This window comes from Scyliorhinus canicula, chromosome 12, assembly GCF_902713615.1.
Source record: "Scyliorhinus canicula chromosome 12, sScyCan1.1, whole genome shotgun sequence".
Lineage (NCBI taxonomy): Eukaryota > Metazoa > Chordata > Chondrichthyes > Carcharhiniformes > Scyliorhinidae > Scyliorhinus > Scyliorhinus canicula.
Genome location: NC_052157.1, coordinates 17,312,226 through 17,435,817, shown reverse-complemented (window position 1 = coordinate 17,435,817; position 123,592 = coordinate 17,312,226). Strand labels below are relative to the sequence as shown.

Here is a 123,592-nt window from a genome sequence, read left to right as displayed (position 1 = left end):
GGTTATGTGGAGATAGGAGAGAGGACATGTTATCACAAGATGGCAGAGCAGACACGAGCGGATAAATGGCCTCATTCTATTCCTGTAACTGTTCAAAAATAGCAGAAATTAGAAATCAACAGAACCCACAAACAGAATGTATCAGTTACTGAGAGATAGTTTGAGTGTGTGGAGCAATCAAAGATAAGAAAGTTGATGTTAACTGCTAACAGGAAGTCATAGGTGTCGACAGCAGTCTCGTGCGGGGATATAAGTCAGAAGACTAACAGATTTAAACTGCCAGGACTCATCTGAATGCGGCCACTCTGTTGTTTGGTCATTTCCAGCAGGAAGAGGCAGAGAATAAAAATCGGAGTGAGCTGTAAGGAGGAACCCAGAGCAGCAGAAGAAGAGTCATATCGACTGAAAACTTTAACTCTCTTTCTCTCTCCACAGATGCTGACATACCTGTTACGTTTTTCCATTTATACTACAGCAGAGGCCCAGATATTCGTTGTAGCCGCCCAGACTTTCCTTCAGCGATACGGAGGAGCACTCCTGCTGCTATGGTCTCAGTCAGGTAAGTTATTTAAAAATTTACTGTGGCCCCATTGCTGATTTTGGGACAGATTTACCTGCCAATGTGACTGCAGTAGGTGCTCCTGAAAGGAGTGGGTGTAAATTCCATCGGGGACCCATGTGTGTAACTTCACCCACTATTGTATTTCTGTAGGGATGATTAAGGAATATTGCTATAGTTCCAAGTCACAATGGTGTGTGGCTTGGAATGTGGTGAACTAGCAAGTGGTGATATTCATCTTGAAGAATTCTATCATATTATGGTCGCTGATAGGGGCTGGTTTAGCACACTGGGCTGACTTTGTGGAACACCTTCGCTCTGGTCACAAGCATGACCCCACCTTCCGTAACATTTCAGCTCAGCACCTTGCTCTCCTGCACACATGCCCATCCCAGGTCTGCTGCAATGCTCCAGTGAAGCCCATTGTAAGAGGAAGAACAACACTTCATCTTCTGGTTAGGCACGTTTCAGCCTTCCGGACTCAACATTGAGTTCAATAAATTTGGACTGTGACCTTTCCCTCCATCTTGACTCCCCCCTTTTGCAGATTGTTGTTTTTCAGTTCCCTTGGCGTGTCCCAACAGAACCCCACCCCTATCCCACATGTCCACATGTCCCTTGTTGTTCAATTTTGCTCCCGTTCTAATACAGGTGGGAAATATACACTAAATGGCAGAACCCTTAAGGGTATTGACAGGCAGAGGGATCTGGGTGTAGGGGTCCACAGGTCACTGAAACGCAGGTGCAGAAGGTAGTCATGAAGGCATATGGCATGCTTGCCTTCATTGGCCGGAGCATTGAGTATAAAAATTGGCAAGTCATGTTGCAGCTGTATAGAATCTTCGTTAGGCCACACTTGGAATATAGTGTTCAATTATGGTCGCCAAACTACCAGGATGTTGACTGGTATGGAGGGTATTGGCTGTGAGGAGAGGTTGGATAAACTTGTTTTGATCTCACTGGAATGACAGAGGTTGAGGGGCAACCTGATGGAAGTCTACAAAATTATGAGGGGCATTGACAGAGTGGATAGTCAGAAGCTTTTTCCCAGGGGGGAAGACTCAATTACTAGGGGACATAGGTTTAAGGTGCGAGAGGCAACATGTAGAGGAGATGTGCGAGGGAAGTTTTTTACACAGATGGTAGTGGGTGCCTGGAACTCGCTGCCGGAGGAGGTGGTGGAAGAAGGTATGATAGTGACGTTTAAGGGGTGTCTTGATAAATACATGAATAGGATAGGAATAGAGGGATATAGACCCCGCAAGTGTAGAATGTTTCAGTTTAGACGGGCAGCGTGGTCAGCGGAGGCTTGGAGGGCCGAAGGGCCTTTCCTGTGCTGTACATTTCTTTGTTCTTTATTGACACGTTTTTCTTTGTCACCTTTTGTAATTATTAGCACTCTTCATCCCTTTTTTAAAAAATATTTTTATTCTCCTTTTTCACATTTTCTTCCAAATTTACACCCACCAACAAACAATAGTCAGCAACGAATATACTGTCAATCCCCTTATCAACAACAATCCCATCCTCCCACCAAACCCCCAAAGAACAGCCCACATGTTAACATAAACAAATAACAAGAAGGAATCAGGAATCACCATAGTCACCATTAACACATACAGTCCCCTTTCGCCCAACCCTCCCAACCTCCCAACATTACATAATGTTTGATGTAATCCAATTCTTGAAAGTGCATAATGAATAACGCCCATGGATTGTAGAACCCTTCTATCCTTCCCCTCAGTTCAAACTTAACCTTCTCATCAGCTAAAAGTTCCAGCAGGTCCCCCCGCCACGCCAGGGCACAGGATGGAGAGGTTGACCTCCATTCCAACAGGATCCACCTTCGGGCGATCAACAAAGCGAAGGCTACAGCATCTGCCTCCGCACCCGTTTCCAACTCCAGCTGGTCTGACACCCCGAATATGGCCACCCGAGGGCCCAGGTCCAGTTTTATGTGCACGACTTTAGAAATTACTCTAAAAACCTCCTACCAGTAATCCTCCAGCTTTGGCCGGGACCAAAACATATAAGCTAGGTTTGCCCCCCCCAATGTTCACACATCCTCTACCCCCTCAAAGAGCTGGCTCATCCTCGTCCTTGTGAGGTGCGCTCTATATACCACCTTCAGCTGTATCAGCCCCAACCTTGCGCATGAGGTGGAGGCATTCAGTCTCTGGAGCACCCCACAATAGAACTCCATATCATAAGAACATAAGAACTAGGAGCAGGAGTAGGCCATCTGGCCCCTCGAGCCTGCTCCACCATTCAATGAGATCATGGCTGATCTTTTGTGGACTTTCCGGCCCGAACACCATAACCCTTAATCCCTTTATTCTTCAATAAACTATCTATCTTTGCCTTAAAACATTTAATGAATAAGCCTCAACTGCTTCACTGGGCAAGGAATTCCATAGATTCACAACCCTTTGGGTGAAGAAGTTCCTCCTAAACACAGTCCTAAATCTACTTCCCCTTATTTTGAGGCTATGCCCCCTAGTTCTGCTTTCACCCGCCAGTGGAAACAACCTGCCCGCATCTATCCTATCCATTCCCTTCATAATTTTATATGTTTCTATAAGATTACCCCTCATCCTTCTAAATTCCAACGAGTACAGTCCCAGTCTACTCAACCTCTCCTCGTAATCCAACCCCTTCAGCTCTGGGATTAACCTAGTGAATCTCCTCTGCACACCCTCCAGTGCCAGTACGTCCTTTCTCAAGTAAGGAGACCAAAACTAAACACAATACTCAGGTGTGGCCTCACTAACACCTTATACAATTGCAGCATAACCTCGCTAGTCTTAAACTCCATCCCTCCAGCAATGAAGGACAAAATTCCATTTGCCTTCTTAATCACCTGTTGCACCTGCAAACCAACTTTCTATGACTCATGCACGAGCACCCCCAGGTCTCTCTGCACAGCAGCATGCTTTAATATTTTATCATTTAAATAATAATCCCGTTTGCTGTTATTCCTACCAAAATGGATAACCTCACATTTGTCAACATTGTATTCCATCTGCCAGACCCTAGCCCATTCACTTAACCTATCCAAAACCCTCTGCAGACTTCCAGTATCCTCTGCACTTTTCGCTTTACCACTCATCTTAGCATCATCTGCAAACTTGGACACATTGCCCTTGGTCCCCAACTCCAAATCATCTATGTAGATTGTGAACAATTGTGGGCCCAACACAGATCCCTGAGGGACACCACTACCTACTGATTGCCAACCAGAGAAACACCCATTAATCCCCACTCTTTGCTTTCTATTAATTAACCAATCCTCTATCCATGCTACTATTTTACCCTTCATGCCATGCATGTTTATCTTATGCAGCAACCTTTTGTGTGGCACCTTGTCAAAGGCTTTCTGGAAATCCAGATGTACCACATCCATTGGCTCCCCGTTATCTACTGCACTGGTAATGTCATCAAAAAATTCCACTAAATTAGTTAGGCACCGCCTGCCCTTTATGAACCCATGCTGTGTCTGCCCAATGGGACAATTTCTATCCAGATGCCTCGCTATTTCTTCCTTGATGATAGATTCCAGTATCTTCCCTACTACCAAAGTTAAGCTCACTGGCCTATAATTTCCCGCTCTCTGCCTAATTCCTTTTTTAAACAGTGGTGTCACGTTTGCTAATTTCCAATCGACCGGGACCACCCCAGAGTCTAGTGAATTTTGATAAATCATCACTAGTGCATCTGCAATTTCCCTAGCCATCTCTTTCAGCACTCTGGGATGCAGTCCATCAGGGCCAGAAGACTTGTCTACCTTTAGCCCCATTAGCTTGCCCATCACTACCTCCTTAGTGATAACAATCCTCTCAAGGTCCTCACCTGTCATAGCCTCATTTCTATCAGTCACTGCCATGTTATTTGTGTCTTCCACTGTGAAGACCGACCCAAAAAACCTGTTCAGTTCCTCAGCCATTTCCTCATCTCCCATTATTAAAACTCCCTTCTCGGGTGGCGGCACGTGGCACAATGGTTAGCATTGCTGCTTATGGCGCTGAGGACCCGGGTTCGAATCCCGGCCCTGGGTCACTGTCAGTGTGGAGTTTGCACATTCTCCCCGTGTCTGCGTGGGTTTCACCCCCACAACCCAAAGATGTGCAGGTTAGGTGGATTGGCCATGCTAAATTGCCCCTTAATTGGAAAAAAAATTGGGTACTCTAAATTTAGAAAAAAAACTCCCTTCTCATCCTCTAAAGGACCAATATTTACCTTAGCCACTCTTTTTTGTTTTATATATTTGTAGAAACTTTTACTGTCTGTTTTTATATTCTGAGCAAGTTTACTCTCATACTCTATCTTACTCTTCTTTATAGCTTTTTTAGTAGATTTCTGTTGCCCCCCAAAGATTTCCCTGTCCTCTAGTCTCCCACCAATCTTTGCCACTTTGTCTGCTTTTTCCTTCAATTTGATACTCTCCCTTATTTCCTAAGATATCCACGGTCGATTTTCCCTCTTTCTACTGTCCTTCCTTCTTGTTGGTATAAACCTTTGCTGAGCACTGTGAAAAATCGCTTGGAAGGTTCTCCACTGTTCCTCAACTGTTCCACCATAAAGTCTTTGCTCCCAGTCTACCTTAGCTAGTTCTTCTCTCAGCCCATTGTAATCTCCTTTGTTTAAATACAAAACACTAGTATTTATTTTACCTTCTCACCCTCCATCTGTATTTTAAATTCCACCATGTTGTGATCGCTCCTTCCGAGAGGATCACTAACTATGAGATCATGAATCAATACTGTCTCATTACACAAGACAAAATCTAGGACCGCTTGTTCCCTCGTAGGTTCCATTACATACTGTTCTAGGAAACTATCGCGGATACATTCTCTAAACTCCTCCTCAAAGTTGCCTTGACCGACCTGGTTAAACCAATCGACATGTAGATTAATATCCCCCATGATAACTGCTGTACCATTTCTACATGCATCAGTTATTTCTTTGTTTATTACCTGCCCCACCATAACGTTACTATTTGGTGGCCGATAGACTACTCCTATCAGTTACCTTTTTGCCTTACTATTCCTGATTTCCACCCAAATGGATTCAACCTTATCCTCCATAGCACCGATGTCATCCCTTACTATTGCCCGGATGTCATCCTTAAATAACAGAGCTACACCACTTCCCTTACCATCCACTCTGTCCTTCCGAATAGTTTGATACCCTTGGATATTTGACTCCCAGTCGTGACCATCCTTTAACCATGTTTCAGTAATGGCCACTAAATCATAGTCATTCACGATGATTTGCGCCATCAACTCATCTACTTTATTCTGAATACTACGAGCATTCAGGTAAAGTACACTTATGTTGTTTTTTTTACCTCTGTTTTGAATCTTAACATCTCCAGTTTTATTCCTTTTAGTATTACTGGGCCTATTCACTGAGCTCCCCTCAGTCACTGTACCTTGTACTATTGCCCTTTTTGATTTTTGACTATGTCTTCTCTGCCTTGCACTTTCCCCTTTACTTCCTTTTGCTTCTGTCCCTGTTTTACTACCTTCCAACTTCCTGCATCGGTTCCCATCCCCCTGCCACATTAGTTTAAACCCTCCATCAACCCTCCCCAATATCTCCCAGCTCTTCCTCCCATTTTGCTTTGCTCCCTTCCAGAGGTACCTTCTCCTCTCCCAAAATAGCCCCGTAAATCACCGACACTACCCCCTTCTCCAGTCCCCCTGTCATCAGCACCTCCTCCAGCAATGTTGAGGTCGGCTCCACCAGGAAGCTCTGTATCGCCTTCCTAGCAAAGTCTCGAACCTGCACGTATCTAAATATTTCCTCCTGCTCCAGCCCATATTTCGATCCCAGCTCCTTCAATCCTGCAAACCGACGCCCAAAAAGCAAATCTTTTAGTGTCCTACTTCCCTTTGCCTCCCATATCCGAAAATCTCCATCCCACTTCCCTGGTTCAAATCTGTGGTTCCCCCGAATTGGCATTTTCCTTGACCCCGCCCCCAACCTGAAGTGCTGGCGAAACTGCCTCAAATTCTAAACGAGGCTATTACAACCGGACTCCCTGAGTATTTCCCCAGGGCCATCGGGAGTGGCGCTGTTGCTAGCGCTTCAATCCCGACCCCTACACAAACTCTCCTCCATTCTGACCCACTGTGAATCAACTCCTCTGACTCAGCTCCGTACCTTCTCCACATTCGCCACCCAGTAATAATACATCAGGTTCGGAAGCCCTAAACCTGCCTTCTTCTCTGTAGTAGCTCCTTCTAATTCTGGCCACCTTCCCTCGCCATATGAACGAGGTAATCATTCCCTCAATCCCTCTAAAAAATGCCTTTGGCAGGAAAATCGACAGGCATCGGAAAATAAACAAAAATCGCGGCAACACGTTCATTTTAGCCGCCTGTACCCGACATGCCAGTGACAGAGGGAGACCATCCCACCTTGCCAGATCAGCTTTCACCCTCCCTAACAAATTAGAAATATTGCACCTACGGAGCCCCCCTCCAATCCCGAGCACCCTGCACCCCCCAGGTATCTAAAGTGAGTTGCTGCCCGACAGAATGGCAGCAGCCCCCACCCCTGTCCCCAACCCCAGCCGAGACACCACAATATATTCACTCGCGTCTAGATTTAACTTGTACCCCAAGAAAGACCCAAACACCTGAAACAGCTCCAATATTCTCCCTATTGATACACTCGATTCCGACATGAATAACAACAAGTAATCGGCATATAAGGACGCCCTATGCTCTACCCCCCCCCCTTCCGCACTATTCCTTTCTATACTCCCGAACACCTTAACACAATAGCCAACGGCTCAATCGTGAGTGCAAACAGCACGGGGGACATAGGACATCCCTGCCTAGTCCCACGGTGGCGAGAAAACTATTCCGAGCTGACATTATTTGTGCGGACACTCGCTCTCGGCTCCTAACATAATGGCTTTACCCAGTCCACAAATCATGGCCCAATCCCAAACCGTTCCAGAACTGCCATCAAGTACCCCCATTCTACCCGGTCAAATGCTTTCTTGGTGTCCAATACCACAACTACCTGTTTCCTTCCCCTCCGCCATCACCATGCTCAATACCCTCTTAATGTTCGAAAAGAGCTGCCTCCCTCTCACGAACCCCGTCTGATCTTCACCAATCACCTTCAGGAAGCCCTTCTCCAGCGTACCTGCCAGTACCTTCGCCAATACTGTTCCGTCCACGTTCAGAAGTGTTATGGGCCTATATGACCCACACACCGTCGGATCCTTGTCTTTTTTAAGCAACAGGGAAATCAATATCTGCCCCAAAGTTTGTGATCACGCCCCGTTCCCTATCGCCTCCTCAAACCATCAGCGGTGCCAGCTTATCCTTAAATTTTTTGTAATATTCCACCGGAAACCCATCCAGCCCTGCTACCTTCCCCGACTACATCCTCCCAATCATATATTTTACCTCCTGCTCCACTATTGTCCCTTCTAATGTATCCCTGTCCCCCCAGCCTAACCTTGGGTACCATCTAGAAACTCCTGCATTTCCCGGCCTCCCCCAGGTGGTTCTGACCTATACAACCTCTCATAGAATTCTTTAAAGACCTTGTAAATCTGAACCGGAGCCACCACCAACTTCCCTGCCCTGTACCACACCTGAATAATTTGCCTTGCCGCCGCCTCCCTCCGAAGTTCACCCGCTAACATAGGCCCCCGCCTTCTCTCCATGCTCATACACTGCACCCCTTGCTCGCCTCAATTGGCGCACCGCCTTCCTGATGGATAGTCGGTCAAAACTCGCCTGTCGTTATCTTAGAAGTCATAGAATTTACAGTGCAGAAGGAGGCCATTTGGCCCATTGAGTCTGCACCGGCCCTTGGAAAGAGCACTCTACCCAAGCCCACACCACCACCCTATCCCCGTAACACAGCAACCCCACCCCACTTTTTTTTTGGACACTAAGGGCAATTTAGTTTGGCCAATCCACCTAACCTGCACATCTTTGGACTGTGGGAAGAAACCGGTGCACCCAAAGTAAACACATGCAGACACGGGGAGAACGTGCAGACTCCGCACAGACAGTGACCCAAACCGGGAATCGAACCTGGGACCCTGTAACTGTGAAGCAACTGTGCTAACCACTGTGCAATCGTGCTGCCCATTCTCTTTTCCAACTTCACTGGGTCGCCATCTTCTGCATAACTATCTACCTCCAACATCTCACCTATTACCCTCTGACACTCCAACCTCTCCTCTTTGTCCACCCTAGCCTTAAACGAGATCACTCCACCCCTCGCCTTTAGAGCCTCCCAGACAACTGCCTTTAACACCTCCCCAGTGCAGTTGAGACCTACATATTCCTCAATTACCTTTTCAACTTTGTCACAGAACCCTCGGTCCCCCAATAGTCCCACATCTAATTTCCACCCCAACCTCTGTACTACCCCCTTCTCCAGTACCGTATCCACCCAATGCTGAGTGTGATCTGATATTGCAATTGCTGAGTACTCCGATCCCTTAACCCCAGCCAGCAGCACCTTCCCACCACAATAAAGTCGATCCGCGACTATACCTTATGGACTGCCAAGAAAAATGAGTACTCCCACTCCCTTGGTACAGAAACCTCCAAGGGTCCACCACTCTCATTGCCACCATTAGCCAAGCCAATGCCTTCACCCCCCCCCCCCGCCCCTAACGGGACCAGCGAGCGCGGCCATGACCTGTCCAACCTTGGCTCCTGCACCAAGTTCCAGTATCGCCCACTATCAGTTTGTGTGAGTCCAAGTCGGGGATGGCCCCACACACCTTCTTCACAAATCCCACATCATCCCAATTGGGATCATATATACTTACCAGCGCTACTCGCCTCCCCTCCACAATCACCTACCTACCCCCCTGATCTACAACCACCTTCTCCATCTGGAACCGTTCCCTTTTACGGATCATTACCGCTACCCCTCGAGCCCTTCCGTCAAATCCAGAGTGGAACGCCTGACTAAGTCAGCCCTTTTTAAGTCTCACCTGGTCCTTCGCCCTCAAGTGTGTCGCCTGCAGCATTGCTACATCGGCCTCCAAGCTTTTAAGATGCGCGAGCATCCTTGATCTCTTGACTGGACCTCACAACCCCCTCACGTACCACGTTACTATCCTAACTGGGGGTCTCGCACCAACCCCCCTCTTATCCACCATCATCATATCACCAGGCCCTGCCACCTGAGCCTGACTTGCCCCCATCCATTGCTAATATCGAACCTCCTTCCCTCCTCCCAGAATCCCCCCTGTACTTCCTCTTGAAAAACCCAGTATTGATCTCATCCCCCCCTTTGCTTGCCTCGTAGGCCCATTGAAATCTGCTCAGCAGGCTCCAATATCCGCAACTCTCCTCCCACCTCACCCCCATTCACTAGCCAACTTTAGTTAGCTAGTGCGGGTGCCCCCCCCCCCCGCCCCCCAGGCATTCCAGCCCCTCCCACCCAGTCCCAGAGGATAAAGAAAAACAATCCAACCCATACAATGCAATGAAGTAACATATAATCGTCGCAACAAAGAATGCCAATCGAACCAAACAAAAACTTGAACTCTATAACAATGTGAAATCAAGTAAATTACAATACAGGTCAATGAAGAGAAAGTTATAACAGTTATAAATTTTCCACCTCCCCAATCACAGTCCACGACCTCTCTTCCAGCTCCACTCCTCACTGCTGTCCCAAGCCTTCCGCCTTCACGAAAGCCTCAGCCGCCTCCACCGTTTCAAAATAAAAATCCTTGGTGTTGCACGTCACCCTCTGCTTCGCCGGGTACACCAAAGCAAATCGCACCCCCTTGTTGTACAGTGTCGCCTTTACTCGGCCGAACACCGCTCGTCTCTTCGCCAACTCCATCGTCAGGTCCTGGTATACCCGAACTCCAGCCCAGCCCACTGTACCTCCTGCTCATGCCGCACCCAGCTCAGCACCCTCTCCTTTACGTTGTATTTATGGAAGCAGATAATTACTGCTCTTGGTGGCTCATTTACTTTGAATTTGGCCTTAATGATCGATGAGCTCGGCCCAGTTCATACCGGGCGGGGTCCTCATTCTCTCCCCTCAACTCCACCAGCATCTTAGCAAAGTACTCTGTTGGTCTCAGGCCCACTGCCCCTTCGGGCAGGCCCACAATTCTTAGATTGTGCCGCCTCGAGTGGTCCTCCAAACCTTCGAGCTTTGCTCAAAGCCCTCGGTTGGCCTCAACCACCCTCCGCAGCTCCCCCCCCCCCCCCCCCATTGAGGTGAGCTGGTCGCTGTGCTGCGACATGGCTTCCTCCACTTCATTCATCTTCTCACCCTGCTCTCTCACCCCCGCCAATGCCTTTGCCACAGCTACCCTCACCGGGGCGATTGCCTCCTCCACCAATGATTTCAGTGCGACCGCCATCTCCTTCCTCAACGCCTCCCTGTGCCTCACAAACTGCTTCTCTATAGCCATCACCTCAGTCATTCTTTTCCACCATAAGCAGTGGGGCCTCACCATGCCGTGCGGCATCCGCCATCTTGCCAGCACTTTTGCTGGTCCTCTCACTCGACGGAGAACCCGCGTTTCCTCACGTCTTTCCAGTTGTTCCTCGGCAGCACTTTTCGCATCCTTCAGCAACTTTTTGTCTTTCCTTCTTCAATCCTCCAAAAATTATCCCCGGGTCCATACTTCAAACCTCTTAAAAATACATCTCAAGCGGGAGCCACCTAACGTGGGATTTCCCCTCTACATGCCACCACCGGAAGTCCCAGCACTCATCATCCCTAATGGCACCATTAACACTTTGTCCTGTGTCCAAATGTTATGGAAGTGTGCCAAAACCATCATCTGAAACAAAGACTTGTTTCACTTATGACTTTATCCCCTTCCACCCCTCTGTGTTTGTCTGTCTTGTGTCTGTGTGTTTGTGTGTGTGTGTGTCTGTGTGTGTGTGTGTAGAAGGTGGGGGCAAGTGAAAGTGGGAGTTAGGAATTAGTTAATAGTTAACCAGTCGTCTTTACTGCATATTTCAGCACTTGCTAACGGTGATTGCCCAACATATTTACAATTAGAACAGGCGAAATCTGAAGCTGGAGGGAGAGACAACATTTAATCCCGTATCTTCCTTGGAGTGGCACTCACTAATGGTGGGGGAGTTGGGCTGGGGGAGGGGCTTGGTTGGTGGGGTGGGTGTGGGGGGTCCTCTGGGAGTTTAGCAGTTGGGGGGGTGGTTTGAGAGGTTCCCTTGAAGGTTTTCATAGAATTTACAGTGCAGAAGGAGGCCATTCGGCCCATCGAGTCTGCACTGGCTCTTGGAAAGAGCACCCGACCCAAGATCAACACCTCCACCCTATCCCCATAACCCAGTAACCCCACCCAACACTAAAGGCAATTTTGGACACTAAGGGCAATTTAGCATGGCCAATCCACCTAACCTGCACATCTTTGGACTGTGGGAAGAAACCGGAGCACCCGGAGGAAACCCACGCACACACGGGGAGGATGTGCAGACTCCGCACAGACAGTGGCCCAAGCCGGAATCGAACCTGGCACCCTGGAGCTGTGAAGCAATTGTGCTATCCACAATGCTACCGTGCTGCCCTGTCGTAGGAGTGTGGGGGAGGGGGGGGGCTGTCCTGTGCAGGTGTCCTGTGTGGGGGATGTCCTGTGGGTGGTTAAAATATCTACTCTGAAGTTAGAAGTACTTTATTTCTTTCTAACTCTTTCAGTGTAACTATGAGCGTAAAACTGGCAAAACATCCAAGTGAGTGATCGGAGTCACTTTGGCCGATGGCTCTCAACCCAGCGCAATTGTCCCAGGGAAGTTATCCCTTCTGGGCAATTGCCGAGTAAACCGTTACCTGGGAACTTCCCAGTGGGATTCTCCAGAGCATAATTGGGGTACCCCCCAAATCCTACCCTGGCGAACCAGGATTATCGTCTGTTTCATTGGGACTGGGAGAAAATGGAAAAGTTGCATTTGACTGATTGATATTTATTTCACATGTACCGAGGAACAGTGAAAAGTATTTTTCTGCGGCCAAGGAAACGTACACAGCACGTACTGAGTAGGCAAAAGAATAATCAACAGATTACATTGGCAAATGGTACATCAACAAATAGTGATTGTTTACAGTGCAAAACAAAGGCCAAACAAAGCAATGGATGATAAGGTGGGAAAAAGCTCCAGGTCAGAACGGTGATAAGATATAAAAGAAAAGGGTCTGGTTGAGGGAGCTCGCAGAGAGTCACCATGCACCGGTGCCATCTTGAAGTAGGTTATAAGCAAGTGAAATCATGGTGCAGGCACACACTGATGGACACACACAGGGACCAATCAACATGGACAAACACCGCAGCCAATCACCAGTTAGAATACACACACTATAAAGGCAGAGGGCACCACGGTTCCTGCTCATTCTGGGTGCTGCCTCTGAGTGTAACAAGAACTCATCCAGCCCAGCACAGACTTACAACACGTGCTGAGAGAATCAACTGGTTTGGACAAGGCTTAGGTCTCTAGTTTAAGTTAGCATCATTTAGACCCACAGTCATCGTGTGTTAGTTAGTTAGAAGTAGTTAATAAAATTGAGTTGAACCTTCATCAGTGTTGGAAGTGTCTGTTCATCTCTCAAGTCTACACTAGCCAACACTTCAGTGGGACAGCACAGTGGTTAGCACTGCTGCCTCACAGCTCCAGGGACCAGGTTCGATTCCGACCTCGGGTGACTGTCTGTGTGGAGTCTGCATGTTTTCCCGTGTCTGTGTGGGTTTCCTCTCGGTGCTGCGGTTTCCTCCCACAGTCCAAAGATGTGCAAGCCAGGTGGATTGGCCATGCGCACATTGTCCCTTCATGTCCAAAAGGTTTTGTGTGATTGCGGGGCGAGGGTGGGGAGTGAGCTGGGTGGAGTGCTCTTTCAAAAGGTCGTGCAGGCTCTATGGGCCCGAATCGCCTCCTTCTTTCTGCACAGTAGGGATTCGATGAACAACGGAAGGTCAGTGACAGCTGGAAGACCAGGAGAGATTAAATCACTAAAATGTACAGAATTGAACGGAGTAGTAATGGCAGAAAGAGCAGTCCAGAAGTGTGAATGCTTATATTTATTCCTGATCAGAAATACGGGGATGCTACTCTCTGAAGCTTACTGCAGTTACTCACACAGCTAGCCCCCCCCCCCCCCCCCCCCCCCCCCAACGGTTAGTTCCCATTCAGCCTTGGCCATTCCTCCACTAATTCAGTCTTTCTGCCACTAATTTAACACTGGCCGGGGGAAGGGTGTTGGGGGGGGGGGGGGGGGGGGGGGGAGAACTACTTAAATGCTTTGTGTAGTCATGAAAATGGAGCAATTTTGAATCTAAGGGGGCGACATGGTGCCGCAGTTATTAGCTGCTCTGCAACCCGAGTCGTGGAAACCCCACCCGCTGGTTGAAAAATATATTTAACGAAGTAAATGAATAATTTTGTGCGTCTCATTTTCTAAGATTGGCCTGGAGTCTCCAGGAATTTAACGCCAATCTCTCGGACACCGCCGCTGTGTGCAGCCCTGGGAAAAACTGCGACATTAAAAAGATATTTTTTGTCATAGTCTTCAAACATTTCTCTTCACCAGATATAAAAATATTGACAAAAAAGGCGGTGGGGGGGGGGGGGGGGGGGGAGGTTATTCCTTCCTTGTCCTTCCCAATGGTTGGCCGCACCACCCTCCCCCAGAGCCTCCCCACACTAGTCCAGCTGGGTGAGGCTGGACCTGCTTGTTTCCATTCTTATCTATCTAACTTTGGCAAGAGTCTTACTTGGAATGGCTTCTTTTCCTGCTCCCACGCTGTAATCCCTGGTGTCCCCCAAAGAACTATCCTTGACCCCCCTTCCCAGTTCCCATCTATTCACTCCCCCTTGGCAACATCACCTGAAAGCACAGCATTACTGACATGCTGACAACACCCAGCTGTACTTCACCACAGCCTTTCCCAACCCCAACACAGTCAGATCACAGTCAGACTGCTTGACCGACATCCAGTGAGCTGTGCTGAAATTTCAACCATTAAATATTAGGAAGACCAAAGCCCCGACTACAAATTCCATTCCATAGCCACCGACTCGGTGCTCCCTCCCACGCACCTGTCTCAGGCTGACCAAGACTGTTCACATCTTTGGTGTGATATATCACTTTGAAACCAGCATCCGACCACACACTCCTGCCATTATTCAGAAAGCCTCTGTAACTTTGCCTGACTCCGCCCCGGCCTCAGCTCATCTGCTGCTGAAACCCTCGTCCATGCCTTTGTTGTGGACTTGATTCTTCCGACGCACCTTTGGTCAGCTTCCCATCTTCTACTATCTGTAAACTTGAGGTCACCCAAATTCAGCCACCCCTGTTCTTACACTCACCCTATCCCATTCACCCCTCCACCCCGGTACTCAAAGACTCCCGGATAAGCAACGCCTTGGTTTTGAAATTCTTATCCTTTTTTTCAAGCTCCTCCCTGTCTCTGTGATCTCCTCTGGTTAAACAACCTTTTCAGATATCTGAACTTAGCTAATTCTGGTCTTGAGTATCCACAATTTTAATTACTGCGCCATTGCTGGCCAGGTCCTAAACTGTGGAATTCTTTCCCTCAACAACCGTCCACTCAACCTCCCTTTTCCCCCTTCAAGACACTCCTTAAAATCAATCTCTTTTTTGGTCATGCACGCAAAAATCATCTAATGTGACTTGGTGTCAAATGTTGCTTTAAAATGCTCCTGTGAATCATCTTGGGGCATTTTATTAGGTTGTAGGTGCGATTTAAATATAAATTGTTGGTGCTGTTGAAGAAACTTGATAAACTCTTGTCACAAGCTGCAACTCCAACACAATTTATCAACATGTTAAATGTTCATTCCACATGCGAAAGCTGTCAGGGCCTCAAGCCTGATTTTGTTTAAGCAAAACACTGTTCTGGTATTAAAGGAGTGGAAACAACGGGAATGTCACATTAATTCCAATGTATTCTCGTGTCACTGTTACTTACATTCGATTCTCCAATAGGAATTGGATATCTGTCCTTCTGAGTATGGAGCCTTCTGGATGGAGAAGTCAATTACTGGCTGCTTGTATCCTTACCATCATCACCCTGTCTTGTCCTATTACCGAGGGGGCTAATATATTGGTTGTTCCTGTTGATGGAAGTCACTGGATCAATATGAGAATTCTAATAGAAGGACTGAAACTTCATGGACACAGTATCACCGTGGTTCATTCCTCAGAAGCTTGGTACACCAAGGAGAGGTCTGATCTCTATCGATCCATTGTGGTTCAAATGCAAAAATGCCTTGGCAAGAATGAAACTGAAAAAGTAATACAAAGATATCTACAAAACAAATTGGCAGCCTTAAACAATGGTCTGATGCCATGGGTCTTCGTTCAGCAAGAACATGAGAAATGGTCTGCTATGTATTCACACCACGCTTGTGCTAGAGAGTTCACCATTGCAATTTTCAATACTGAAGGAGTGCTGAGGCAACTTGAAGATGCAAAATTTGACTTGCTACTTACTGATCCTGCTTTTGGCACAGGTCCAATCCTTGCTTATTATTTAAAACTCCCTTTGGTGTATAATGTTCGATGGTTCATCAGTGGGGAAGCTCATTTCCTCTCTGCCCCATCGCCACCTTCCTATATCCCAATCATCGGATCTCAATTTACAGACAAAATGAGTTTTCTACAAAGAACACTAAATGTCATCTTAAATCTTTTTCAACTATCTGCTTCAAGATTTATTATTCAGCCCATTTACAATGAACTCTGCCATCAGTATTTAGGCCCAGACACAGATATCGAGACGATTCTCCTCAGAGCAGATGTGTGGCTGATGAGAGTTGATTTTATATTTGAATTCCCGAGACCCACCATGCCAAACATTGTTTACATTGGGGGATTCCAGTGTAAACCATCCAAACCTCTAGCAGCAGAGTTTGAAGAGTTTGTCCAATCCTCAGGGGAACATGGGATTATTGTGATGTCTCTGGGGACCATTATCAGCTCTTTGCCATTGCATATTACAATGAAAATAGCAGAGGCCTTTGCTCAAGTACCTCAGAAAGTTATTTGGAGACACGATGGAAAGATTCCTCCCAACGTAGGAAATAATACGCTACTAGCAAAATGGATCCCTCAGAATGACCTTCTAGGGCACCCCAAGACACGAGCATTCATTACCCATGGTGGCACCAATGGAGTTTATGAAGCCATCTATCACGGGGTGCCAGTAGTTGGCATCCCTCTGCTTTATGATCAGTTTGACAATTTACTCAGACTTGAAACCCGAGGGGCAGCCAAAGTGATTAATGTCGCAGCCATGCAGCCAATAGATCTCTTGCAAGCACTTCACGAAGTCATAAACAACACGTCTTATCGGGATAACATGCAGAAACTCTCTGCTCTCCACAGGGATCAACCAGACTCTCCAATGGAGAGAGCCATTTTCTGGATTGAGTATGTTGCTCGACACAAAGGTGCAGCACATTTACGCTCAGAATCTTACCGACTCCCCTGGTATGCTTACTATTGTGTAGATGTGATGATTTTCCTGCTGTCTCTGGTCCTAATGGTTACAGTGCTGACAGTTCTATTGTTGAACAGACTTTGTACCATTGCTCGGAAGAAGAAACAAAAGATTCAGTGAGATTAACTATTTCGAATTGGGAGCGCCTCTTTGAGTTCCTCCAATTATACAGTGAGAGCTTAATGCAGTCAGGAAATCCATGGAATGCCTTTTCTAGATACTCTATCATGAATTTTAAGAAACAAAATATCAAAGGATGTCAGTCAATAGTAGTTCTTTTGTACAGTTATTGACATGGAATTGCTGTACTTACATACAATTTTATATGAAAGAACAACAAGTTTTTTTCTTAAGTATTATTCAAAGCTAATCATCACATTAATTCACGTGTGGCCAAGAACATAATGTAAGAATGTGAAATTTCTGGGAATCACTGACAGATACACTCTTCCCCCACAGTGATTTTAACCCCCGCTCTCGAATCAATAACGATATCCACCACAGCTCACCATGGGTTTGTCAGCATGTCTGGTTTCTTTACCAAATGTCCCACTGGTTTTGGTGAGTTAGTGAGCCATGCCATAGCCAGGAAATATTTCCTCAGCTGCTGCCAGGATCATTTGATATTCATCTTGGGTGTTATCCCCTCATTGCTCAAGAATGGAATACCATGACTTCTGATTGTAAAATACTGTTACTTATATAGTCACATATATTAATAAAGAAATGTTACTGCATGATTTGTCTGTCTGCCTTTTGGTGATTTTGACATGTAGAAGCGAGCTTTTTCACACATGGATCCTAATAGAGAGTTGTTGTGTAATTTGGACCAATTGATTCAGACAGTTTCAGTGAGCATTTTGTTGGGAGGTACAAAAGAGGCAATAGAAAATGAAGGTTACAATTCCAGAGTAGCTAACAGAAGCAGAGGAATCTGGGGGCATTTGTGCACAAATCCTTGAATGTGCAGGTCAGGTTGAGAAAGTGGTTCAAAAGACATACAGGATCTTGGACTTCATAGATAGAGGCATGGAGTACAGAGCAATAGGAGAGGCAGTGGTACAGTGGTGTTGTCAATGGACTCGTAATCCAAAGCCAAAGAGCCATGCTCTGGAGACCTAGGTTCTAATCCTGCCATGGTGGATGGTGCAATTTGAATTCAATAAAAAAAATAAACCTGGAATTAGGAGTCTAATAATGACCATGAAACCATTGTCGATTGTCGTAAAAACCCATCTGGTTTACTCATATCCTTTCGGGAAGGGAATCTGTCATCCTTACCTGGTCAGGCCTACATGTGACTCCACATCCACAGCAATGTGGTTGTCTCTTAAATGCCCTCAGGGATGGGCAATAAATGCAGACCCAGCCAGTGATGGCAACATTCCATGAACGAATGAAAAGAAAGGAGGTTATGGTGAACTTTTATTAAACCATGGTTCAACCCCAACTGGAATATTGTGACCAGTTCTGGGTACCACAGAATGATCAAGGTGAGGGAGCAAGGGTAGCAAAAGTGAAGGTGAGGATATGGCTGAGCATATTGGTGAATAGAGGGTCAAAGGCCAAGCAATTAGGGGAATTAGGGCCGTGATTCCCCAAAAACGCGGCTGAGTGTTGACGCCGGCTTAAACACCGGAGTGTTTCACGCCGGCGTAAACGGGCCTCTTGGCCCAGTGATTCCGTGGCTCACAGGGGACCAGCACGTCACCGGAGTGCTCCACGCTGCTCCAGCCACTGTACGCAGGCCACAGGTCCGCACATGCGTGTGGCGGCCGGCCGCAGGTCCACGCATGCTTGCGGCGGCCGTTTCCGCGCCGACACCTCACAAAATGGTGGAGCCACACAGCGGGCCAGCGCGGAAGATGGTAGGCCCCCCCCCCCCACCCGATCGCGCGGGCACCCGCCGATCGGTGGCCCCCGATCACGGGCCTGGCCATCGTGGAGGCCCCCGCCTGAGACTGATCCCCCTGCCCCCCCCCCCCCACCAGGACAGCACCGCAGCCACGATGCTGAGCCCCCGCCGGGTGGAACCTTACGTGAACCACACCGGCTGGAACTAGGCTGGTGAGGCCCCATTCTCCGCTTAGGCGCCGAGCGCCATTTCAGCGCTGAAGCTCGTAGAATACCGGCCTATTTTTCAGGGATGGGCAGAGAAGGAAATGGCGTTTGGAGAAGGAAATTGGATAATGAGTGGAGAGCGATACAGGGAAGTGATCAGGAATGGTCACAACTCACGGTAGCATGGTGGTTAGCATAAATGCTTCACAGCTCCAGGGTCCCAGGTTCGATTCCCGGCTGGGTCACTGTCTGTGCGGAGTCTGCACGTCCTCCCCGTGTGTGCGTGGGTTTCCTCCGGGTGCTCCGGTTTCCTCCCACAGTCCAAAGATGTGTGGGTTAGGTGGATTGGCCAAGCTAAATTGCCCGTAGTGTCCTAAAAAGTAAGGTTGAGGGGGTTTGTTGGGTTACGGGTATAGGGTGGATACGTGGGTTTGAGTAGGGTGATCATGGCTCGGCACAACATCGAGGGCCGAAGGGCCTGTTCCGTGCTGTACTGTTCTATGTTCTATGTGAGTGACTCAAGACATGACAAGGTCAAGAGAATGTATGCGCACATGGTTTAAAGGAGATTGTGTGGAAGGAAGGATTAAGGGAGGAAAGAAGGCAGTGTCCTCGAAGGAGAGAGGGCATGATGAGTTGAGATGAAAGTTGAAATCATTGAGGATGCGAAGATTGAGGATGGGTGGCAAGTTGGCACCATAGTTAACACCTCAGCCTCACGCCGCCAGAGACCCGGGTTCAATTCTGGCCTTGGGTGACTGTGTGCTGCCTGCACTTTCTCCCCGTATCTGTGTGGGATTTCTTTGGGTGCTGCAATTTCCTCACACGGTCCAAAGATGTGCCGGTTAAGTGGGTTGTCCATGCTAAATTGTCCCTTAGCTTCCAAGGATGCATCGGTTCGGAGGAGTTATGGGGATATGGTAGGGGGCGGGATGGTGGTGGGCCTAGGTAGGGTGCTCTTTCAGAACGTCAGTGAAGACACGATGGGCTGAATGGCCTCATTCTGCACTGCAGAAATTCTATAGTTCTAGAAGGCACAGCGCAAGAGGCTCAGGGAGGAAACTAGTGAAGTCACCTGTGTGAACAATTTGCCATGGTCAGTCATTGGGCAGAAGAGAACATCAAGTTTATCGGTGAGGTGAGGGGATGGAGAAGGTGGGTGAAGAGCAGGAGGTGCCAGAGGAGAATCAGGACAGATCAAGGTGGAACTTGGTGATAAGGGCCACATGGGCCTCATCCCACTGTGGATTGGGCAAATGGTGGAAGGCATAGCCTGTTGTCAAGGCTTCATTAAAAAGGACTGGGACATCACACATGAGCCAAGTTTCTGAGATCAATAATGAGAGGATGTTTGCCTTTCATGGGGGAACCTGGAACTCAGGAGCAGAGATGTAAACCTTGTTGTGCCTTTCGGACAATGCCAAGAGAGGCTGAGGGGAAAGCTGCAAGCTTAACTAAGGGTCAGTTAAGACTGAAACAATGACAAGACTCCTGTTGGCCCTCCAGCTTCAGGAGCCTGCCTGCCAACCTTAACTGGATGGCAAGCATGTCTTTTGGCCAACAATTGACCAAACAAGTCACAATCATGAATGGGAACTCTTCCCGTACAAAGTTGAAACCTGCATTTGATCCCAATTCCGGACATCAAGGCTGAATTCTCCCAAAATGGGACTATATCCCCACGCCAGCGTAAAAAGGCTGGTGTTTTATCCTCAAGGTTCCTTGGAAAAAGATGAGCTGATTCACTGACCTGAAAGGGGCTAGCAGAGAGCCAGAATAGTTCACGCAGCTTTAGCTGCGGATACGGGCCCCCGCATTTCCGGTTTTGAGTCCGCGCATGCGCATGGCGGCGGCCTCCAGCAGCCGCGCCGAGTGCCATGACGGACTCGGACCACGGAGGCAGATAAAGAATGTAGGCTCCCCCCCCCCCCCCCCCCCCGATTAGCTGCGCGCCCAAAGATCTGACCGCGCCAATCTTTCCCCCGGCTGCCTATAAGGCCCCCCCCCCCCCCGGTGTACAATCCCCCGCCCCCCACCAGGGCTGTCGCGGACTGAGCCCACAGCCGCCATGTGAGCTTCCCGAACGGCAATAGGTGGTTAGAACCACGCCGCCGGGAACTCGGCCAGTTGTCCTCACAGAATCGCTGCGAGGGCCTCTGTCAATGGCCCCCTACCCGCGCCGCGTAGACTCCACGCGCACGATTCACGCCGATTCTCCGGTGCCCGTGAAGTCGTGTGGGGTTAAGGGTGTACTAGCTAGATGGATAAAGAACTGGCTGGGCAACAGGAGACAGAGAGTAGTGGGGGAAGGGAGTGTCTCAAAATGGAGAAAGGTGACTACTGGTGTTCCACAGGGATCCGTGATCGGACCACTGTTGTTTGTGATATACATAAATGATCTGGAGGAAGGTATAGGTGGTCTGATTAGCAAGTTTGCAGATGATACTAAGATTGGTGGAGTTGCAGATAGCGAGGAGGACTGTCAGAGAATACAGCAAAATATAGCTGGATTGGAGAGTTGGGCAGAGAAATGGCAGATGGAGTTCAATCCAGGCAAATGCGAGGTGATGCATTTTGGAAGATCTAATTCAAGAGCGGACTATACGGTCAATAGAAGAGTCCTAGGGAAAATTGATGTACAGAGAGATCTGGGAGTTCAGGTCCATTTACCCTGAAGGTGGCAACGCAGGTCGATAGAGTGGTCAAGAAGGCATACAGCATGCTTGCCTTCATTGGACAGGATATTGAGTACAAGAGTCGGCAGGTCATGTTACAGTTGTATAGGACTTTGGTTAGGCCACATTTGGAATATTGCATGCAATTCTGGTCGCCACATTATCAGACGGATGTGGATGCTTTAGAGAGGGTGCAGAGGAGGTTCACCAGGATGGTGCCTGGTATGGAGGGTGCTAGCTATGAAGAAAGGTTGAGTAGATTAGGATTGTTTTTGTTGGAAAGACGGAGGTTGAGGGGGGAGCTGATTGAGGTATACAAAATTATGAGAGGTATGGACAAGGTGGACAGCAACAAGCTTTTTCCAAGAGTGGAGCTGTCAATTAAAAGGGGTCACGATTTCAAGGTGAGAGGGGGAAAGTTGAAGGGAGATGTGCGTGGAATGTTTTTTACGCAGAGGGTGGTGGGTGCCTGGAACGCTTTGCCAGCGGAGGTGGTAGAGGCGGGCGCGATTGCATCATTTAAGATGCATCTAGACAGATATATGAACGGACGGCGAACAGAGGGAAGTAGATCCTTGGAAAATAGGCGACATGTTTAGATAAAGGATCTGGATTGGCGCCGGCTGGGAGGGCCAATGGGCCTGTTCCTATGCTGTAATTTTCTTTTTTCTTTGTTCTTGTTCTGTTGGAACTTGCTTCCTGACCTATCTTTGTATTGTCAGCTAATGTGGCTGAAATGTACTCACTTCCCTCATATTAAGTCATTCATATAGATTCTAAATAGCTCAGCAGATAACTGCAATGATGGGGTTTTGGCAGTAGACTCGGCAAAAACGTGTGGAAGTGCGTTGCCACCACAGCTCAATCTTAGTCGTGCAGTGGAATAGCATGGGCTTAACGGCAGAGGTCCAGGAATATGAACTCACCAATTAAAACAAAGCGTAAGTATGATTAGCGGCTGGAGCATGATTGACGGCTGGACACTGAACACAGGTGAACTTGTGGCTTGAAGCTTGAAATTGAAATTAGATAGAGCCAGGAGAATTTAAAAAATGGACAGGAGGAAATTGGGAGAAAAAAAGGAAAAGATGGAACGGCTCAGCAGTGGAGCCACCTTGAAACATTTCAAATAATTTGTTCAGGGATATTTACATTAGTGTTTTGAAAGGCTAAATGATTTAGGATTCTTTTTATTCATTCAAGGGAAGTGGATGTGAGTGGTTTTATCGACCATTCTTAATTCCCTTGAGAAGGTGGTGGTGCGCTGCCTTCTTGAACCGCTACAATCCATTGTTGTAGGAACACCCACAGTGCTCTTAGGGAGGGAGTTCCAGGATTTTGACCCAACGCCAGTGAAGGAACGATGCACAGTAACACAGTGGTTAGCACTGCTGCTTCACAGCACCAGGGACCGGGTTCGATACCCACTTGGGTCACTGTCTGTGCAAAGTCTGCATGTTCTCCCAGTGTCTGTGTGGGTTTCCTCCGGGTGATCCGGTTTCCTCCCACAAGTCCCGAAAGACGAGCTGGTTAGGTGAATTGGACATTCTGAATTCTCCCTCTGTGTACCCCAAACAGGCGCCGGAATGTGGCGACTGGGGGCTTTTCACAGTAACTTCATTGCAGTGTTAACGTCAGTCTGCTTATGACAATGAAGATTATTATTATTATTAAAGAGTTTTGCCCTTGCACTGTTAATCTGCATTGCACTTCCAATGAAAATGGACCATTCTGGAAATTAAATTCCATGGTTTAATTCTCAAGTCAGTGAGGACTCAGGTGGAAAGGACCACTTGGATTATATGTTTTCCATGCCAAAAGAAACATCATCGCAAAACATGAGTAACAGGTCACTTGACAACTTACACAATTATTAAACAGAATGTTACACAATCAGAAACGGACTTAGACTTTGGACTGTTCGTTGGATTAAAGTACAATACTCTTACATTTGTTCATATCTCACCGACTGCAGAATACAAGATTTGCTACAGCATTTGGTTGGTCCTCATTAGTAAGTGGATGATTATAATCACTTGAGAAGAAAAATTATAAGCTACAAGTTAAGTGAATACACAGACTGGGGTGTGATTTACACCTATGTTTTTAACTTCTGTGTGCAGACGTCCTAACTACAACCTTCCAAAGTTCTCTTTTTTCAGGAACCGTTCTTTTAGATTGGAAATGGCATAAGAAAGGTGAGAGAGGGAAACCAGAAAAGTATACTCGGGAAGTTTACAGGACAATTACTAACGTCCCTTATTAAAGAGAGTGTGACAGACGCCTTTCCAACTTCCAGCTGATCCGTGAGAACCAGCATAGATTTCTAAAGACAAAGTCACACTGACAAAGCTGCTTGGATTTGTTGAGGTAATGAAAATCGTGGATAGTGGAATGTCAATGAATGTTGTTTAAGGTGCTCAAAAAAGATTGTATTGTTAATAATAATCTTTATTGTCATTAAGTAATCTTACATTAATGTCATAAATAGTCTTACTGCAACAAAGTTGCCACACTCCGGCACCTGTTCGTGTACACAGAGGGAGAATTCAAAATGTCCATATTACCTTACAGCTCTTCTTTCGGGACTTGTGAGAGGAAACCAGAGCACCCGCGCAAAACCCACACCAACACAGGGAGAACTCCATGATGGAACCATCAATTCAGCGAACACATGTAGTTGGATCTGAACAGAGGCTTTAAAACACTTACAACAGAGCCAGCCTATTCGTCGTTGAACTTCAGGTGAACTGGCAGGCTGGCTCTAAGGCACTGATCTTTATACATCGGTCCCAGGGGGAGGAGTCTTGGGTGGAGCCAAGGGAGGAGCCCAGTACAAACTCTCGCGTACTCCCAGAGCGACTCCCCCAGGTGGTCGGATAGTGCAACTGCACTTACAATGGTGGATAGTGAACATATATACATGGAGTTATATTGGCAACTATATACAGCATTGATCTTACAACGGGTAGATAACGAACATATATGCATGGAGTGATATTGGCAACTATATATACCACACCACATTCACCCCCTGTTAAAAAAATCAAGTCCGGCTGGGGTGATGGCTCAAAGAGTCAGTCTGTCCGGTGGACGAATTGTCCATTTTGATCTGCAGAGAACCAGGGTTGCAGCCTCTTGCTGTGGCTGGGCGGGCGTCGAGGTCTGGGGTACGGTTGGTGGCTCCGGGGTGAGTCTTGTCCGAGCCTCATACACCTCCTGGTCGAATGGAAACTGGGGGCGCGGGGGGCGGGCTGGTGCTGGCGCTCGGGACTTGTTTGGTGAGCTCGTAGAATCGGGGGCGCAAGGGTGTGGCCGCATAGGGAACGGGGAAAGGAGTTCCTCAGTGGGGGTAGATGGGGGGCTGGATCCAGCGGGTGCCAGGTGCCGGAGAGATACTGTGTCCTGACAGCCGTCTGGGAACTCAACAAATGCGTACTGTGGGTTGGAATGAAGCAGGCGCACCTTTTCAACAATGGGGTCGGTCTTGTGCGCCCTGACGTGCTTCCTTAGGAGAACCGGGCCTGGCATCCTCAGCCACGCCGGAAGTGAGACCCCTGTGGTAGTGCCCATGGAAAAAATGAAGAGCCGCTTGTGGGGGGTTTGGTTGGTAGCTGTACACAGGAGGTATCTAATTACGTGGAGCGCGTCAGGGAGGACTTCCTGCCATTGGGAAACTTGGAGCTTCCTGGACCTGAGGGTCAGTAGGACGGTCTTCCAGACCGTCGCGTTCTCCCTCTCCACCTGTCCGTTCCCCCGGGGTTGTAACTGGTAGTCCTGCTCGAGGCGATGCCCTTGTCGAGCAGGTACTGACGCAGCTCGTCACACATAAAGGACGCACCCCGGTCGCTGAGCACGTAGCTGGGGAAACCGAACAGGGTGAAGACACTATGCAGGGCCCTAATGACTGTGGGAGGTCATATCGGGGCATGGGATGGCAAAAGGGAATCGGGAGAACTCGTCAATAATGTTAAGGAAGTAAATGTTTTTGTTAGTGGATGGGAGTGGCCCTTTGAAATCGATCGCAAGGCGTTCAAAGGGCCTAGAAGCCTTGACCAGGTGGGCCTTGTCTGGTCTATAGAAGTGCTGTTTGCACTCCGCACAGATCGGGCAGTCCCTGGTGACCGCTTTTACCTCTTCGTTGGAGAAAGGCAGGTTACGGGCTCTGATGTAGTGGGCGAGCCGGGTGACCCCTGGGTGGCAGAGGTCATCGTGGATGGCTTTTAGGCGGCTGATTTGCGCGCTGGCGCATGTCCCGCAGGATAGGGCATCCGAGGGCTCGTTGAGCTTCCCCGGTCGATATTTGATATCGTAATTGTAGGCAGAGAGTTCAATCCTCCACCGAAGAATGTTGTCATTTTTAATTTTGCCCCTTTGCGAGTTGTCGAACATGAAGGCGACCGACCGTTGGTCGGTAATGAGGGTGAACCTCCTACCTGCAAGGTAGTGCCTCCAGTGTCGGACAGCCTCCACGATGGCTTGTGCTTCCTTCTCGACTGAGGAGTGTCGGAGTTCTGAAGCGGATAGGGTACGGGAGAAAAATGCAACGGGCCGCCCTGCTTGGTTTAAAGTGGCTGCTAGCGCTACCTCTGAGACGTCGCTCTCAACCTGAAAGGGAGTGGATTCATCCACCGCCCGCATGGCTGCTTTGGCGATGTCGTCCCTGATGCAGCTGAAGGCCTGGCGCGCCTCAGCAGACAGGGGAAATATTGTGGCCTTGAAGAGTGGGCGGGCTTTGTCCGCATATTGGGGGACACAGTGGGCGTAGTACAAAAAGAGCCCCAAGCACCGTTTGAGGGCCATAGGGCCATGGGGGAGGGGGAGTTCTAAGAGGGGGCCCATGCGGTCCGGGTCTGGGCCCAGGACTCCGTTCTCCACGACGTAGCCGAGGATGGCTAGTCTGTTTGTGCAGAACACGCATTTCTCCTTGTTATATGTAAGGTTTAATTTTTGGGCCGTCTGGAGAAAACGGTGGAGGTTGGTGTCGTGGTCCTGCTGGTCATGGCAGCAGATGGTAACATTATCCAGATACGGAAACATGGCCCGCAGCCCGTACTGGTCGACCATTCGGTCCATTGCTCGTTGGAACACCAAAACCCCATTAGTGACGTCGAAGGGAACCCGGAGGAAATGGAAGAGGCGGCCATCGGCCTCGAACACCGTGTAGTGGCAGTCCTCCGGGCGGATTGGGAGCTGGTGGTATGCAGACTTCAGATCCACCGTGGAAAATACCCGATATTGACCATGTCTGCAATTCTGGGGAGGGGATACACGTCTAGGAGCGTAAAGCGATTGATGGTCTGGCTATAATCGATGACCATGCGGAATTTTCACCGGTCTTGACGACCACCACCTGAGCTCTCCAGGGACTGTTACTGGCCTTATTGAGCACCTTCGGACCTCCGTTCTGATAAATACCCTATCCTGCAGGCTGTACTGCCTGCTGTGGGTGGCTACCGGTTTGCAATCCGGGGTGAGGTTGGCGAAGAGAGGCTGCAGATAGTGAGTGGGGGCAGGGGCCCGCCGAAGCTGAGGGTGAGACTCTTGAGGTTACATTGGAAATCCAAGCCTAAGAGGAGTGGCGCGCAGAGGTCGGGCAAGACATACAGTTTAAATTTGGAGTAGCTAGCGCCTCGAATCGGTAGTGTTGCTGTAGTGCGGCCTTGGATTTGGATGGAATGGGAGCCTGAAGCGAGGGCGATAGTTTGGTTGACGGGATAAATAAGGAGGGAACAGCATCTTCCCAGCTCTGGGTGTATGAAGCTCTCTGTGCTCCCGGAGTCGAAGAGGCACGACGTGTTGTACCAGTTGATCTGGACCTCCGTCATCGGATTTCTCAGATGCTTGGGGCGAGATTGCTCGAGGGTGACCGCGTTGAGTTGCGTGCCGCGTGGTGGGTGCCCGGGGGAGTCGAATTCTTCTGATCGGGCGTCCTGTCGAGTAGATGCCGCTGCGTTCTGGCGTGCTTGATGCAGTAACACTGCGCTGAGTTGTGGGCCATGTGGTGACTGCCCGGGGAGGTCGTACTCCTCCGATGAGCTGTTTGAGTCTGGGGATGCAGCTAGGGCCCGTGGATTGCACGTGGAGGGTGGTGATGAAGATGGCGTCCAAGATGGCGGCCCCCATGAATCGCACGTGGCCGGCCACATGATGGAGGTTTGCCAAGATGGCAGCCCCCATGGATCGCATGTGGCGTGAGGGGGCGGAGCCTGAGCGTAGGCCGCACCTTTTCGGGCCCCGCGGGCCTGCTGGTGCTGGGGGCGATGTTTTTGGACTGTTGGGGTGTTGAGGGCTGGGGCCCTTCTGCCGAGGAACACTTTAGCATAGTGGCCTTTCTTCCCGCAGCTGCTGCAGGTCACGGATCGGGCTGAGCAGTGCTGCCGCGGGTGCTGGCTTTGTCCACAGAAGTGGCAGGCTGGAGCAGTTGAATAACTGGTTTGGCGAGCTGAGTAGCTGGCTGGGGGAGCTGAGTAATTAGCTGGAGCAGCTGGATAGCTTGAGTTGTTGACTGGGACAGTAGGGAGACTGGCTGTGGCAGCGCGATAGCTGGGAGGCCTTGCGGCACAGGCTTGGGGGGGGTCCTCAGGTCGGGGGCCCATGCGGGGTTAGCGGGGTCCGCGGGAAACGAGTTGAGGCTGCGGAAGGAAACTTCCATTGTGATAGCATCCTCTACGGTAGTCTCTACGCCCTGGGCCCCATTTTCTAATAGTCTCTGGCGTACATAGCTAGATCGAAGGCCCGCTACAAAACCATCCCGCACAGCAAGCTCCCTATGTTCGACCGCGGTTACGGCCTGGTAATTGCAGTCATTTGAGAGATTGCTCAACTCGCGTGCAAATTCAGCTAAAGTTTCAGTAGACCGTTGTCGGCGAGTCATGAACACATGGCGGGCAAAGACCTCGTTCATGGGCCTAATATACATTTTGTCCAAAATCGCCAGCGATGCGGTGTAGGAACCGGCTGGATTTAGTTGTGTAGAAATTCTGTGGCTTACCCTCGCATGCAGTAGGCTGAGCTTTTGTTCCTCCGTAGTTTCAGCGGGGCTGATTTCGGCCAGGTAGGCCTTAAAACATTTTAGCCAGTGGCAGAAGGTTTATTTCGTCTCTGCATCCTGCGGATCGAGTTCTAGACATCCTGGTTTTAGAGCGGATTCCATGCTTTACTTCGGCAGCTTCTTAAGTGTATTAAATTGATGGAACCATCAATCCAGCGAACACGTAGTTGGACCTGAACAGAGGCTTTAATACACTTACAACAGAGCCAGCCTATTCGTCGTTGAACTTCAGGTGAACTGGCAGGCTGGCTCTAAGGCACTGATCTTTATACATCGGTCCCAGGGGGAGGAGTCCTGGGCAGAGCCAAGGGAGGAGCCCAGTACAAACCCTCGCGTACTCCCAGAGAGACTCCCCCTGGTGGTCGGATAGTGCAACTGCACTTACAATGGTGGATAGTGAACATATATACACGGAGTTATATTGGCAACTATAAACAGCATTGATCTTACAACGGGTAGATAACGAACATATATACATGGAGTGATATTTGCAACTATATATAGTGTGAATCACATTCACCACACTCCACATACACAGTGACCCAAGCCGATAATCAAACCTTGGACCCTGGCGCTGTGAAGCAACTGTGCTACCCACAGTGCTACTGTGCCGCCTATGTTTACAACTCATGCAATTGAAAGCAAATTATTGACTTTTTTCAGAAGTTGGCTGAGTAGCAACAGATACATAGCAGTGAAAAGGAAGAGGTATCTAATTAGCAGGATGTAACCAGCAGCAACAAGAATCAGGGCTTTTGCTGTTATTTCTTAATGACTGAAATGGCAGGGAGAGGAAGAGATGTCAAAATTTGCTGATGGCACAAAAATAGATGGCATTGCAAAAGTGTAAATGGAAATAAAAAATGACATAGATATGTGCATACATTAAACTGTGGCAGACGGATTTCAATGTCGGCAAGTGTGAGGCCATTCACTTTGCATCGAGACAGGGTAGATCGGAGCACTTTCTAAATGGTAAAAACCTCGAGATGCTGGAATGCGGAAATAAAAACAAAAAGCCCTGGAAAACCTGTGGCAGCATCGCTGGAGAGAGAAACAGTGAATGTTTCAAGTCTGATATGGGTTTGAAAGAAGAATCAAGTTGGAGCTGAAATGTTGCTTCTTTCTTTAACAATGTTGCCAAACCTGCTGTGGTTTTCCACAACTTTCTGCTTTTATTACACAAGCTAATATTGTATTCCCAGGAATTTAGATGTTTGAAGAAATATTTTATGGAGGTGTTTAAAGACATTAAGGAGAACCAGAAAGTGGACAGAGAAACTGGGTTGAATAATATCGGGGGAGGGTTCGAGCAGCTGACCGACTTAACACTGCACAGCCCCGCTGTAATAAACGCCACAAGGGACATTAATGAGGGCCGAGGGGGCCTTCCGCCCCACAGTGGGGAATGGGCACAAATTCCATCCGATCCTTATATCTGTCCTTTTACCCGGAATGACCTCCACTGGAGTCTAATGGGATCCTCAGATGTTACCAAAACCACTGGTGTTAAAATTATAGCTCGGTGGGAACAAAGTGAACACCTCTCCTAATCTCTCCCCCCGTTATTTCATTCTTGCCTTTTACTTACCAACTCACCACAGAGGCATCTCACCCTCGATAACCCAGTAGGTGAGTAAACAAAATTACAGTACAAGGCGCAATTCTCCGCACTCACGACGGTGCGGAGAATAGCGGGGTTCGTAAATTTTTACGGCCACGCTAGTCTGACGCCCTCCCGCTATTCTCCCCCCCCCCCCCACGCCCGACTCCCGACACGAATCGCTGCCGCCGTTTTTTTTACGGCCAGCAGCGATTCTCAGCTGGCCGATGGGCCGAAGTCCAAGCCCTTTATGGCTGTTTTTACGAACGGCAAACACACCTGGTCTGGCCGTTCGTAAAAACGGCCGTAAAGTCCCGATTTTGAAAACCATGGCACCGATTGGCACGGCAGTACCACGGCCGTGCCAAGGGTGCCATGGGCCCGCAATCGGTGGGCACCGATCGCGGGCAGCGGGTCCGATTCCCGCGCACTCTTTGTCCTTCCGCCGCCCCGCTGTATCACTTCGCGGGGCGGCTGAGGGGCATCCCGGCCCGCGCATGCGCGGGTTTCGTGCAAATGTGCGATGACGTCATCCGCGCATGCGGGGGTTGAAGTCTTCCAATCCGCGCATGCGCGGCTGACGTCATGTGACGCGTCAGCCGGCGCAAACTCTGGCAAGCGGGCTTAACGAAGTTCGTTAAGCCCGCGATGCCGGAGTTCACGGCCGCGGCATACTAGCCCCGACCGGGGACCAGAATCGGTTCCCGGTCGGGGAGGGGGAGGCTGGCGTCAAACCCGCCCGGTTTTGACGCCAGCCTTACGATTTCTGGGAGAATTTGGGATATTACAGTAGCATGCATTGAGAATTGGATATCAGACAGAGAGCAGAGAATATGGGTCATTCTCAGGCAGGCTGTGACTATTGGGGTACCAGGTCATGCTTTGGGCCACTGCTGTTGACAGTCTCTATAAATGATTTGGATACGGGGTCCAAATATTCCAATGACACAAAACTAGGTGGTAATGTGAGTTGTGTGGAGAATACAAGGAGGCTTCAAAGGGATTTTGACGGGTTAATTGAGTGGACAATATGACAGATGGAAAATAATGTGAATAAATATGTGAATAACAGATGGCACGGTAGCACAGCGGTTGGCACTGTTACTTCCCAGTGCCAGGGTCCCAGTTTCAATTCCCAGATTGACTTGTTGTCTATGCGGAGTCTGCACGTTCTCCCTGTGCCTGAGTGGGTTTCTTCTGGGAGCTCCCGTTTCCTCCCCCAAGCCCCAAAAGACGTGCTGCTAAGTCATTTGGACATTCTGAATTCTCCCTCAGTGTACCTGAACAGGCGCCTTCGCGTGGCGACGAGGATATTTTCACAGTAACTTCATTCCAGTGTTAATTTAAGCCTACTTGTGACAATAAAGATGATATAGGGGGTATCCCGATGACGTGCTGGAGAGTCGATCCAGTCCCAACCTCACATGGGACACCCTGCACACACACAGCCCCCCCCCCCCCAGGGGACCCACCACACCATCCCCAACCTGACATGAGCCAACCCCCAAAGCTTGAAACCCCTCCCCCCCCCCGCAAGCCTGACCATGACCACGACCAGCCTGACCCAATCCCCCGCCCACCAGCTAACCTGGCCCGATTCCACCAGCCATCCCCCTGCCGGCTCGACCAGACTCCCCAGATCCGGTCCAACTGGCCCGACTCCCCCACCTGATCCAACCCACGCAGGCCCTAATCTACCACCCACCTTCCCTGGTCCGACCCATCCACCAGTCTGACCCCCTCCAGCTCCGACTCTACCTGCCCGATCTGACCTGACCCCCTTCCCACCACTCTCAAACACCCCCACTCAGTCTGGTCTGCCCCCCCGTTTGTCTGCCCCCCTCTCCCCTAGCCACCCCTCTCATCCATCCGAACTCCTTAGCTCTGGTCTACCCGCCCCACTCCCTCACCTCTGGTCCACCCTGCCCCGCCTCTCCCACCCTGGTCCCACCCCCCCTTCCGATCCTATCTCGCTCCTCCTCCCGGTCTCTCCCCCCTTTCTGGTCTGTTCCCCACTGCCCCCCTGTCCGTCTGCTCCCGAATGCCTGAAGTACTTGTCCTGGAAAGCTACCTGCTCCAGGCCGATGCAGCTGGAAGTGTGCTTCGCTATTCCTGTCTGACCCAGTCTGAGTGAGGGAGGTTGGGCGAAACAGAAGGATTTGGAATTACTGCGAGGGTAAATTCATCCCGAATGGAATCGGACAGAGAATGTCACTTTGAGCAAGTTACGGGAATATTGCCGATTAAATTTGCCACAGATATTTATGTGATGTGTACACTTTTAACAATGTGATCATTTTTTATGATTGTTAAACAAATGCCCAGAAAGTAAACGATTACACACGTGGAGTCACAGATTGTGAATCATGAAGAAAGGTTCAGGTGGTCGTACCTTGAATTTGACATTTTTCCTATAGTTATGATCCTCTTTATAATAATAATAATCTTTATTGTCACACGTCGGCTTACATTAAAACTGCAATGAACTTACTGCGAAAAGCCCCTAGTCGCCATATTCCGACGCCTGTTCGGGCACACGGAGGGAGAATTCAGAATGTCTAAATTACCTAAATAGCACGTCTTTCGCGACTTGTGGGAGGAAACCGGAGCACCCGGAGGAAACCCACGCAGACACAGGGAGAATGTGCAGACTCCGCACAGACAGTGACCCAAGCCGGGAATCGAACCTGGGATCCTGGAGCTGTGAAGCAACAGTGCTAACCACTGTGCTACCATGCTGCCCTTTTTTTCCATTCTTTTGTTCCCTTTCTTAATTATTCCTTCCTGCACCAGACCTGACCAACTCTGGTCCACTTTCCTTCCGAATGGGGGTTTCAAGGATGGCGAAGGGTCTTTCATTTTGTTCACCAGACGCGTCCTCCTTAATGTATCATTAGTGAAAAGGAGGCAGATCTCTGATTGGAGGTGCTCTCTGGATCGACATCTCATCCAATCCGCGTGTTAACCTCTACCTCACAATGGAGGGACAGATGTCAGAAAGGCTGAACAAAGTTCAGAGTAGCATGGAAGGCGACTCCGTCAAGTGTTCTGTACTTTCGATGGTTATGGGACCATGGTAACGCAGTGTGGACTACGGCAAAAGACAAAAGCAGGGAAACACCCTATACTGGCCGAGGACTGCAGCTGACAAAGCAATGGTCTCTAAATGCATAATTGTATCTGGACTACACATGGGGATGGGTGAGGTTATCCACTTTGGTAGGGAGCACAGAAAAACAGAATCTGTTTTAAAACAGGAGACCAGCAAATATTGGGCTTCACAGGGATTTGGCTAATGGTAAACACAAATCATGAAAAAAAATTAACATGCAGATGAACAAAGTTTTTAAGAAGACAAATAATACGTTAGGACTTTGTGGCAAGGGGGTTGAAGTACAAGAGCAAGAGAGTATTCCTGCAAATACTTTGGACTTTGGAAAGACCACAACGTCAGACTGTTTTGATCTCCTGTTATGGGCCAGGGTTTAGAGAACCCCAAAGTGTATCATGGAGTTCACCTGACCCACGACTTTTAATAGATTATTGTTATGGGGAGCACGCGGGCCTACCTTACAGGTGTGGCGCATCAGAGATCCCCAGTACTTTTAAATTAAAACAATGTGTATTTATGAAACCAGTCAACACTTTATAAACACTTTGTAAACATCTTAACAACTATCAAAACCAATAAATCCCCGAAGATACAATATTCTACAGATAACCTGAATAAAATCCCAAACAACACCCAGAAGTCAAAAGACCCTTTTTAACACAGAGATCAGGTTTAAATTCACTAGTGAGAGCAGTCAGCACTTTGAAATAAACCAATTGATTTGGAGACAGTCTTTAGTTTGCAGAGAGCGATCCTCATACAGCTCCTTGCTTTGCCTGCTGCTATCCAGCTCTTAAAATGAAACTAGTCACACCCTGTAGCAAACAGCCTTAAACGAAAGTAAAGCAGACAGCCCAGCTCCACCCACACGCTGACATCACTGATAAACATCCATTTCTTAACGGTACTCTCATATGACAATCCCCACTTAAGGACAAATATTCTCACCTTAGCGAGCATGCAATGAAGAGTCACTGTATCAAATAAGGGGCAACTCACACATTACTGAGATCAGGACAAATTTCTTCATACAGCATAGAGGATCTTTAGAAGTCTCTATCCCAGAAAACTGTGATGCTCAGTCATTGAGTACATTCAAGATGGGGATCAATGGGGTGGTACATTGGCGCAGTGGTTAGCACTGCTGCCTCACAGTGCCAAGAACTCCGGTTGCCGGGTCACTGTCCATGTGGAGTTTGCACATTCTTCCTGTGACAGTGGGGTCTCACCCCCACAACCCACAGATGTGCAGGGTAGGTGGATTTGCCTCGCCAAATTGCCCCTTCATTGGAAAAAAAATGGGATTAATAGATGTTTGGGCACTTATGAAATCCGGGGATATATGCTGGGAGAGTTGAGGTATTGCAGCCACCTAGTTGCAGGTTTGAGCAGGTGGAACTCAATGGGTTATGCCTGCTCCTTTTTTTACATGTTAGTTTACCATAATTATGCTCTATTTCTCTCAAATTCTCCAACAGAGTCTCAATACCATTTACTCTCAGAATGAAGTGTTTTGGATGGAAATGTCAGTTCCAGGTTGCATTCTCCCTTGGTATCATCATCACCCTGTCTTGTCCCATTACCCAAGGGGCTAATATTTTGGTTGTGCCTATCGAGGGTAGCCACTGGATCAATATGAGAATTTTAATAGAAGAACTGAGACTTCGTGGACATGACATCACTGTGCTTTTTTTCTCAACATCTTGGTACATCAAAGAGAGTCCTGATCTCTATCAGTCCATTGTGGTTGAAATGCAAGAAGTCCTTGGGAAAAATTCAAATGAAGAATTTATACAGCATTTTGTAGACAAGGCACTCGGAGTCTTCCAGAAAGACACAACACCATGGACCATCATGAAGTTTCAATATGAAATGGCAGCTTTTATGCACAGCTCTCATTCTTGGGGACGAGAAATTAATATTGCGATTTTTGAAAACAAAACTTTGTTAAAGCAATTTGAAAATGCAAATTTTGATTTAATACTGACCGATCCATTTTTCACTACAGGTGCAATGCTTGGGTATTATTTAAAACTCCCAGTAGTTAATAATGTTCGTTTGCACAGTGGTGGAGAAGCTCATTTACTATCTGCCCCATCGCCATTGTCCTATGTCCCAATCACCGGCTCAAGACTGACAGATAAAATGAGCTTTCTACAACGAACACAAAATGTACTCCATCGTATTTTTCTACTATACATTTCAGAATTTTTCACCTACCCGATATACAATGAACTCTGCCATCGCTATCTGGGCCCAGACACAGATGCCAAGACACTTCTCCAAAGTGCGGATGTGTGGCTGATGAGAGCAGATTTCATATTTGAATTCCCGAGACCCACCATGCCAAACATTGTTTACATTGGGGGATTCCAGTGTAAACCATCCAAACCTCTCGCACCAGAGTTTGAAGAGTTTGTCCAATCCTCAGGGGAACATGGGATTATTGTAATGTCTCTGGGGACCATTGTCAGCTCTTTGCCATTGCAAATTACAATGAAAATAGCAGAGGCATTTGCTCAAGTACCTCAGAAAGTTATTTGGAGACACGATGGAAAGATCCCTCCCAACATAGGAAATAATACGCTACTGGCAAAATGGATCCCTCAGAATGACCTTCTAGGGCACCCCAAGACACGAGCCTTTGTTTCCCATGGTGGCACCAATGGAGTTTATGAAGCCATCTATCATGGGGTGCCAGTAGTTGGCATCCCTCTGCTTTTTGATCAGTTTGACAATTTACTCAGACTTGAAGCCCGAGGGTCAGCAAAAGTGATTAATGTGGCAGCCATGCAGTCAACAGATTTATTGCAGGCACTCAACGAAGTCATAAATAATACGTTCTATCGGGATAACATGCAGAAACTCTCTGCTCTCCACAGGGATCAACCAGAGTCTCCAATGGAGAGAGCCATTTTCTGGATTGAGTATGTTGCTCGACACAAAGGTGCAGCACATTTACGCTCAGAATCTTACCGACTCCCCTGGTATGTTTACTATTGTGTAGATGTGATGATCCTCCTGTTATCTGTGTTACTAATGGTTACAGTGCTGACAGTTCTACTGTTGAAAAAACTTTGTAACATCACTTGGAAAAAAAAGCAAAAAATTCAGTAAGATATTTGCTTTTGAATTGGAGCTTTGAAGCATTTCAATTTAAGAATAGATATTTTTAGTCCAGTATTTAATATATTCCTGTCTGAATGTCATGACTTTGTAATGACGGCTTTCATGGAAGAATCACAGGAATGGCGTGTCAAATAATAGTAGATACTAACAGGGAAATGCTCTTCTTGTGTCAAATTCGATAGTAAAGAAGTGCTTTTCTTTTTTTTTAAATAATTTTTATTAAAATTTTCACAAAATATAAACAACAAAACAATATTAACAAAACAACCGTGGTAAAAACCCAAGAAGAACACCCACCCAACTTCAAAAGCAACTGCAAACAAAAGAGAGAAAAAAAACACCCAAACAAAAAAAGGGAAAGAGATAACACCCGCCACATCCCACAAACAAGAAGTGCTTTTCAAGCATTATTCAAAACTAATCATCCTATTCGTTGGCATGTGGTCGAGAACATAAAATATGAATGTGAGACATCTGGAGATTCACTGGCAAGAAAGGCCATTTTACCCCAATCATTGCATCCATTCTTTTATAGCTGAAGTTCTCCAGCACAGCTCTCCCTGTGTTTCGCAGCACGTTCGATGCCTTGATTTCCCCTTCCATTTGTGTCAGCCACGTCCTGGCAATGTGCAGGGAAGTTTCTCTTTGCTGAGCGACATTGAGCTCTATCGCAAAATAGGCACAAAGAGCTGGCCTCAGTCACACTGCTGTGAAGTTCAGGTAGTGCCACAATATCACAGGCACGACCTTGAGCCCACACTTACCGTCCACAGGATCGGCGGTGGAAAGTCTCGCCGGAATCAGGAAATGTGATTCACATGGGAGAGACCGCGAGCTGGACTCTCCAATTCTGGGGCTATGTACCCGCGCCGGCGTAGGAATGGTGGCGTTTTGCACCAGAAAAACTGGCGCAAAACGGCCCCCCGATTCCCCGTTTTGCTGGGGACTAGGAGGACAGCAGCGTAGAGCACCCGGCTCTAGCTGCTGATAGTCCCCGGAGAATTGCCAGGTCCGCGGCCGCGCATGCGGACGGTGGCGGCCGCTCGCGGAACATGACCCACAAAATAGTCCCTTCTTTCGGCCGGCTCGGACCGCAGTGCCCCGAGCCCCAAATAATGTCGCCCCCATGCCCATGGATCGGAGGGGGTGTTCTGTCAATGTCTGATGGGCAGAGGGGAGAAGGAGTGCCGACTGTGCCTTGTGCGGCATTAGTGGAGGGTTGTAATGCCTGTGAGGATTTTCCCAGGTGGGTGGGGGTCCGGGTGGGGGTGGGGGGGGGGGGGGGGGTTAGTATGCCGGCAAGCATTTTCCGGTGTGGGGGACAGTCCCCTGCTCCTCTGCTGAAGGGCTGCAGCGCTGATCGGCGTACGAGGCTCTTCCCTCCCCTGATGCCGTAATCCACACCCACTCATTTCCTTTTCTCTCAGAGGCTCAAGATTCCAACGCTCAATTGGTCTGCGTGGCAAATTCTAGTAAGATTCCGTCCTGAGTCTCAAAATGTAAACAAATGTTGGGTGAAACAGGGCGAATACTGCTGGAGTCTTTGAGCAAATAAAGTTTCAATTATAAGAATTGTGTGTTGTTCTAAAACAGTGCTGTGAAGACAAAGGATCTTCCACGCTTATCATCGATTTTTTCATTGTTGGTCAGGTCCAGAAACACTCGGTGTTGTCTCATGGAGGGTCATATTTCTTGAATAAGAACAGGGAACATGTGGTATCTGATTTTCAAATGGTGTTATGTAATGCCAAGCATTAATAAAGAAATGTTTCTGTGCAATCTGTCTGCCTTCTTAACTCTTTCATACATATATCCACACAATTCTTATAATTGACACTTGTCATTGGGGACTCCATAGTTAGAGGAACAGACAGGAGGTTCTGTGGGAACGAAAGAGACTCACGGTTGGTGTGTTGCCTCCCAGGTGCCAGGGTTCGTGATGTCTCTGATCGTGTTTTTGGGATCCTTAAGGGGGAGGGGGAGCAGCTCCAAGTCGTGGTCCACATAGGTACCAACGACATAGGTAGGAAGAGAGATGGGGATTTGAGACAGAAATTCAGGGAGCTAGGGTGGAAGCTGAGAGCTAGAACAAACAGAGTTGTTATCTCTGGGTTGTTACCCGTGCCACGTGCTAGCGAAGTGAGAAATAAGGAGAGAGAGGAGTTGAACATGTGGCTACAGGGATGGTGCAGGAGGGAGGGTTTTGGTTTCCTAGATAATTGGGGCTCATTCTGGGGTAGGTGGGACCTCTTCAAACAGGATGGTCTTCACCTGAACCAGAGGGGTACCAATATCCTGGGGGGGAGATTTGCTAGTGCTCTTCGGGGGGGGGGGGGGGGTTTAAACTAATTCAGCAGGGGGATGGGAACCTAAATTGTAGTCCTAGTGTACAGGATGTTGAGAGTAGTGAGGTCAGGGATAGGGTTAAAAGTTCGAAAGAGGGCACCGGCAAGCAAGATGCTGGTTTGAAGTGTGTCTACTTCAATGCCAGGAGCATCCGGAATAAGGTGGGTGAGCTTGCAGCATGGGTTGGTACCTGGGATCTCGATGGTGTGGCGATTTCGGAGACATGAGTAGAGCAGGGACAGGAATGGTTGTTGCAGGTTCCAGGATTTAGATGTTTCTGTAAGAACAGAGAAGATGGTAAAAGAGGGGGGTGTGTGGCATTGTTAATCAAGGAAAGTATTACGGCGGTAGAAAGGACGTTTGAGGACTCGTCTACTGACGTAGTATGGGCCGAGGTTAGGAACAGGAGAGGAGAGGTCACCCTGTTGGGAGTTGTCTATAGACCTCCGAATAGTTCCAGAGATGTAGAGGAAAGGATTGCAAAGATGATTCTCGACAGGAGCGAGAGTTAACAGGGTAGTTGTTATGAGGGACTTTAACTTTCCAAATATTGACTGGAAATACTATAGTTTGAGTACTATAGATGGGTTAGTTTTTGAGCAGTGTGTGCAGGAGGGTTTTCTGACACAGTATGTAGACAGGCCAACAAGGGGCGATGCCACATTGGATTGGTACTGGGTAATGAACCTGGCCAGGTGTTAGATTTAGATGTAGGTAAGCACTTTGGTGATAGTGATCACAATTCGGCTATGTTTACTTTAGCGATGGGCAGGGATAGGAATATACCGCAAGGCAAGAATTATAGCTGGGGGAAAGGCAATTATGATGTTATTCGGCAAGATTTAGGATATATAGGATGGGGAAGGAAACTGCAGGGGATGGGTACAATCAAAATTGTAGCTTTTTCAAGGAACAGCTACCGCGTGTCCTTGATAAGTATGTACCTGTCAGGCAGGGAGGAAGTTGTCGAGCAAGGGAACCATGGTTTACTAAGGAAGTTGAAGCACTTGTCAAGAGGAAGAAGAAGGCTTATGTTAGGATGAGACATGAAGGCACAGTTAGGGCACTTGAGAGTTACAAGTTAGCCAGGAGGGACCTAAAAGGAGAGTTAAGAAGAGCGAGGAGAGGACACAAAAAGTCGTTGGCGGATAGGATCAAGGAAAACCCTAAGGCTTTCTATAGGTGTATCAGGAACAAAAGATTGACTAGAGTAAGTTAAGGGCCAATCAAGGATAGTAGTGGAAAGTTGTGTGTGGAATCAGAGGAGATAGGGGAAGCGTTAAATGGATATTTTTCGTCAGTGTTTACACTGGAAAAAGACAATGTTGTCGAGGAGAATACTCAGGTACAGTCGACCAGGCTAGATGGGATTGAGGTTCACAAGGAAGAGGTGTTAGCAATTTTGGAAAGTGTAAAACTAGATAAGTCTCCTGGGCCAGATGGGATTTATCCTAGGATTCTCTGGGAAGCCAGGGAGGAGATTGCGGAGCCTTTGTCCTTGATCTTTATGTCGTCTTTGTCGACAGGAATAGTGCCGGAAGACTGGAGGATAGCAAATGTTGTCCCCTTGTTCAAGAGGGGAGTAGAGACAACCCTGGTAATTATAGACCTGTGAGCCTTACTTCGGTTGTGGGTAAAATGTTGGAAAAGGTTATAAGAGATAGGGTTTATAATCATCTTGAAAAGAACAAGTTGATTAGCGATACTCAACACGGTTTTGTGAAGGGTAGGTCATGCCTCACAAACCTTATTGAGTTTTTTGAGAAGGTGACCAAACAGGTGGATGAGGGTAAAGCGGTTGATGTGGTGTATATGGATTTCAGTAAGGCATTTGATAAGGTTCCCCACGGTAGGCTACTGCAGAAAATACGGAAGTATGGGATTGAAGGTGATTTAGCGGTTTGGATCAGTAATTGGCTAGCTGAAAGAAGACAGAGGGTGGTGGTTGATGGAAAATGTTCATCCTGGAGTTCAGTTACTAGTGGTGTACCACAAGGATCTATTTAGGGGCCACTGCTGTTTGTCATTTTTATAAATGACCTGGAAGAGGGTGTAGAAGGATGGGTTAGTAAATTTGCAGATGACACGAAGTTCGGTGGAGTTGTGGATAGTGCTGAAGGATGTTATAGGTTACAGAGGGACATAGGTAAGCTGCAGAGCTGGGCTGAGAGGTGGGAGATGGAGTTTAATGCGGAAAAGTGTGAGGTGGTTCACTTTGGAAGGGGTAACAGGAATGCAGAGTACTGGGCTAATGGCAAGATTCTTGGTAGTGTAGATGAACAGAGAGATCTCGGCATCCAGGTACATAAATCCCTGAAAGTTGCCACCCAGGTTAATAGGGATGTGAAGAAGGCATATGGTGTGCTAGCCTTTATCAGTAGGGGGATTGAGTTTCGGAGCCACGAGGTCATGCTGCAGCTGTACAAAACTCTGGTGCGGCCGCACCTGGAGTACTGCGTGCAGTTCTGGTCACCACATTATAGGAAGGATGTGGAAGCTTTGGAAAGGGTTCAGAGGAGATTTACTAGGATGTTGCCTGGTATGGAGGGAAGGTCTTACGAGGAAAGGCTCAGGGACTTGAGGTTGTTTTCATTAGAGAGGAGAAGGCTGAGAGGTGACTTAATAGAGACATATAAGATAGCCAGAGGGTTAGATAGGGTGGACAGTGAGAGTCTTTTTCCTTGGATGGTGAAGACCAACATGAGCGGACATAGCTTTGAATTGAGGTGTGGTAGATATAGGACAGATATCAGAGGCAGTTTCTTTACTCAGAGAGTAGTAGGGGTGTGGAACGCCCTGCCTGCAACAGTAGTAGACTCGCCAAATTTAAGGGCATTTAAGTGGTCACTGGATAGACATATGGATGAAAATGGAATAGTGTAGGTCAGATAGGCTTCAGATGGTTTCACGGGTCGGCGCAACATCGAGGGCCGAAGGGCCCGTACTGCGCTGTAATATTCTATGTTCTATGAGTGTTGATTGTGTAATTTAGACCAGCTATTAAAAGACGGTTCACGTAAACCAAATTTATGCATGTGGTGCTTCTCTATTGCTGGCCAGTAATTTTCCAGATGATTTCCCTGATGTCTTTTGCATTAAAAATGTTCTAATGTTTATAATTATTTTAATAAGTGAATAGTTTTGTCAGCTTACCGACAATTATTGTTTAACTTAATTATCGCACCTTCAAGGCCTTCTACCAAGAGCTGTACACCTCAGAGCCCCCAACGGGGAAGGCTGGGATGAACCGGTTTCTTGATGGACTGGACATACCAGTTGTGGGAGAGGGCAGAAAACGGGATCTGGAAGCACCACTAGCACTGGGAGAGATCATGGAGAGCATTAGCTCCATGCAGACGGGGAAGGCGCCAGGACCGGACGGATTCCCGGCGGACTTCTACAAAAAATTTGCGACAGCGCTGGCCCCGCACCTGCGGGAGATGTTCACAGACTCGCTAGCTAGGGGCACACTGCCACCCACGTTAGCACAGGCCTCAATCTTGCTGATACCTAAGAAAGACAAAGACCCAACGGAATGTGGGCCATACAGACCCATATCTCTGCTGAACGCAGACGCCAAAATACTGGCCAAAATCCTAGCCAAAAGGCTAGAAGACTGTGTACCTGAGGTGGTCACAGAGGACCAGACGGGCTTCGTCAAAGGTAGACAGCTTACCGCGAACATCAGGCGCCTGCTGAACGTGATAATGAAGCCTACCGGGGAGAGAACACAAGAGGTGATCGTCTCCCTGGACGCAGAAAAGGCCTTCGACAGAGTCGAATGGAAATACCTCATAGAGGTACTGGAGCGGTTCGGGCTTGGAACAGGGTTCACCGCTTGGGTAAAGCTCCTATACAACGCTCCCATGGCGAGTGTACGGACCAACAATACCAACTCCCAATACTTCCAGCTGCACAGGGGCACCAGACAAGGATGCCCACTGTCCCCGCTGCTGTTCGCACTAGCAATCGAACCGCTAGCAATCGCGCTCAGGGCAGCAAAAAATTGGAGGGGGATCCGAAGGGGAGGTAGAGAGCACAGAGTCTCACTTATGCGGATGATCTGCTCCTCTATATTTCGGACCCACAAAGCAGCATGGACGGAATCATTGCGCTCCTGAAAGAGTTTGGAGCCTTCTCGGGCTACAAACTCAACATGAGCAAAAGTGAGATCTTCCCAGTACACCCGCAAGGGGAGGGGGCAGCACTAAAGGGGCTGCCGTTCAAACAAGCCCGAAATAAATTCCGCTACCTGGGGATCCAAATAGCCCATGACTGGAAAGGGATCCACAAATAGAACCTCACCAGCCTGACGGAGGAAGTTAAAAAGGACCTGCAAAGATGGAACACACTCCCGCTCTCCCTCGCGGGGAGAGTCCAGACGATCAAAATGAACGTACTGCCCAGGTTCCTCTTCCTGTTTAGATCCATTCCGATCTACATCCCCAAGGCCTTTTTCAAAGCGCTGGACAAACATATCATGGCGTTCGTATGGGGGGGTAAAAATGCTAGGATCCCAAAGAAGGTCATACAAAAAACAAAATCCAGGGGGGGGCTAGCCCTCCCGAATCTACAATTCTACCACTGGGCGGCAACAGCCGAGCGAGTAAGGGGATGGATCCAGGAGCCAGAAGCCGAATGGGTGCGTGCGGAGGAGGCCTCCTGCATGGGAACCTCCCTCCGGGCCCTCGCCACGGCAGCACTCCCATCCCCACCCAAAAAACACTCCACCAGCCCAGTGGTGACAGCCACCCTCCAATCCTGGAACCAACTGCGGCAGCCATTTGGCCTGTACAAAATGTCGGACGAGGCTCCCATCTGCAACAACCATAGGTTCAAACCAGCACTGACTGACGCCACCTTCAAAAGGTGGAGGCAGGACGGGGGGACACTGACAGTCAGGGACCTATACACGGACGACAGGATCGCAACACTGGACGAACTGACAGAGAAATTTCAGCTAGCTGGGGGGAACGAGCTACGGTACCTGCAGCACAAAAACTTCCTACAAAAGGAGACAAGGACGTACCCACAACCGCCACGACAGACACTACCGGAAGACCTACTGGACGCAAGTATCCTAGAGAAAGGGAACTGTAGTGACATGTATGACCGACTGGTAGATAGGGACGACACCGTACTGGACGCAACAAGAAGGAAATGGGAGGATGACCTGGGGATGGAGATAGGGTGGGGACTCTGGAGCGAAGCACTGCATAGGGTCAACTCCACCGCCACGTGCGCAAGGCTCAGCCTGACGCAACTAAAAGTGGTACATAGAGCCCACTTAACGAGAAACCGTATGAGTAGGTTCTTCCCGGAGGTGGAGGACAAATGTGAGCGGTGCCAAAGAGGCCCGGCCAACCACGCCCCCATGTTCTGGTCTTGCCCCAGACTTGTGGAGTACTGGACAGCCTTCTTCGAGGCTATGTCCAAAGTGGTGGGGGTGAGGGTGGAGCCATGCCCGATAGTGGCGGTCTTCGGGGTTTCAGACCAGCCAGATCTATTCCTGGGGAGGAGGGCGGACGCCCTTGCCTTTGCCTCCCTGATTGCCCGCCGTAGAATCCTGTTTGGCTGGCGGTCAGCAGCACCACCCAGAGCTGCAGACTGGCTGTCCGACCTCTCGGAATCTCTCCAAATGGAGAAAATCAAATTCGCCATCCGAGGGTCGGACGACAGCTTCCACAGAACGTGGGAGCCATTCATGCAACTGTTCCGGGACCTGTTTGTGGCCAACGTACATGAGGAAGAATAGTCGGGTGGCCAAGAACCAGGGGAAAATGGACGGGAATCGGGGAAGGTAGCCGGGGGAGGGGGGGGGGGGGGGGGGGTTACGGGCTCGGTATGGGGGTTTGATGGCAAGCCAAGGCCCAAAACCAAACTATAAATAAATGCCTATAAACATGTGCCTCGGCCATATTGGGGAATGTAAAATATGTATGCTGGCTAAAGGGGGCGGCCACAATTGTTGTTTGAAGGTGCTTACCTGTAAATATTCATGTTAAATTTTTGTGTTTTCCTTTTTTTTTTCTCTCTCTAATAATTTGTAATTTGTCATATATAAAATATGAAAACTCAATAAAAAAACATTTATAAAAAAACTTAATTATCGCTCTTATTTTATGTAACTACACTGCTGGGGAGATAGGAACAGGAGTAAGTTGCTCAGCCGCTCAAACCTGATCTGCCATTTTATAAGATCACGGCTGATCTATATTCTAACTCATTAACCCATTTTAGTTCTATAACCCTGAACACGTTGGAACACTTTATGAAGTGTAGTCACTGTTGTACGTTAGGAAACACAGGAGCCAATACACACACACTGTCAACTCCCATAAACAGCAATGTGATAATGCCTGGATTACCTTTTTTTGGTATTACTGCCTGAGGGATAAATATTGACCAGGACACTGGGGGTAACTCCACTACATTTCTTCAAAATAGTGTGTAGAAGGGACTTTAGCGTGCGGATTAATTGCCCGCTTAAGGGTTCTCATTTTATCTAGCTGCGTGGCTATATTTTATAAGAAAGGCACTTGCTAAAGCATGCTGGGAATGCTTGACTATAGTTTAACACTGCTTTTGAACGAAAATAAGTAGATCAGGTAACGTGAACAAAAATACTGCTTAGTATTTTGGACTCCGCCGTATTATGATAATAATGGGATCTTTTATATCAGCCTGAGTATGCAGATAGGGCCTGGGTTTAGCATCACATCTGTAAAATGACACCTCTAACTGTGTAGCACTCCATCAGTATTGCACTGGAGTGTCACCTTTGATTTTTGTAGTGAAGCTCGAGAATGGTACATGTGTTCACATGTATCCAAATATGATTCAAGGTTAGAGTATTACCAGCTGAGCCCAGTGAGTGCAGTGAAAAAGGCGATGGGGATTAATGTGATTGATTGGAGTGGGGAAAATAAACCAAAAGTTATCTTTCCATTCCAAAGTGACCCTAGAATGGTGAGCAATTCATCAGAGGAAAGCTGGATCCAATAATACTTATTGTGTTGTTCACTATTAACCTGAGAGCCTGGATACTTTCAGTGTATGGGAGTGGAGATGATGACTGTATCAGGAGGAATGAGTATTGGTGACGAGTGTGATGAATGTAGCAGTTTCAGATATGTTGTATTACATGTATTTGATACAGTAAAGGTTAAAAGCATGGGCTCTTGTGTGACTGCTGTAGACATGTTTTTAAAATCCTGGTTTAAAAGACAGCATAGATTTTTGGAGCCAGCGGTGCAATTAAAGCATTGTAAAAGTTTGGGTTGATGGACTTCTTTTTATATTCGGAGGGTTGCCTGGGGAGTAGATGGTTGGAGACAGTTTGGCTGAGTAAAATGATGTAGTTAATGGGAGGACCCAGCGGCTGGAGTAATCAGGTGTTAAGGTTTCAGAGTTAGTTTCTGGCTGGCCGATGAGCTGAAAAGGTTTCTGAAGAATATGGACGGAGATTTTGCATTATTCTGGCCCAGGGCTGGATTTTCCGCACCGCCGCGCCACAGTTCTGCTTCAGCACGCCGGCGGGATGCTCCGTTAAGCTGGCTGGTCAATGGGGTTTCCCATTGTTGGGCAGCCCCACGCCATTGGGAAACCCCCGGGCTGCCGGCAAAACAGAGCATCCCAACGGTGGAGAATCCAGCCCCAGGGTGTCAGGTCTCTTTCTTTCAAGCAGAATCAAAAGATCTCTTTTTCTCAAGGTGGAGTGTCCTAGACATCGCATTACAGCAAGTATTCATGAGTCTGCTAACTGCATTTAAAAGTGGATTGTGACTTGAAATGGTTCTGTTGTTTGAGTGGAAATGAAGATAGCAATTAAGTGTTATAGTGTCACTGTATTGATCAGCATTATTTAAGGGGTAATTATTTTTGTGTGATGTTAAAGATATTTTAATATTGTATCAGTAAATAATATACCATAATCCCTATTTTGTGTGAAATCACTCCTGTAGTGAGGTATCCTTCCCTCACAGTCTTACAAAATTAAAATCAAATATTGGGGTTTCTGTCCACTATCCTAGTCACAGTTGGGGTCTGCTCCGGAGTGGTAATACAAGGATATCAATAGTGGTATCGAGTTTGTTGTTGAACTGATTGGCAGCTACAAAGATGTCCTGGTGAATGGAGCGCCAAAGGCAAGCCTGCCGTGAGTTTGAAAGTGCCCCAGTAAGTGATTCTGTGGAGCTTGTTCACGAGGCCGCACAGAAGAGAATGTGGTTGGAAGGAAGAAGGGAGAATCGGGATTTGGCTGCAGGTGGATCAAAGAAAGTGATTGGACAGGACCTTATCTATGAATGACATGATGGGAGTAGAGAGGCCAAACGAGGTGACAAGGTTGAGAGGCTGACCTAACATAAATAGGAAAGATTACGTGAAGACCGTGATTAAGGCAGAGTAGGAGAACAGTGAACTTGGAGGAGAAAGGGCATGGGGAGTTGAGATGGAGAATTAAATCACGGAGGATGGGAAGTCACTTGGTGTCAAGGCTGAGGGAAGAAAACAGTGGAGGTATAGTATCCTAATGAACAATTTGGCTTTGTCATTGAGTGGGTAATAGAGACGTGAATTTTAAAAGATTAGCACCTGAGATGCACAAAGGTGGGGAAGGGGGAACCAAACAACATATAGTTTGGTCAGGGCAGCACGGTGGCCTAGTGGTTAGCACAACCGCCTCACGGCGCTGAGGTCCCAGGTTCGATCCCGGCTCTGGGTCACTGTCCGTGTGGAGTTTGCACGTTCTCCCCGTGTCTGCGTGGGTTTCGCCCCCATAACCCAAAAATGTGCAGAGTAGGTGGATTGGCCACGCTAAATTGCCCCTTAATTGGAAAAAATAATTGGCTAATCTAAATTTATAAAAAAAAACATATAGTTTGGTCATCACAGAATTTACAGTGCAGAAGGAGGATATTCGGCCCATCAAGTCGGCGCCAGCCCTTGGAAAGGGCACCCCACTTAAACCCATGCCTCCACCCGACCCCGTAACCCCACCTAACCTTTTGTTTTGGACACTAAGGGCAATTTATCATAGCCAATTCACCTAACCTGCACATCGTTGGACTGTGGAAGGAAACCGGAGCACCCGGAGGAAACCCACGCAGACACGGGGAGAACGTGCGGAATCTGTGACCCAAGCCGGGAATCAATCCTGGAACCCTGGAGCTGTGAAGCAACTGTGCTAACCATTGTGCTCCCGTGCTGCCCTGTCATAAAGGCCACAAAGTCACCAAAGCAGTCTACTCAGGGCACATGGCTGAAACGACAGCCAAATGAAGAGGCTTTGTTAAGAAGGATGATGATCAACTTAGTTTTCATTGAGTTCATGATGTTGATACAATCATCCATGATAAACACTTGGATGGCAAGGGTTTTGCTGAGAAATCAATGGTCATTCTGTCGGGTACTCTGCTCTGGGAGGGGTGGGTGGGACAGGAATGGTTTTGATTGGATTCTCCCCCGGTGGGAGTGCTGGATGGGAATATCACCAAGAAAGTGGGTTGGGGCATCTGGGTTTGCTGTTTGATATGAAACATCAATGATTTGGGCCCTTTGTAGGAGACACAATGGCGGCAAAGAGGAAAGCTGGTGACTTATCTCAGTGTCAGTGAAGTCTGGACTGATGACAAGATATTGAGAACGTCAAGATAGTGAAGAGCAGGAACAGGTACATGCAGGGAGAACAGTAACCCAGACAATTGAAATGAGGGGAGATGTGATGATAGGAGAGATGGGCATAGGAGGGATAAAGAGAAAAGTAGAAAGAAAGAGGAAAGAGAAATGATGGCCTTGGGTTGAAATGACAGCCATGAATGGACACAGGGGAACAAAAATTGCAGAGCAACATTAGGATAGATTAAAGAGAAATAGAGAGGTGACAATTGGATGCAGAACAATGTTCAACTGAAAACAGAAAAGGCTGGAAATATTCAGCAGGTCCGGCAGCATCTGTGGAGAGAGAAACTGAGCAAACGTTTTAGTGGGTGATTTGTTGTCAGTGTGTTGTTCCTTGTGTCTTAATAAAGCTCGTAGTCTCAAAGTTGGAGTAGATGCTTTATTGTGAGTTTGTTCTGTCTTCAGTGCTTAACTTACAGCACCCTCAAATGCTGCCTGCCTGTGTCTTGCTCCCTGTGTCTTGCTCCCTGTGTCTTGCTCCCAGTTCTCCCTTCTATGAAGTGTGCCCTCACTTCCTGTCCCTCTGTATTTATAGCTCTCCCGTGCTCCCTCTGGTGCTTGCTCAGTTGTATTGCATCTACACAGATCTACAAACACCACATTCCCCCCTTTTTTCTTTACATATTTTCTGTACATCGTTAAAGAAAATTGTACAAAACAGTTAGATTACTTACGATATGTGTATCTATACAAGTGATGGTGCTATTGCATATTTTACAAAGCCAATTTATATTTATGAGTCCAATCTTAATAAAAACATTTATGAGTCCAAACTTGATGAATTTGTTCATTGAGTTTTTTCTTTTTCGTTGTTGACGTGGTGATATTGATATTGCAACTCCTTGTGAATGTTGTCGGTGTTCTTGTTATTTTAAGTAACCAATATATCATCCCGAGGTGTTTGCATAGTCGAACCACTGATGTTGACTGACATGGACTTTTTTCTGTGCTTGTGATATCGATTTAGTATGTCATCTGCCTTGAAAGCTGGTGTGCTTGCTTGTTCTGGAGCAGATGTGAGTTTGTGCGATTCGTTGTCATCCCATGGCATGTTTGTAGTCTTGTCATTGTTTTGCAGTGTGCTGTAGCATTTTCCTTCATGTGCAGAGTTGTACCATTTTGTACAAGTCGTTGTTTCATTGCTGTTGTTTCTGTCGTTCCTGTCTTTGTTGTTTTCGTTGTCATTCTTGTTGCTGTTTTTGTCATTTCTGTCTTTGTTGTTGTCACTATTTTTGTTATGCTTCTTGTTGGTTTTATTGTTCTTCTTGTAGTTTTTTGTCGTTGTGCTTGTAGTTTTTGTTGTTGCTGTTGTTGTTCTTGTTTCTGCAGTGCTTCTTGCGATTTTTGTTGTTCTTATCGGGCTTCATGTTGCTTTTGTTCTTGCTGTTGTTGTTCTCGTTTCTGCTGTGCTTCTTGTGGCTTTTGTTTTTCTTGTTGTGCTCAATTAGTGTCCCATGTGGATAATTTGAGTCATTGTCACAGTTATTGGTGTGAGTGTCCTTTGTGGTATCTGTTACATTGAATTTTTCGTCTAGAGAATGATCTGATGTTGCATTGATGCTGGTGACATCAGTCACTTGTGGTGGATTTGCTTCCTCTTCCTTGCTTCCTTGGTGCTCCTCTTCTGGAGTAATTTGTGGTGGATTTAATTCATCTCCTTTGCTTTCCTGGTGCTCACCTTCTGGAGTCAAGTTCTTCACGATTTCATTTTCTTGTTGGTCTTGGTGCTCCTCTTCTGGAGTCAAAATCTTCACGTTTCTATTGACGCGGTCTGTCTGGACTCTGAAAAACAAATCATCTTTTGTTGCTTCGGATTTGGTATCGATTTCTTCATCATTTTTTGCATATCCGAATAACTCAGCCATGTCTGAGTAGTATTGTTCGAAAAACAAATCATCGTTTTTTGTTTCAGATTTTTTTTTGTTCTCTTCACTTTGGGTGGTGCAGACTGCTTGTTCCAGGGTGTTGTGAGAGTTATTTTCAACTGCTGGTGTAAGTTCAGCCGTTTTTTTTGTTTTTTGAGGCAAGAAAATTGGGTTTTACAGCTTTAAGTATCTTGTTTTTAATTTTCGGGCATTTCCCTTTTAAGTGGGCGTGGTCAGGATCCTCAGACGTCATGACATCATGCGTAGGAATCGATTGCGCATGCGCAAATCGGCCTTCCTTTACTGTGCGGTTTTGTGTCCACTTAATATTATTTGATCCACGACCTAAACGTTTTGAGACTGCGCATGCGCGGCTTGCGCATGCGCAGAACGCAAAACGGGTGATTGGAACTGCGCATGTGCGGCTTCTGTTTCCTGCACATGCACAGACGCACACTTTCGTTCTTGGTTCCCCAGAGACTGTAAAATGTGCTCCGACGCCATTTTACAGCGGATTTCAGTGTTCTTTTGTCCTGAAAAGTGTAAGTTACCTTTTCCTTTCGATCTGGACTGGATTTCAGCATTTTGTCTTTGTGAAAAATTCAAGTTACTTCTTCCTTTTGATCTCAACTGGATTTCAGCGTTTTGTCTATGTGAGAAGTTCAAGTTACTGTTTCCTTTTTATCTGTACTTTTCACTCGCGATTTCTAGACTGAACCCTTTCTGTTCTGATAGTGATTGTTTGAGTTTTGCATCACTCAGTCCCTGTGCAGTTTGGCCTCTGAGCATACCGTGCTGTTCAAATTCCATACAATACTCTTCAAATTTTTTTAGTATTATTTGTAAGTTGTTGCTATCTTCAGCTTTTGAGTATTTAAAGCCATTATATACTTTTTAAGCTTCATGTCCTGCAATGAGCAGTGCTATTTTCATTTTGTCTGAGGCTGCTGCTAAATCATTAGCTATGATATATATATCGAACACTTGTTTAAATCTTTTCCAGACATTACTTACATTACCGGTTAGGTCCAGCTGAGGTGGGGTTCCAACCCACATCATCGTCTTTCCAAGTCCAATGCCCGGTAGGAATTCCTCTTGCCATTTTAGTCTTTCTGTGTCTGCAGCTGAGTAATCTTGTAGTAAGCGTCTGAAGCCACTCCTGGGTACCATGTGTTGTTCCTTGTGTCTTAATAAAGCTCGTAGTCTCAAAGTTGGAGTAGATGCTTTATTGTGAGTTTGTTCTGACTTCAGTGCTTAACTTACAGCTACCTCAAATGCTGCCTGCCTGTGTCTTGCTCCCTGTGTCTTTCTCCCTGTTCTCCCTTCTGTGAAGTGTGCCCTCACTTCCTGTCCCCCTGTATTTATAGCTCTCTCGTGCTCCCTCTAGTGCTTGCTCAGTTATATTGCATCTACACAGATCTACAATCATCACATGAAACAGAAAATGCTGGAAATATTCAGCAAGTCCGGCAGCATCTGTGGAGAGAGAAACTGAGCAAACATTTTAGTGGGTGATTTTGTTGTCAGAACAGTCCACAGTGCAGCATATAGATTCATTCTAAATGGTTCACAATGAATATTAAACTATTACCAACTACAAATATATGAACATAGGAATTAGAAGCATCAGGTTCGGGTTAATTAGCAGGGTTACCTCACCACCTTTTCCTAGCTTCCTATCAATAATATCCCGCACGGGACCTGCAGGGTGGGAATGAATATCTTCTGCATGGTTCTCACGGAGTATGAACTCCCCTGCTGGAGGCTGCGGAACTCCATTAAGCATTGTATAAAAAGTTGGCCAGTAAGGCACTGACCAGAAAGAGACCCGGTTAGCACTGCTGCCTCACAGCGCCAGGGACCCAAGTTGAAATGTGACTGAGGATGACGGTGCGGAGTTTGCATGCCCTCCCCGTATCTGCATGGGTTTCCTCTGGCTGCCCCAGTTTCCTCCCACAGTCGAAAGATGTGCATGTCAGGTGGATTGGCCATGCTAAATTGCCCTTTAGTGTCCAAAGGTTAGATGGGGTTCCGGGGATAGGGCGTGGGAGCAGTAGGGTGCTCCTTCGGTGGGTCGGTGCAGACTCGATGGGCCTGTTCTATGATAAAGTAGCCACGGAAACACATTCTTTGTCACATGTGCCAATAGCCATGGGAAGGAATAAAGATAAGAACATAGAATATAGAATATAGAACAGTACAGCACAGAACAGGCCCTTCGGCCCTCGATGTTGTGCTGAGCTTTGTCCGAAACCAAGATCAAGCTATCTCACTCCCTGTCATTGTGGTGTGCTCCATGTGCCTATCCAATAACCGCTTGAAAGTTCCTAAAGTGTCCGACTCCGCTATCTCAACAGGCAGTCCATTCCACACCCTAACCACTCTCTGAGTAAAGAACCTACCTCGGACATCACTCCTATATCTCCCACCCTGAACCTTATAGTTATGCCCCCTTGTAACAGCTACATCCACCAGAGGAAATAGTCTCTTAACGTCCACTCTATCTATCCCCCTCATCATCTTATAAACCTCTATTAATTTGCCTCTCATCCTCCTCCGCTCCAAAGAGAAAAGCCCTAGCTCCCTCAATCTTTCCTCATAAGACCTATCCTCCAAATCAGGCAGCATCCTGGTAAATCTCCTTTGCACCCTTTCCAATGCTTCCACATCCTTCCTGAGGTGACCAGAGCTGCACACAATATTCCAAGTGTGGTCTCACCAGGGTTATGTACAGTTGCAGCATAACACCACGGCTCTTAAACTCAAGCCCCCTGTTAATAAACGCTAACACACTATGGACCTTCTTCACGGCTCTATCCACTTGAGTGGCAACCTTCAGAGATCTGTGGACATGAACCGCAAGATCTCTCTGTTCCTCCACATTCCTCAGAACCCTGCCGTTGACCCTGTAATCTGCATTCAACTTTTTCCTACCAAAATGAATCACCTCGCACTTATCAGGATTAAACTCCATCTGCCATTTTTAGGCCCAGTTCTGCATCCTGTCAATGTCTCTTTTCAGCCTACAACAGCCCTCCACCTCATCCACTACTCCACCAATCTTGGTGTCATCAGCAAATTTACTGACCCACCCTTCAGCCGCCTCCTCCAAGTCATTGATAAAAATCACAAATAGCAGAGGACCCAGCACTGATCCCTCTGGTACACCGCTGGTAACTGGTCTCCAGTCTGAAAATTTTCCATCCATCACCACCCTCTGCCTTCTATGTGATAGCCAGTTACTTATCCAATTGGCCAAATTTCCCTCCATCCCACACCTCCTTACTTTCTTCATAAGCCGACCATGGGGAACCTTATCGAACTCCTTACTAAAAGCCATGTGTACGACATCAACTGCTCTACCTTCATCTACACATTTAGTTACCTCCTCAAAGAATTCAATCAAATTTGTGAGGCAAGGTTTACCCTTCACAAATCCGTGTTGACTATCCCGGATTAAGCTGCATCTTTCCAAATGGTCATAAAACCTATCCTTCAGGACCTTTTCCATTAACTTACCGACCACCGAAGTAAGACTCACCGGCCTATAATTACCAGGGCCATTCCTATTCCCTTTCTTGAACAAAGGAACAACATTTGCCACTCTCCAGTCCTCTGGCACTATCCCCATGGACAGTGAGGACCGAAAGATCAAAGCCAAAGGTTCTGCAATCTCATCCCTTGCCTCCCAAAGAATCCTAGGATATATCCCATCTGGCCCAGGGGACTTGTCGACCCTAAGGTTTTTCAAAATTGCTAATACATCCTTCCTCAGAACATCTACCTCCTCCAGCCTACCTGCCTGTATCACACTCTCATCCTCTAAAGCATGGCCCCTCTCCTTGGTGAACACTGAAGAAAAGTATTCATTCAACGCCTCTCCTATCTCTTCTGACTCCATGCACAAGTTCCCACTACTGTCCTTGACCAGCCCTATTCTCACCCTGGTCATTCTTTTATTTCTCACATAAGAGTAAAAAGCCTTGGGGTTTTCCTTGATCCGACCCGCCAAGGACTTCTCATGCCCCCTCCTAGCTCTCCTGTGCCCTTTTTTTTTTAGTTCATTCCTTGCTACCTTGTAACCCTCAAGCGACCCAACTGCACCTTGTTTTCTCATCCTTACATACGCTTCTTTTTTCCTCTTGACAAGACATTCAACCTCTTTTGTGAACCATGGTTCCCTCACACAGCCATTTTCTCCCTGCCTGACAGGGGCATACCTATCAAGGACATGTAGTATTTGTCCCTTGAACAAGCTCCACTTTTCATTTGTGCCTTTCCCTGACAACTTCTGCTCCCATCTTATGCTCCCTAATTCTTGCCTAATTGCATCATAATTACCCCTCCCCCAATTATAAACCTTGCCCTGCCGTATGGCCCTATCCCTCTCCATTGCAATTGTGAAAGACAATGAATTGTGGTCACTATCTCCAAAGTGCTCTCCCACAAACAAATCTAACACTTGGCCCGGTTCATTACCAAGTACCAAATCCAATGTAGCCCCACCTCTTGTCGGCCTATCCACATATTGTGTCAGGAAACCCTCCTGCACATACTGTACAAAAACTGCCCCATCCGAACTGTTTGACCGATAGAGGTTCCAATCAATATTTGGAAAGTTAAAGTCACCCATGACAACTACCCTCAGACCTCCACACCTATCCATAATCTGCATTGCAATTTCTTCCTCCACAACTCTATTACTATTTAGGGGTCTATAGAAAACTCCTGACAATGTGACCGCTCCTTTCCTATATCTAACTTCAGCCCATTTTACCTCAGTAGGCAGATCCCCTTCGAACTGCCTTTCTGCAGCCATTAAACTATCCTTAATTAATAATGCTACTCCTCCACCTCTTTTACCACCCTCCCTACTCTTACTGAAACATCTATACCCGGGAACTTCCAACAACCATTCCTGTCCCAGTTCTAACCATGTCTCCGTAATGGCCACAACATTGTAGTCCCAAGTACCAATCCACGCTCCAATTTCACCTACCTTATTCCGGATGCTCCTTTCATTGAAGTAAACACACTTCAACCCACCTTCCTGTCTGCCAGTACACTCCTGCGACCTTGATACCCTCCTCAGTAACTCACTACTCTCAACACTGGGTTCTGGACTACAGCTCATTTTCCCACCCCCTGAAAAATTAGTTTAAACCCCCCCCCCCAAAGAGCCGTAGTAAATTTCCCTCCCAGGATATTGGTGCCCCTCTGGTTCAGGTGCAAACCGTCCTGTCTGTACAGGTCCCACCTTCCCCAGAATGTGCTCCAATTATCCATGTAACTAAAACCCTCCCTCCTGCACCATCCCTGCAGCCACGTGTTTATCTGCACTCTCTCCCTGTTCCTCAACTTGTTAGCACATGGCACCAGCAACAAACCAGAGATGACAACATGGTTTGTCTTAGCTCTCAGCTTCCACCCTAGCTCCCTAAATTCCTGTTTTAAATCCCTGTCCCTTCTCTTACCTATGTCATTGGTACCGATGTGTATCACGACTTGTGAATGTTCCCCCTCCCCCTTAAGGATTCTGAAAACACGGTCCGAGACGTCACAGACCCTGGCACCCGGCAGGCAACATACCATCCGTGAGTCTCTTTTGTTGTCACGGAACCGTCTATCTGTCCCTCTAACTATTGAGTCCCCAATAACTATTGCTCGCCTGCTCTCCCCCCTTCCCTTCTGAGTCACAGGGACAGACTCAGTGCTGGAGATCCGGTCACCATGGCTTACGACTGGTAGGCCGTCCCCCTCAACAGTCTCCAAAACGGTATACTTGTTACTGAGGGGAACGACCACAGGGGATCCCTGTACTGACTACTTCCTCTCAGCCCCTCTCACCGTCACCCATCTATCTACATACTTCAGAGTAACTACATCCCTGAAGCTACTATCTATGACCAGCTCTGCCTCCCGAGTGATCCGAAGTTCATCCAGCTTCAGCTCCAGTTCCCTAACGCAGTTTCTGAGGAGCTTGAGATAAGAATATGGATTAACATTACACCTACAAATAAAACTAAAGATTGAAAAGCTTCTCATGTTTCTTCCACTGCATTTCTTTATCAATTAGGAGGGAACAGAACCAGAGAGGATTAACAAAACCTTCAAGGCCTTCTACCAAGAGCTGTACACCTCAGAGCCCCCAACGGGGAAGGCTGGGATGAACCGGTTCCTTGATGGACTGGACATACCAGTCGTGGGAGAGGGCAGAAAACGGGACCACTAGCACTGGGAGAGATCATGGAGAGCATTAGCTCCATGCAGACGGGGAAGGCGCCGGGACCGGACGGATTCCCGGTGGACTTCTACAAACAATTTGCGACAGCGCTGGCCCCGCACCTGCGGGAGATGTTCACAGGCTCGCTAGCTAGGGGCACACTGCCACCCACGTTAGCACAGGCCTCAATCTCGCTGATACCTAAGAAAGACAAAGACCCAACGGAATGTGGGTCATACAGACCCATATCTCTGCTGAACGCAGACGCCAAAACACTGGCCAAAATCCTAGCCAAAAGGCTAGAAGACTGTATACCTGAGGTGGTCACAGAGGACCAGACGGGCTTCGTCAAAGGTAGACAGCTTACCTCGAACATCAGGAGCCTGCTGAATGTGATAATGACCCCCTCCGGGGAGAGAACACAAGAGGTGATCGTCTCCCTGGACGCAGAAAAGGCCTTCGACAGAGTCAAATGGAAATACCTCATAGAGGTACTGGAGCGGTTCTGGCTTGGAACAGGGTTCACCTCGTGGGTAAAGCTCCTATACAACGCTCCCATGGCGAGTGTACGGACCAACAATACCAACTCCCAATACTTCCAGCTGCACAGGGGCACCAGACAAGGATGCCCACTGTCCCCGCTGCTGTTCGCACTAGCAATCGAACCGCTAGCAATCGCGCTCAGGGCAGCAAAAAATTGGAGGGGGATCCGAAGGGGAGGCAGAGAGCACAGAGTCTCACTCTATGCAGATGATCTACTCCTCTACATCTCGGACCCACAAAGCAGCATGGACGGAATCATCGCGCTCCTGAAAGAGTTTGGAGCCTTCTCGGGCTACAAACTCAACATGAGCAAAAGCGAGATCTTCCCAGTACACCCGCAAGGGGGGGGGCAGCACTAAAGGGGCTGCCGTTCAATCAAGCCCGACACAAATTCCGCTACCTGGGGATCCAAATAGCCCATGACTGGAAAGGGATCCACAAATGGAACCTCACCAGCCTGACGGAGGAAGTAAAAAAGGACCTGCAAAGATGGAATACACTCCCACTCTCCCTCGCGGGGAGAGTGCAGGCGATCAAAATGAACGTACTGCCCAGGTTCCTCTTCCTGTTTAGTTCCATTCCGATCTACATCCCCAGGCCTTTTTCAAAGTGCTGGACAAACTTATCATGGTGTTCGTATGGGTGGGTAAAAATGCTAGGATCCCAAAGAAGGTCCTACAAAAAACAAAACCCGGGGGGGGCTAGCCCTCCCGAATCTACAATTCTACCACTGGGCGGCATCAGCCGAGCGAGTAAGGGGATGGATCCAGGAGCCAGAAGCTGAGTGGGTGCGTGTGGAGGAGGCCTCCTGCATGGGGACCTCCCTCCGGGTCCTCGCCACGGCAGCACTCCCATCCCCACCCAAAAAACACTCCAGCAGCCCAGTGGTGACAGCCACCCTCCAATCCTGGAACCAACTGCGGCAGTAATTTGGCCTGACCAAAATGTCGGACAAGGCTCCCATCTGCAACAACCATAGGTTCACACCAGCACTGACTGACGCCACCTTCAAAAGGTGGAGGCAGGACGGGGTGGGGGGGGGGGGGGGGGGGGGGGGCACTGACAGTCAGGGACCTATACATGGACGACAGGGTCGCAACACTGGACGAACTGACAGAGAAATTTCGGCTAGCTGGGGGGAACGAGCTACGGTACCTGCAGCTTAAAAACTTCCTACGAGAGGAGACTAGGACGTACCCACAACCGCCACGACAGACACTACTGGAAGACCTACTGGACGCAAGTATCCTAGAGAAAGGGAACTGTAGTGACATGTATGACCGACTGGTAGAAATGGACGACACCGTACTGGACGCAACAAGAATGAAATGGGAGGACGACCAGGGGATGGAGATAGGGTGGGGACTCTGGAGCGAAGCACTGCATAGGGTCAACTCCACCTCCACGTGCGCAAGGCTCAGCCTGACGCACTAAAAGTGGTACATAGAGCCCACTTAACAAGAAACCGTATGAGTAGGTTCTTCCCGGAGGTGGAGGACAGATGTGAACGGTGCCAAAGAGGCCCGGCCAACCACACACACATGTTCTGGTCTTGCCCCAGACTTGTGGAGTACTGGACAGCCTTCTTCGAGGCTTGTCCAAAGTGGTAGGGGTGAGGGTGGAGCCATGCCCGATAGTGGCGGTCTTCGGGGTTTCAGACCAGTCAGATCTATTCCTGGGGAGGAGGGCGGACGCTCTTGCCTTTGCCTCCCTGATCGCCTGCCGTAGAATCCTGTTTGGCTGGCGGTCAGCAGCACTGCCCAGAGCTGCAGACTGGCTGTCCGACCTCTCAGAATCTCTCCAAATGGAGAAAGTCAAATTCGCCATCCGAGGGTCGGACGATGGCTTCCACAGAACGTGGGAGCCATTCATGCAACTGTTCCGGGACCTGTTTGTGGCCAACGTAGAAGAGGAAGAATAGTCGGGTGGCCAAGAATCAGGGGAAAATGGACTGAAATCGGGGGAAGGTAGCCGGGGGGGGGGGGGGGGGGGGGGGGGGGGGGGGGGGGGGGGGGGGGGGGGGCTACGGGTTCGTTATGGGAGTTTGATGGCTAGCTAAGGCCCAAAACCAAACTGTAAATAAATGCCTATAAACATGTGCCTCGGCCATATTGGGGAATGTAAAATATGTATGCCGGCTAAAGGGGGCGGCCACAGTTGTTATCACGAAGATGCTTACCTGTAAATATACATGTTAATTTTTGCGTGGTTTTTTTTTCTCTCTCTCTAACAATTTGTTATTTGTTCAATATAAAATATGAAAACTCAATAAAAAACATTTTTTAAAATATCAATTAGGAGGGAGCTAATTGTGCGACTTAAACTGCAATTTTTTAAAAATTACTTTCACTTTTAAACGTTTTCCCAATCTCTACACTTTACACACTTTCCCTGATAGCTGCAGACTCATCAGCTCTTTACACACAACCCCTAAGAGCAGGTACTTAACAAACAACCCAATGCTCATTTTATTTTCAGCTTCGGGATGTCTGGCGTGAGCTGCTGCAAAGTGAATGGTATTGGCTCTGGCAGAATGCAGAAATATAGACAGCGTTGAAGAGCAAACACTCCACCCAAGTCAAATGAGAATACGCATAATACAATCAGGAACTCACTTCGATGTTGGACCTACAAGCTAAGTGACTATACTCTTCATTGAAGCTGAAATCTCAGCTCCCGGCAATACAAGGCTGATTGCAGCGCACAACTGTTTGACCGGTAAGTAAACGCTGAAAACTTCACCACAAGGAGTTTTATAAGCTAAAAGTTAAAATCAATCTTTTAAATGTGAGAAATAGATACCCTAAGGTCAGATATGCAGAAGTGGGGGCGGCATGCGGCGCAATGGTTAGCACTGGGACTGCGGCGCTGAGGACCCGGGTTTGAATCCCGGCCCTGGGTCACTGTCCATGTGGAACATAACATAAGAACATAAGAACTAGGAGCAGGAATAGACCATCTGGCCCCTCGAGCCTGCTCCGCCATTCAATGAGATCATGGCTGATCTTTTGTGGACTCAGCTCCACTTTCCGGCCTGAACACCATAACCCTTAATCCCTTTATTGTTCAAAAAACTATCTATCTTTATCTTAAAAACATTTAATGATGGAGACTCTACTGCTTCACTATGCAAGGAATTCCTTAGATTCACAACCCTTTGGGCGAAGACGTTCCTCCTAAACTCAGATCTAAATCTACTTCCCCTTATTTTGAGGCTATGCCCCCTAATTCTGCTTTCACCCACCAGTGGAAACAACCTGCCTGCATCTATCCTATCTATTCCCTTCATAATTTTATATGTTTCTATAAGATCCCCCCTCATCCTTCTAAATTCCAACGAGTACAGTCCCAGTCTACTCAACCTCTCCTCGTAATCCAACCCCTTCAGCTCTGGGATTAACCTAGTGAATCTCCTCTGCACAAACCTCCAGTGCCAGTACGTCCTTTCTCAAGTAAGGAGACCAAAACTGAACACAATACTCCAGGTGTGGACTCACTAACACCTTATACAATTGCAGCAAACCTCCCTAGTCTTAAACTCCATCCCTCTAGCAATGAAGGACAAAATTCCATTCGCCTTCTTAATCACCTGTTGCACCTGTAAACCAACTTTCTGTGACTCATGCACCAGCACACCCAGGTCTCTCTGCACAGCCTCATGCTTTAATATTTTATCATTTAAATAATAATCCCATTTGCACGTTCTCCCCATGTCGGCGTGGGTTTCACCCCCACAACCCAAAGATGTGCAGGGTTGTTGGATTGGCCACGCTAAATTGGCCCTTAATTGGAAAAAAAATAATTGGGTACTCCAAAATTTTAAAAACAAAGATATGCAGAAGTGCTTTTAGTTTTTGCACTATAATATTGCAGGTCGCCTGACTTTAATCATCCAAAATTCTCAAGTCCAGGAAGTATTCCTCTACATTGGAAAATTGCATGTGAATCTACATTTAACAAATGTGAAATAAAAGTGCATTATCCGAGCAAAGTTGTGAAATTCCTCAGGCGGGATTCTCTGTCCTCCCCACATGGATATCAACGGAATTTCCCATTGAATCCACCCTACCCCGCGGGTTTGGGTGCGCCGTCAGCGGGAGCGGAAGGTCCTGCCAGCGTGAGCAGCTAGCGAGTGTGAGGAACTATTGGGTGGGATTCGCCAATCCCGCGGCAGAGTGTCCATGCCGTCGTAAATGCCATCGCGTTCCAGGAGGTTCCTGGTTATAGATGTTTCAATAAGATTAGGACGGGTTGGAAATGGGGTGGGGGGTTACATTGTTAATTAGAGATAGTATAACAGCTGCAGAAAGGCAGTTTGAGGAGGATCTGCCTACTGAGATAGTATGGGTTGAAGTCAGAAATAGGAAAGGAGCCGTCACCTTATTGGGAGTATTCTCTCTCCCCCCCCCCCCCCCCCCCCCCCCCCCCAATAGCAGCAGAGATGTGGAGGAACAGATTGGGAAACAAATTTTGAAAAGGTGCAGAAGTCACAGGGTAGTAGTCACGGGTGACTTCAACTTCCCTAATATTGAGAGTGATAGGTGCGGCAACAGGGCAAGGTTTACAATTGGGGGAGGGGTAAATACGATGCTGTAAGACAAGAATTGAAGTGCATAAATTGGGAACATAGGGTGTCAGGGAAGGACACAATTGAAATGTGGAACTTATTCAAGGAACAGATACTACGTGCCTTGATATGTATGTCCCTGTCAGGCAGGGAAGAGATGGTCGAGTGAGGGAACCATGGTTGACAAGAGAGGTTGAATGTCTTGTTAAGAGGAAGAAGGAGACTTATGTGAGGCTGAGGAAACAAGGTTCAGACAGGACGCTGGAGGGATACAAGATAGCCAGGAGGGAACTGAAGAAAGGGATTAGGAGAGCTAAAAGAGGGCATGAAAAATCTTTGGCAGGTAGGATCAAAGAAAAGCTCAAGACATTTCACACATATGTGAGAAATATGAGAATGACTAGAGCGAGGGTAGATCCAATCAAGGACAGTAGCGGGAGATTGTGGGGTATTGAGTCTGAAGAGATAGGAGAGGTCTTGAACGAGTACTTTTCTTCAGTATTTACGAATGAGAGGGGCATATTGTTGGAGAGGACAGTGTGAAACAGACTGGTAAGCTCGAGGAGATAGTTGTTAGGAAGGAAGATGTGTTGGGCATTTTGAAAAACTTGAGGATAGACAAGCCCCCCCGGGCCTGACGGGATATATCCAAGGATTCTATGGGAAGCAAGAGATGAAATTGCAGAGCCGTTGGCAATGATCTTTTTGTCCTTACTGTCAACAGGGGTGGTACCAGGGGATTGGAGAGAGGCGAATGTCGTGCCCCTGTTCAAAAAAGGGAATTGGGATAACCCTCGGAATTACAGGCCAGATAGTCTTACTTCTGTGGTAGGCAAAGTAATGGAATGGGTACTGAGGGATAGGATTTCTGAGCATCTGGAAAGACACTGCTTGATTAGGGATAGTCAGCATGGATTTGTATGGGGTAGGTCTTGCCTCACAAGTCTTACTGAATTCTTTGAGGAGGTGACCAAGCAAGTGGATGAAGGTAAAGCAGTGGATGTAGTGTACATGGATTTTAGTAAGGCATTTGATAAGGTTCCCCATGGTAGGCTTATGCAGAAAGTAAGGAGGCATGGGATTGTGGGAAACTTGGCCAATTGGATAACGAACTGGCTCACCGATAGAAGTCAGAGAGTGGCAGATGAAAAGTGTGAGGTTGTCCATTTTGGAAGGGCAAATGTGAATGCGAAATACAGGTAGGGTTCTTGGCAATGTAGAGGAGCAGAGAGATCTTGGGGTCTATGTTCATAGATCTTTGAAAGTTGCCACTCAAATGGATAGAGCTGTAAAGAAGGCCTATGGTGTTCTAGCGTTCATTAGCAGAGGGATTGAATTTAAGAGCCGTGAAGTGATGATGCAGCTGTACAAAACCTTGATAAGGCCCCATTTGGAGTACTGAGTGCAGTTCTAGTCGCCTCATTTTAGGAAGGATGTGGAAGCTTTGGAAAAGGTGCAAAGGAGATTTACCAGAATGTTGCCTGGAATGGAGAGTAGGTCTTACGAGGAAAGGTTGAGTGTGCTCGGCCTTTTCTCATTAGAACGGAGAAGGATGAGGGGCGACTTGATAGAGGTTTACAAGATGATCGGGGGGAATAGATAGAGTAGACAGTCAGACGTTTTCCCCGGGTGGAACAAGCTATTACAAGGGGACATAAATTTAAGGTGAATTGTGGAAGATATAGGGTGGATGTCAGAGGTAGGTTCTTTACCCAGAGAGTAGTGAGGGCTGTTTAGCACAGGGCTAAAAAGCTGGCTTTGAAAGAAGACCAAGCAGGCCAGCAGCGCGGTTCGATTCCCGTAACAGCCTCCCCGAACAGGCGCCGGAATGTGGCGACTAGGGGCTTTTCACAGTAACTTCATTGAAGCCTACTCGTGACAATAAGCGATTTTCATTTCATTTCATTTGTTCTTAATCTGGGACAAAAGTTTGGCACAACATCGTGGGCCGATGGGCCTGTTCTGTGCTCTATTTTTCTATGTTCTCTGTTCTAATGTTGTATCACGGATATTTCTGTTCAATTCTTCTGCAGGATCTGGATATCCTTTCCTCTCAATATGGAGTATCTGGGATGGAAAAGAAGATTCCACATTACGTATGTTCTAAGTATCATCATCAGCATATCATTACCAATAACCCAGGGGGCTAATATATTAGTTGTACCTGCTGATGGAAGCCACTGGATCAATATGAGAATCCTAATGGAAGAACTGAAACTACATGGGCACAACATCACTGTGCTTTATTTCTCAACATCTTGGTATGTCAACGACCGGCCTGATCTATATCGAACAATCTTTGTTGAACTGCAGGGAGAACTTGCAAAAACTAGAAGTCAAGATATCACACAAGATTTAATACAAAAGTCATTGGATATTTTACAGCATTGTTCAACAACATGGGCCTTTGTTAAGTGCCAATATGAACTAATGACTTCTATCCACAGGGCTCATAATTATCTGCAAAATCTTAGCCACGTAGTTTTTCAAAATAAGAACTTGTTATTCCAACTTGAAAATGCGCAATTTGACTTAGTACTTGCAGATCCTGTTTTTCCTGTAGGTCCACTACTTGCTTATTATTTCAAACTGCCTTTGGTGTATAATGTTCGCTGGCTCTCCAGTGGAGAAGCCCATTTTCTCTTTGCCCCATCACCACTGTCATACGTTCCAGTGCTTGAGTCAAGATTGACAGATAAAATGAGTTTTCTCCAAAGAACTAAAAACATAATCATAAATCTTCTTCAAAGATCTGCCTCAGCATTTTTAATTCATCCCATGTACAATGAAGTCTGCCATCAGTATCTGGGCCCAGACACAGATATTGAGATGATTCTCCTGAGGGCAGATGTGTGGCTGATGAGGGTTGATTTTATATTTGAATTCCCGAGACCCACCATGCCAAACATTGTTTACATTGGGGATTCCAGTGTAAACCATCCAAACCTCTCGCAGCAGAGTTTGAAGAGTTTGTCCAATCCTCAGGGGAACATGGGATTATTGCGATGTCTCTGGGGACATTTATAAGCTCTCTGCCAATGCAGATTACAATGAAAATAGCAGAGGGTCTTTCTCAAGTACCTCAGAAAGTTATTTGGAAACACGATGGAAAGATCCCTCCCAACTTAGGAAATAATACGCTAATAGCAAAATGGATCCCTCAGAATGACCTTCTAGGGCACCCCAAGACACGAGCATTCATTTCCCATGGTGGCACCAATGGAATTTATGAAGCCATCTATCATGGGGTGCCAGTAGTTGGCATCCCTCTGTTTTATGACCAGTTTGACAATATGCTTAGACTTGAAAACCGAGATGCAGCACAAGTGTTAAATATTGCAAAGTTGCTGTCATCAGATCTATTGCAGACAATTAATGAGGTCATAAATAATGCGTCCTATCGGGATAACATGCAGAAACTCTCTGCTCTCCACAGGGATCAACCAGAGTCTCCATTGGAGAGAGCCATTTTCTGGATTGAGTATGTTGCTCGACACAAAGGTGCAGCACATTTACGCTCAGAATCTTACCGACTCCCCTGGTATGCTTACTATTGTGTAGATGTGATATTTTTCCTGCTGTCTCTGTTCCTCATTGCCACGATGCTAACTGTTCTACTTTTGAAGAAGGTTTACAATGCTGCTCGGAGAAAAAAAGAAAAAACTCAGTAAGAGGACAAGCCAGCCTCACCAAAATCAATCACATTATAAATCTTATGCATTTCATACAGAAATGAAATAAGCAGAGTGAGCCATTTAAAAATAAAATTCCAATTAAGGGGAAATTTAGCGTGGCCAATCCACCTACCCTGCACATCATTGGGTTGCGGGGGGTGAGACACACGCAGACACGGGGAGTAGAGTTGAAGGATGCGGGTAACTGTGATTATCAGAACTAAACTCAGATAGGATGGTGTCATTTACTGACAGGCAGATATCACTCCAGCTGAGCACCAATTGCCGTATTACCACATGTCAGGCATCCAAGTGACTTATGCAATCACTTCCTTCATTTGGTAGTTTTGAATGTATGATAGGTGTAAGACCTCAAAGACGCTGCTGTGAACTCCATTTAGTGCCGGAATAAATGTTATATTTATACATTTATATGTATATAAAAGTGTTATATAAATCGGAAAAACAAGGGTATCAGCAATTTTGCCAAAGTCTGTGAATTCAGAAAAATGTCATTATGAGAAATATTTTTCAAAACATAGTGAGGATAGCGAGGACAAAGTGTCTTTACACAGTGTCTGTTTCCGATCAATGGTCAAAACTGGAAACATTCGGCTTGTCAAGGTGCAGGGTCATGTTCGTTGAATAAGCAAACTCACACTGACTACAATTATGTAAATCAATAGTAGGTAAAAGTCTTAATAAAGTAATGTTCATGTACAATGTGTCTGTCTTTGACCATTTTGACAAGTAGAGGTTAACCTTTTCAAGCATGCGGCCTAATTAGGGATTGATAGTATAATTTTGTCTAGTTGACGCAAGGCAGTTCAACTGTGCCAAATGTAGGCAAGTATTTTGGATTTGGATTTGTTTATTGTCACATGTGCTGAGGTACAGTGAAAAGTATTTTTCTGCGAGCAGCTCAAACAGATCATTGAGTACATGAAAATAAAATAAAAAGAAAGTACGTAAAAGGGCAACACAAGGTACACAATGTAAGTACATAGACACCGGCATTGGGTGAAGCATACAGGAGTGTCGTATTTATCAGGTCAGTCCATGAGGGGGTCATTTAGGAGTCTAGTAACTGCGGGGAAGAAGCTGTTTTTGAATCTGCTTGTGGTGCTCTCAGACATTCGTATCTCCTGCCTGATGGAAGAAGTTGGAAGAGCGAGTAAGCCAGGAGGGAGGGGTCTTTGATTATGCTGCCCGCTTTCCCCAGGCAGCAGGAGGTGTAGATAGAGTCAATGGTCAATGGATGGGAGACTGGTTCGTTGTAGTGGTTTTGAGAAGTTGTCTGGTATGCCTTCATTAAAGTGATAACAATTCCTTGACTGGAATTTTGTATGGTAAAAATCTGAAAGGAGGTGATTGTCAAGAAGATAGTTTACGGCTGCACTGTTGACCAATCAGGTTATTTTGGGGGCGTTGTTCTGTAAGGCAGTTTTAACTGTTGTCACTTTAATCTTGCCTACTTAAGTCCTTTTCTTCTGTTTAATAATTCCGGGGGGGGGGGGGGGGGGGGGCTGATTGATGGTTTACTTCGACTATTTCTTATGTTCCTTTTACATGTAGTTACTGTTACAATAATAATATTCATAGTTATAATAATCTTCATAATTGTCACAAGTAGTCACAGCACCAAGGTCCCAGGTTCGATCCCGGCTCTGAGTCACTGTTTGTGTGAAGTTTGCACATTCTCCCCACGTTGAGGTGGATTGGCCATGCTAAATTCCCCCTTAATTGGAAAAAATGAATTGGGCACTCCAAATTAATTTTTTTTAAATTATTGCAACGAGTAGGCTTACATTAACACTGCACTGAAGTTACTGTGAAAATCTCCGAGTCGCCACTCTCCGACGCCTGTTCGGGTACACAGAGGGAGGATTAAGAATGTCCAAATTACCTACAGAAAGCCTGATATTTTTTAAGGCTTTTTCAGAGTTTTGTTAGCCTCCCATTCCTTCTCCACAGCTGTGGTGCCCTGGCCCCACTTGAAAATAATTGTACTAATTCACGCTGATGACACTTTCTTCTAAGATTGGCAGGGCATCACGGAGGAGTGTTCAACCCGTTAATGAGATTAAAATCCATGCAAATGACGGTTTTCTATGGAGCCACTGCCGTGGGCGCAAACCTTGATATCGCCACCAGTGAGGGACTGGAGCACAATTCGCCGCCCAATAGTGATTTTCGTTTCCGGTGTCGCGAAGTGGAGAATCTAGCCCCAGGTCATTGTGAAATGGAGTACACTTCGCAATTCAATGAGTGTTTAACTTTTTAAATGCTGTGACTGTGAAAGACACACACTGGCAGGGTGCCTTGCAAGCTTTTAAAATAAAAGGAAATATACGTATTGTTCTTAACACCTAATCAAAGTAAAATAATAAAAATGCTCCAACTCTCATGTACACGTGTATTCAAGTTTTCACACCTGTGCACAAAACGAAGTTGCAAAGTGGGGAGGGTAGGTTAAATAGTTTAACAGCTCAAAAAAGTCAGTTGCGTACAGATTTTGCAGCTTGATGACTTGGATGACTTAAAACTGCACCTGATAGGCTTTCTGAATTCTATTACATAAAATTTAATGATGTTGACAAATGATTTCTATCTTTTTCCTGAAGTCATCAGCTGCTATGTTGGTTGTTTAAACCACTTCGTGTGGACTATGGTTGGTTGAACAAAAGACCACGCTGAAGCTTGTAGGATGGATGGAGCAAGTGAAGTACCCATTCGGGGTCCTTCTTCTTCTGCATCTCATCTGCTCCAGCTCTGACTGGCCTGAAGGAAAGCCAATTTCTTAAAACACAAAATAACGTTAGTTGGCTCATCACATGATCTCTCACCAACTGTCGAGTTATCCGAATATGGTCATAGCAAGTTGATTCCAGAGCCATAGATTGGACATAATTAGATTATGGCTAAAGGAGTTTGTTCTCAGCCAATGATTCATCATCTTTTCTGTAAATGTTTCAGCTAATGGCCCATTCAAACTCTTCTAAAGTGATAGTCTCTGCTGGGTCCTTGTTGATAGCCTGACTGCATTTTAATGGTTTTGCAATTTGTAGCATATAGTTTTGCATATATTCGGCCATCCTAGAAGCTGCTATTTAAATAATCTTAGCAAAAATGCTGCTGTTCAATCTTTTACTCATCTAATGGTTTCAGCCCAGTTACTAAACTCACTTTTGATATAAAACAGGCAGGGGTTTTATAACTTAACACTGATTGGAACATAGGGACAAATGTAGGTTATCTCTCAAGTCTGTTGCATCGTTCAATTAGATCATGGTTGATCTGTATCTTAAACACATCAACCCTTATTGGTTCCACAGCCATTTGTATCGTTGCCAAAGCAAAATCTGTCAATCTCGGTTCACCCAGCCATGACAGGTTTTTGGCATGTTATGGGCCAGGGTTTAGAGAACTCCAAAGTGTATCATGGAGTTCACCTGACCCATAACTTTTAATAGATTGTGGTATGGGGAGCACACGGCCCACTCGACAGGTGTGGTACAGCAGAAATGGAAAATTATTTTTTTAAGCAAAACAATATTCTTTGAACTCAAGTTAACTTTTTTAAAACATACAGTGAATATCTTAACAAACATCACTTCAAATACAACCCCCAAAGAATACACTAAGTTACATTCACTGCTGAGAATATTTATAATTCTGAATTCACCAAATGATCAAGAGATAGTCTTTTGATGGCAGAGAGAACAGCAGTACACCTGCTTGGTCTGGCTTCAGCTCCAACACTAAAAATGAAACTAAAACACACCCTGCAGCAAACAGCCTAAAACAAAAGTAAAACCTGACAGACTGCGCAGCTCCACCCCCTCTCTGACATCACTGCAGTAATAAACACCCATTTGTTAATGGTACTCTCACTGCAGATATTTATATACACACCCATCTATAAACATCCATTTCTTAAAAGTACTCTCATATGGCAATATAGTCACAAGTCTCAATAAAGAAATGTTTCTGTGCAATTTGTCTGTCTTCTTTGATAATTTTGGCACATACAGATTGATGAGAAAATAGGATGGGGCTCTTGTGATTTCTGCACACACAGGAGCTCAACATGTGCCTTGTTGGGCTCCACATTGGCAGGGGGAAGCTATCATCTTATCTGCGAATCAATTTTGACTGGGACAATAATCAGTAAATGGGGAGCTTGAAGGTTGGGCCAAGTGTGGGGTGTGGATCAGTTCTCATTATTGGAGAAATTAGAGGAGACATACAGCAGAGACAGTCCGTTAAAAAATAGTGGGAATAGAATTGACCTGGGGTCAAAATTGTGATCCCAGGAAACCTACTGTCCGGTAAGCGATTGGTGACTTTTTGTTTAAATTCAGCAAAGTTTGATATTCCAGGTACTTACTAAGAGAATAAAGCCACAAGAAGTTATGGTTTTAAACAAACAAAATAAACTTTTACGATTCAAAGTTAAAAAAGTATAACAATTTACAATATCCATCTTAGACTCCGATATTCAGAATTGGGCAGCACGGTGGCGCAGTGGTTAGCACTGCTGCCTCACGGCGCCAAGGTCCCAGGTTCGATCCCGGCTCTGGGTCACTGTCCTTTTGGAGTTTACACATTCTCCCCATGTACGGGTGGGTTTCGCCCCCACAACCCAAAGATGTGCAGGCTAGGTGGATTGGGCAAGTTAAATTGGCTCTTAATTGAAAAAAATGAATTGGGTACTCTAAATTTTAAAAAGAAAGTAAAAAGTATTATTCAAAATTACCATCAGGTAAGTATGAACTAACAGGTAAACTGTGGCAGATGCGAACCAAGGCAGATGTGACCCAGATGTCAGTGACTGCTGTGTGTCACAATGTCTCCTTAAAACTTTGTTTCAACTCTTCACTGTCGAATGTCTAGCTGCTAAACTTCCTCAAACACTGCTCCAACACAGACTGCTCACCTCATGATGTTGAAGCTCTCCTCCTGAGATGGTGGACAGGATTTTCCAGCCGCACCCGGCACTGGAATCATCTGGTCTGAAAGTCAATGGACATTTGACCGATCCTCTCGCAGCATGCCCCACCACGCTGTAGCTGGAAAACCCTGGCCATTGTTTCACTGGACTGACAAATTTGCATTCCTGCCTCTAATTATCAGCACACTTGAAACTCTTGCACAGCACTAGCTTCATAAGCTGGCACTGCACCTGGATTTCTGTAAATTCCAGTCATCTGACTGCACCAAGCTATAAATTACACCCAGGACTTCTCTGAGATCTACTTGTCTGGCACAGAACAAGTGACCTTCCACTACCTTCTTAGCTCCCAAGGATGTTTCTGAGACCTAACTACCTGGAGCCTGTTAACATTTCCCAGGGCTTCTCTGAGCTGCAAACCACATGAGGTCCAAACTGCAATTTATTCCCCCAAGCAGGCACACAGATAAATTGATACCAGAGAACCTTCTTAAGCTACACTCATCTTCCTGATGGCATAGCCTTTCAGGGTTCACTGAATGCATTTGAGAAAAGTTAGCATTACCTCCGAAGACAAAACATCTCTTTTAACTGCACTTTTTGCAAGCAATGTAGACATCATGGCCAGAGCTTTCCTCTGCTGCCATCAGAGGGCAGCAGAGCAAAGCTACTGATCAGCTGTTCCGGGGGAATTTGCATACGTGCAGTGCGGTCAGCCTAAGTTGAAGGTGAACTGGCGAAGGAGACCCAAGGAGTTTGAGTGAAAGCAAGCATCCAGCAGAGGGCAGCAGAGCAAAGCTACTGATCAGCTGTTCCGGGGGAATTTGCATACGTGCAGTGCGGTCAGCCTAAGTTGAAGGTGGATTGTGGAAGGGCTGTTGGCAAGTGACAGTTAAACCTGAAACACTTCGTGAGTGTTTCCCACCCTACCTCCTCCTCTAACCAACCCCCCCACCCCACGGTGGTTGGGAAGCGGGAGCAGGGGCCTGTCGTGAAGGTGAGTGAGTGCCTTTAAATTTGCTTAACTTTCAGCGGGAGCAGGGATTAAGGTAATATCAGGTAAGCTCTTCCTTTCTTTTTCTTTTTCTTGTTTTTTTTTTCAAATCTAGAGGTGATGTCAGGGAAGGCAGTACAATGCTCCTCCTGCAGAATGCTTGAGGTGAGGGACGCCGTCAGTGTCTCTGCTGATTTCATCTGTGGGAAGTGCACCCAACTCCAGCTCCTCAAAAACCGTGTTAGGGACCTGGAGCTTGAGCTGAATGAACTTCGGATCATTCGGGAGGCAGAGGGGGTCATAGATAGGAGCTTCAGGGAAGTAGTTACACCAAAGACTGGAGATAGATGGGTAACTGTAAGAGGGACTGGGAAGAAGCAGTCAGTGCAGGGACCCCCTGCGGTCGTTCCCCTGAGTAACAAGAATACCGTTTTGGATACTTGTGGGGGGGGGGGACTTACCAGGGGTAAGCCATGGGGTACGGGCCTCTGGCACGGAGTCTGTCCCTGTTGCTCAGAAGGGAAGGGGGCAAAGGAGTAGAACATTAGTAATTGGGGACTCAATAGTCAGGGGCACAGATAGGAGATTTTGTGGGAGCGAGAGAGACTCACGTTTGGTATGTTGCCTCCCAGGTGCAAGGGTAAGTGATGTCTCGGATCGTGTTTTCCGGGTCCTTAAGGGGGAGGGGGAGCAGCCCCAAGTCGTAGTCCACATTGGCACTAACGACATAGGTAGGAAAGGGGACAAGGATGTCAGGCAGGCCTTTAGGGAGCTAGGATGGAAGCTCAGAGCGAGAACAAACAGAGTTGTTATCTCTGGGTTGTTGCCCGTGCCACGTGATAGTGAGATGAGGAATAGGGAGAGAGAGCAATTAAACATGTGGCTACAGGGATGGTGCAGGCGGGAGGGATTCAGATTTCTGGATAACTGGGGCTCTGTCTGGGGAAGGTGGGACCTCTATAGACAGGATGGTCTACATCTGAACCTGAGGGGCACCAATATCCTGGGGGGGAGATTTGTTAGTGCTCTTTGGGGGGGTTTAAACTAATTCAGCAGGGGCATGGGAACCTGGATTGTAGTTTTGGGGTACGGGAGATTGAGAGTATAGAGGTCAGGAGCACAAATTTGACTTCGCAGGAGGGTGCCAGTGTTCAGGTAGGTGGTTTGAAGTGTGTCTACTTCAATGCCAGGAGTATACGAAATAAGGTAGGGGAACTGGCAGCATGGGTGGGTACCTGGGACTTCGACGTTGTGGCCATTTCAGAGACATGGATAGAGCAGGGACAGGAATGGTTGTTGCAGGTTCCGGGGTTTAGGTGTTTTAGTAAGCTCAGAGAAGGGGGCAAAAGAGGGGGAGGTGTGGCGCTGCTAGTCAAGGACAGTATTACGGTGGCGGAAAGGATGCTAGATGGGGACTCTTCTTCTGAGGTAGTATGGGCTGAGGTTAGAAACAGGAAAGGAGAGGTCACCCTGTTGGGAGTTTTCTATAGGCCACCTAATAGTTCTAGGGATGTAGAGGAAAGGATGACGAAGATGATTCTGGAAAAGAGCGAAAGTAACAGGGTAGTTGTTATGGAAGACTTTAACTTTCCAAATATTGACTGGAAAAGATATAGTTCGAGTACATTAGATGGGTCGTTCTTTGTACAATGTGTGCAGGAGGGTTTCCTGACACAATATGTTGACAGGCCAACAAGAGGCGAGGCGACGTTGGATTTGGTTTTGGGTAATGAACCAGGCCAGGTGTTAGATCTGGAGGTAGGTGAGCACTTTGGAAACAGTGACCACAATTCGGTGACCTTTACGTTAGTGATGGAAAGGGATAAGTATACCCCGCAGGGCAAGAGTTATAGCTGGGGGAAGGGCAATTATGATGCCATTAGACATGACTTAGGATGTGTTGGTTGGAGAAGTAGGCTGCAAGGGTTGGGCACACTGGATATGTGGAGCTTGTTCAAGGAACAGCTATTGCATGTTCTTGATAAGTACGTACCAGTCAGGCAGGGAGGAAGGGGTCGAGCGAGGGAACCGTGTTTTACCAAAGAAGTGGAATCTCTTGTTAAGAGGAAGAAGGAGGCCTATGTGAAGATGAGGCATGAAGTTTCAGTTGGGGCGCTTGATAGTTACAAGGAAGCGAGGAAGGATCTAAAGAGAGAGCTGAGACGAGCAAGGAGGGGACATGAGAAGTCTTTGGCAGGCAGGATCAAGGAAAACCCAAAAGCTTTCTATAGGTATGTTAGGAATAAAAGAATGACTAGGGTAAGAGTAGGGCCAGTCAAGGACAGTGGTGGGAAGTTGTGTGTGGAGGCTGAGGAGATAAGCGAGATACTAAATGAATACTTTTCATCAGTATTCACTCAAGAAAAAGATAATATTGTGGAGGAGAATGCTGAGACCCAGGCTATTAGAATAGATGGCATTGAGGTGCGTAGGGAAGAAGTGTTGACAATTCTGGACAAGGTGAAAATAGATAAGTCCCCGGGGCCGGATGGGATTTATCCTAGGATTCTCTGGGAAGCCAGGGAAGAGATTGCTGAGCCTTTGGCTTTGATTTTTAGGTCATCATTGGCTACAGGAATAGTGCCGGAGGACTGGAGGATAGCAAATGTGGTCCCTTTGTTCAAGAAGGGGAGTAGAGATAACCCCGGTAACTATAGGCCGGTGAGCCTAACATCTGTGGAGGGTAAGGTCTTGGAGAGGATTATAAAAGATACGATTTATAATCATCTAGATAGGAATAATATGATTAGGGATAGTCAGCATGGTTTTGTGAAGGGTAGGTCATGCCTCACAAACCTTATCGAGTTCTTTGAGAAGGCGACTGAACAGGTAGACGAGGGTAGAGCAGTTGATGTGGTGTATATGGATTTCAGTAAAGCGTTTGATAAGGTTCCCCACGGTCGGCTATTGCAGAAAATACGGAGGCTGGGGATTGAGGGTGATATAGAGATGTGGATCAGAAATTGGCTAGTTGAAAGAAGACAGAGAGTGGTAGTTGATGGGAAATGTTCAGAATGGAGTTCAGTTACGAGTGGCGTACCACAAGGATCTGTTCTGGGGCCGTTGCTGTTTGTCATTTTTATAAATGACCTAGAGGAGGGCGCAGAAGGATGGGTGAGTAAATTTGCAGACGACACTAAAGTCGGTGGAGTTGTAGACAGTGCGGAAGGATGTTGCAGGTTACTGAGGGACATAGATAAGCTGCAGAGCTGGGCTGAGAGGTGGCAAATGGAGTTTAATGTGGAGAAGTGTGAGGTGATTCACTTTGGAAAGAATAACAGGAATGCGGAATATTTGGCTAATGGTAAAATTCTTGGTAGTGTGGATGAGCAGAGGGATCTCGGTGTCCATGTACATAGATCCCTGAAAGATGCCACCCAGGTTGCTAGGGTTGTGAAGAAGGCCTATGGTGTGTTGGCCTTTATTGGTAGAGGGATTGAGTACCGGAGCCATAAGGTCATGTTGCAGTTGTACAAAACACTAGTACGGCCGCATTTGGAGTATTGCGTACAGTTCTGGTCGCCTCATTATAGGAAGGACGTGGAAGCTTTGGAACGGGTGCAGAGGAGATTTACCAGGATGTTGCCTGGTATGGAGGGAAAATCTTATGAGGAAAGGCTGATGGACTTGAGGTTGTTTTCGTTAGAGAGAAGGTTAAGAGGTGACTTAATAGAGGCATACAAAATGATCAGAGGGTTAGATAGGGTGGACAGCGAGAGCCTTCTCCCGCGGATGGGGGTGGCTAGCACAAGGGGACATAGCCTTAAATTGAGGGGCAATAGATATAGGACAGAGGTCAGAGGTGGGTTTTTTACGCAAAGAGTGGTGAGGCCGTGGAATGCCCTACCTGCAACAGTAGTGAACTCGCCAACATTGAGGGCATTTAAAAGTTTATTGGATAAGCATATGGATGATAAGGGCATAGTGTAGGTTAGATGGCCTTTAGTTTTTTTTTCCATGTTGGTGCAACATCGAGGGCCGAAGGGCCTGTACTGTGCTGTATCGTTCTATGTTCTATGTTCTATGATTCTCCAATCCTGCGCCGGGTCGGAATATTGCCGGGGTGGGGCGCGTGAATCGCGGCACGCTGCTCCGATGCCGGGCCGTCAATTGTCCAGCGACCGGAGAATAGGCCCCAATCGCGCACGGGGTCACCGTGCTGCCAATCAGGGTCCACTGAAATAGGCCCCCGCAGTGATTCTCCGTGGGTGACGGGCCGAACTCCCGCCGAGTTCCGCCGAGTCCCGCTGCGTGGTTCAAACCTGGTACACCCAGCGGGAGCCTGGACCCGCGGCCAAGGTGGATGTCCAGGTGGGGGGGGGGGGGGGGGAGGGGCGGGGGGGTTCTGATTCCTGCGATCGGGACCTTCCAATCGGCAGGCGGCCGCGATCCGAATGGGGCCAACCTCCTTCAGCGCGGGCCTGCGGTTCGGTCACGACATGTTGCTCCGCGTGGCATGGAGACGGCAACCACGCACATGCGCGGACCCGCGCCGGCCGTGCAGGGGCAGCTTTCAACGCCGGAGCAGCGCACAACACTGTGGCGCCATTCTAGCCCCCGAAGAACAGGAGAATTACTGGGCCTGGCGGCCCGTTGATGCCGCCGTCGCTCGCACCGGTTTTGACGCCGGCATCAACACTTGGCCACGATATCGGAGAAACCCGGTCCATTTCTCGCAGTCTCGACCTAAGTAATCCCATTTGCTGTTTATGATTCCATCTCTTCTATTCTGGCTCTATTATGGTAATCTCGAAATCCCATCATTTTGATTATCTTACTTGACAATAATAATCTTCCCAGAACTAAAAATCACCTCTAAAATATTAACATGCACAATGAACCAGATATTCTTCACAAACTCAAGTTACACAGGCATGGTTACTTGGTAAGATTAGGGTAGATGTGACCAGATGTGGTAGATTAATTACTGGGAGGTGGGAATCCAAAGTTGAAGTTGGAGTTACTGTGGTGGGCTCAGTCTGATGTAAGATAGGATGGGACCAGCTTGGAGCATCAACAAACTGATGACCAGTTTCAGAGGCAGGCGTTGAGATATAGGCGAATCCAGGAAGTAGTTGAAGAGTTGAAAAGCAGAGGACATACTGCTGGAATTATTTCCACGGGAATGAAGAGTTTGGAGAGGAGCAGAAACAATCATGGGGCAGAAACACTGCGACTAAGAGATGACTATAAAATCCAGGAGAAATGGGCCTCAACTCAGTTGAGTGAATTTCTGGCCAGGTACAAATTGTAATAAAGCTGAACACCCAGTCGAACCAATGGGAGTGTCATTCTCTCGATTGGGTAACAGCAGCAGTGGGGGTTGGCTGTGCATTAGTCAAAGCTACAATAAAACTTAAACAACTAAATAAAAGTTTGATCGCAGTAGCTCGGTGTTTACTGTGTAACCCAGTGGAGTTGTGTCGACTTAATAGCAGAGAAGTCCAGGAATTTGGAAGTGAAAGGTGAGCTCAGATCCGGTGCTCACTGATGAAAACAAAGAGTTGACATGTAGTTGGGAAATGAACATGAGCCCGAGTAACCTGAAACCAGCTGTTTAACTTGGTAGATTGAGCCAGAGGAACTTAAACAGTGAATCAGAAGAGACTGCGGATGAAAGGGAAACGGATGGCTCAGATGGCCAAGGAGAGAGTTGCAAAAGTTGGATCTACAAACTGATGAGCTGTCTTGAAGCCCAGTTTGCAGTGATTTCTGTACTTGAACTCCTAAATCTATGATGCCACACAGTCCCTATGTTGTCATCATCATTTAGAAAATACCCTGATTCATCCTTTTGAAGTCCAAAATGTTTGATCTCACATTTTCCCCACGTAAACTCCATCTGTCACAGTTTTGCCGACTCACTTAATCTATCGGTTCCCATTGCAGCTTCCTGCTCCCATCTATATTATTCATCATTTCCCTCAGCGTCATCAGCATTAGCTTCAAATGGTGTAAATGTTGTATCGGTTGTAACATATACATATACAAATTTATTCTGCATTGAAACATTTCGGAATAAATGTTATTGTCTTTGGATAATAAATGTTGTCTTTAAATGCTGAATCACAACATTATTAAAAATAAAATATTATCAAAAATCTAAACTCTTCAGCAGCTGGACCAATTTATACCAATTTCAGGTCTACACCTTGAACCGTGCTGGGACTGGGTGACCTGTGGCTTGGAGGGGAACTTGCAGGTGATGGTGTCCCCATGCATCATCTGCACTTGTCATTCGAGATGACAGAGTTTGTGAGTTTGGAAGCTGTTGTTAAAAGATCTCTGGTGAGTTGCTGCAGCGCAGTGCAGCTTGTAGATGGTACTGCTGCCACTGTGCAGTGTTTCTGGTATTATTTGGGATGCCAATCAAGCAGGCTGTTATATCCTGGATTGTGTTGAGTTTCTCCAGTGCTGTTGGAGTTGCATTCATCAAGGCAAGACAAGGGTATTCCATCACACTTTTGGGGTGGAATTTTCTGATTTTTCTGCAGAGTGACGTGACGGGCATGAAACACGAGGTGGGCGCTGCTATCCCTTTTTTAAGGGTGCCCCGATTTAAGAAACAAAGAAACCTCCCACAGATACCCCGCAGCCCCACAGAGCCACCCCTTCGGAACATCCACCCAATCAACACCACCCTGCCCCAGCCCCCCACCCCGCCCCGCCACCCATAGAACACCCCCTGGTATTTCCTGGGCAGTGTGAGGGGGAAGTGCCAGGGTACTTCCCGGGCATAACCTTCTCCCCATTCACCCGTGTGCCTACAGCGGGTTCTGCTCGCCAGGTGCACATCATGGGGTACCTGTCGTGAATCAGCACGCCGACATGAATGTAAAACTTAACGGAGGTGGACTATCAGGAATAACTGTCTGGTAATTATATTTAAATATATTTAAATATATTCAAATGCGGTTCCTGATATTCAACATTGGCAGAGGGTGGGAACAATCGCAATGCGAAATCGCATAAAGTGCATTTTGGGACACGTGTGGGATCCCCTGCCATGGACAGGCGATCCCTTCGCTTGAAGACAGGAGTGGAAAATACCCTCTTGATTTGCGCCTCAAAGATGGTGGACAGATGGAATATTGGCAATGTGTTAAAAACGGTGCTGATCCCAGAAATCCCCAAAATCCAGGAAAAATTAGATTTGACTCAAGGTCACTTGGGACTGAACCTCAATAATAATAATAACCTTAAATGTCACAAGTAGGCTTACATTAGCACTGCAATTAAGTTACTGTGTAAAGTCCCTAGTCGCCACATTCCGGCCCTTGTTCGGGTACACACAGGGAGAATTCAGAATGTCCAAATTACCTAACAGCACGTCTTTTGGTACTTGTGGGAGGAAATCGGAGCATCCAGAGAAAACACACGCTGACACGGGAAAAATGTGCAGACTCCGCACAGAGAGTGCCCCAAACCGGGAAAGAAACTTGGGACCCTGGCTGCGTGAAACGACAGTGCTAACCACCGTGGTGCCATGCTGTCCTATCAATCTGCCCAAATACAATTGTTAACGTCAAATGTGTCAGTGGGAGCCTCCCATGACCTGGATATATTTTGGCCGAACCTCCTTTCTTGTCCCTGATTTGATCCCTGGATTTGAGCCCTCAGGACAATTGAGATGATGCCCATCTGAGATTCCATGTCTGAGCATGGCCTGCATTGGCCACCCAGCATTTGCTTGCATTTCTGTAGAAACAGCTCTTAACAAATTAACCCACTGAGTCAGGACCATCACCTCCTGCACCGGCTGCAACCTAGTTTTCCCCAGCATCCCAAACTATCCTGATAATCAAATTAAATCACAAACCTAATTCCAAAATGGAGGTGGCTCAAACATTATTCCAACAGACCACAGACACTTATTGTTCCAACTCCTGCCTGTAATCGACTCTAAGTGTGTAATGTCGCCCTCATTACAATACAAGATGTGGAGATGCCGGCGTTGGACTGGGTTGAGCACAGTAAGAAGTCATACAACACCAGGTTAAAGACAAAAGGTTTTGTTTCGAATCGCTATCTTTCGGAGCACAGCTCCTTCCTCAGTTGTGAGACTTCTTACTGTACAATATAAGACTAAGCTAAGTGTGACCTGCATCCCAGTTCTATCTTTAAACGAAACCTCATTTTGATGTTCAGATGAATTGTAACTTTCACACCACCTCTCCTCTACATCACCTTTGCATGTCCCCAGGCTACCTCAAGTCTTACAATTTGCTATTTTTATTGGCCCGAATTCCCCGGCTGTTGGAATTCTCTGTTCCCGCTGGCAGCGCATCCTTGTCCGCGGGTTTGCCGGCGATGTGCGGTGGGTTCAATGAGAAACCCATTGACAAGCAGCAGGAGTAGAACATCCAGCCGCCAGCGAAATGGCGAGGCGCTGAGAAACATGCGACTGTGGGAACGGAGAATCCAGCCCATCGTCTCCAAGAGAGACAGAAACAAGTTTCTCTATGAGCAAATATTCTGACATATTTCCCATTCAGGAATTCCAAATCCATGGGTTAATTCTAAAAATGCTGATGACTTTGAATACGCAACAGCTATTTAAATGAAAAGAAAATCTGAAATTGTATATTGGCCATGACCATAGTAAATGACACTATGCAATACATCGTAAAAGCTGAATAGTTGATCACATGTGGATTGATATTACACAATCAAAAATTAATTTGGACTTTGGACTGACCAGTTGTATTAAATACACTCTTACTTTCGTTGAAATATCAGCGGCCAGGAATACAAGAGCTGGTACAGCACTTCATTTGTTCTTTATCAGTAAGTGAAAGGTTATAATTTCTCGATGAAACTTTTTCATAAATTACAAGTTGAAACTAATTTTTCAGATGTGGTGAATAGTGAGCTGGGGGTCAGATATGCAGCAGTGCGTTGCGTTTCTCAACACCGGCATTGCAGATGTCTGAAATCTAACCTTCCAAAGTTCCCTTGATTAAGGAGCCGCTCCTTTGAATTGGATAAACTGCCAGTGTCTCTCCATGTTTCTGAAAGGTTGGACAGAGAAACCAGAGAATAATTGAACAGTTAGCCAATATCCGGAAAATGTCGTGAAATGAGTAGAGCTTTAATCAAGAATGAAGGTGGAATCTGACCAAATAATGGCAAAGTATCAGTGCCAGCGAGAAAAATGGAACCTTGAGCCTCAGAAAAGAAAAGTGAGTGGACGCCGTCACTCTGGCGAGGCCGGGACTGTTAGAGCCGGCAATCAATTTAAACAGATGGTTATATATTCAAAATTGGCAAGTGTGAGGTTATCCACTTTGGAGTTAAAAAGGATGGAACAGCGTACTTTCCAAATGGTGAAAATCATGAAACAGACGAAGGGCTAATGTCCACAGTTAATTAAAATGTCATGGAAAGGTTCAGGGCGCAATCTCCCCGAATGGGGACTGAGTTCTGTAGCTCGCGAGGTTAGCTGGATGTTAGCCGGCACTCGTAACATTAATCCAGGTAGATTGGGGGCCTCAGCAGGGAACTCCCCGATGAGTCCGCACTTCGCCCCATTTTCTGTGCTGAGGAGCTCCGCTCACCGGTATTCCTGACAGCAGCGAGAGATCGGGACAGCATTTTTAAATGGCCTTCCGAACTCTCGAGCCCCCAACTGCTCCCAAGCCCCAACTCACTCTAAGGGGGGTCCCTGGCCCATCCCGGATCCCCCACCCCCCACCCATGCAGGGTACCTTCCCGGCCTGATCACCACCACACAGAAAATGCCAGCTTGGCAACTTGGTGACACACTGCCCAAAGGACAAGCACCTGAGGGCCTCTGACCTGCTGGGAGACCAGCATTGAACCGTGCTCGCCCGAGATCTCCAAGGCGAGAGGGTTAGATCACACACCTTGGTTAGTTCTCAGGAATGCATATTAGAGTGAGACTAACTCACTGGTTGAGATTCCCATTGCGACGTCTCACGAGATCGTATTGGGCCTCGTGAGGCATGCCAAGCCGGGTAGATCCCAGAAATGGAATCTCCCGACACCCAGCGGTCGCATTGCATCCCACCCTCAGAAAACAAATCAAAAAGGCCCATGGAATTTTGTCCTTTAATTTGAGAGAAGTGGAATATAAGAGAGCTGACGTTCTGCGGCAGCAACTACAAAGTCAATGTGGCAAACCTCTAGTTAGAGTAAATCCGGAGTACTGTGTTCAGTTCCCGGCAAACCAGCATTGGAAGCTGTGCGGAGATAGATTTACCAGACCAACACGGGGCTGGATTCTCCGATTTTCAGGCTATATCCTGACGCCGGCGTGGGAATGGTGGCGTTTTAAAACCAAACATTCAGTGCAAAAACGGCCATTGATCATCCATTTGGTGGGGGACTAGCAGGCAGGCAGTGTAGACCACCCGGCTCTAGCTGCCGAAACCAGAGAATTGACAGGTCCGTGGCCGCGCAAGCGCACCGCGGCGGCCTGCATCGGTAGTGCCGTGCATCATGGCGTCGGCCGCGCGCGGACCATGACTGCCAAAAATAGTGCCTCCACTTTGGCCGGCTCATGACCCCCCGATCACCACCCAACAGTGCGCCCAGTCCTTGCCTGCCCGCCCCCTGCCCGCGGAACGGCTCTCCCACGACTGTGGCGGCGCTAGACTCAGTCTGCAGTCGCCATGCCGAGTTCCCGACAAATAATAGCATGAGAGACCCGCGCTGTCGGGAACTCGGCCGGTCGGGGGCGGGACATCGGGAGGAGGGCCTCAGACAACATCCTGAGGCTGTCGATACACCGTGCAGCGTACATCTAGAGTATGTGTCTTTGGAGCGGCGGAGCATCGCGAAAGTGGCGCAGCCCACAATTTGCGGCGCGAACGTTGATTCACCGGTCAATTGCCGAACGCGATTTCAGCGTCAGTGACCACAGGATCCCGCCCAAGGATTCCCAGTGTTACAGTGTGAGGAGGGATTCCGCAAACAAGTTGTATTGCTGGAATTTGGATGGTGAAAGGGTAATTTGATCAATGTTTTCAATGTACTAATGCAAGCAGATAGGAGAGATAAGGAGAAATTATTTCAGTGAGTCAGTGAGTCTGACTCAGAAAGAAAACCCTTAATGTTCAAGCCAGGCCTTTTAGAAATGATGTTCAAACATTACGTGCACAAAGGGTGGACGAAGTTTGGCGGCTGGCCAATGGCTGGTCGTCTGCACTGCTGCAAAACATGTCGTAGGGGGTGCGGGGGGATCATAGAATCACTACAGTGCAGAAGGAGGCCATTTGACTCATCAAGTTTGCACCGACCCTTTGAAAGAGCACCCTACCGAGGCTCATGCCCCCACCCTGTCCCCACCTAACCTTTTGAACAATAAGGGGCAATTGAGCATGGCCAATCCACCTAACCTGCGCATCTTTGGACTGTGGGAGGAAACCGGAGCACCCGGAGGAAACACAGAGCAATAAGATAGTAATCCTAAGGCTACTGTGGTGCAAATTAAATTTGTTTTCCTTTATTTGTCCACGGAATGTGAATGTGGTCAACGTATATAGTAACCATTCACCACTATACTACATTGTATAACGCTGTTGCCCATGTGGGCTCCACCTATAGACCATTGTACTGTACTACATGATTGTATCATGTTGGTGCCCTTGTGGGCTCCGCCCCTGGCCCCGCCCCCTTGTGGGGAGGTATAAGAGCAGCTGCCCTGTAGCCGGCCCTCATAGCAGAGCAGTCGCAGGCAGGAACTGTTCACTTCTATTCTCTGTCTCGAGTGAATTGATGGTCGCATCAGTGAGTGTCACTGCATAAGACCAGAATTTGTTGTCCATCGTTAATTGCACTTGAGGAAGGCATTGCTGAATTGCTGACTTGAACAGCTACATGCCTTGTGGAGTACGTACACTCACGGTGCTGTTGGAAGAGAAATCCAGGTTTTGACCAAGCGATAGTGAAGGACTGTCAATATAGTTCCAAGTCAGGATGGTGTTTAACGTGCGGGAAGAACTGAGGTGCCCGTGCGTCTGCTTCCCTTTGCTTTTCGGTGGTAGAGGCTGCAGATGTGTTGGAAATGGTCTTTCTAGATGAACATGCAGAGCTTGTTGCTTCCTGAACCTGTGCCGGAATGGTTGCTCCCTGCTCATCATCCCCAAATCCATCATCATCTCCTTTAATGGTATCCAAACTTGTAAGACTTCTTACTTGGGGGAAGCCCAACTCAGTCGAAAGCCGGCATCTCCACATCATCCAAAATTGTGTTGCATGTGAGAAGTCATTAAGCCCAGAGGTCTTACTTCATTAAAGTAATGCCCTGCATAGACATAATTTTATCTGAAATGCTCACGGATGTGTATGAAATTATCCATTTTGTCAGGCTTAGAAAAGAACAATAGAAAAGCAGAGAGCCTTGCAAATGTTTTAATTCATGGGGATTTGTGTTCGCAAACAACAACAATGTTAACATGCAGGTACACCCAGTAATTAGGAAGGTAAATAGTCATTTACATTTTATTGCAAGGGGGTTGCAGTACAGGAAAAAGGAAGCTTTGCTGCAATTATCTCACAGACTCACAGAAGTGTTATGGTGCAGAAGGAGACCACTCGGCCCATTGTGTTTGCACCAGACTATTTATGAGTTTGCAGGAACCATTCCTTGAGAACTGTGTAGAGTTAGTCTGCTTACCCAAGGTACGTTAATTTTCCTTACATGTGTGAAATGTGTTGTTCTCTGCCTTGCTCCAACCAGATGAAATGAAAAAAAATGAAAATCGCTTATTGTCACGAGTAGGCTTCAAATGAAGTTACTGTGAAAAGCCCCTAGTCGCCACATTCCGGCGCCTGTCCGGGGAGGCTGGTACGGGAGGCTGGTACAGATGGCTTTGATGTGTAGCGTTGATCAGAGAACGAGTCTTGTAAACCAACAAAATTATTTATTTAACACTACAATTGGATTCGACACTTATCCCGAAGAAACTAACAGTTGATTAAACGCGCATAAACTATACACATCTAACATCTAACTCCCTAACTCATTAACTACTCTCATGTTCGGGCGGCACGGTGGCGCAGTGGGTTAGCACTGTGGCCTCATGGCGCCGAGGTCCCAGGTTCAATCCCGGCTCTGGGTCACTGTCCGTGTGGAGTTTGCACATTCTCCCTGTGTTTGCATGGGTTTTGCCCCCACAACCCAAAAATGTGCAAGCTAGGTGGATTGGCCACGCTACATTGCCCCTTAATTGGAAAAAATGAATTGGGTATTCTAAATTTTTTTAAAAACGGCTCTCGTGCTCTCTCACTATCTTCAGTACTCCTAAGCAGCTCCTGCTCTACCACCTACTCCAACTTTCTGTCCCACAAAGCTCAGTTTCATCCCTTACATACTTCTAGGATTGCTCCCACCAGTGGCTATCTGTACACATTTCATTAACCCTTACATTACCTTCTTATATGATAATACCACATGCAAGAAAGCCTTGCCAGTTGGACTCCTGTTAAGAGAATTGTCTTATATGTAACAATTGAGCAGAATAGACTGATATTATCTGGAGTTCAGAATATTAAAATGTAATCTAATTGAAAAGTAGAACATTTTTAGAAGGTCTGTCAGCCGTAGCACTAGGGGAATTATGGGAAAGTGTAGCCATTACCTAATTGAAAGACAGAGCTGGGTCATAGGGTCAATTACACAGGCCGGGTCACAGGTCGAAGTCTGCTCCTTTGCTTTATAATATGTTTTAAAATTTCTGTTGTGTTACCAATATTTCTCTTCAATTCTCGAACAGGATCCGGATGTCACTTTGCTCTCAATATGGAGGATCGTGCATGGAAAAGCTGGTTCCAGGTTGCATACACTCTTGGTATCATCGCTACCCTGTCCTGTCCAATTACACAGGGGGCTAATATATTGGTTGTTCCTGTTGATGGAAGCCACTGGGTCAATATGAGGATTCTAATAGAAGAACTGAAACTTCGTGGACATACAGCCACTGTGCTTTATTTCTCATCATCTTGGTACATCAAAGAGAGGCCTGATCTATATCAATCCATTGTGGTTGAAACGCCAGAATCCGCTGGGAAAAATACAACTGAAGATATTGTGGAACGCTTGGTTGGAAAGGCACTAGATGTCTTCCAGAATGGTTGGATGCCATGGGCTAAGTTTCTTTTTGAAATGATGCAATTTATGCACTCCCGTCACATTTGGACTCGAGAGTTAATTATTGCAATTTATGAAAACAAAAGTTTATTGAAGCAAATTGAAAATGCACATTTTGACTTACTACTTACCGATCCTATTTTTCCTATTGGTGCTATTCTTGCTTATTCTTTCAAACTCCCCTCAGTGTATAATGTTCGATGGCTCAGTAGTGGAGAAGCTCATTTTCCCCTTGCACCATCACCTCCTTCCTACGTCCCAATCCCTGGCTCACAATTGACAGATAAAATGAGTTTTCTTCAAAGAACTCAAAATATCATTCTGAATCTTCTTCAAACATACAGTTCAAAATTTATGATACACCCCATTTACAATGAAGTCTGCCATCGCTATCTGGGCCCAGACACAGATATTGAGATGATTCTCCTGAGGGCAGATGTGTGGCTGGTGAGGGTAGATTTTATATTTGAATTCCCGAGACCCACCATGCCAAACATTGTTTACATTGGGGGATTCCAGTGTAAACCATCCAAACCTCTAGCAGCAGAGTTTGAAGAGTTTGTCCAATCCTCAGGGGAACATGGGATTATTGTGATGTCTCTGGGGACTATTATCAGCTCTTTGCCAATGCAAATTACAATGAAAATAGCAGAGGCCTTTGCTCAAGTACCTCAGAAAGTTATTTGGAGACATGATGGAAAGATCCCTCCTAACATAGGAAATAATACGCTACTGGCAAAATGGATCCCCCAGAATGACCTTCTGGGGCACCCCAAGACACGAGCATTCATTTCTCATGGTGGCACCAATGGAGTTTATGAAGCCATCTATCATGGGGTGCCAGTAGTTGGCATCCCTCTGCTTTTTGACCAGTTTGATAATCTATTTAAACTTGAAACCCGAGGTGCAGCAAAGGTGATATATGTCTCAACCATGCAGTCAAGCGATCTTTTGCAGGCACTTAATGAAGTTATAAACAACACATCCTATCGGGATAACATGCAGAAACTCTCTGCTCTCCACAGGGATCAACCAGAGTCTCCAATGGAGAGAGCCATTTTCTGGATTGAGTATGTTGCTCGACACAAAGGTGCAGCACATTTGCGCTCAGAATCTTACCGACTCCCCTGGTATGTTTACTATTGTGTAGATGTGATGATCCTCCTGTTATCTTTGTTACTAATGGTTACAGTGCTGACAATTTTACTGTTGAAAAAACTTTGTAACATCGTTCGAAAGAAAAAGCAAAAAATTCAGTAAAGTATTTGCTTTTGCTGGGAAAAGGGCTTTGAATTATTTACCCTGAATATCCTACCTCTAGTTTGAAATCTTAATCAAAAGGAAATATTCTTTACTAACTACCCCATCTGCAAAAATATCAGAGCAAATCGAGGGCCAAATAGAGTTGGGAGTTTGAAAATGCCGTTGTGAGTGGCTCAGGGAGAGGTTTTTCCATGGATGGAAAATGGACTTTAAGGAGGAATGGGAATATGATTGGAGAGCCTACCGTCAGCTTTTAACATCACCTGCTTTCAACAAACTACGCTTCACTCATTTTATACCAATTACGCACAGAAGCAGATACGGTAGCATGGTGGTTAGCATAAATGCTTCACAGCTCCAGGGTCCCAGGTTTGATTCCCGGCTGGGTCACTGTCTGTGCAGAGTCTGCACGTTCTCCCCGTGTGTGCGTGGGTTTCCTCCGGGTGCTCCGGTTTCCTCCCACAGTCCAAAGATGTGCGGGTTAGGTGGATTGGCCATGCTAAATTGCCCTTAGTGTCCTAAAAAAAAGGAGGGAGGGAGGGGCTACTGGTATAGGGTGGATACGTTGGCTTGAGTAGGGTGATCATTGCTTGGCACAGCATGAAGGGCCTGTACTGTTCTATATAGTTCAGCAGAGTTTTAAATAATTTTGAATTTCAACAACTTCAAATATCTTAAAAGGGAATTAACTTTAGAAGAAGGAGACTCTGTTTTAACATACGTTTCAAGAAGCTTATTTTATGTTTCTCTTTGGAATGTATAACTTGTACACAACACAACGCTACCCCCCTGCCCACTCCCACCTCCCTCACACCTCTTTATCCACCCCCTCCCCCGCCACCCAGACATGGAGACTGGAGGGAGGGAGAGGGGTAAGAGTTTGAAGACTGGAGGGGGGGTTGGGGAAGGTAATATTTTAGATCCTGAGACTGGGGTGTGGAGGTGTGGAGAAGGGAGGAAGATTTAGATGCTGAGACTGAGGTGGGTTTTGGTGGGGATGGGGCGGTGGGGTTTAGACCCTGATACTGGAGTCGGGGAGATTAAAGGTGGGGGAAATAGGGAGCGAAAGGGCTTGGGCCCTTCGTCTGGGTGTAGTCGGGGAAGGTTTAAGCCCTGAGTTTTGGGGGTGGATGGGTGACAAGTATAGAACCTGAGAGTAAAATTAATTAAGAACTGATTGGGATCTGGTGGGTGTTCTCAAACATGTGCAGTATAATGGGAAGGGCTTTCGGCCGAAAGAAACAGAGCTTAATAAAAGCAAATTACTGCGGATGCTGGAATCTGAAACGAAAGGGAAAATGCTGGAAAATCTCAGCAAGTCTGGCAGCATCTGTATGGAGAGAACAGAGCTAACGTTTCGAGTCCAATGACTCTTTGTCAAAGCTGTCAGCTTAATAAATTCAGGTATTATTGAAGCAATTAATTTCCTTGTCTTTTTCAATGCCGGTTACTGATTGAATTGAACAACTTTGGCGCTGTTAATTCTTTCGAGCAACTTTTGCCATTTGATTGCAGATGATGGCAGAACGCTGTTGATCTACGATTAAACTCATTCCAAATGAGAACATGTGGGGCTGGATTCTCCGTCCCGCCGCACCTGTTTTCCGGTGGAGCTCGCCCCCGCCAGCAGCAGGATCCTCCGTCCCGGCAGCCGGCCAATGGGATTTCCCATTGTGGGCCCCACAATGCGTCGGGAAATCCACGGGAGTGAGTGCGCTGCTGGCGAAACAGAGAATCCAGCCGACGGAGAATTCAGCCCGTGATGTTGAAGAATTGCTGATAGCTTTTGAGCACATTGACTGCAAACAGATTTAAATCGTACCCCAGAGGTCAGGGGAGGCTGGGTCATTGAATATGTTCAAGGATGAGTTAGATATATTTTTGATCGACAAGGGAGTGAAGGGTTATGAGGTAGATTTGGAAACGTAGTTGACGCCACAATCAGAATGCATGATTTAAATGAAGGCGGGGCAGGATGTAAGGGCTGAATGGTCCACTCTTACTATGTTCTTATGAGCACCAATGTTACACAATTTGAAATTCACTCAGAATTTGGAACAACCAGAATTTTGATTTCTGATGAACAAGGGAGCTAAAGATTATGGCAGAGAGGCAGCAAGGCCACATCATACAAACAGACAAATGAAATAGAAGCAGGAGTCTGCCACTCAGCCCCTCAAGCCTGATCTGCCATTCAACAAGATCATGGCAGATCTGCTTATAACCCCAATCCCACATCCCTGTCTACCCCCGATCACCTTTCACCCACTTGCTCATCAAGAAACTATCTGACTCTGCGTTAACATTATTCAAAGATTCTTCTTGCAGCATCTTTTGAGGAAGAGAATTCCAGAGAACCATGTCCCTCTGAGAGAAAAATATTCTCTTCATCTCTGTCTGAAATAGACTTCTGGCAATTTATCTTCATTTTCAACTGTAAATACTGAGGCACACTGGGCTAAATCACAGGCTTTTAAAGCAGACCAAGGCAGGCCAGCAGCACGGTTCAATTCCTGTACCAGCCTCCCCGAACAGGCGCCGGAATGTGGCGACTAGGGGCTTTTCACAGTAACTTCATTTGAAGCCTACTTGTGACAATAAGCCATTTTCATTTCATTTTCAAAGGTGGTCTGTCAATTGTAATGAGGTTCCCTTGATTAATAGTCCAAATTTGGTTTTAGTTACTTAATTTCCTCTGAAAGACAGCCCTCTTTAATTCTAAGGAAATTTATAATCTTGTCAAATAAGATTAAGGTGCAACTTTCAGGAAAGGGAACCTTGCTTAAAGTCATGCTTAGTCAAATGCTTTCCCTCAGTCATGAGCCTGTGTTCTAAGATCAGAACGTGGTTCTAAGTTGTAAAATGTGTTCCATGAATATGGTCCCTTATTAGTCTGTACACTGTATTGTCATCTTGGCTGAGAATCACATATCTGTGTGCACTTTCTTTTCACGCACCTTCCTTTTCATCTGTGTGGATCCTCATTCCCATTCACAAGAAGCCCGAAGATAAAGAAAATAATTAAAAAGTGTTGAACAAATGGACTTTGAGCTTGTGGAAGTCACAGGACAAAGAAACAATTTTGGTTTCTGCTTTGAAACCAACAGCAGTTGCTTGCTGACGGGAAGGGAGTGAGTTCCACTGAAAGTCATCAAACCATCTGCAAGTCATCCAAACAGCCACTGTAATTATTTATGGGCCAGGGTTTAGCGAACACCAAAGTATATCATGGAGTTCACCTGACCCACAACTTTGAATAGATTTTAGTTATGGAGAGCTCTAGGGCCCACTTTACAGGTGTGATGCAACAGAGAACTAAAAGTATTTTTAAACAAAAACAATGTTTATTCTATGAATCCAGTTAACATTTTATAAACACACAGTGAACAGTTTCTTCACTACCAACCCTGATACCCCCCTAAAGATACAGTACTCTATAGATAACCCTTAATAACTTTCCAAACAACATCCATAAGTCCAAACCCCTTTTTTTTAACAAAGAGAGTAGGTTTGCATTCCTTACAGAAACAGGTATTACTTTGAAATCATCAAGTGATCTGCAGATATTCTTTACATTGCAGAGCGAGAGATCAATACACACATCTGCATGGTTTGAATGCAGTTCTCCAACTGAGCCAAAACAGCTTTCAACATAAAATGAAAGTAAAAAGCAGAGGCAAGCCCAGCTCCACCCACACAATGACATCACTGCAGCCATTTGAGAAAGCACACATTTCTTAAAGGGACATTCACATGACATAATAAAAAACAATACTTTTAAAGTTTGAGGAGGACTCCCCAAACCTGTTCCAAATTTCAGTTCTCCTCTGAGAACTCCACTATCAGAAACCTTGCAGTCCATTGAGATCCTTTTGCTTTACCAGACTTTCCGCTCAGCTTTATAGCATTGCCTTCATCTGAGAAACTACAGGCCTGCCACAAAAGAGACTGAAGACATTCCAAGTGGCAAGCATATTGTTGCATCTGCATTTAATCCTCATGTGTTTGTGTGTGAGTGTGGAGGACAAGTAAGTGAGACGTTGAATTTTAAAATCTGAGCAAATTCTGTAACATTAAATAAACTCGTTTATTTTGAAATTCACAAAAAGCTTGCTGGTGGAATTTATTGTGAATGGGACACGCACTCTGAGAGTAAGAAAACGCCGACCTGTCACACACCAATTTACAGATCATTGGCAGTAAAAAGGAACACAGATATTCTGTTCACAACAATGGGTACAGATCGGGTACGTAGAGGTGAAATTTGGAACTCTGCTCCACTGATGGTAGATGATGCTGGGTCAATTATTAATGAGAAGTTTGCAATAGAGTCTTTTATCATTCAAATTCATGAAGGGATATTGGGTAAAGTTGGTTGTATGGAGATAGGTTATGATGTCACAAAATGGCAGAACAGGCATGAGGGGCGAAATGGCCTCGTACAGTTCCTATCACTTAAAGCAGGATTTGTGGAACCCTCTTGAACTAAGAGTGCTGAAGGAACTCCTGAGAAACATTATTATAATTGTGTTGAAGAGCCAAACCATGAAGAAATGGTTGTTTTCATGCACAAAAGGTACAAAAAACAAAAAAACTAATTCATGACATCCTTTTCTATTTCTTATTTGTGCACGTTATTATAATTTAAAAACACTTGTTGAAAAAACGCACTTGGATCTTTTGCTTTTGTCATTTTTAATGGGAGGAGTGTTGCTGTTCCTATGGTTCAAATGGGAAGAGTGCTGTTGGAATGCTAAGTTCTCACACACACAGGTCGGGATTCTCCGACCCCCCGCCGGGCCGGAGAATCGCCAGGGGGCAGCATGAATCCCCCCCACTGCTCCGACGCCGGCTGCAGAATTCTCTGCCGCAGATTTTCAGGCGGGGACGGGGATCACACCGCGCCGGTCGGGGCCATTGGCAGCGCCCCACCCCCCCCCCCGGCAGGAATTCTCCGGTCCTCGATGGGCTGAGCGGCCTCCCATTTTCGGCAGTCCCGCCAGCGTGAAATGGATATGGTCCATCACGGCAGTCCTGGTTTGTAGGCCGGCTAGGTGAGTCCTGGGAGGGGGGGATCTGGCACTGGGGGGCCCCCCCACATGGGGAGACTCTTTCCTTCCGCGCCGGCCTCTGTCGAGCTCCGCCATGGCCGGCACGGAGAAGAACCCCCCTGCGCATGCTCAGGAACACGCCAGCCGTCTGCGCATGCGCGGAACCATGCCGGCAGTTCGCGCTGACCCTTTGCCGCTGGTTGGCATGGCGCCAACCCCTCCGGCACCAGCCTAATCCCCAGATGTGCAGAGGGTTCCGCACCTTCCGGTCGGCCCGACACCAGTGTGGTTCACACTGCTCTTGGCACCAGCGTCGGGTCAACCGGCCAGTTACGGGAGCATTCCGTCCACAGCCTCTCTCTCTCACACACACATCCCTCTCACACACACACTCATGCCTCACACACACACACACACTCATGCCTCACACACACACACACACACACTCATCTCTCTCACGCACACACTCATTCCTCACACGCACAAACGCGCACTCATCCCTCACACACACACTCATCCCTCTCTCACACACACACTCATCCCTCACACACACACACCAAGAAACTCATCCCCCTCTCAGACATACACTCATCCCTCACACATACATACACAAATCTCTCTCTCACACATATACCCATTTCTCTCTCAGGCACACACTCATTTCTCTCTCGCCGACGCACTCTTCTCTTTCTCACAAAAACAGTCATTTCTCTCACACCCACACAGATCTCTCTCACACACGCTCACCCCTCACAGGTACACACACACGCTCATTCGTTCCCCCCACACACCCACACATCCCTCTCACACAAACACACTCATGCCTCTCACACAAATACTCATCCCCACACACACATTCACTCATGTCTCTCTCACACACACACATCGCCACTCACAGATTCGCTCATCTCCCTCTCACACACACTCATCTCAGAGATATGCTCATCTCCAAACACACGTTCACTCATCTCCTTCTAACCCACACACGCTAATTTCTCTTTCAGAAACACACTCATCTATCTCTCTCACACACAGTCATCCCTCACACACGGACACACTCATCCCCTCCCACAGATGCTAATCCCCATACACAAAAAAATCATCCTCACACATACACACTCATCTCTGACATACTCAAACCTCATACACTCAAATACCACCATCTCTCTCCCTCCTCTCTGTCCCTCTCCCTTCCCCTCCTGTCATCACCCACAACCCCAGTCTTTTCCCTCAACTTCTTCTCCCCTCCTCCCCATTTCCTTGCTCCCCTTCCCCTCATCTCACAATCCACCCCTCCGGACCTCCCATTCCCTGACTCCCCATCTATCCAATCCCTGTCTACCCTCTCCCTCCCCCCCCCCCTCTCCACTCCCGCTCCTCTCCCACCTTCTTACTACTCTCCTGCTCCCCCCAGATTCCCTGAAGGCAGGGCCGATGAGCCATGAAACAGGCATTGACTTTAATGGACTTTGATGAATATTCCTCTGGCGGCCAACCACTTGTCACATCTGCTGCAGGAAAATATGGAGCGGGAAAATCCCGTCCTGTGCCGGGAAGAGTTGAGAAATGAATGGGATAAAAGTGGATAATGCACACATTTTTAATAAGATACTATGGTGAAGTGGATCGATAAGTAAATTGGTTAGGTTTGGAAATTTGCATTAGGAGATAGTTAGGGACATGATGTTTCAGCTGTTAAATTTCAAATGGGAGTCAAGAACCTTTACAGCCTGCTTTGGTTCATAAGTAAACAAGGGAAGGTTATTCAATTTGACCCAAAAGAAGAGGCCATTGGAAAACAAGAAATAATTCTATTTTTTGGAAAAGTCGAGTTCAAAGAGATGGTAAGGACAATGGAATCAAATATGAAAGGAAAAATAATATTTAAGGACAGGTGTTGAGCTCAGTTGTGTTCGCTACATGGGGGAGTAATCCTGGGAATAGCTCTGTTCTGAGAGAAAGTGCAAAATCTGAAGCAACCATCCATTGACCAGAAAGGTCTTTATCTCAGAAAGCAGTCTTGTTTCTGATTTTTCTTGGATTTCCACAACGCAGTGCAAGTGAGTGAGAAATATAAGGTGACAGAAATTTTTGCCTTGGGTAATATGACTGCTTATATTACAATTGAAAATCCATCAGGGAGCATTGTCCAGAAGGACAAGTGTGTTCTGACAAAGTATATTTTTTTGGGGCGGTGCGGTGTTTTGTGATACTCTTTTGATGATTTACTTTGACCTTGTGTGATTAAGCTTCATTTTCTTCTTGTTAATCACTTTTAATTTTCATCAAATCTCATAAATGTTTCTGGAATTTGGTGCTCCTAGGATCAGTAGTTTTTTTCTCCTTGTTTTCAGAATATTAAAAATGGGTTCTGATCAGGTTTCTGTCCAGGATTTGTGTTGCTCAGCAAATATCATCAGCTGTGGTTGTAATGTGATGCATGGATGCAACCTATCAAGAGTTTTCTCCTCAAGTCTGACTGGTTTATTTATTTATATTTTAAATTTAGCATGGCCAGTCCACCTACCCTACACATCTTTGAGTTGTGGGGGTGAAACCCACGCAAACACGGGGAGAATGTGCAAACACCACACAGACAGTGACCCAGAGCCGGGATTGAACCTGGGACCTCTGCGCCGTGAGGCAGCAGGGCTAACCCACTGTGCCACTGTGCTGCCCTTTCTGACTGGTTTATTAATTATCAGCTTTATCCCCTGCCTTCTATTGTAAATAATTATAATTGTAATCTTTTTTTTCTAACATTATGCCACCTTTCTTCATGTCCTTGGTAAATGCTGAGGTAACCTATCCAATATTCCTGTCACTTCACACCTGAGGTTAGTTTGGATATCTTTAAACAAGAGAGAACTAAGCAATAATGGCACATCGTGGATGAATATAAAGGTGAGAGCAATTTGAAATTGAAATGTGTATACCAAATACACAGACATTCCAGGAAAGTGGTTTGGGAAGCCAAAAGTAAATGATTGGTCTGACACTCTGGGCTAGTGCGCTGTCAGTTCCAGGCCTACCTGACCCAGGGTCGCCGCACATTTTAAATTAACTCTTAATTTTTAAAACTCCCAAAGTCCTTGGTCTTTGGAGCCCAATAATTACAGGCACCAGGTTTGTAAATTTAAAGACAATTAACTTTTATTATTAACAGTAAATATAATTGGTTAACGACTATACAATTTCTAACCTCCCAGCCTCTTTAACTCGCCTTCAGCCTCAACAAACATACCCAAGGCAAACAAACACAGAGGGAAAAGAGCCATGTAAACAAATTGATATTATTAAGGATAAACGTCTCCATTTCAGATGCATGTATTCCAGTTATATACGCTCTTCAGACAAGGCCTCCTGTTGGATGGTACCTTTGCCTTCACTCTGTAATGGTTTTCACTGTAGACCTGATCAAGCTCTTGAGACTTATCTGCAGACTCAGAAACCGCAATGAGGAAACATTGGGGAAAGGGAGCAACACACAGCTTCCCCGAGTCCAGCAGCTTTCTCCTGTTGGGTCCTCTGAAAATGCCACCTGACAGAACCCAATTGTTGTCTGTTGCAGGGCAGGATACTTCCCTGGCCAATCCATTCGCTAGCAGCCAACCAATCAAACTGATTTCCTCCAATCTCCCGGGTGCCAGAAAGTCTGAGTTCTCTGTTCAAAATCAAAACTTTCAGAGCACAGTGTACTATTTTGCAACTTTTGAGTGCCACACTTTCTCTGCTCAACTTAGAGCTTTGTCTCTATTAAAGATCCATGGACCAGAAATGATAACAACAAAATAAAATAAATAGGAAATAAAGGAATCAATAGGGTTACATTATCCAGAAATGATGAAGTATTTGCAAACACAAACAAAAACAGTAGAGTCAGCTGAACCCATGACAAGAGCACCTCAGATTTACTTTTGGTAGGTGGGGGGAGGGGGGGATTGGGCGGTTGGGTAGTGAGGGGGGGGGGGGATACGAGTTTTATCTTTCCATTCCAGGTTGATCTTCAAAAGCAAACTTTTTGTGAAAGGAAAGTAAGACTTGATAACATTTATTTCTGTTTCTGGTTGAACCAATTAAATAAAATGAAACAAAATCAAAGAGCAGCCCCTCAAACAAAAGTAACTCACAAAGAAAACATAAAACATTAAAACCAAAATGTGACAAAAGGGGTCAATGGACCATGCCAAACCCTGAGGTGCTCATCGGGGAGGGAAGGACTCAACGGTGCCGGCAGACACTGTGTGCCCCCTCTCCAGTCCACCAGGCCATGAATGCAGCCACGGTAGAAGGGTCAGACAGTCAGGCCAGACAACCCTCCTGATAGCCCACTGCCTGGACCTGAGGATGGCGAGTTTGGCCAGCCCCAGGAGCAGGTTCAGAAGGAGGCCCTGCACCTACCCGGCCCCTCTGCGTATCAGGGTCGGGAGATCACGAGCGTAGGACTGAAGTGAAAACAAAACTGTAATAAAAGATTTTTCATATAACTAAAAGGAGGTGCAGACTATAACAACTTATAGACGTTTGTTTCAGGGCCCCACGTGGCTGCATCGTCGGAATCTATGAACGAATGCATCCTACGTTGTATGCGACTGGTGTGTGCAACACCCTCGATCCCAGGTTCCCAATGGAAAGGGATGGGGGGGGGGGGGGGGGGGGGCATTCCCACATAGAGAGACGCCCATCAGGGACAGTCACTGCCGGACAGCAGTAAGACATGTCCAGGTGGTGGGTGAGGGGCAAGAACATGAAGAGTGCGCCACAACAGCACATAGAACAAACCACTCTTTACTGTCCTAAAAGGCACAGACCACATTCCCATGAGGCAGCTTGGGGTGTGGGGCCCCACCTTCCGAGGGAAGGTTCAGGGCTTGGGGCCAATGTGAAATTCTGTGCGAGCAGAGGTGTGTTCAGATAGAATTAACTGCGCCTCTGTGCTCCTCAAGGCCATGAATTATATTGGGCCAAGCATGACATTCTAAGATCACGGATGACATTAACTGCAAGCTGGACATCCACCAATGCAGCACGCACCAATTCATGGGGTGTCATCCAGCCTGCTCCTCCAGCACCCAGTGCTTCCCCGATCCTGGTCACCGCAGCAGCCACAGCCCTTCGCTCTACCAGCCAGCTGAGATGGTATTGGGGGAGGTGGGGATTCCTGAGCAGCAGATCCCTGAAGACAGCCACTACTCCTGACGTGGGAGAACTGTGGCTCAAAGTGATCATAGAACAGTACAGCACAGAACAGGCCCTTCGGCCCTCAATGTTGTGCCGAGCCATGATCACCCTACTCAAACCCACATATCCACCCTATACCCGTAACCCAACAACACCCCCCCCCCCTTAACCTTACTTTTTTATTAGGACACTACGGGCAATTTAGCATGGCCAATCCACCTAACCCGCACATCTTTGGACTGTGGGAGGAAACCGGAGCACCCGGAGGAAACCCACGCACACAGGGGGAGGACGTGCAGACTCCACACAGACAGTGACCCAGCCGGGAATCGAACCTGGGACCCTGGAGCTGTGAAGCATTTATGCTAACCACCATGCTACCCTGCTGCCCTCCAGAGGAAAGATGTTGGCTTTTCTCAGAGTAAGTAAAATTTGGGATGATGCCAAATGTTCAAGCCACAGTTGATGGGAAATGCCAAGTTACTCCAAAACCCAGAAAGAAAACTTGAAACAACTGCCCTCAACTGCATTTTTTGTAATTTAGTATAATGTGAGGAGAGGTTTGAAATCCAGAGAGTGATGCCCCAGATGCGTTTGGATGATTTTAAATAAAATGTTTGTTAAGCAATGAAAGAAACAACAATAAAGTAAACTAGAATTATGCTTAACTAAGACATTGGCTACACAGTTTTCCACAGTTCCAAACATTCTTCACTTCACCAGGTTCAGAGCTAACTCTCCCCAAATATTCTTCAATGCCTTATATGTTCAAAATAAAACCCTGTAAAAATCTACCAATAGTCACCACACTAGTTAGTTATGTCATTTTGGGGTTGCTTCTGAGGTAGAACAAACAGCTGCTTTTCAAGATAGGATTTCTTCACAAGCACTGCTTATAGGCAGTTAAACAGCTATTCCTGCTGTTGACTGAGGACTAATAAAAAGCTTTCTTGCATACTTTTAATTATCATCTTATATAAAGTTTTCTCTTTGATTTTCCATTATTTGAGCTATCCTCTTCAGAAATCAAAGTCAATTACCTTTTTTTCTTGAGCCCAGCTTTACCAGTGCCAATGCATAGTATACTCACTTTGTGACCCCCTTCTTCACAGGGGCGGGATTGTCCGACCACCTGCCAGGTCGGAAGAATCGCCGGGGATGCGCCGTGAATTTCGTCCCGCCGCTCCGATGCCGGCTGACGGATTCTCGGGCAGGGATCGTGACATGCCTGTCGGGGTGGTTGGCAGCGGCCACCCCCAGCAATTCTCCGGGCCTCGATGGGCCAAGATGCCACCCGTTTTCGGCCAGTCCCGTCGGCGTGGATTAGACATGGTCCATACTGGCGGGACCTGGCTTGGAGTGCGGCTAGCAGAGCCCTCGTGGGGGCGCGGTGGGATCCGGTACTGGGGAGGGGCCCACGGTGGCCTGGCCTGCGATCGGGGCCCACCGATCTGCGGACGGGCCTGTGCCATGGGGGCACTCTTTCCCTCCGCACCGGCCTGTATGAGGCTCCATCATCGCCAGCACGGAGAAGAAACCCCCTGCGGATGCGCAGGAAACACGGCAGCGGTTCTGCGCATGTGCTAACTCGCGCCAGCCAGCGGAGGCCCTGCAGCGCCAACCCCTCCAGTGCTGGCCTAGCCCCCGGAAGTGCGGAGGATTCCGCAACTTCCAGACGGCCCGACGCCAGAGTGGTTCATGTCAATCTTTGGCGCCGGTACGGGCAGCCATGCCGAATCCGGGATAATCCCGGCCCTTGTCTCTGCCTTTGAACCTTCGATACTTTATTCAGATCGCTTCATGGTCTCTTCCCCAGTGTCATCAACATGTCTTTGGTAAATATCTGTTTACAGTGATGCGAACCTCATCAACATTGCAAAGTCATTAATCCCATTAACATAGCCAAGCTGTCCCGGGCTCAAGCAATTTCCTTTTTCCCACAGTTTTTGAAATATACAGATGGCAGAAAATATTCCAATTTCTTAGATTTTCCTGATATATTCATGTCACCACTATTTTACCTGACTCAAGATATTGATAAGATTAAGGAGCGCTGAAGAGTTGGGTTCGGGATTGGTCGATGGCATTCATGCAGAGGGCAGAAATGTGAGGAAGTATGATAATACTTTGGGAATGGGGGTGACGGGGGATGGTAAAGAGAAGTGGCAAAAAAACTGGGAAATAAAAATGATGGCTGCTGACAGGGTTCAGTTCTCGACACCTCTCTGACCATGTGACTACATGCATCACACTTTGGGCGGTGCCACTCTCTAGTCCCAAGTTAACCCTTGCTCTGCTGAACACCTTGACATTATCATGCATGCAGGCACATATCATCACAAACATCTCTCGCACAAAAAATAGCATTTTCCAATTCAGCAATCTTAGCTGCCTCTACCCTAAATCACCTCCCCCTCTCATATTAATGTTGTAGGAATACGTCACGCAAAAAGTTTACCTTTGCTCGAAACGACATTGGTCGTTTGAAAATGGCACAAGTGCGAAATTCAGAAACAAAGGGTTAAGCCGAGCGGCACTGCTGACGTGAAGGAAAAGTGCCTCTGCCAAATAAAAAGATCATTGCAAAACACGAATATAAAGTAATACAAGGATGAACATTTCACAATCAGAAATTCAGTTGAGACTTTGCATGTATCAGTTGTGTTAAATTACTGCGCTGTTCACCATTGTTAAAATCTCAGCTATTGGGAATACAAGACTTCCTACAGCTTTCGATTTGTGCTTCATCAGTAAGTAAACGCATAAGTTCATTGGAAAATATTTTATAACCTACATGTTAAAAGTTAGCCGTCAAATGCAAAGAATAATCCCCCGAAGCAAGGCAGGCGGAGCTGCATTTAGTTTTGATACAATATTGCAGGCAGCGTAACTATGATCTTCCAACATTTTCTTCATTCAGGGACTATTGCTTTTAGTTGAAAGGTTGCACATCACTCCATTTTTAAGAAAAATTAAATAGGAACCAAGGAATTAAAGATGCATTGGCCTAACATCACAACCAGGGTTTGACAGCCACGGCAGTCTGCTTCAGCCTGGCGGACGGAACGGAATATCCCGCGAAGCGGGAGGCCGGTACAATCCTGTCCCGGGTGTTGGGAGATTCCTGTTGTTTAATAAGTATGGGGGCCGGTTAGCTTAGACGGCCAACGTGTGATTCAGAGTAATGCCAAAGCGGGTTTGATTCCCATTCTGCCTGAGGTAGATTTATTCCCTGCACCCTTGTCCTGTCCCTGAGAGTCGAAGGAACCACTGCAAATAAAACTGCTGAGAAAAACATCTCAGGAAGAAGCTTCAGCTGAAAAGGATTTGCCTTTCGGCAGAGCATCAATGGAATGGAATGGAATGTTCAGTATCGAGTGGGTGAGCAACTAGTCAAACTTGTTCTGGCCATGTGTTGGGACTTGCTGCTCCCTGTTCATCACCTCCAAATGCAACACAATCTGCTCCTATTGTATCCAAACTTCTATTTTATTTCACATGATTAGACATTCAGCCCAAAAGTCAGATCTGTTTAATGAACAAGTGCAGACACAACTGTATCAGAAATGCCCATGAGTATGTCTGCAATGATGAAGTCTGAAAAGAATGAAAAAGCAGAACTTTTTTTGGTATATTTTTATTGAAGGTTTACCATTTTACAGTTTACCACATTTCGCGAGAGATCCCAAAATCCAGTACAGCCCAGCATAAAGATCACTCAACATGTACAAATAGAAAAGCCCATAGATACTAACACAGTTAGGGGCTGGTTTAGCTCTCTCGGCTAAATCGCTGGCTTTTAAAGCAGACCAAGCAGGCCAGCAGCACGGTTCGATTCCCGTACCAGCCACCCCGGACAGGTGCCGGAATGTGGCGACTAGGGGCTTTTCACAGTAACTTCATTGAAGCCTACTCGTGACAATAAGCAATTTTCATTTTCAGTTGGTTCATGTTATCAATTGTAATTGTAATCAGCACCTTCTTTCGCACGGATAAGAAAGGTAAATTATAAAGAATGGGGGATATCAGGATAATCGAATATCAGGATCGATCCATGAGCACAAGGCACAATGATGTTCACCCTCGCCTAAAGGTGACAAAGACAGAGTTACACAACATACGGGATGCCCTATGGGGTAATGTACAACCAAACATGACCTAATTAGGTACCCCAAGACGCCTCTTTATTTCTCGGTATACTGATGTTACCACTCATGTTCCACCATCAACACAATTCTGCCCATTACCCTTCATCCAAGAGACCCTAACAACAGGATGATATACTCACCGTCCATTCCAGGAGCCAAATTATTTTATTTATTTTTCTCCATAAATTTATAGTACCCAATTTGTTTTCTTTGCCAATCCAGGGTCGATTTAGAGTGGCCAATCCACCTACCCTGCACATCTTGGGGTTGTGGGGTTGAGGCCCAAGCAAGCATGGGGAGAATGTGCAAACTGCACATTGACTGTGACCCGGGGCTGGATTCGAATCTGGGTCCCTGGCGCCGTGAGGCAGAAGTGCTAACCACTGCGCCACCATGCCGTCCATCCAGGAACCAAGTTATCAAGTAACCACTGTCACTAATAACGCAGCAAAGAAAATATAAAAAACCTACTCGAGAAAAGCAGGAAACTAAGGATATTCTGACCACGCCCGCATGTGCACCAATAAATATTTTCCCTCGTCAAGCACTGCCAGAGGTGCCGAGAACCTTCCCGGGATACTCAGTTGTCTGCACAGCAGGCTGTGAAGGATTATTTCGCACCAAAATAACAAAAGTACAACAAAAAGGACATGACACACCATAAAATCGAACGGGAGGTTTTCCTCACCCACTATGAGGTCATATTCAGGCCATACCCATCACCTCTAGATCATGCCACCTGCCCATTACCATGCTGTGGCAATATTCATCTTATCCATAAACAAAGCAAAGGTCACCAGGAAAAAAATACTCCTTCAATGAAAATGTAAGCATTACCACACAAAAAGAAAACTGGGTAAGTATTGCAAAACCCGAATGGCAGAAAGCAACCCAGCCCACCAGTGGATAAATTCCATCACAGGTAAATAGACGTGCCTGGTTTGCAAAGGATACCAGGATTAGCAGGATAACAGGTGACATATGTCTCTGTGCTGGAAAATCACACACCCTTGTCAGGATAAAAGACAACATCATAAAACCAGGAGTTCAATCACAAGGGGAAAATATTTCAGGATTAAAGATGAACTGTTGGATAATATAGTCACCCACGGAACTTAAAAATGGCCAAAGCCATGACAGGAATGTCGAGCAACATGAAGGATCCAGCCAGAAATTTGGTGAAGTTTCTGCACCTTAACCGTGTCGTTGCCCAGAAGACCCGGTGAAGAGAGGCCCAGGCCCCAGTAGATAGTGTGAGGCCTCTTCGCCTCCGGCCGCCTCCAGCCCTTTTTGATGAATCGAGATTGTAAAAGAATGACAGGCAGTTTCCAAATTCAGCCAGGAATTCATCCTCAGCTCCTCTCGACGGACCGAGCGCACAGACACTCCTCCTCCAGCCCCACCTCCTCAAATTAACCAGGATATTCGACGCGCCATGCAGCAGGATTTCCAAGGTTTGAGGGTGAGCCTCCACCGAGTAAACTCCACTCTCAACTGACAGGATTCTGATCTCCCCTTCACCCATTTTCTTACAGATATTTTGCAATTCATCAATGTGAGCACCAGTGATCTGTGCCGGGGAGACAAGGCAGCTGTCCGCAACCTTACTCTCAATAGCGGTCATCGTCTCGATGCTTGCGACAGCGCAGAGCGTAAGCTGCTTATCAGCAAACACTGCCGTCGCGAGCAAGGCCCCACCCCGGCCAAACCGACCGCCTCAATCACACAAGGATTCTCTTGACTTAAATCCGCTCCTTGTCCCCAAAACCTGAACCAGGATCTTCCAGGAAGATAGCACAGTGTATACACTTCAGGATTAAATAATAATGGGTTGTACAACAGGATCAGTGTTTGAAACTGCGCGCCTCTGTAGCTGAGTGGTTAGCACTGTTGCTGCCCAGCTCCAGGGTCCCGTATTCAATTCCCGGCTTGGGTCACTGTCTGTGCGGAGTCTGCACGTTCTCCCCATGTCTGCGTGGGTTTCCTCCGGGTTATCCGGTCCCACAGTCCAAAGATGTGCAGGGTTAGGTGGATTGGCCATGATAAATTACCGTTAGTATCCAGAAGTGTTAGGTGGGGTTACTGGGTTATGGGGATAGGGGCGGTGTGGGCTTAAGTAGGGTGCACTTTCCAAGGGTCGGTGATGGGCTGAATGGCCTCCTTCTGCACTGTAAATTCTATGAAATCTATGAAATAAAAGGATTGAAAGGGGAGTACCGCCAGGCTCACAAACACGCAGCCACTCCCACGCATACATCACATGATCCCCACCCCATCCCCCTTGCAGATAGTTTGGATTCACAGGTATTTGGATGTCCTTTGACATGAGTTGTATAAAGATAACATGTAGAGACAACAAGCAGGGAGGAAGGCAACTCGAGGGCAGCACGGTGGCCTAGTGGTTAGCACAACCGCCTCACGGCGCTGAGGTTCCAGGTTCGATCCCAGCTCTGGGTCACTGTCCGTGTGGAGTTTGCACATTCTCCCCGTGTCTGCGTGGGTTTCGCCCCCACAACCCAAAAATGTGCAAGAGTAGGTGGATTGGCCATGCTAAATTGCCCCTTAATTGGAAAAAATAATTGGCTAATCTAAATTTTTTTAAAAAGGAAGGCAACTCGAATGGTTGGCAAGATATTTTCCAGTCGCACCCCCCACTCCCCTCCCCATGGTGGGTGGGCAGGGCAGGGACATTGAGACGGGAACTGAAACATCGGTTTCCTACCCGCCATGGTGGATTGTGATTTCCTGCAGAGACCGGAGTGAAACCGATTTGCATCCCGTTAATATGATGCACATCAAAGCCCCACTGACTTGCGACCCCACTGCCAAATTGTCGGCACCAACAGTGGAAAATCATCCTGGTCCAGGAAGAAGAATCTATCCAGCTTTGCCTGAAAAATATCCAAAGGCTCTGCTTCCCCTGCCTTTTGAGAAGAGTTCCAGTGACTAACAACCTTCTCCTCATCTCTGTCTGAAATGACCATCCCCTTATTTATCAAACAGTGGCCCCGAGTTATAAATTCTCCAACAAGAGGAAACATCATCTCCACATCCACCCTGTCAAGACCCCTCAGGATAAAGGCGGCTTTTTCCTGGCCAGAAAGGAGCAAACTGCACCAACTCTCCTTTCCCAGCAAGAACACCGATAAATTGAAGCCAGAGAATCTTCTGAAGTTAAACTCATCTCCATGATATATTTACGTTTGATAAAGTTTCCCATGGCAGGTTGATGGAAAAAGTGAAGTCGTACGGGGTTCAGGGTGTACTAACTAGGTGGATAAAGAACTGGCTGGGCAACAGGAGACAGAGAGTAGTGGTGGAAGGGAGTGTCTCAAAATGGAGAAAGGTGACTAGTGGTGTTCCACAGGGATCCGTGCTCGGACCACTGTTCTTTGTGATATACATAAATGATCTGGACGAAGGTATAGGTGGTCTTATGAGCAAGTTTGCAGACGATACTAAGATTGGTGGAGTTGCAGATAGCGAGGAGGACTGTCAGAGAATGCAGAAAAATATAGATAGATTGGAGAGTTGGGCAGAGAAATGGCAGATGGAGTTCAATCCAGGCAAATGCGAGGTGATGCATTTTGGAAGATCTAATTCAAGAGCGGACTATACGGTCAATGGAAGAGTCCTGGGGAAAATTGATGTACAGAGAGATCTGGGAGTTCAGGTCCATTGTACCCTGAAGGTGGCAACGCAGGTCGATAGAGTGGTCAAGAAGGCATACAGCTTGCTTGCCTTCATTGGACAGGGTATTGAGTACAAGAGTTGGCAGGTCATGTTACAGTTATATGGGACTTTGGTTAGGCCACATTTGGAATACTGCGTGCAGTTCTGGTCGCCACATTACCAGAAGGATGTGGATGCTTTAGAGAGGGTGCAGAGGAGGTTCACCAGGATGGTGCCTGGTATGGAGGGTGCTAGCTATGAAGAAAGGTTGAGGAGATTAGGATTGTTTTCGTTGGGAAGATGGAGGTTGAGGGGGGACCTGATTAAGGTCTACAACATTGTGAGAGGTATGGACAGGGTGGATAGCAACAAGCTCTTTCCAAGAGTGGGGATGTCAATTACAAGGGGTCACGATTTCAAGGTGAGAGGGGGAAAGTTTAAGGGAGATGTGCGTGGAAAGTTTTTTAAGCAGAGGGTGGTGGGTGCCTGGAACGCTTTGCCAGCGGAGGTGGTAGAGGCGGGCACGATAGCATCATTTAAGATGCATCTAGACCAGGGGTGGGCAAACTGTTCCGTGTAAGGGCCACATTCAGAAATTCACAATTTTAAAGGGCCACATAGCATATTAAGTAAAATAATTAATATTTTAAATAGCCAAAATAAAAGGTCTTTAAAGAAAAAAAAGCACATTTATTTGAAAAACAAAGTAACTCAGTAAGTAACAGAACAATGTCAATGAGAATGATGCATCTGACTGCAGTCATTTACCAGTTTGTTGAAGTCAGGTGTCAAGTTGCTTGTGCTGATCCTTAACACTGACAGAAGCACAGCCTAGCCGAGTCAACAATAAAAACGCGCGTAGTGGGGTGGATGAGTGGGGCTGCCTTATTGGTCGGTTTAGTTGGGTGTGCGACCAATAGGAGTCCAGGTTACAAACAATAATAAGGCTTATTGTTTGTAACCTGGACTTCTATTGGTCGCACACCCAACTAAACCGACCAATGAGACAGCCCCACTCATCCACCCCACTACGCGTGTTTTTATGCGGCCCGCCAATGAGGTGCCCGGAATCATAACCGGCATTTTTGAAAAGCCACCGGGGAAAAGCCGCTGAAGTAAATGCGCTTATTGAATAAGCGCATTTACTTTAGCGGCTTTTACCCGCCGGCTTTTCAAGAATGCCGGTTATGATTCCGGGCACCTCATTGGCGGGCCGCATAAAAACCTTTGTCGGGCCGCATGCGGCCCGCGGGCCATAGTTTGCAAACCCCTGATCTAGACAGATATATGAATGGGCGGGAACAGAGGGAAGTAGATCCTTGGAAAATAGGCGACAGGTTTAGATAAAGGATCTGGATCGGCGCAGGCTGGGAGGGCCGAAGGGCCTGTTCCTGTGCTGTAATTTTCTTTGTTTATGATGGCTTGGCTTTTTTATGTTCACAGAACACTTTCAAATGATGTTAGCTTGAACTCAAAAGGCAAACGTCTCTCTGGACTGCAATTCTTGCATCAATGTGGTCATCGCACCTCCAGTTACAGAGTCATAATGTCCTAGAGGTCTACAGAACTGAAAAAGCCCTTCAGCCCATCATGTCTGCACTGTTCAAAAACAACCATCTAGCTACAATAATCCCATTGTCCAGCACTTGGCCCATAGCCTTGTATGCCTTGTTATGAGGGTCTCTGTCTCCACCATCCTTTCAGGCAGTTAGGGGTGACACGGTTGCGCAGTGGTTAGTACTGCTGCTTCATGGCGCCGAGGACCCGGTTCGATCCTGGCCCTGGCTCATTGTCTGTGTGGCGTTTGCACATTTTCCCCGTGTCTGCATGGGTCTTACCCCACCCCCACAACCCAAAAAGATGTGCAGGGTAGGTGAATTTGCCACGCTAAATTGCCCCTTAATTGGAAAAAAATAATTAGGTACTCTAAATTTATTTTTAAAAATCTTTTCAGGCAGTCAGTTCCAGACTCCCATCACCCTTTGGGTGAAAATATTTCCTCACATCACCTCTAAATTTCCTGCCCTTACTTTAAATCTATGACCCTTGGTCATCGATTGCTCCACCAATGGGAACGGTTTCTTCCTGTCTACTTAATTTAAGTCCGACCAGTATTATAGACACTCTTGTATCTTCATTTGGCCAAGGGGAGCCGAGAGCTCCTGAATCTACTCAACCAGCTGCATCTGTTGAGGGCGGCAAGGCCAGTTTCCCTGTCATTGACGGTGCCTCCTGAGGTGTCACTGGCTGCTGACAATTTGATCACCCAAAAGCTTGCCAAGCCGGTGATTGGTTTGTGGAAGCCCGGAAGGACCTGGATATCTCCGGTCTGATGGACTTTGGATGAACTCTCTTGCACCTGTTGTCTTTTATCACGTTTGTAATTTCTGTATTTAGTTATTTGTGTCATTGCCATAAGGGTCTGAAACAGGGAGGGATATGGTAGGGCAGCCCCTATAAGGGGGTGGCCTTGATGAACCATGTGACCGACTCCGGGCCAATCACATGGGATGAAGGCGAATTAGGAAGTATTTGAAGAGTTGAAAATCAGAGGACATACTGCTGGAATCATTTCCACGGGAATGGAAAGAGTCAGAAGAGGAGCAGAATCAGTCACAGGGCAGGAAAACTGTCTGAGAGGTGACTGTAAAATCCAGAAGAAATGGGCTGTGGTGTCACCACTAATGTATATATTGTATATAGAGGATGTCGGTGTAGGTGTTTTGTGGTAAGGCCCTGTACTACAGGTACAGCCCAGTAGGCAGAGTATAAATATGTGTGCTCCCCGTACAGCAGCCATTTTCGTCAGCTGCTGTAGGAGGCCACACACCTTAGTGTAATAAAGCCTCGATTGCATCCAACTCTCGTCTTTGTGTAATTGATCGCGCATCAATTTATTACACTAAGTTTTCAGAAGATGGACCTCCGCATCAAACCGGATCGCCAGCAGCTGGATCCGCAATCAGACAACGCCAAAAAGGACTTTCAACATTGGCTAGCCTGTTTCGAAGCTTACATCGGGTCTGCACCAGACCCAATTCCTGAAGCTCAGAAGATTCAGATCCTCTACACGCGGCTGTGCTCCAACGGCTTTCCACTTATCCAGGACGCGCCGACCTTCCCAGATGCCATGGCGCTATTGAAGGAAAACTACGCTCAGCGGACGAACACGCTCTATGCCAGGCACATCCTCTCCACTCGTCGTCAACTTCCTGGTGAGTCAGTGGAAGATTTCTGGCGTGCCCTGATTCCCCTAGTTAGAGACTGTGACTGTCAGGCCGTCACGGCCATGGAACACTCGAACTTGCTCATGAGAGACGCTTTTGTCACAGGGATAGGGTCCGATTACATCCGACAGCGCCTCGCGGAGACAGAAAGCTAGCGCTCTCGCTTACGGTCGCTTTGCGCAACATACAGGCCTACGCCCCCGGTCGCACGTTCCCCCCCCCCCAACCCCTGCATATCACGGACTCTGCAGACGGCCGCCCCATTGTGAACCTCACCAGCGACCCCCCCTCAGCCAACCCCATGCCGGTGTCACGCGGCAGACAACCAACCCCGGGGGTCCCAAATGTTACTTCTGTGGGCAGCCTAAACACCCCTGACAGCGCTTCCCAGCCCGGAGCGCCCTTTCCAAGGCCTGGGGCAAAAAGGGACACTTTGCTCCGATGTGCCAGGCCCGCGCAGTCACCGCTATTGCTCCGACTCCCCCTATGTACGACCATCGGGCGCCGCACTATTCCCCTCCTCGGACCACGTGCGGCCCGTGGGCGCCGCCATCTTGTTCGACCCCCACCACGTGCAGCCCGTGGGCGCCGCCATCTTGTTCGACCCCCACCACGTGCGGCCTGTAGGCGGCACCATCTTGTTCTCCCCAGGATCATCAGGCGCCGCCATCTTGTCTTCCCCATGACATGTGCGGCCCATGGGCGCCGCCATCTTCCCAGGATCCATGCCCCCGGGCACCTCATCGCCTGCCACCATCGACGACCAGCCATGTCTCGCCTTGGTCACGGTTGACCAGTTTCGCTCACATAACCTGTCAACTGCTTCCACCAACATGAAGATCGATGTGCACGAGATCTCCTGTCTGCTGGACGCTGGGAGTATCGAGAGCTTCATTCATCCCAATACGGTAAGGCGCTGCTCCCTTACAGTACACCCTGCCAACTAGGGAATCTCCCTGGCCTCCGGGTCCCACTCCATGGAGATCCGGGGGTACTCAATAGCCACTCTCACCGTCCAGGGTGTGGAGTTCAGCAGCTTCCGCCTCTATGTCCTCCTCAACCTCTGCACTGCCCTGCTACTCGGCCTGGACTTCCAGTGCAACCTCCAGAGCCTAACACTGAAATTCAGCGGACCCCTACCACCCCTTACTGTGTGCGGCCTCGCGACCCGAAAGTTCGACCCACCTTCCATATTTGCAAACTTAACTCCGGATTGCAAACCCGTCGCCACCAGGAGCAGACGGTACAGCGCCCAGGACAGGACCTTCATCAGGTCTGAGGTCCAGCGGCTGCTACGGGAAGGCATTATCGAGGCCAGCAACAGCCCCTGGAGAGCCCAAGTGGTAGTGGTGAAAACTGGGGAGAGATACAGGATGGTCGTGGACTACAGCCAGAACATCAACAGGTACATGCAGCTCGACGCGTACCCCCTCCCGTGCATATCTGATATGGTCAATCAGATTGCACGGTACCGGGTCTTCTCAACTGTGGACTTGAAATCCACCATCACCAGCTCCCCATCCATAAGGCGGACCGCACATACACTGCCTTCGAAGCAGATGGCCGACTTTACCACTTTCTCAGGGTTCCCTTTGGCGTCACCAACGGGGTCTCGGTTTTCCAACGGGAAATGGACCGAATGGTTGACCGGTACGGACTGCAGGCCACCTTCCGTACCTGGACAGTGTCACCATCTGAGCCACGATCAGCAGGACCATGACACCAACCTTGCCAAATTTCTCCACACCGCCACTCTCCTCAACCTAACTTATATAAAGGAGAAGTGCGTGCTCAGCACGAACCGCTTAGCCATCCTTGGCTATGTGGTCCAGAATGGAGTTCTGGGGCCCGATCCCGACCGCATGCGCCCCCTCATGGAACTCCCCCTCCCCCACTGCCCCAAGACCCTAAAACAATGTCTGGGGTTCTTCTCTTATTACGCCCAGTGGGTCCCAAACTATGCGGACAAGGTCCCTCCACTCATTCAATCCACTCTGTTTCCCCTAACGGCCGAGGCTCACCAGGCCTTCAACCGTATTAAGGCTGACATCGTCAAGGCCACAATGCACGCAGTCGACGAGACATTACCATTTCAAGTCGGGAGCGATGCATCAGACGTCGCTCTTGCCGCCACACTCAACCAAGCAGGCAGGCCTGTGGCATTTTTCTCACAAACCCTACATGCCTCCGAAATTCGGATTTCCTCCGTCGAAAAAGAGGCCCAAGCCATCGTTGAAGTTGTGCGGCATTGGAGGCATTACCTGGCCAGCAGGAGATTCACCCTTTCACTGACCAACAGTTGGTAGCTTTCATGTTCAACAACACACACTGGGGCAAGATCAAAAACGATAAAATCTTGAGGTGGAGGATCGAGCTCTCCACCTACAACTACGAGATTTTGTATCACCCCGGTAAGCTCAACAGGCCCTCCGATGCCCTATCGCGAGGTACATGTGCCAGCGCACAAGTGGACCGACTCCGGACTCTGCACGACAACCTCTGTTACCCGGGGGTCACACGTTTTTACTATTTCATCAAGGCTCGCAATCTGCCCTACTCCATCGAGGAAGTCAGGGCTGTCACCAGAGACTGCCAGGTCTGCACGGAGTGCAAACCGCACTTCTACCAGCCAGACCGTGCACGCCTGGTGAAGGCCTCCCGCCCCTTTGAACGCCTCAGGGTGGTCTTCAAAGACCTCTCCCCTCCATCGACCGTAACACGTACTTCCTCAGTGTGGTCGATGAGTACTCCAAATTCCACTTCGCCATCCCATGCCCCGACATGACGTCTGCCACAGTCATCAAAGCCCTCAACGCCATCTTCTCTCTGTTCGGCTTCCCCGCCTACGTCCACAGCGACAGGGGATCCTCATTCATGAGCGATGAGCTGCGTCGTTCCTGCTCAACAGGGGCATTGCCTCGAGCAGGACGACCTGCTATGACGCCCAGGGAAACGGCAGGTGGAGAGGGAGAATGGGATGGTCTGGAGGGCCGTCCAGCTGGCCCTAAAGTCTAGCAATCTCCCGGCCTCCCGCTGGCAGGAGGTCCTTCCTGACGCCCTGCGCTCCATTCGGTCGTTCCTGTGCACCGTGACTAATGAAGCACCCCATGAACATCTCTTTGCCTTCCCTAGGAAGTCCACCTCTGGGGTGTCGCTCACGACTTGGCTTTCAACGCCAGGACCCGTACTCCTCCGTAATCATGTACGACTCCACAAGGCGGACTGGTTGGTTGAGAGGGTGCAGCTACTTCATGCCAACCCACAGTACGCCTACGTAGCGCACCCCGGCGCCCACCAAGATACTGTCTCCCTCAGGGACCTGGCACCAGCTGGTTCCCCACACACCCCCCCCACCCCACCCCCCGGTGCACCACACCACAGCCCCCGTCCAGGACAATTCGTCCTCCCCTTGCCCACACCCGAGGATGAAGAGGATTTCGGCACTCTCCCGGAGTCACCGAAGACCAAACCGACACCGGAATCACCGCCAGCACTGCAGCGCCCCCAACGGCAGATCAAGGCTCCGGACTGACTGAATCTGTAACATGACCTAGACTTTTAAAACACCATCGCTCTGTACATAATTTTCCCCTCCACCCCACTGGACTCAATTTTTGTTTTGCTCTCTGAACTTTGAAAAGTCTACCTGTATATAGTTCTCCACCACCCCCGCCAGACTCAATCTTAACAGGGGGTGAATGTGGTAGTCACCACTGATGTATATATTGTACATAGAGGATGTCGGTGTCGATGTTTTGTTGGTAAGGCCCTGTACTACAGGTGCGGGGGTAGTTCCCTGCCTGCTGGCTCCACCCAGTAGGCGGAGTATAAAAATGTGTGCTCCCAGTACTTCAGCCACTTCGCCAGCTGCTGTAGGAGGCCACACATCTCAGTGTTACAAAGCCTCAATTGCATCCAACTCTCGTCTTTGTGTAATTGATCGTGCATCATGGGCCTCAACTCAGTTGAGTGAATTTCTGGCCAGGAAACAAATTGTAATAAAACTGAACACCCAGTCGAACCAGGAGGAGAGTCATTCTCTTGATTGGGTAACAGCAGCAGTGGGGGTTGGCTGTGGATTAGACAAAGCACCAATAAAACTTAAACAACTGAATAAAACTTTGATCGCAGTAGCTCAGTGTTTATTGTGTAACCGAGTGGAGTTGTGTAGACTTGACTGGGGCTGGTGTCATAATATACACAGGTATATGATGGTGCACTGACAGGCAGTGATTGACACACAGGACGACCAATGAACACACAGAACACAGCAGTCAATCACCAGACAGGACACGACTACTATATACGACTACACTGGCTACATCCAGCAGAGGGCAGCAGAGCAGAGCTTCTGATTGGCTGTTCCGGGGAGATTTGCATACGTGCAGTGCGGTCAGCGTAAGTTGAAGGTGCACCTGCACAAGTGACCCGAGGAGTTCGACGGAAGGCAAGCATCCAGCAGAGGGCAGCAGAGCAGAGCTTCTGATTGGCTGTTCCGGGGAGATTTGCATACGTGCAGTGCGGTCAGCGTAAGTTGAAGGTGCACCTGCACAAGTGACCCGAGGAGTTCGACAGAAGGCAAGCATCCAGCAGAGGGCAGCAGAGCAGAGCTTCTGATTGGCTGTTCCGGGGAGATTTGCATACGTGCAGTGCGGTCAGCGTAAGTTGAAGGTGCACCTGCACAAGTGACCCGAGGAGTTCGACGGAAGGCAAGCATCCAGCAGAGGGCAGCAGAGCAGAGCTTCTGATTGGCTGTTCCGGTAAGATTTGCATACGTGCAGTGCGGTCAGCGTAAGTTGAAGGTGGTTTGTGAAGGGGCTGTTCTCAAGTGACAGCTTTACCCAAAACACTACTTACGTAGTGTCTCCCACCCATCCTCCTCCTCTAACCAAAAAAAAAGTTCTGTCCATTGGATTGCTAAACTAACAAGTTTTTTATTTTTATTTTTCAGTAGTTAGGAAGTTAGTTCAGTGGGAATGGAGGCTAGGGCAGTTGAATGTTCCTCCTGCAGAATGTGGGAGGAAAGGGTCACCTCTAGTGTCCCTGCTGACTACATCTGCGGGAAGTGCACCCAACTCCAGCTCCTCGAGAGCCGCGTTAGGGACCTGGAGCTGGAGCTGGATGAACTTCGGATCATTCGGGAGGCGGAGGAGGTTATTGAGAGGAGTTATAGGGAGGTAGTCACACCTCAGGTAAAAGAAGAAGGTAGATGTGTTACCGTCAGGGGAGGGAGAGGGAACCGGCAGGTAGTGCAGGGATCCCCTGTGGTCGTTCCCCTCTATAACAAGTATACCGTTTTGGATACTGTTGCGGGGGATGACTTACCAGGGGTAAGCAATAGGGCACAGGTCTCTGGCACAGAGTCTGTCCCTGTTGCTCAGAAGGGAAGGGAGAAGAGGAACAGAGCACTTGTCATTGGGGACTCCATAGTTAGAGGAACAGACAGGAGGTTCTGTGGGAAAGAAAGAGACTCACGGTTGGTGTGTTGCCTCCCAGGTGCCAGGGTTCGTGATGTCTCTGATCGTGTTTTTGGGATCCTTAAGGGGGAGAAGCCACAAGTCGTGGTCCACATAGGTACCAACGACATAGGTAGGAAGAGAGATGGGGATTTGAGACAGAAATTCAGGGAGCTAGGGTGGAAGCTGAGAGCTAGAACAAACCGAGTTGTTATCTCTGGGTTGTTACCCGTGCCACGTGCTAGCGAAGTGAGAAATAAGGAGAGAGAGGAGTTGAACACGTGGCTACAGGGATGATGCAGGAGGGAGGGTTTTGGTTTCCTGGATAATTGGGGCTCATTCTGGGGTAGGTGAGACCTCTACAAACAGGATGGTCTTCACCTGAACCAGAGGGGTACCAATATCCTGGGGGGGAGATTTGCTAGTGCTCTTCGGGGGGGTTTAAACTAATTCAGCAAGGGGATGGGAACCTAAATTGTAGTCCCAGTGTACAGGATGTTGAGAGTAGTGAGGTCAGGGATAGGGTTAAAAGTTCGAAAGAGGGCACCGGCAAGCAAGACGCTGGTTTGAAGTGTGTCTACTTCAACGCCAGGAGCATCCGGAATAAGGTGGGTGAGCTTGCAGCATGGGTTGGTTCCTGGGATCTCCATGTTGTGGCGATTTCGGAGACATGGGTAGAGCAGGGACAGGAATGGTTGTTGCAGGTTCCAGGATTTAGATGTTTCTGTAAGAACAGGGAAGTTGGTAAAAGAGGGTGGGTGTGGCATTGTTAATCAAGGAAAGTATTACGGCGGTAGAAAGGACGTTTGAGGACTCGTCTACTGAGGTAGTATGGGCCGAGGTTAGGAACAGGAGAGGAGAGGTCACCCTGTTGGGAGTTGTCTATAGACCTCCGAATAGTTCCAGAGATGTAGAGGAAAGGATTGCAAAGATGATTCTCGACAGGAGCGAGAGTAACAGGGTAGTTGTTATGGGGGACTTTAACTTTCCAAATATTGACTGGAAATACTATAGTTCGAGTACTATAGATGGGTCAGTTTTTGTACAGTGTGTGCAGGAGGGTTTTCTGACACAGTATGTAGACAGGCCAACAAGGGGCGAGGCCACATTGGATTTGGTACTGGGTAATGAACCCGGACAGGTGTTAGATTTAGATGTAGGTGAGCACTTTGGTGATAGTGATCACAACTCGGTTATGTTTACTTTAGCAATGGGCAGGGATAGGCATAGAACATAGAACATAGAACAGTACAGCACAGAACAGGCCCTTCGGCCCTCGATGTTGTGCCGAGCAATGATCACCCTACTTAAACCCACATACCCGTAACCCAACAATCCCCCCATTAACCTTACACTACGGGCAATTTAGCATGGCCAATCCACCTAACCCGCACATCTTTGGACTGTGGGAGGAAACCGGAGCACCCGGAGGAAACCCACGCACACACGGAGAGGACGTGCAGACTCCACACAGACAGTGACCCAGCCAGGAATCGAACCTGGGACCCTGGAGCTGTGAAGCATTGATGCTAACCACCATGCTACCGTATACCGCAAGGCAAGAATTATAGCTGGGGGAAAGGCAATTATGATGCTATTCGACAAGATTTAGGATGTATAGGATGGGGAAGGAAACTGCAGGGGATGGGTACAATCGAAATGTGGAACTTTTTCAAGGAACAGCTACTGCGTGTCCTTGATAAGTATGTACCTGTCAGGCAGGGAGGAAGTTGTCGAGCAAGGGAACCGTGGTTTACTAAGGAAGTTGAAGCACTTGTCAAGAGGAAGAAGAAGGCTTATGTTAGGATGAGACATGAAGGCTCAGTTAGGGCACTTGAGAGTTACAAGTTAGCCAGGAAGGACCTAAAGGGAGAGTTAAGAAGAGCGAGGAGAGGACACGAAAATCATTGGCGGATAGGATCAAGGAAAACCCTAAGGCTTTCTATAGGTATATCAGGAACAAAAGAATGACTAGAGTAAGATTAGGGCCAATCAAGGATAGTAGTGGAAAGTTGTGTGTGGAATTAGAGGAGATAGGGGAAGCGTTAAATGGATATTTTTCGTCAGTGTTTACACTGGAGAAAGACAATGTTGTCGAAGAGAACACTCAGGTACAGTCGACCAGGCTAGATGGGATTGAGGTTCAAAAGGAGGAGGTGTTAGCAATTTTGGAAAATGTCAAAATAGATAAGTCCCCTGGGCCAGATGGGATTTATCCTAGGATTCTCTGGGAAGCCAGGGAGGAGATTGCAGAGCCTTTGTCCTTGAGCTTTATGTCGTCTTTGTCGACAGGAATAGTGCCGGAAGATTGGAGGATAGCAAATGTTGTCCCCTTGTTCAAGAAGGGGAGTAGAGACAACCCTGGTAATTATAGACCTGTGAACCTTACTTCGGTTGTGGGTAAAATGTTGGAAAAGGTTATAAGAGATAGGGTTTATAATCATCTTGAAAAGAACAAGTTGATTAGCGATACTCAACACGGTTTTGTGAAGGGTAGGTCATGCCTCACAAACCTTATTGAGTTTTTTGAGAAGGTGACCAAACAGGTGGATCAGGGTAAAGCGGTTGATGTGGTGTATATGGATTTCAGTAAGGCGGTTGATAAGGTTCCCCACGGTAGGCTATTGCAGAAAATAAGGAAGTATGGGATTGAAGGTGATTTAGCGGTTTTGATCAGTAATTGGCTAGCTGAAAGAAGACAGAGGGTGGTGGTTGATGGCAAATGTTCATCCTGGAGTTCAGTTACTAGTGGTGTACCGCAAGGATCTGTTTTGGGGCCACTGCTGTTTGTCATTTTTATAAATGACCTGGAAGAGGGTGTAGAAGGATGGGTTAGTAAATTTCCAGATGACACAAAGGTCGGTGGGGTTGTGGATAGTGCTGAAGGATGTTATTGGATACAGAGGGACATAGATAAGCTGCAGAGCCGGGCTGAGGGGTGGCAGATGGAGTTTAATGCAGAAAAGTGTGAGGTGGTTCACTTTGGAAGGAGTAACAGGAATGCAGAGTACTGGGCAAATGGCAAGATTCTTGATAGTGTAGATGAACAGAGAGATCTCGGCATCCAGGTACATAAATTCCTGAAAGTTGCCACCCAGGTTAATAGGGCTGTCAAGAAGGCATATGGTGTGCTAGCCTTTATCAGCAGGGGGATTGAGTTTCGGAGCCACAAGGTCATGCTGCAGCTGTACATAACTCTGGTGCGGCCGCACCTGGAGTACTGCGTGCAGTTCTGGTCACCACATTATAGGAAGGATGTGGAAGCTTTGGAAAGGGTTTAGAGGAGATTTACTAGGATGTTGCCTGGTATGGAGGGAAGGTCTTACGATGAAAGGCTCAGGGACTTGAGGTTGTTTTCGTTAGAGAGGAGAAGGCTGAGAGGTGACTTAATAGAGACATATAAGATAGTCAGAGGGTTAGATAGGGTGGACAGTGAGAGTCTTTTTCCTCGGATGGTGATGACCAACACGAGGGGACATAGCTTTAAATTGAGGGGTGATAGATATAGGACAGATATCAGAGGCAGTTTCTTTACTCAGAGAGTAGTAGGGGTGTGGAACGCCCTGCCTGCAACAATAGTAGACTCGCCAACTTTAAGGGCATTTAAGTGGTCACTGGATAGACATATGGATGAAAATGGAATAGTGTAGGTCAGATAGGCTTCAGATGGTTTCACAGGTTGGCGCAACATCGAGGGCCGAAGGGCCCGTACTGCGCTGTAGTGTTCTATCTATAAAGCCAGAGGGCACTAGTTTTTCCGCTCTCTTAGGATCCAGCCTCTGAGACAGTCACAGCCTGTGAGCAACAACTAGAATACACACCCTGTGGTAGTAAGATAGTCTGGTCAGGTTAGCCTCAGGTCTCCAGTCAAGTCAGCATAGTGTGAACCCACAGTTAAAGTATGTATGAGAGTTAAGAGTTCAATAAAATAGAGTTGCATTTCTTCAAGTGTTGGAAGCCTGTCTCTCTCACTGCTACAGTAAACGCAGTCCTCGCAGACCCAGCTTACCCAACACATCAGCTGGTTTAGCATAAGGCTAAAGAGCTGCCTTTGAAAGCAGACCAAGGCAGGCCAGCAGCACGGTTCAATTCCTATACCAGCCTCCCCGAACAGGCGCCGGAATGTGGCGACTCAGAGCTTTTCACAGTAACTTCATTTGAAGCCTACTCATGACAATAAGTGGTTTTCTTTTCATTTCATTGCATTCAGAAGTCCAGGAATCTGGAGCTCAGATCCACTGCTCACTGATGAAAACAAAGAGTTGGCATGTAGTTGGGAAATGAACATGAGCCCGGGTAATCTGAAACCAGCTGTTTAACTTAGTAGATTGAGCCAGAGGAACTTAAACAGTGAATCAGAAGAGACTGCGGATGAAAGGGAAAAGGATGGCACAGATGGCCGAGGAGAGAGTTGCAAAAGTTGGATCTACAAACTGATGAACTGTCTTGAAGCCCAGTTTGCAGTGATTTCTGTACTTGAACTCCTAAATCTATGACACCCATAGTTCCTACCTTGTCATCATCATTTAGAAAATACCTTGATTCATCCTTTTGAAGTCCAAAATGTTTGATCTCACATTTTCCCCACGTAAACTCCATCTGTCACAGTTTTGCCGACTCACTTAATCTATCGGTTCCCATTGCAGCTTCCTGCTCCCATCTGTATTATTCATCATCGGTTGAGGATCCTGCAAGAGACAGTGGGACGGATGAGTCAGCCTGTATGACATTAAGAACTCACGTGTAGCAGGTCATCTGGATGGGGGCCAGTGTAACCTCACCTCTGCACCGTACCTCTACGGCAGTGACAGATCTGTACTCGGCCACCCGTGACCTCCAGGGCCCATTACACGTAGGGGGGTGAGGACTCTGATGTCCGGCACCTTGCCGCCCGTCTGAGCCTTCTCCAGTATGTTGTGGGCCAACTTCTCTTGCAGGGACACAGGGGAGTCATCGTAAGCAGTATGCGTCGTTCATCGCGTTGGTGCGAGGGGTAGGGGTTTTGGTGAGGGGGGGGGAGAGGCATGGGGAGCATGTGGGGTTGGGCAGTATTGGGGACTGTGTGTAAGGGGGAGTGGGGGGTAAGGGAGGAATGGGGATTATGAAAGGATAGGGAGCAGTGGGGGTTGGGCAGTATCGGGGATGGGGCGTAAGGGGGAGTCGAGCTGCCACTAACTCCCAAGCAACCCTAGCTATCCCTGTGGCTGACCCTCCGAGACACTCAGGGGAACAGAACATCCCGCCTGACCTCTACCGTGTCCAACCGTCTGGCCAGGTCGGCATCCCCAAATGATGGGGCTGGTCTCCTCGGTGACATGGCTGTGAGCTAAGTGGGGTTGGCTGTGCAGGAGCGGTTTATGTGCTGCTCTCCCTTATTAGCAGGCGGCTGGCGAGCGCAGTCCTGGCGAATCAGCCGGCGGAACAGTCATTTGCGGCACGAAGCCTGTGGGGCCTCGGTAAGTGGTCCAATTAATATTTTATAGCAGTGACGGCCTCACCGGGCCAAACGTCAGGAAGCTCGCGGCAGTTCCCGCTTGCTACCGCACTGAGAGACTTTTCCATTAAATCGCGCCCAACATTTTTAGAGGATATTGGCTGCGAAGATGCTGAAAGGTTGTTTCCTCACTAGACGCTGAGAACTCAGGATTTGTATCAGAATATGGAGAAAATTCTTCATTGAGGGATATGAACCTTTGATATTCTCTCCAGCCAGAGAGCTTTGGATGCTCAGGCATTGAATACATTCAAGAACGGCTTCAACAGATTTTGGAGCACGAAGAGAATTAAGGGAAAGTGTAGTTGAGGTAATTCAGCCATTACCCAATTGAAAGACAGAGCTGGGTCACAGGCCGGGTCCCGGGCCGAATTCAGCTCCTTTATTTTATGATATGTTTTTAAATTTCTGTTGTGTTACCAATCTTTCTCTTCAATTCTCTAACAGGATCTGAATGTCAATTTGCTCTCAATATGGAGGATCGTGCATGGAAAACCTGGTTCCAGGTTGCATACACTCTTGGTATCATCGCTACCCTGTCCTGTCCAATAACCCAGGGGGCTAATATATTGGTTGTTCCTGTTGATGGAAGCCACTGGGTCAATATGAGAATTCTAATAGAAGAACTGAAACTTCATGGACACACTGCCACTGTGCTTTATTCCTCACCATCTTGGTACATCAAAGAGAGGCCTGATCTATATAAATCCATTGTGGTTGAAATGCCAGAATCCGCTGGGAAAAATACAACTGAAGATATTGTGGAACGCTTGGTTGAAAAGGCACTTGATGCCTTCCAGAATGGTTGGATACCATGGGTTAAATTCTATTCTGAAATGACATATTTTATGCAAATCTGTCACATTTGGGCTCAAGAGTTAATCATTGCAATTTATGAAAACCAAAGTTTATTGAAACAAATTGAAAATGAACACTTTGACTTACTTCTTACCGATCCTGTTTTTCCTATTGGTGCTATTCTTGCTTATTCTTTCAAACTCCCCTTAGTGTATAATGTTCGATGGCTCAGTAGTGGAGAATCTCATTTCCCCCTCGCACCATCACCTCCTTCCTACGTCCCAATCTCTGGCTCACAATTGACAGATAAAATGAGTTTTCTTCAAAGAACTCAAAATGTCATTTTGAATCTTATTCAATTATATAATTCAAAATTACTCATACACCCCATTTACAATGAAGTCTGCCATCGCTATCTGGGCCCAGACACAGATATTGAGATGATTCTCCTGAGGGCAGATGTGTGGCTGGTGAGGGTTGATTTTATATTTGAATTCCCGAGACCCACCATGCCAAACATTGTTTACATTGGGGGATTCCAGTGTAAACCATCCAAACCTCTAGCAGCAGAGTTTGAAGAGTTTGTCCAATTCTCAGGGGAACATGGGATTATTGTGATGTCTCTGGGAACCATTATCAGCTCTTTGCCAATGCAAATTACAATGAAAATAGCAGAGGCCTTTGCTCAAGTACCTCAGAAAGTTATTTGGAGATACGATGGAAAGATTCCTCCCAACTTAGGAAATAATACGCTACTGGCTAAGTGGATCCCTCAGAATGACCTTCTAGGGCACCCCAAGACACGAGCATTCATTTCCCATGGTGGCACCAATGGAGTTTATGAAGCCATCTATCATGGAGTGCCAGTAGTTGGCATCCCTCTGCTTTTTGACCAGTTTGATAATCTATTTAAACTTGAAATACGAGGTGCAGCAAAGGTGATATATGTCTCAACCATGCAGTCAAGCGATCTTTTGCAGACACTTAATGAAGTTATAAACAACACGTCCTATCGGGATAACATGCAGAAACTCTCTGCTCTCCACAGGGATCAACCAGAGTCTCCAATGGAGAGAGCCATTTTCTGGATTGAGTATGTTGCTCGACACAAAGGTGCAGCACATTTACGCTCGGAATCTTACCAACTCCCCTGGTATGTTTACTATTGTGTAGATGTGATAATCCTCCTGTTGTCTGTGTTACTAATGGCTACAGTGCTGACAGTTCTACTGTTGAAAAAATGTTGTGGCAGCGTTCAAAAGAAAAAGCAAAAAACCCAGTAAGATTTATGCATTTGAATTGAGGAGGGAGCTTTTAATTCCTTCAATTTAACAATTGACCTTTGCTGAAACCAGGCATTTTGTCAAAGCTTTTCACCTTGCACTTATCAGGACAATGACAAGATTACCAATGTCAGGGAAGCAACAGTGTACTGTCTGAGAGGAGAGTGCTGATTGGTTGGCACATTGACTCTGATTGGTGGAGGCTCTGTCATGGAGAATACACCAGTGAACTACATGTAGTGCAACAACGTAATGTTGCTAAAAATGCCTAAAAAATGTAAATAAAAGTTGGGCAAAACAGAACCATCAATAATTCTGATCGGGTCTGGGAGGACAGAAGGTCTTAATTATATTACATGTTTTCAAGGATCATTTAAACATAGCACTTGGGGCAAAGGGGGTCAAAGGATAATGGGGGGGCAGAAATGGGGGGGGTAAGGCAGAATCAGGTTATTGGGTTGGATGATGAGCCATGATTGCAATGAATGGCAGAGCAGGCTCGAAGGGCCGAATGGCCTCCTCCTGCTCCTCTTTTCTACATTTTTATGTACTGTTCTAAAACAGAGCCGTGAAGACAAAAGATCTTCCACACTTACTTTCAGTTTTGTATTGTTAATCAGATCTAGGAACACTTGGGGTCAACAGGGTTAATTGGAGGGTTATATTCCTTGGACAAGAACAAACTGCTTGCACTATCTGATTTTAAAATGCTGTTAGTTATGCAATCACAGACATGAATAAAGAAATGCTGCTGGATATTTTGTCTGTCTTCTGTGATGATTTTGTCAAGTCAAGGTTGGCTCTTTCATACATCCATCTTAATATTGTGTTGATCACTTAATTATAGATCAGCTACTTTCAGACAATTCAAGTCAGCCACATTTAAATGTTTCAGAATCTTCACTTATGCTGGTCAGTAACATTCCAGATGGCTTCCCTGATGGTTTTTGCTTTAAAAAATATTCTATGGTTTGTGACAGTTTTAAGTTGTTTAGAAGTTTGTGCGCCGACTGACCATTATCATTTAATTCCCTAATAGCACCTCCTTCTAAGTAACTACACTGCTAGGGACACATGAACAGTAATAGGGCAGCATGGTAGCACAGCGGTTAGCACTGTTGTTTCACAGCGCAGGATTCATAGAATTTATTTACAGTGCAGAAGGAGGCCATTTGGCCCATCGAGTCTACACCGGCTCTTGGAAAGAGCACCCTACCCAAGGTCAACACCTCCACCCTATCCCCATAACCCAGTAACCCCACCCAACATGAAGGGCAATTTTGGACACTAAGGGCAATTTATCATGGCCAATCCATCTAACCCACACATCTTTGGACTGTGGGAGGAAACCGGAGCACCCGGAGGAACCTCACGCACACATGGGGAGGATGTGCAGACTCCGCACAGACAGTGACCCAAGCTGGAATTGAACCTGGGACCCTGGAGCTGTGAAGCAATTGTGCTATCCACAATGCTACCGTGCTGCCCAGGTTCCCAGGCTCGATTCCTGCTTGGGTTACTGTCTGTAGCGGAGTCTGCATGTTCTCCTTGTGTCTGTGTGGGTTTCCTCCGGATGCTCCAGTTTCCTCCCACAAGTCACGATCGACATGCTGTTAAGTGAATTGGACACCTGAATTCTCCCTCTGTGTATCTGAATAGGCGTCGGAGTGTGGCAACTAGGGGATTTTCACAGTAACTGCATTGCAGTGAAATGTAAGCCTACTTGTGACACTAATAAAGATTATTATTATAAGATCTATCATTCAGTTGCTTGAACCTGTTTCCCCATTCAACTAGATCATGGCTGATCTATATCTTAACTCCATCTATTCGCTATGTTACATAACCCTGAATACATTTGAATAAGTAAAACTCTATCGGTCTCAGTCATGAAACATTCAATTCATTCAGCCACAAGATTTTATTTGGCAAAAAGATTCCAGATTTCCACTTTCCTTTCGTGTAAATCTGCTTCACGTCAGCCCTGAATGTCTTACCTCTACAATTTGAAAGTTCTGCCTGGACTTCCTGATCAGAGGTGACTTCTCTTCACTAAGTACCTCATCGGCAAAATTGTCAGGGCAAATAGAGGGCTCGAGAGTTGGGAATTTGAAAATGCCGTTGCAAGTAACTCAGAGGAGAATTTTTTCCAGGGACCGACAGAGAAAAATGGGCTTTGAAAAGGAGTGGGAATATGAGAAGAGACTTAGTCACACGTTTTAACTTCATCTCCGTTTAACCGCATTCATTTGCGTTCATTTGACATCTGTTGTGCTCACGAGCAATAATAGTTCAGCAGAGTTTATTTTCCATATTTCCAAATATCGAGTACTTCAACAATCCTGAAACTGAGTAACTTCAGAAA

General features: G+C 47.2%; 5 protein-coding genes across 6 annotated transcripts; all 5 read left to right on the top strand.

Annotated features, from left to right (window-relative positions):
* Positions 1–348: 348 nt before the first annotated feature.
* Positions 349–17,800, top strand: LOC119974706 (UDP-glucuronosyltransferase 2C1-like). The gene is made up of 2 exons (XM_038813846.1): positions 349–559; positions 15,545–17,800. The coding sequence occupies exons 1-2, from the start codon at positions 546–548 to the stop codon at positions 17,178–17,180; spliced, it is 1,650 nt and encodes a 549-aa protein (XP_038669774.1). The 5' UTR covers positions 349–545; the 3' UTR covers positions 17,181–17,800.
* Positions 17,801–23,765: 5,965 nt separating this feature from the next.
* Positions 23,766–37,014, top strand: LOC119974913 (UDP-glucuronosyltransferase 2A1-like). 2 transcript variants are annotated; one of them, XM_038814255.1, is made up of 2 exons: positions 23,766–23,810; positions 35,044–37,014. In XM_038814255.1, the coding sequence occupies exon 2, from the start codon at positions 35,069–35,071 to the stop codon at positions 36,680–36,682; it is 1,614 nt and encodes a 537-aa protein (XP_038670183.1). In that variant the 5' UTR covers positions 23,766–23,810; positions 35,044–35,068; the 3' UTR covers positions 36,683–37,014. The 2 variants fall into 2 exon arrangements, with proteins under 2 accessions (XP_038670183.1, XP_038670184.1); XM_038814256.1 differs by lacking the exon at positions 23,766–23,810 and adding an exon at positions 29,071–29,082.
* Positions 37,015–59,850: 22,836 nt separating this feature from the next.
* Positions 59,851–66,310, top strand: LOC119975065 (UDP-glucuronosyltransferase 2A2-like). Its single transcript, XM_038814562.1, is given in 3 exon segments — positions 59,851–60,070; positions 63,953–64,836; positions 64,839–66,310. Coding segments are annotated over 2 exon segments (1,611 nt in total). The 5' UTR covers positions 59,851–60,070; positions 63,953–63,977; the 3' UTR covers positions 65,591–66,310.
* A 13,935-nt stretch (positions 66,311–80,245) lies between these two features.
* LOC119974900 (UDP-glucuronosyltransferase 2A1-like) lies at positions 80,246–86,937 on the top strand. Its single transcript, XM_038814235.1, has 2 exons — positions 80,246–80,328; positions 85,281–86,937. The coding sequence occupies exon 2, from the start codon at positions 85,307–85,309 to the stop codon at positions 86,912–86,914; it is 1,608 nt and encodes a 535-aa protein (XP_038670163.1). The 5' UTR covers positions 80,246–80,328; positions 85,281–85,306; the 3' UTR covers positions 86,915–86,937.
* A 12,831-nt stretch (positions 86,938–99,768) lies between these two features.
* On the top strand, positions 99,769–121,988 carry LOC119974904 (UDP-glucuronosyltransferase 2A1-like). The gene is made up of 2 exons (XM_038814243.1): positions 99,769–99,899; positions 119,594–121,988. Exon 2 carries the CDS (start codon positions 119,620–119,622, stop codon positions 121,225–121,227), a length of 1,608 nt encoding a protein of 535 aa, XP_038670171.1. The 5' UTR covers positions 99,769–99,899; positions 119,594–119,619; the 3' UTR covers positions 121,228–121,988.
* Positions 121,989–123,592: the final 1,604 nt, after the last annotated feature.

Bases quoted from the DNA above. Each gene is read 5' to 3' on its own strand.
- LOC119974900 (XM_038814235.1), top strand. From the start codon at position 85,307: ATGGAGGATCGTGCATGGAAAAGCTGGTTCCAGGTTGCATACACTCTT.
- LOC119974904 (XM_038814243.1), top strand. From the start codon at position 119,620: ATGGAGGATCGTGCATGGAAAACCTGGTTCCAGGTTGCATACACTCTT.
- LOC119974913 (XM_038814255.1), top strand. From the start codon at position 35,069: ATGAAGTGTTTTGGATGGAAATGTCAGTTCCAGGTTGCATTCTCCCTT.